Source organism: Quercus suber, unplaced genomic scaffold, assembly GCF_002906115.3.
Source record: "Quercus suber isolate HL8 unplaced genomic scaffold, Cork oak 2.0 scaffold_880, whole genome shotgun sequence".
NCBI classification, from domain to species: Eukaryota; Viridiplantae; Streptophyta; class Magnoliopsida; order Fagales; family Fagaceae; genus Quercus; species Quercus suber.
The window spans coordinates 69,839-212,930 of NW_027070308.1; the positions used below are offsets into that span (position 1 = coordinate 69,839).

The 143,092-nt window shown below is 35.0% G+C and overlaps 11 protein-coding genes, 3 long non-coding RNA genes, 1 other non-coding gene and 1 pseudogene across 28 annotated transcripts; 9 read left to right on the forward strand and 7 right to left on the reverse strand.

Annotated features, from left to right (window-relative positions):
* The first annotated feature begins 4,040 nt into the window (after nt 1-4,040).
* On the forward strand, nt 4,041-7,951 carry LOC112008962 (chaperone protein dnaJ 49). The gene is made up of 2 exons (XM_024041318.2): nt 4,041-5,284; nt 7,691-7,951. Exon 1 carries the CDS (start codon nt 4,152-4,154, stop codon nt 5,268-5,270), a length of 1,119 nt encoding a protein of 372 aa, XP_023897086.1. The 5' UTR covers nt 4,041-4,151; the 3' UTR covers nt 5,271-5,284; nt 7,691-7,951.
* Nucleotides 7,952-12,527: 4,576 nt separating this feature from the next.
* LOC112008947 (uncharacterized) lies at nt 12,528-23,395 on the reverse strand. Its single transcript, XM_065768024.1, has 8 exons — nt 23,233-23,395; nt 22,945-23,066; nt 15,666-15,737; nt 15,352-15,400; nt 14,435-14,557; nt 14,118-14,205; nt 12,981-13,038; nt 12,528-12,732 (listed from the first exon to the last, which is right to left on the reverse strand). The coding sequence occupies exons 1-8, from the start codon at nt 23,393-23,395 to the stop codon at nt 12,682-12,684; spliced, it is 726 nt and encodes a 241-aa protein (XP_065624096.1). The 3' UTR covers nt 12,528-12,681.
* A 2,338-nt stretch (nt 23,396-25,733) lies between these two features.
* Nucleotides 25,734-27,535, reverse strand: LOC112008931 (uncharacterized). Its single transcript, XR_002882622.2, has 2 exons — nt 26,445-27,535; nt 25,734-26,195 (listed from the first exon to the last, which is right to left on the reverse strand). It is a non-coding gene; the product is annotated as an uncharacterized LOC112008931 (long non-coding RNA).
* A 2,579-nt stretch (nt 27,536-30,114) lies between these two features.
* Nucleotides 30,115-38,351, reverse strand: LOC112008971 (uncharacterized). Its single transcript, XM_024041331.2, has 8 exons — nt 38,201-38,351; nt 37,932-38,044; nt 35,603-35,674; nt 35,355-35,390; nt 32,169-32,214; nt 31,765-31,852; nt 30,746-30,803; nt 30,115-30,516 (listed from the first exon to the last, which is right to left on the reverse strand). The coding sequence occupies exons 1-8, from the start codon at nt 38,277-38,279 to the stop codon at nt 30,466-30,468; spliced, it is 543 nt and encodes a 180-aa protein (XP_023897099.1). The 5' UTR covers nt 38,280-38,351; the 3' UTR covers nt 30,115-30,465.
* A 1,857-nt stretch (nt 38,352-40,208) lies between these two features.
* Nucleotides 40,209-41,025, forward strand: LOC136065200 (uncharacterized). Its single transcript, XR_010626829.1, has 2 exons — nt 40,209-40,642; nt 40,725-41,025. It is a non-coding gene; the product is annotated as an uncharacterized LOC136065200 (long non-coding RNA).
* Nucleotides 41,026-47,483: 6,458 nt separating this feature from the next.
* On the forward strand, nt 47,484-49,138 carry LOC136065202 (uncharacterized). 2 transcript variants are annotated; one of them, XM_065768040.1, is made up of 4 exons: nt 47,484-47,628; nt 47,755-47,875; nt 48,069-48,172; nt 48,884-49,138. In XM_065768040.1, the coding sequence occupies exons 1-4, from the start codon at nt 47,626-47,628 to the stop codon at nt 48,905-48,907; spliced, it is 252 nt and encodes an 83-aa protein (XP_065624112.1). In that variant the 5' UTR covers nt 47,484-47,625; the 3' UTR covers nt 48,908-49,138. The 2 variants fall into 2 exon arrangements, with proteins under 2 accessions (XP_065624112.1, XP_065624113.1); XM_065768041.1 differs by having other exon boundaries at nt 48,893-49,138.
* A 1,841-nt stretch (nt 49,139-50,979) lies between these two features.
* On the forward strand, nt 50,980-53,865 carry LOC112008988 (uncharacterized). The gene is made up of 7 exons (XM_065768042.1): nt 50,980-51,324; nt 51,416-51,450; nt 51,552-51,673; nt 52,221-52,310; nt 52,424-52,543; nt 52,634-52,717; nt 53,539-53,865. Exons 1-7 carry the CDS (start codon nt 51,056-51,058, stop codon nt 53,746-53,748), a joined length of 930 nt encoding a protein of 309 aa, XP_065624114.1. The 5' UTR covers nt 50,980-51,055; the 3' UTR covers nt 53,749-53,865.
* Nucleotides 53,866-57,303: 3,438 nt separating this feature from the next.
* On the forward strand, nt 57,304-60,617 carry LOC112008991 (uncharacterized). The gene is made up of 5 exons (XM_024041349.2): nt 57,304-57,445; nt 57,572-57,692; nt 57,886-57,989; nt 60,074-60,205; nt 60,319-60,617. The coding sequence occupies exons 1-5, from the start codon at nt 57,443-57,445 to the stop codon at nt 60,343-60,345; spliced, it is 387 nt and encodes a 128-aa protein (XP_023897117.1). The 5' UTR covers nt 57,304-57,442; the 3' UTR covers nt 60,346-60,617.
* Nucleotides 60,618-62,553: 1,936 nt separating this feature from the next.
* Nucleotides 62,554-62,635, forward strand: TRNAS-AGA (transfer RNA serine (anticodon AGA)). Its single transcript has one exon. It is a non-coding gene; the product is annotated as a tRNA-Ser (tRNA).
* Nucleotides 62,636-78,672: 16,037 nt separating this feature from the next.
* Nucleotides 78,673-81,997, forward strand: LOC112018264 (receptor-like protein EIX1). Its single transcript, XM_065768035.1, has 2 exons — nt 78,673-81,281; nt 81,411-81,997. Exons 1-2 carry the CDS (start codon nt 78,770-78,772, stop codon nt 81,542-81,544), a joined length of 2,646 nt encoding a protein of 881 aa, XP_065624107.1. The 5' UTR covers nt 78,673-78,769; the 3' UTR covers nt 81,545-81,997.
* A 100-nt stretch (nt 81,998-82,097) lies between these two features.
* Nucleotides 82,098-84,921, reverse strand: LOC112018279 (uncharacterized). Of its 2 annotated transcripts, XM_065768036.1 has the most exons (4): nt 84,747-84,921; nt 84,431-84,565; nt 82,966-83,043; nt 82,098-82,798 (listed from the first exon to the last, which is right to left on the reverse strand). In XM_065768036.1, the coding sequence occupies exons 2-4, from the start codon at nt 84,459-84,461 to the stop codon at nt 82,368-82,370; spliced, it is 540 nt and encodes a 179-aa protein (XP_065624108.1). In that variant the 5' UTR covers nt 84,462-84,565; nt 84,747-84,921; the 3' UTR covers nt 82,098-82,367. The 2 variants fall into 2 exon arrangements, with proteins under 2 accessions (XP_065624108.1, XP_023906563.2); XM_024050795.2 differs by lacking the exon at nt 84,747-84,921 and having other exon boundaries at nt 84,431-84,740.
* Nucleotides 84,922-88,507: 3,586 nt separating this feature from the next.
* Nucleotides 88,508-95,119, reverse strand: LOC112018270 (uncharacterized). 2 transcript variants are annotated; one of them, XM_024050786.2, is made up of 6 exons: nt 94,976-95,119; nt 94,373-94,415; nt 94,170-94,276; nt 92,738-92,772; nt 88,912-88,981; nt 88,508-88,808 (listed from the first exon to the last, which is right to left on the reverse strand). In XM_024050786.2, the coding sequence occupies exons 2-5, from the start codon at nt 94,373-94,375 to the stop codon at nt 88,941-88,943; spliced, it is 186 nt and encodes a 61-aa protein (XP_023906554.1). In that variant the 5' UTR covers nt 94,376-94,415; nt 94,976-95,119; the 3' UTR covers nt 88,508-88,808; nt 88,912-88,940. The 2 variants fall into 2 exon arrangements, with proteins under 2 accessions (XP_023906554.1, XP_023906553.1); XM_024050785.2 differs by lacking the exon at nt 88,912-88,981 and having other exon boundaries at nt 94,976-95,110.
* Nucleotides 95,120-101,368: 6,249 nt separating this feature from the next.
* LOC112018269 (uncharacterized) lies at nt 101,369-106,664 on the forward strand. 4 transcript variants are annotated; one of them, XR_010626830.1, is made up of 3 exons: nt 101,369-101,696; nt 102,359-106,063; nt 106,184-106,664. It is a non-coding gene; the product is annotated as an uncharacterized LOC112018269 (long non-coding RNA). The 4 variants fall into 4 exon arrangements; XR_010626832.1 differs by having other exon boundaries at nt 102,448-106,063; XR_010626831.1 differs by having other exon boundaries at nt 103,230-106,063.
* A 1,880-nt stretch (nt 106,665-108,544) lies between these two features.
* LOC136065199 (uncharacterized) lies at nt 108,545-109,774 on the reverse strand. Its single transcript, XM_065768025.1, has one exon. It carries the CDS (start codon nt 109,772-109,774, stop codon nt 108,545-108,547), a length of 1,230 nt encoding a protein of 409 aa, XP_065624097.1.
* Nucleotides 109,775-113,230: 3,456 nt separating this feature from the next.
* On the forward strand, nt 113,231-121,637 carry LOC112018257 (putative disease resistance protein RGA3). 8 transcript variants are annotated; one of them, XM_065768029.1, is made up of 8 exons: nt 113,232-116,857; nt 117,022-117,093; nt 117,221-117,268; nt 118,227-118,419; nt 119,949-119,998; nt 120,098-120,134; nt 121,001-121,137; nt 121,366-121,637. In XM_065768029.1, the coding sequence occupies exon 1, from the start codon at nt 113,279-113,281 to the stop codon at nt 116,822-116,824; it is 3,546 nt and encodes a 1,181-aa protein (XP_065624101.1). In that variant the 5' UTR covers nt 113,232-113,278; the 3' UTR covers nt 116,825-116,857; nt 117,022-117,093; nt 117,221-117,268; nt 118,227-118,419; nt 119,949-119,998; nt 120,098-120,134; nt 121,001-121,137; nt 121,366-121,637. The 8 variants fall into 8 exon arrangements, with proteins under 8 accessions (XP_065624103.1, XP_065624101.1, XP_065624100.1 ...); XM_065768031.1 differs by having other exon boundaries at nt 113,231-116,857; nt 117,011-117,093; nt 121,001-121,637; XM_065768028.1 differs by having other exon boundaries at nt 120,095-120,134; nt 121,001-121,637.
* A 14,559-nt stretch (nt 121,638-136,196) lies between these two features.
* LOC112018263 (putative calcium-binding protein CML19) lies at nt 136,197-136,624 on the reverse strand (annotated as a pseudogene).
* Between the last annotated feature and the right edge of the window lie 6,468 nt (nt 136,625-143,092).

Sequence of the window (143,092 nt, forward strand, 5' to 3'; positions counted from 1 at the left end):
CCAGGTGGAAATGACGTGTAAAGGCGTGCGGATCTGCGAAAAGAAAAGTGAAACTCCTGTGGTTAAGAAACCAAAGCGGATATACAGTTATAAACATAAAAATACTAAAACCTAGATTGTCTCCTACTTCGGATACCCTACCTGGCTCCCCCTCTACTGTTGGGCAATGAAAACCGTTGTGCCACTCCCCTGACACTATGAGGAAATTTTGAGTCAACCCCTTATTGGAATCAGGAAGACACTGGATGAGACGAATCCTATCGTCCCTTGTCTTCATATAGTACGTCTTACCCCTCAGGTGATGAAGGTTATAGCACCAGTTCACTTCGTGGTGAGTCAGTCTCAGCCCCATTTTCTCATTCAAGGTATCTACACACCCTAATATCCTAAATACATTCACGGCACACTGGGTAGGAGCCAGGCGAAAATGCTTAAGGTAATTGAGGGTCACCGGCCTCATAGGGATTCTCATCCCTCCCTCTACGAAAGCAACTATCGGGATCACGACTTCACCCTCTCTCCTCTTAATGTACCACTTCCCTTCTTCATAGTACTTCAAACTCACATTATTGGGTATCCCATAGTCAACAATGAATTTGTTCATCATCTCGTCGGACTCAACCAACTTCTTAAACTTACCAATTCCCCAAGGACGACTGAAAGTTCCATGAGAAGAAAAGGAGGAGTAGAATCAAGGAAATTTGGTGTCACTGGAAGAAGAAGACTTACAGAAATATGACGATTCTCTTCAGGTAGTGTGCAAGTTGAACTAGACTCAAATCATACGCATCAATGATTGTAAGCGTGAAAATGAGGAAACCAGGCGGTTCAAACAGGTATTTATACTCCCCCTCAGGTTCCCCAAATGTAACTGCCTGCCCATAAAAGCAGGAGATCCCTACCGAACAATTACCATCATGCCGTTGAAAGTGGGAAATGTGGTGCCGCCAAAATTTAATGTGGGCACACTTTAAGTCTTGAAACGCAAAAAACGCACATCGGGCAGTCGAAAAGTCGTCAGCATTAGCACAAATCGAAGTGGGGCGATTCGCCTAGAGGGCCCATAAGTATCAAAACCCTCTTCCCCGTCCGAGGGAACGTGCAGCAGGGTTTTGAGGGGCTATTGTGGGGCCCATGGGCCTGACAGCCTCAGCCCATCGCGTAGTAGGCCCAAGGCTGGCGCCGAGGAAGACTGACCATCCAAGGCTAAGTTGGGGAAAGCCTCTTTTTTGACCCACGCCGAGGACCTCTTCGTCCTCGGCATACTAAGGATAATTTTTAGGAAGGGACAAGCCCAGAGCAAGCTGTCACATTCACACTTAATGCATTCACCTAACCCCTCTGGCCGCATTAATGGGGATATAACCCCTTAGCAGGGCAACGTTGATCAGAGTGAACCACTTGAGTACTGATAAGGCCTCTGATGGGATGGACGGCTAGAAGAGAGGCGAATGGATGATCAACAGATGGAAGAAGGAGATAAGAAGATGAAGACTATATAAGAAAAGCAAGTAAAGTAAAAAAAGAGAGGGGAGAAGAAAAGGGGCTCCTCGGCCTGCATCCCCCCAGTTGTAAATAAACTCTAAGTATTTTTTAATAAAAGAGAGTTCATGCTTGGTGAACGACGGCCAGTGCCTAAACCTTTAACCCACTCTCTACAAATTTATTATTTGGGCTTGTTGGGCTGAAAACCCATTCATACTTAGGGTCAAATCCAAGTTGAGTCCCTACACATCTCATTCTTTATTTTGCATTCCATCACATTAAATCATATATTTTCTACCAACACCAACAGTAAAAACTAAACCCAAGCAGTAAAATTAGTTGCCACGTTTCCCCAAATCCATTGCCCACCCACCTCCCAACCGTCACCGCCCATTGCAAAATCAAACCCATCAACCCAAACCTAAACTTGGTTAGCAGCATAATAATCCACCAGTCTTTGAGAACCAAATCCAAGTCGATTTGAGTCCAAACCCAAACCCAACAATGGTGGAGCGTCTAAACTTGGCACCTTTGACGTCATCCTTATCCAACAATGATGAGCTCCAACAAAGAGAGAAAGAGAGATCTTCAAATTTCTGATGTGAGTGAGAGAGAGAGAGAGAGAGAGAGAGAGTTGGGATAAGAGGAGAGACAAAGAGTCATGTAATAGTGAGTTCAGATGAGAGAGACCTCAAAGGAGAGAGAGATGTTGAATACTTGAATAAAGTAAGAGTTTTTTTTTTTTTTTAGAAGAAAAAAATAAAGTTTTTAAGGTTTAAAGGCTGTCTTATCTATACTATATATAAGATGATTTTTCTCTTTCAACTGAACTTTTATATGGTTCAAAAATACTCTTATTAATGAAGGGTAAATTCATTTAAAAATAGGATCATAAATGTCAAATAAAAAATTTTATTTTGAATTCAAAAAGAGAATTTCTAAAATTTAGGATTTTTTTTCCTTTACCTTCATGTAAGGACCAATTTGGATTCCTAGCCCAAATGTGTAAACGGACTTCAGCCCCAAAAGTTCAAAACAATGAATTTGTAGAGAGATGGGTTAGAAAATTGGGTTTTAGTTAAACAAACAACAAATTGAGTAGTTTCATGATGAAAGACTGAAGATGGGTGATTATAGAATGAGCAATAAACGTCCTCGGCAATATCCGAGGAGACTGGTTCTTATATAATGATCTTGAAAGAGAGTTACAAGTTTGATTCTAAATGGGTACAGTGTTTTTTTCTTCTTTTTTCCAATCCCTCTTCTTTGCTCCCTCTCCTTCCTTTTATACTCTTTCTCCTTTTCATCTCTATCTTCCACATGCATGCCAGATGGTGAATCTTGATATTTGTCCCATTAGTACCTCCTATAAATCTTCATGTAGTAACTGTAAGGTTGAAACCCACTGTTCAGGCATCACCTCCATATTAATGTGACTAGGGAGTTAGCTGCAGAGCATTTAATGCAGAGGTAGCAACTTTTTCCTTGGATATTTTAGGATCCTTCTATATCTTGAGCTTCTATAGTGCTTATTTGCATCAATTAAGTATTTTTGTGATATTTTTTCGGATAATAGATCATCTCTATAGGCCACGGCCTCGATCAGCCGAGGTGACTCTTATTCTTGGCACAACCCCTTAAGTCGTCATGATCTAAATTGACTTCTTTGTTTGTTAACATGGTCCCTTCTGACAATGTTTACCCCTTTCTCAGACACATTTCGTCCTCGGCATGGGCCTTAGGTCCATTATACAACATGTGTAATGGACCTCCAAGCCCAATACCGCTACTCTTCAAAAAAGAAATTACAGTTACTGCTTATTTTTAAAATTTATTATTTTTATTTGTTTGAAAAATAGAAAATATATTTTTAAATTATAATAAATGCAAATTTTTAACCTTTACAAAAATATAAATAAATAAATAGAAGGGTTTCTAAGCACTTGCGTAAGCTTGTGCTTAGAGGCTAGTTTTAGATGTTACTTTAGTAAGTTGTAAAAAAAAAAAAAAAATTGCATTTTGACTACATATATGGTATTTTGTGCATTTTTTTTAAGAGTATGATGTTACATCTTTGGAATTTTTGCATTCAAGTTGCTCACTAATTATCAAGATAGTTAGTTAAAATTCATGAATTTTTTTGTTTACATAAATTTTTTAATTAATCTGTATATCTCACGTACTACTAGACTACAAGTCGCACTAACCAACTTGATTATCTAAAAGTCTAAACGACACAAGGAAATGACCTCATACATAACATCACTACTCCCAATTCCCATATCCTCCCAAACACGCCTCTAAAAAGGAAGGGACGACCCCATTTCCCCACTGATATTTTTCCACAATCCCCGACCAAGCATGAAACAACAACAAATATTAGAGATTTCTCCAATTTTTAATCTCTCTCTGTCTTTCTCCAAATGAAACCCTGTTTGGTCAATTTTTCCTCTACTCTAACTCACTGAAAAAATATCCCCCACCTCGCTACGCTCTCCGATTCCATCTGTAACCTCAATTTCTCTCCTTTCCTTTCCCTTTTTATCTCTTCCATTATTTTCAATCCACTCCAATATCTAATCCATCGATTTCACTTTTTTTTTCGCAAATTCAAAATCCCCAATTTTTTTTTTTCCTAGGGTTTTCGGTTTTTTCTTAATCGGAAAATGGAAGGGAACAAAGACGACGCTTTGAAATGCTTGAGAATCGGTAAACAAGCTATGGAAGCTGGAGATCGAAGCCGAGCCTTGAAATTCATCTCCAAAGCTCGTCGTCTCGATCCCACTCTTCCGGTCGATGACCTCTTATCGGAGATTGAGAAAGAATCCAATGGGCCCGGCGATCCACAACCTCAAGCCTCTTCGGGGCCCACCAATAACGGCACATCGGAGCCATCGAAGCCGTCCGATCAGCCATCGGTCCGCCACCGAGGTCCGTCTTCATCGTCGGCCTCATCGGCGTCCGCATCGGCCTCGGCCTCGGCCTCGTTCACGGAGGAGCAAATCGCGATCGTGAGGCAGATTAAGAAGAAGAAAGACTACTACGAGATTTTGGGGGTGGAGAAGAGTTGCACGGTCGAGGACGTGCGAAAAGCGTATCGGAAACTGTCTTTGAAGGTTCATCCCGATAAGAACAAGGCCCCGGGCGCCGAGGAAGCCTTCAAGGCCGTTTCCAAAGCGTTTCAGTGTCTCAGCAACGAGGAGAGCAAGCGGAAATACGACGTTTCAGGGTCTGACGAGCCCGTCTACGAGCGCCGTCCCGCGCGGCGTGCTCACAGCTATAACGGTGGATACTACGAAGCTGATTTCGATGCGGAGGAGATATTTAGGAACTTCTTCTTCGGTGGAATGGCTCCGACTGCCGCGACGCAGTTCAACGGGTTTAGTTTTGGGCAAGGAATGGGGCATAGGGGTGGTGGTGGTGATAATGGGTCCGGTGGGTTCAATCTTCGGATGCTAATCCAATTGCTGCCAGTTCTGCTCATTCTGCTCCTGAGTTTTTTGCCGTCTTCTGATCCTATTTATGCTCTTTCGAGGACTTATCCTTATGAGTATCGGTTCACCACCCAAAAGGGTGTTAATTATTATGTGAAGACTACCAAGTTTGAGCAGGAATACCCGCCGGGTAGCGCGCAACGGGTGTCGCTTGAAGGGAAAGTTGAGAGGGAGTATTTTACTATACTTGCACAGAATTGTCGGCTCGAGATGCAGCGGCGCCAGTGGGGATTTATTCGTGAGACGCCTCATTGTGACATGCTACAAAAGTTTGAATCTGTGGGGGCTTGACGATTTGGATCAAGGTTTTTCAACTTTTTAATTATCTCCTGTGTTTTTGTTTAAGATTTTACTGTGTCAAGAAGGTTACTTTTGGATCACTCTTTACAGAATATTACTTAAGCAATGCTGAATAAGTCATTTTGTTCCTCTTCTCCCTAGGTAGGGACTATATAGGCAGGAAAATTTTGATTACATAATTCACTATATGCAGTTTTGTATTGTGAAATATTTGTTATGAGACATACAAACATTGTTACTTATAGTATTTTGCCATTTATCTTCACACATGTATAGATAACAACAACCACCACCACCAAAACTTAGTTGGCTATGGATCCTCAATAGAGTAGTCAAGGTTGGTCACATGCTTGTATTCTTTTCCAACACTTGTTTAGATACTTGATTAATTGTTGGGAGTGGTTTGATTGCAACTAATAAGCAATGGCCTTAACTATGCTATGCTGGGTTGACAAATTCACTTTGAAGGTTCTAAACTTGGCTGGAAAAAAAGGGGGGAATTTATATAATAATTAATGAACACATTACATCAAGTATGTCCATTAGACACCTGTAGTTGGTGTCTATTTACAAAATGAACCATGGAGCACTCTCTAGGAGTACACTTCTGCAAACGGGCCCATATATAACTACAAGATACAAAAGATGGACAGTGTGAATAGATTTTCAGTTGGCTGCTTTGCTCCCTTCCCCTTTTTGCAAGCCTGTCTGCCACTCTGTTTACCTCATGGTATGTATGATGTAGACAAACCATCCATTTTCTGTCTAGGAGGATCCTGCAATCACAAATTAAAGGGGCGAAGGCCAGAGGCATATCCCCAGGAGAAGTTAGGCAATTTATAACTAAAGTAGAGTCTACCTCTATATTTAAAATTATTATGCCTGCATCCCATGCCATGTATAACCTTTGCCGAACTGCCCAAAGCTCAGCTATATTGTTGGTTGTTAAACCCATGTGAGGGGGAAATCTAATGATTCATCTCCCTTGAGAGTCTCTTATCACTCCCCCACCTCCAGCATATCCTGGATTGCCTAAGGTACTTCCATCGATATTCAGAGAAACAAATGGATCAACAGGAGGTTGCCAAGAGATGTTTAAGATGCATTTGGGAATGCTAGATTTGCCAGGATGAATGAGTAGAAAATACTCCAAAGATAAGTGAAGGGTTCTGTGCAGCATTTGATTACGGGTGTCAGATGGTGGGTTAAAAATCCTCTTTTTGCAGGATAACCAAAGTTGCCAAATCCCATAGGCAAAAATAATATTCCAATGGGGTATAATTAGAGGTGACTGGAAGAAATTGATGTCTCTTTGTCTAGGAAGAGCAATACAAAATTCTATGGCTCACATAGAATCCCTTAGAGCATGCAAAGTGGTTTCAGGAAGATTACATCTAGGACAATCATGAGTAAATCCAGGGAAATTGGCCAGATTTTGAACAGGGAAGTTGTATGTGAGTTTGGTAAAAAGGTTCCTGTGAATTCATGGGCTGTGAAGGAGCTATTTTCCATAAGATAAAACAAAGGCAGTGGTATCTTGTTGGGTAAGTATGTAGGATATTGTTCACAAGTGGTTCAAGGCAGTTAGTTGGGGGCAAGTTTGGATCTCCAAAACTTAAGTGAGGTAAAGCTGTGAATTTGGTACTTAAAACAATAATTAATGTTTCTAATTTTTAAATTGTACTGATCTGGAGTGGCTACTGCCTGGTGCAATTGTGAAATTCTTAACTGTCAAGATAATATGGGTTAGATTCTTCAATCTTGACAGCAGCTACTTCATTCCAAAATGCTGAGAATGTGGCAAAGACTATAATGAAGTATGGCTAACTGTAATGGGTTATGTGTTTACCCAAGTGATAGATAATGTTTAAAATATATTAGATGTGTGGAACAATGTGCACAACTTTGCAAGTACTAGACTGTTTTTCATGTATGAATTATAATTTTCAATATATATAAAGCTTTCAAAAAGATTGTTAAGTGCTATTATTGTACCTTTGGCATTTGTGTTTAGTTGTCCTTATACTTGTAAATATTACTTGTAAATATTGCATGTAAAATTATAGGAAAAGTCTAGAGCTACAAACCTTTTTTACAAAATGCTGATGTGGTGAATAGTTATTAGTAAGTAAAAAAGTAATGTTAGTGGTAAGGCCAGATGAGAATGAGTAAGAGCTTGCCACATTAACAATTTGTTAAAAAAAAAATGTGCCTGTAGCATTACACAAAATCATGTAGTTTATGGGTTAGCTGCAAAGGTTGCCACATTGGCTTGCCAACAATTGACTTCCCCCCACCCCCCTTCCACATACCCCACCAAAAAAAAAAAAAAATTCCAGGAGTTATTTTTGTTTTTGTATATGGTAAAACATAGCAATTTTTATCTAGAGTAATTTGTTTCTTCTTTGCAGATTGCTCGTTCAGTGCCACCGGCCCACCGTCCTAGCATTTCCTATTCTGAAGAATGCACGGAGACTTGGGAATCTGCACAAGAGTAAAGGGTTATAGCACCTTTAGCTTTATATCTAGTAGACTAGTACTACACTGCGCCATGAATGTTGTAAAATTATTGCCTTTAACTATGTGAATGCTTGCTGCAGTTTGGATGCATCGGGCAAGTTAAATCATTTTTTAGGCTATATACTATGTTGAATATAGTATTCTTTGTCATATTCTATATGTGTCTGTTAAATGAGTGGCTTTTTCTCCCAAACCGCAGCATTTATTCCTGCTAAGTGCATGGTTAAGAGGTGGATAAGATATGTACGGTTATTAAGCTTGCAAAATACTGGGGTTTTCTTTAAATTATATCCTGTTTTGGCATCGTTTACAAAGCTTTTAAGATGATCATAATGTTAGAAGTGTAGAGTCGAAAGTCTTGTATTTTAATTATGTTGCAATGGATTGAACAGGTACCCTATTTCTGTATGTTAATCTTGAGGTAGTTTTGATTATTAATAAAACTATGGTACAGTTCTTTAGGTAAAGTACATTATGTTCCCAAATTAATCCATTTTTAAACAAATAGCACCATTGAAGCTATTATCCTTGAGAAAGAACATTGGTTGATTACCTATCAAAAAGAAAAGAAAGCACATTGGTTGTGCTTTATTAATCAACACAACTATGTGTTTAAATTTATTTAGAGAATCTAATGTATTGCATCTAAGCAAGTGTTTACATAATTTGCTCCTATATAGTTTTACGCTCCGTTTTGTTTTTGTTTTGAAGTAAAATATTTTTTGAAAAATATTTTTCCTTATTTAGGTGTTTGTTTGCATGTAAAATGTGGTCAAACTTGTAAAATATTTTCAGTTGATCATAAATTCTTTATAAAAAAATAGTAAAACGTGATAGAAGGATAGTGTGACAGAAAATTATGACAATGATATGGTAATAGTAGAAGAATAATGTGATGGAAATATCTAATTTAATATGGAGGAAGTTCATTTTATGGCTACATTTTTTTTAATCTGAAATTATTTGTTTTCAAATAGAGATAATCATTTTTCGTTGGATGTTGGTTGCAATGGATGGTAGTGATAGCAACATGTGGTATTGATCGTAATGGTGACAATAATAATAGTGGGCGGTGGTAGTGGTGGAGGTGTGTGTTAATTTGAAGAGTAATCAAAGTAGTTAATATCATACCGTTATCAATTGGTATCTACTGTACTGGTTATTAGATTGGTGCCAATATTCTTTCGAAACGTCCGGGTAAAATTTTGTTATTTGTTATTGAAAAAAAATTTTAAAAATGGTTATAAATAAAAAAAAAATTTATACAGAATATATATTAAGTTAATATAGTTAGTTGAATAATTTTTTTAGAAAGTAATTAGTTGAATACTTGGGCTCATAAAATGTTTTCTATATATTATTTTTATAAACATAAATAAGGGGAGATTAGACTTAACCCAACTGTGGTTAAGTTGGTTTTTATTTTGCTATTTGTGGTTCGAAAATTATTATTTTATTACTCACAGAGATGTCCTCCGTCAAGCCTTTGTAACTCACTTTTGTCAAAAAACAAGAGTAAATGCGTCTTTTGCTTTTCTTTTATGACTCTTTCCTTCCAATCATATTTAATATCAAAAAACACCTAACAAAAAACCTAGAGAAGGCTCAAAGTTGAATTAGAAGGCTCGTGGCAATCGAGATTCATCAAACACTTTGCTACTATCAAAATCGCACAGAAAAAAGTTTTATATTCTTCTAAAGGACTTAGTCGTTTGAAGTCGAGTTCCCTGCTTCGAGGGAGCACAACTACGACAGGTGATTCACTGCCAATTACAAATTAGTCCTTTTTATACCACAAGAGCTGCCATAACAAATAAGCCTGAAAGAGATTGCAAAAAACAAATGTCATCTCCAAAAACTAAACGAATCTTTAGGTCTGTACTTAAAAACAAACGAATCATTCATTTAGGGTTAAAGCCAAGAAACCATATCGTGGTAGTAAATACCCAAATAAAGATAGAGAACCTGACGAGAAAGGGACAAGTCAAAGGCTCGTTATTCAGGGAGAAATCCAAGAAGCCAAAAGGGACATTAGATTACACCATATCAGACCATCACAACACAGCTATACGAGAAAATTAGAGAGAATCCCTAGTAAAAAGAAGAGTTTCCCCAGTAGTGTAAAATACCACAAAAAAGAGTATTCTAGGAATTTGTAGTAGAAGACTAGTTTTGACATGCACCACTAGGATAACTTCCTCTCTTCCATGAAGATCTCCTCACTAAAATCTCTCTAAAAGAATTATTCCAGCGAGGCCACTTGGATTCAAGTCTTAAACTTCACAGTTTTGTGCACCTTTAGGAATAAAGCAACAAGGCTGCAAGAGTTGGGGCCGAAAACCTTGTGGCCCAACTCCTGTTATGGAGTACATATATATATATGAGATTACATATGCTAACCTATTGCAAGCTAAGATTTAGTTGATAATATTTCCTTGGGGTTTTAGTAATTGCATGCAGGTCATTAGCAACAACAGAAAAATAAAAGGTCACTGCTCTGTTGAAAGTGGGAAAAGGTTCTTTCTATGGCAGTAGATGGAGAAAGGTTTCTTCTGTGACAAAAGAAGACGCAGAAATGTTCCTTCTGTGGTAGAAGAGAGAGAGAGTAAGTCCATTTTGCATGAATGTTAACTTCGGACTTTGGATTTAATGTTTGTGCACAGACTTGGCAGCGGCAAGATGAGACCTCCAAGACCATTCTGCAAAAATGCCGGACATGTGTCTAGGGTGTGAACAAGTAGAAAAAAGACCCTAACAATGGATCAGCTGTAGACCAACAAAGTGCACAGCTTTGTAAGTACAAGATGGTTTTTCCAAGTCTCAACTATAATCTGCCATTAGACATGATAAATATGTCAAACACATTATAGCTTCAAGCTAGATAAGCATCAGTTTTGAAAATGATTATCAAGTCCATCATTGTGCCTTTTGTATTTTTGTTCAGCTGTCCATAACCTTATAAATATTGCATGTAAAATCATATAGTTTTTGGATTAGCTGCAGAGGTGTAATTACTTAAGAGAGAGAGAGAGAGGTTAGCACGGATATGTACTAGTTTCTCTTTGGCTTACCAAAAATGAACTGATTTTTTTTTTTTTTTCCAAATTTCAATTAAATTATTTTCGTTTTTGCATTGTAATGGTCAAATGAGTAAAATGGGAACTTTTATCTAGAGTAATGCGTTTCTCCTTGCAGATAGCAGTTTAAGGCAGAATGGACGATGCTTATAAGATGGTCATAAAACATAATGGTAGATATATACAGGAGTTGAAGTCTTTGTGTTTTAATTATGTGAAAAAGTATTGAGTTGGAATTCCTTTTTTATACGCTAGTCCGGTGGTAGTTTTGATTATAGTTCTCTTAACTCTGTACAAAATGTGGGTTGTCCCATGAAGCAGTAGAACTCAACCGTTGTTTCCTTCTATTCGATGTGATGCTTACTAATCTAACTCTCCTCTCCATTATTCCATTTCCTGCAATATTTTGTGGATGACAAGTTGAAATTTTTTTGGTGTGTGCATGTTTTGGGGGGGACTGGTGGAAAACTGATGTTTGAAGTACTGAAACCATACCCTAGCTTTCTATTTTAAAACAACCATTTCTTAAATAAAAAGGTTAAATTAGTATTAGGACCAAGAATTTTGGAGATTGATGAATTCCTTAAATTAAAAATTTAATGTTATATTAGGAAGAAGAATTTAACAGAAAACTGGAGTTGACATGATTTTTTTAGTAAGTGTGTTTTGGACCCCAAAGTGGAGGGAAATGTGATGAAATTCAAACTAATAACTTTCACTTCATGAGATCTGGTTCTTAGTCGATTGCTTTATCTTAAAGTTCAATTGACGTGAATACTAACTCCATTAAAAAATATGAATTTTTGAACAAGCATATTTGAAATTTAAGAAATTACAGTCTAATCAAGTAGTTGTTACACCAATGATTAAGTACGACAATGAAGTAGTTGTTACACTGATGATTAAGTATGACAATGACTTTGTAATAGTGGAGGTGACAATGGGGTGATAGTGATAGCGGCGCGTGGTAGTGAAGGTAATGATAATTGTGGCTGTTTTAGTGGTGACAATAGCAAATGATAATAATTATAATTGTGGTAGTAGCAATGGCAACGTGAAGAGTAATAGTGGCACCATGTGAAAGATAATATTGTTAGAATTTATCATTGACACATTCTTCATGAAATTAGAAACTCCGGGATTTGGTTATGGTTGAAAACCCTTCAATTTAAAGTTTTACAGAATTTTGAAGTTACTCTTCTGTTGGCATAATAAGAGAATTAACATTGGAAAACATAAAATGACAATTTTAAAAAGAAAATCCTACATCAAAATTTCTCATCCAAACACTCCATATGATGGTAGAACAAAGGCTAGTACAGTGACTGGTACTAATTATGAATAATCTTGAATATTACCTTTCAGAGAATAGAGTTGTAATTTGTATGAAAAAAGAAATGCATCGTTGAAATAAAAATTGCAGATCACAAGTAAGCAGAGAGGGTATTTGTATGATGCAATAACAGCCATGACAAATGTTTTATTCATCCATAATATGCTCTCAGTCAAGGCCATAGCATTGACCCATAGAAGAAAATTTGTGGCAGCAAAATCATGTTGTCTAAGGCACTGAGGAGTTTAACAAAAGAAACATCTCATCCAATTGATATTAACCTTAACAAGTGTATTTAATCCAATTGTCTGTGTTTTGACTTTCAGTCTACATAACAGAAAAGATATTCAGATCTATAAAATTTATGCAGAGTATGACCGAGCCTAATTCCTATATATTTCCTTTAATTCTTCTTGGTCTCTGTTAAATCTGTATGGTGAGAGCCATGTATTGAAACTGGAAATTTGTATCTCTAATTCTTTGAGGTAGCGATCAGCAATGTCAATGTGCCCCAAACTATGTACTGCAAGAAGATGTAGTAATTTAGAATTGAAATATGCAAGTTTAAACTGGTAAAAAGAAACAATTTAATTTCACAAGCGGCGCCAAGCCCAAGGAAAGGTTACATAATTTAAACTGAATGAACTGTTTTTGTCATAAGGAAAGGGAAATGCATGATTTGAAGCAGTTTTGAGAAAGTGTCTCATTTCTATTGATAGAAATAAAGGATTTTCACGCTGCAAAAGCTTTAAAATTTCAACACAGGCAAACCTTGATTATGGGGTTTTCAGTAAGGATAAGTTTGATCCAACCAACATAAGGCAATAACCTGCATGGAAAAGGAATATAATTGAACATCATGCAGATCAAAGGAAGTCATTGATTAGGTTTCTTTTGGATACAATATATTGACAAGTTTTGACCATATGATGTAGATCCTGGAAGAATGATCAAAACTTTGGCTTCATGAAAAATTGAGATGCTTAATGTACAGGTCTATGGTTTATTATATTTAAAAGCCAAATAGGCAATGATATCTAATGGATAAAGACACTTTTAAAGAGCTGGATATGCTTAGTCATTTAATTTTAGCCTAGGCAAGCCCCCAAGCATGAGGCACAATCCCCATGAAGAAGCCAATCAAATAAATTTGTCATTGATATGACCATGCCAAGGCAGGGACAGCACCACAGGAAAGCAAGCAGTGAGAGACAAAAGGTTCATCCCACATGGGAGCAAAGACCTGCAAGCCCCCAGTTTCCATCCGCAGCTTGCTCTTGTGTGGTATTGGTGAAATGAGCACTATTTGCCTTGCAAGAGTGTGTTGCCTAGACAACCCCCAAGCATTAGGCAACCCCATGAAGCCAACCAAATGAATCCGTCATCGGCACACCTGGACAAAGCAGGGTCAGCACCTCAGGAAGATATTTTATCATGCTCATGCATTTAGCTCCATTATGCTCGATGTGGACATTGTGGAGAGAGAGAGAGGAATGATTGTATGTTTGAAGATGTGAAAGCCTAACTGGTTCAAATGAAACGGGCTTTCATAAGAACATAGTTCAAATGATCCCAGGTTTTGGGTCCTATCAATATCCTCTCTCTTGTAGATTTTATTGAATATTTATTTGTTTGTTTTTAATTCCCATTCATTTGTAGTTCTTTTTTTTAAGCTCCATTATGCATATCATTTGTATATCAGGTAGTTCCTATTTTCCAATAAAAAACAATGACTTATTTGTGATGTCCTGTGTATTAATTAAAAAAATTTCACTGTGCATAACTAAAATCTATATAACATTTTTTTCTAAAAAAAAAAAAAATCTATATAACATTCTGAGAATGCTTTGATCTTTTGACAAGTTGGTAGTAAAAGAAGAGGTATTACTCTATAAATGTGAACTTTACCCTATAACTCTCGCAATGACATGGGGTCGTAGCAACCAACGTTGGCCTCGAGCATATAATATCCTGTCATCCAAATGATTATTGTCTCCTGATAAAATTAGCAGAAGGGAAATTAGAGTCAATAAAGTGTAGTATTTGCTTAAACTGTATCATATGATTAAAATCACTCATACTAATACAATCAAACTAGATTTCAATTTGGAAGACAATATAAATTTTCATGACTACGTTAGGTTTATGCAATCCCATAATAAAGACTGTCAAAGAGGAATTTCAATGATGAGCAACGATAAATTTAGAGATAAATAATATTGTACCTTTTGTGAGGATATAAACTTTTCCAGTATTTCGGTGCCCATGAACCTGACAAATAATAAAAGATGTATCTTTAGCGCAGATATATATGTTGTTAAAAATAAACAGCAGCGAATGAATATGGCCTGGTGCAGCAGAAGCAATAAATTATTCACTTAATTGATTACATAAAAAGTTATCGATGTTGGGGTTTAAGATAGGACTGACGGAATATAAAAGCATTAACCAATATTCAGGTAGGACAAAACCAAAAGGATGTAAAAATAAAATTGAAAAATAGAATAATAAAGGATAAATAACCTAGGAGCCGCTACATAGGCTTGCTTGGAGTCAGCGCCAAACAAGAGAGAGCAAAATCATACCATTCCAAGAGAACTTTTACTAATCAATTAATAAAACTGTCTTCATAGGAGTACAATACTGTTTTATATAGATTACTAAGACTATACCCTAATTCTAATTGTAATTGACTTAGGAAATCCTAATAATTGAATAACAAATATACTCTTGATTCTATGAAATTTAATAAAATACTATCAACTTCACTATCTAGACATCGAACCTTGGTGCAATGACTTATGAATGAAGTTAAAATACAAACACATGTACTCTTGACTCCAGGAAATTTAATAAAATACCTTCTTCGCGATCAGTTACCTTTGCTTCATGCGTTGTGAATGAAGTTATTTACTTCAACTTATGTTAAAATGGACTGGGGTTTTGGTGTTGGAAGCAAGTTTGTTTCCAAGTGTTTCTTTGCCTAGGTTTCCAAAGATTCTCAACCATTTTGGAGTGTTCGGCAAATAGATGTACCGTAGCTATGTTTGATCATATTGATATGGATAAAGCAGGGACAAGTGAAGGCTGAGTGACATTGAATAGAAAAAACACACAAATGAAAGACAAACAAGCTGTCAACAGAAAATTCTTACAGTGGTTACTCGGTGGGAAATTGGAACATCAAGCCCCTGAAGAATGTACAAGAGATACTATTAGAGCATCCAATCTAGACGCTTAAAATTTTAAGTGGAGATGCACAATCAGCATATAAACCCACATCAAATACAACACCTTCTGGGAATTGTATTAACACCCCCTCTCATATCCAGGCCCAGAAAACCTAACCGATTGAGAGACCAATGGGGCCAACTGACTCAACTGAAGTAGAGAAAAACAGGCCTGGCATGTGGCGTTAAAGCACATTGTATGGATAGCAGCAAAAAAGGAACATACATCTACATTGAAGAGGATGATTTCTCCTGCATGAATGGGATCCTTGCTAATTTTCAAGAACATAAGGTCACCCTGCCAGAGGATCAAAATATTATGCCAATAAACAGAATGAAGCCAAATAGAGCATTTAATAGTTAGGCACTTCACTACATCTACATAAGAAGTGTCATAACATAGTTATATGAAAAAATCCTACTAAGTCAGATTTATAGTTTAAACCCCTCAGTGATTAACAACGTGGAATTAAATTTAAAAAAAAAACATTTAAACACATAACATATTAAAAAAAAGAGAAACAGTTACTCTTCCATAACATAGTTACATGAAAAAATCCTATTAAGTCGGATTTATAGTTTAGATCCCTTGGTGATCAACGATTGCTGAAATAAATTAAATAAACATTTAATCATATATATTCGCAAAAATATACCCAGAAATTTATATATTTAGGCCTCAAATATAGGACCAAAGAATGGTTATGACTTATGAGGTGCAAAAAACCTTTCCACTGGAAAAATCACGTGCAAAAGTATTCTCGTCGCAAAATCACATAAAGAGAAACAGTTATAATGTCAATGACTCACAAAACCTTTGTAGCGTAGACCTATGCAACCTGTGTAAGTGCTTTACTTGCCTTCCCACTGCAATATCCCCAAAATTTCTAGAATTCTTTTCCAGTGTTCTCCTCTGAACCAGAATCTCTAGCACTCCAAGGACATTTTAAAAATTTTCTCAATGAACCTCGCTAGACTTGGGCTTTCTGGTTTCAACCTCACTTTGCTCACAATAAGATTGAAATTATATGTAGGGTACATAAAAAGTTCTATGATTTGAGTGTAAAAGAATGCTTAAGATCAAGAACAAAAACAAACTGAGGGAGAGGAAGATTTTTCTTATTTTGCTCCCAAAACTCTCAAAAAATTATTTTTCTTTTTGCTCTCTCTTGGTGCTTTCAATGGCAGCAACACCCAGCCTAAAAAGAAAGCACCCAATTCTATATTTTTTTTCTACACAGCCAGCCTTAATACAAAAATGAAAGCCCAGCCCACCTTTTGTTCCACTACCCACATGTGCCATTTGTAAAGAACCTCAGCTCCTTGTCTTTGGATTTTGTGTCAGCCTACTGAACTCAACAAACCACTACATGCATTTAATGAACTTCACATCAGTCACTTAGGCATACTTAAAAAAACGGAAGGCTTCATGTGGCTTCCTTTCAGTCAACAGAGCAAGAGGGCCAATGCTGCTTGGGCAATCCAAAACCAGGGAAGAGGCCAAAAATCTCTGTGATGGGTACTGTCCGCGCTACATTGCTTGCTCAAGCAAGATTCTGCTAAGTGTAATATTTTGATGCAGCAACTATTAACTGATTTTTTGGATCAAGAATTTTTCATACTAGTCAAATTTCTGTCACGGAAATTAGCCATCTAAAATCCTAACACTATATGCTTCACTGATGGAATGTGTTAGTGTATAGATTAGCCCATTATAGATTAGCCCATTGGGCTTAGCCTAGTCTATTACTTGTACTACACTTATATTACTTGTACTGCACACATACCTAGCCTATATAAAAGCTCTCTTTTGTACATTGTTTAACACACATTAATATACTGACTATTCAGTCATTCTCTCTCTTTATATTGTTAACATGGTATCAGAGCCTTGCCTCTGTTTTTTTGTTCCTGTGGACATCTCCGGCGTTCTTCTGCTGCCCTCGCCTTCATCCAGTAGTCACTGTCAGAAGCGAGTCACCGCCGTCACGCCCACAACCCTAGAACACTCGGATTTTGTCAGTTTGTTGATCAAACTGCCAAAGTAAAGGCATACATTGACAGATCTGACAGTCCCGAGTAAAACCCAACAAAAATCTGCCAGAAACAGCCTTCCACGCGCCCCCACGCGCCGCCAGAAGTTTCTGCCTCACGAGCACGAGCCGCCACGCGCCTCCATGCGCCGTCTCTACTTTCCACGCGTCTCACGCGCCGTCCACGCGCCGTTAACGCGCCTCACGCGCCTGCTCCGTTTCACGGACTGCCACGTCAGCCTTAGGGTGACGTCACTTAGCCACGTCATCATCCCACGTCAGCATCCACGTCAGCATTCCACGTCAGCGTCAGCCGTTGACCGTTGACCAGACCGTTGACCGTTGACTTTGATCGTTGACTTTGACCAAGGTCAAAAATTTTCAACAGGACCTGTCTTGCTCAGTTTTTCGCGTAGATTCCGATTTTGGGCTCCGTTTCTGCATTTGAGGTCTCTAAATCTCATTTTTTGGTCATTTTCTTCATTATGGCTCAACAAAATGAACGCGACATCATACGTCCTATCACCATTATGTTGGATGGTCCTACTAGCTATCATGCATGGTCTCAGAATATGACTGTTTTTCTCAAGGGTCGTAAACTGTGGAGATATGTGACTGGTTCAATTCCTAAGCCAGTACCAAACCCTAAGTCCAAAGTCATAGCTGCTGAAGAGTCTTCCACGACTACTGTTACAACAGATGATTATGAAAATCGCCTAGAGGAATGGAAGAGTATTCAGAGTAAGATCTTGTCTTGGTTTATTAATACCTCTATTCCCTCCATTCATAATCTTCTTCCTCGTCTTGAGACTGTTGAGGCTGCTTGGAAGTTTTTGGCTGATCGCTATAATTGTACTAATGATTCAAGCTTAGAGTTCCACATTGAGTCAAAACTTTATCAAATGCGACAAGAGACAGGTCAGTCCATTTCTGATTTTTATTCTCAGACTTCTACTATGTGGGAACAACTCTCTGCTGCAGATCCTCCACTAGTGTGTTCTAAGGACATTGAGCTCTTTGCTAAATATCGTGATCGCCGTAAATTTATGCACTTCATGATGGGTTTGCGTGAGGATTTTGAGCCTACTAGGGCTTCTCTGCTTAGCCGGTCTCCTACTCCTTCTCTTGATGCTGCAGTGAAGGAGCTCATCTCTGAGGAAAACCGTCGGCCTGCTTATCACATGTCATCATCTGATCATGTATTGGCTACACCATCTCCACAGCCTCCCATTGCTGCATTCACTGCTCCTCCACGGATAAACTCTGGGCGTCCCACCTCTCAGTCTTCCAAAGGTACTCGCTGTGAGTTTTTCCGTGCTAAAGGCCATGACATCTCAGTTTGTCGCAAACTGCAGAAATTTGTGCAAGAGCAGAATAAAGCTTCTCTTCCTCGAGCAGCTGCTGTATGTCCTTCAGATCCATCGGTTCCTACAGATCCATCTTTGACTTCCTCACTTACTACGGCTGATATTGAGGCAGTTGTTCAACAGGTTTTATCCCGCACTTCCACTGCCCTTTCTGTCACCTTAGGTAAACAACCTTGGTTTTTTGATACTGCATGTTGTAACCATATGACTCCTGATGAATCCTAATTTTCTGATAAGGCACCCTTAGAACACCCAATCACCATTTACACTGCTGATGGAACTCCTATGCCTGTTAGTCATAAAGGAACAATCTCTTCTCCTTGTTTATCCCTTAGTGACACTTTTCGTATCCCAAAGTTATCCCTCAATTTGCTTTCTGTTGGTCAACTTTGTGAATTAGGCGTAGATCTTCTCTTTACTAATCATGGTGTGGATGTGCAGGATCCCCGGACAGGTCAAGTGCTTGGGACAGGCCTTAAGGTTGGTCGCATGTTTGAGGTTCATGACTTGAAGATTCCTTCACAAGTTGTTTCTGCAGCTGCTACCACTACCACCTCCTCACCCGATCTATGGCATGCTCGTCTTGGTCATCCATCCTTATCTCGTCTTCAGTTGTTAGCTTCTCAAGGTCATTTAGGTTCAGTTCAGTTTCAAAAATTTGATTGTACTTCCTGTCATTTTGGCAAACAAACAAAATTGCCCTTTAATAATAGTGACTCATTTTCTTCTGCACCTTTAATCTTATACATTCTGATATTTGGGGTCCTGCACCTGTTCCTACTGAGGGGGATCTAGATATTTTGTCATATTTGTGGATGATTTTTCTCGATATACTTGGATTTATCTGCTTCATCATAGGTCTGAACTTGTGTCTATTTACCAAACATTTTATAAAATGATTCAAACACAGTTCAATCGCACCGTCAAAGTTTTTCGATCAAATAATGCTCAAGAATATAATGATAAATCTTTCCTATCCTTTTTAGACAATCATGGTACACTTACTCAGCGGTTTTGTCCTTACACCTCTCAACAAAATGGTCGTGCAGAACGAAAACATCGTCACATTCTTGATGTTGTCCGCACCCTTCTCATTTCTGCCTCTCTTCCTGAGCGCTTTTGAGGTGAGGCTGCACTCACTGCTGTATACACCATTAATCGTATCCCTTCACCAACTACACACAACAAATCACCATTTGAGTTTCTCTATGGTCAAACCCCTGACTACTCCTCTCTTCGGGTTTTTGGTTGTGCTTGCTTTGTCTCTCTTCCTCCTCATGAACGAACAAAGCTCCAACCTCGTGCTCGTCTCTGTTGTTTCCTTGGTTATGGTGTATCTCAAAAGGGATTTCGTTGCTATGATCCCATTTCTCATCGTCTTCGTGTCTCCCGTCATGTTGAGTTTTAGGAACATCGTCCTTTTACGAGTCTTCAGCAGTTTCCTACATCCTCTTCCTCTGAGTCTCCCATTTTTACTGATCTTTTCCTCCCTCTCTATCCTGAACTTGTGGAGGATTCTTCAACATCGGCTGCCTCTCCAGACGACTCATCTCCGGTTCTGTCCCCGGCATATGACCTGCCTGTCTTGGATCCTGTGGCACCACCCTCTCCTGAGTCTCCTGATGGTCCTGGACTTCGTCGTTCCACTCGGGTAAGCATTCCTCCCCCTTATCTCTCTGATTATCACTTCTCTTTTGCCCTTGCCACCCTCTATGAACCTCACACCTATCGTGAGGCCCATACTGACCCTCTTTGGCAGCAAGCTATGAATGATGAACTAGATGCCCTTCATAAAAATCACACTTGGGATGTGGTTGATTTGCCTCCTGGTCAGTCTGTAGTAGGTTGTAGGTGGGTTTACAAGATTAAGACCAAGGCTGATGGATCTGTTGAACGATACAAGGCTTGCCTAGTTGCCAAGGGCTTTACCCAAGAGTATGGCATTGACTATGAGGAAACATTTGCTCCTGTTGCTCGCCTTACATCTGTCAGATGTCTCATTGCTGTGGCTGTTGTTCGCCGTTGGCCTCTTTATCAAATGGATGTGAAGAATGCTTTCCTCAATGGAGACCTTCAAGAAGAAGTGTACATGCAACCACCCCCTGGCTATCCACATTCAGGCAGTCAAGTTTGTCGCCTTCGCCGTGCTCTTTATGGCCTCAAGCAGGCTCCTCGAGCTTGGTTTGAAAAGTTCAGCTCAATTGTTGCTCAGCAGGGTTTCACTTCGAGTCCTCATGACACTGCTCTCTTCGTCTGAAGATCCTCTGCTGGTATCACTCTTATTCTTCTCTATGTTGATGACATGATTATTACTGGAGATGATTCTGCAGGTATCCGCTCTCTTCAGCACTTCCTTAGTCAGCATTTTGAGATGAAAGATTTGGGCACTCTCAACTATTTTCTTGGGCTTGAGGTTACCTCATCCTCTGATGGATACTATCTTTCCCAAGCTAAATATGCTTCTGATCTTCTCTCTAAAGCCGGTATCACTGACAACAAGATTGTTTCCACTCCTTTGGAATACAATGCCAAGCTCACACCTTTGGATGATGAACCTATATCTGATGCTACTGGCTATCGTCAGTTGGTTGGTAGTCTGATCTATCTCACTGTTACTCGTCCAGATATTTCACATGCCGTGGGTATGGTTAGTAAATTCATGGATGCCCCTCGTTCTGTCCACTATGCTGCTGTTCTTCGGATTCTTCGATATGTCAAGGGTACTCTTTATCATGGTCTACACTACTCCTTTCGGTCTTCTCTTGAGCTTCATGCTTATTCAGATGCGGACTGGGCCGGTGATCCGACTGATCGATGCTCTATCACAGGTTTCTGTTTCCTGTTGGGTACTTCTCTTGTCTCATGGCGTAGCAAAAAGCATGATGTTGTTTCCCGTTCCAGTACTGAGGCTGAGTATCGTGCCCTTGCCGACACCACCTGCGAGCTTGTCTGGCTTCGCTGGCTCTTGGCTGACATGGATGCTCCACAGCCCACTGCTACTCCTCTTTATTGTGACAATCGTAGTGCTATCTACATTGCTCATAATGATGTCTTCCACGAACGCACCAAGCACATTGAGATCGACTGCCACATTACTCGCCAGCATCTCAAGAAAGGCAATCTCAAGTTGTTCTCCATCTCATCTGCTGACCAGCCTGCTGATATCTTCACCAAGTCTCACCCACCTGGTCGTCTTCGAGATCTTATATCCAAACTCCAGTTGGCTTCCTCCTTGCCACCTCGAGTTTGAGGGGGGATGTTAGTGTATAGATTAGCCCATTATAGATTAGCTCATTGGGCTTAGCCTAGTCTATTACTTGTACTACACTTATATTACTTGTACTGCACACATACTTAGCCTATATAAAGACTCTCTTTTGTACATTGTTTAACACACATTAATATACTGACTATTCAGTCATTCTCTCTCTTTATATTGTTAACAGAATGTATAAGGGTGAACACAGAAACATGCTACCACTAAGGATCAAGCACCGTGTATGAAAGAAGTAGTCAGAATCTCCACATCACATGAATGTAGGTATTCACTCCTTTCTACATCACAGTATAGAATCTTTCATACAGCCTTCTCGGCAAACAGACAAAGTAAACTACGGAAAAATACAAGATTCTGTGTTGTTACTGGTACAACTACCAATGCATGGCCATAATCTGCCAGCAATTCCTATCACTACTTAGTAAACCCCCTAGTAATTTTCTCATAGATTTTTTTTTTCCTGATTGGTAAGTTATACACGTATCCAATGAATCTTGAAACCCACAATAAGGATAGGAGTTGCCAATTAAATTAGAGCTCTTTGACATAAGAGTAATTCAAACATTCCTTTATCATTATATTTTGGAATCCATTAATCACATTCACCACACCATAAATAAAGAAAATCAAAAGCATTTGTATAATTAAAAAAACTGAAGCAATCATCATAATTGTGACAACAAGAATGCATCATTATTAAAAAAGAACTCCATTAGATACACAGCTTGTAAATGCAAAATAGGGGTCTAAAGATACATCAAGCACTTTGCGACAATCAAATTGCAAAGAAAAACCAAAAAAAGTTTCATATACTACTAAAGGACTTACTCTCTTGATGCCGGGTTCCATGCTTTCAGAGATTGCAACTCCAAGAAGTGATCCAGGAGAATCAGCACCGGCTAGACATGCTAGTCCTTCAGATAATATGATAACTGACGAGAGAAATGAGACTGAAAAAAAAATGCAACCCTTCTTAGAGCACGAAGAAGTAAACAGAAATTTTTTTTTTCAAGAACATCAAGTAGTAAACAGAAACTTTTCAAGATTCAAATAAGAAGCAACCTTGGTATCATATATAAAACCAATAAGAAATTCAAGAACATGTCAAACACGTACATTTTGAGGGTCGTCGAGATAAGAAGCAAGCAGCTTTACTGACACATAGTAAGAGCAATAAAAATGATGTGGGATTAGAGTACGGACCAAGATTGACGAGCTGAGGGAGAGGTCTGATTCTTCTGGATTTGACAGAGTCCACGGTATTTCTAATCCATCCCATTTTCTCTTTCTTTGCTTCTTCTACTGGGTATGAACTATGAAGTATGAAGTATGAAATATGAAAGACGCACAAACTTTTTTATAGTTAGAAAGAAGACGCGGCAACTTTGGTTTGTATAGTTTTTTAGAAATTCGGTTTTTATAGTTGGTGGCGTCGTTGAGTTGGATTGTATATATATATATATAAGGTTGGAATGGAGGAACTTTCTGTTTTGGTTTCAACCGTTAGTACTTTCATAAGTTTCATTGGAGTATCAAATTTTGTGGGTCCCAAAATGAGCGTTGGGTTGTGGCACAATGAATGATGTTGGACATCTCAATTTGAATAATGCTAATTTCACAACAAAATTCACAACTTATTTGTGTGGTAAGTTATGAATGGAGGAGTTGTGGACCAACACTTTACTCCACCACTTACAACCCATTAGGTGGGCAAATTGTGAAAAAATCTATGAGTTCTGTTATTGTAATAGCATTATTCCCTGGATTTATGTGGCTCCTAAAGTAATGTTATATATACAAAATTTTTTATAACAAAACTTACACGGCAATCTATTACTAGTTCTCATTTGGGTTTATCATTGACATAATTTTTTTTGCTTACTACTAATAATTTTCCATTTAGAATTTGTTGTGAAATTATTGCGATAATATTGTGTCCCTAGTTTTATTTATAGGTTAACATTTTCACAACATCCTTAAACTTATTTATTTTGTTTTATACCTCCGTTCTCCTAAAGGAAAAACTAATAAAAAAAAATTAATAGGCAAAAATCAATTGATAAACTTGAGAGTGGAAAATTAATTAGATGAGTACTTGCTTGAGAGAGAGAGAGAGAGAGAGGTTGGCGTAGAGATGTGCTTGTTTCTCTTTGGCTTACCAACAATGAACTCATTTGTTTGTTTGTTTGTTTGTTTCAAATTTCAATTAATTATTTTTGCTTTCGCATTGTTTATGGTCAAATGAGTAAAATGGGAACTTCAATGTAGATAATGTGTTTCTCCTTTGCAGATTGCTGTTTAGGGCGGAATGGACGAAGCTTATAAGACGGTCATAATGTTTTTTTTTTGGTTGCTAAAAAGATGTTCATAATGGTAGATATCTAAAGGAGTTGGAAGTCTTGTGTTTTAATTATGTGAAAAAGGATTGAGTTGGAATTCCCTTTCTGTATGCTAGTCCGGAGGTCGTTTTGATTAGAGTACTATCAACTCTGGACAAAATGTGTTGTCCCATTGAAGCTGTAGAACTCAACCGTGGTTTACTTCTATTTGATGTGATGCTTTTACCAATCTAACTCTCCCCTACAAAATTCCATTTCCTGCATTATTTTGTGGATGACATGTTGAATGGGGATAGATCTTTTATGTAGTATAGCTTCTCGCTGCCACAAATTGTACATGAGCAAGGTGGCATGCACATTGCATTCCTTGTGTGCATGGATGGAACGACCAGAAATTTTTGGGAGTGGAGGGGTGGGGGACTGGTGGAAAACTGATGTTTGAACTTTGGAGTACTGAAACCATGCCCTTACTTTCTATTTTAAAACAACCATTCCTTAAATAAAAAGGTTAATGTAATATTAGGACCAAGAATTTTGAAGTTTGAATTCCTTAAATCAAAGAATAATAATATGTTAGTAAGAATAATTTAACAAAAAACTGGAGTTGACATGATTTCTTTTTTCTTCTATAAGTGCGTTTTGACCCCCAAGGCGGAGGGAAATGGGAGATTCAAACATATAACTTTCACTTCATGAGGTTTGGTTCTTAGTTGATTGCTTTATCTCAGAGTTCAATTGATGTGAATACTAACTTCATTAATTTTTTTTTTTTTGAATAAGTATATTTGGAACTTAAGAAATTAAAGTCTTATGAAGTAATTTTGACATTGATGAAAAAGTATGAGAATGACTTTCTGATAGCGGTGGAACGGTGTCATGGTGGCAATGGGCAACAGTGATAGCGATAGTGGCAGGTGGTAGTGATGGTAATGACAATGATGTGGAGTGATGATGGCTTTTGTAGTGGTGGCAATGGCAACGATAAGACTGATGATTGTGGTAGTAGCAATGGCAACAACGACAATGGTGGTGGCAATGTGAAGAATCATAGTGGCAGTATGTGAAAAGTACTATTGTTAGAATTTGTCATTGACACATTCTTCATGAAATTTGAAATTCTAAGAACCTTTCAATTTAACATTTTACAGAATCTAGAAGTTATTCTTCTGTTAGCATAAGCAAGGGAATTAACATTGGAATCCAATCACTCAATATGATGCTAGAAGTACAATGACTGGTACTAATTATGAGTAATCATGAATATTACCTTTCAGAGCATTAAAAAAAAATAAGAAATGCATCATTGAAGAAAAATTGCAGATCACAAGTATGCAGAGAAGGGTATTTGTATGATGCAGTAACAGCTATAACAAATGTTTTATTCATCCATAATATGCTCTCAGTCCTGGCCGTTGCAATGACCCATGGAAGAAAATTTGTAGCAGCAAGACCATGTTATCTAAGGCACTGAGGAGATTGATAAAAGAAACATCTCATCCAATTGATATTAACCTTAACAGGTATTTAATCCAATTGGCAGTGTTTTGACTGTCAATCTACAGAACAGAAAAGATGTGGAGTATGACAATGCCTAATTTCCTATCTATCTCCTTTCTTCTTGGTCTCTGTCTAGAAAGAAAAATCTGTATGGTGAGAACCATGAATTGAAACTGGAAATTTGTATCTAATCATCAATCATGGCCCGCAATCCCATTGCAACAATGCGACTATAAATATGTACTGCAAGAAAACATGGCAATTTAGAATTGAAATATGCAAGTTTAAACTGGTAAAATGAAACAATTTAATTTCACTACCAAGTGCCAAGCCCATGGAGAGGTTACATATTTAAACTGAATGCACTGTTTTTGTCTTAAGAAAGGGAAAATGCATGATTTGAAGCATTTTTTTAGAAAATGTATCATTTCTATTGATCGAAATGAAGGGTTTTCATGTTGCAAAAGCTTTAAAATTTCAACAGAAGCAAACCTTGAATATGGGCTTTTCATTAACGATAATTGCGATCGAACCACAATAAGGCAAAACCCTGCATTGAAAAGGAATATAATTGAACATAGTGCAGATCAAAAGAAGTCATTAATTAGGTTTCTTTTGGAATAAATTGGAAAGTTTTGACTATATGCAGGTCCATGTGGTAGAATGATCAAACCTTTGGCTTAAGGGATAATTGAGATGCTTAATGGTTTATTATTATTAATAGCTAAATAAGCACAGACAATCTAATTGACAAAGACACTTTTAAGGAGCTGAATATGCTCAGTAATTTAATTTTAGCCAAGGCAGGCCCCCAAGCATGAAGCAAAAACCCCATGAAGCCAATCAAATAAATCTGTCATTTATATGACCAAGCCAAGGCAGAGACAGCACGACCGGAAAGCAAGCACTGAGGAACAAAGGTTCATTCCACATGAGAGCAAAGACCTGCAAAGCCAGTTGCCATCAGAAGCTTGCTCTTATTTGGTATTGGATGAAATGAATACCATTTGCCTTGCAAGATTGTGTTACCTAGACAACCCCCAAGCATTAGGCTCACCAAATGAATCCATCATTGGCACGCCCAAACAAAGCAAAGGGCAGCACCTCAGGAAGATATTTTATCATGCTCGCTTATTTACCTATGTTATACTTGATATGGACACTGTGGAGACATTGTACTTTAGAAGATGTCGAAGCCTAATTGGTTCAAATGAATCGGGCATTCATAAGAACATCGTTCAAATGATCCCAGGTTTTGGGTCTTAGCAATATCCTTTCTCTAGTAGATTTTATTGAGTATTTTTTTGTTTGTTTTTAATTCCCATTAATTTGTAGTTCTTTATAATATTCTATGCATATCATTTGTCCCATGAGGTAGTTCCTATTTTCCAATAAAAAATAATGACTAAATGAAAAAAATTGACGTAAACTGAAATTCATAAAAATCAACTTATGGTATTTCTAATATAAAGTTGATTTGTGATGTCCTGTGTATTAATTTAAAAACTTTTCACAGCACACAACTAAAATCTATATAACATTCTGAAAATGCTTTGATCTTTTGTCAAGTTGGTAGTAAACTGATTTATTGAGGTAGTACAAAACCAAAAGGATGCACAAATAAATTTGAAGAATAGAAAAATAGAGGATAAATAACCTAGGTGAGGTGTCACTACTTAGGCTTGCTTGGAAACAGAACCAAACAAAAGAGAGCAATCCTAGGAGCCGACAAGGTTGGCTGGAGTTAGCATCCTACCATTCCAAGAGAACTTTTACTAATCAATAAAACTGTCTCCATTGGATTACGATACTGTTTTACATAGACTACTAGGAATAATCAATAAGCCCTAATTCTAATTCTAACTGACTTGGGATATCCTAATTATTGAATTAAAAACATACTCTTGTAAAACAGTATCGTACGAGTAATAAAAATGATGAGGGGCTAGAGTACGGACCCAGGTTGACGAGATCAGAGAGAGTTTTTATTCTGATCCATCCCATTTTCTGTTTTCTTTGCTTCTTCTACTGCCTACTGGGTATGAAGTGTGAACTAGTATGAATTATGAAGATGCACAAACTTTTGTTATCTTTTTTCTTTGGAACGTTAGAAAGAAGAGGCAGTTAGTTTGGTTTGTGTAGAACTTTTGGTCTGTATATATAGTTGGTGGCATTGTTGAGTTGGATCGTGTATATATTAGGTAGGAATGGAGGAATTTTTTGTTCCCAAAGTGAGCGTTGGGTTGTGGCACAATGAATGATGTTGGACGTGTGGATTTACGTGGGTCCAAAATCCAAATAGATAACAGAAAGAGCAATTCTACTACCACATAAAATGTCACAACTTTTATTATAACTATCTTACATAATAGATTAAGACTGGTTAATTATCATTTTCACATGGATTTACTACATTTTTTTTTTTCGACTCATAATCTACTATGGACAGTTGTGGCAAAAGTTATGATTATAAAATTTTTGTAGGAGAAAGTATTATGTAAGGTATTCTTACATGGCTACCTGGTGAGTTGAGCCGGATTCTACCTTCCTATGTCTTAAGTGCAGGGGAACACTGGGCTTTGGTTGTCTTATGTGCATGGGAACACCAGGCTTTGGTTCAAGTCCGAAAGTTTTATATATATTAATAATAGGCAAAAATGTAAATTAAACTTGTTAAGTTTGGTTAATTGTCATTTTAGTCCTTTAAATTTTATTTTCGTTATTTTAGTCCTTTAAAACTAGTTTAGAGAGAAACTTTATTCTTTTCAAATTTCAATTAATTACTTTTGTTTTTGCATTGTCATGGTCAAATAAGTAAAATAGAAACTTTTATCGAGAGTAATGCGTTTCTCGTCTGCAGATTGCTTGTTCAGTGCCACTGGTTTAGCATTTCTCCTCTACACAAGATTCAAATGGTTACAATGGCTTGCACTCCTTTAGCTTTATATCTAGTGCTACATTGCGCCATGAATTTTTGTAAAATTATGGTCTTCAACTATGCCCGTAAATGCTTGCTGCAGGTTGGACAGGCTAGTTTAAGACCTTACCCATTTTTAAGGTTACTATGTTGAATATAGTTTCTTTATCACATTCTGACTGTCTGTATGAACCTAGAGGCTTTTTCTCCCAGCCTGCAACATATAAGATTATTTATGTTGAAAATAATCTAGATTACATCCATTTTTAAAGCTTAAGAGCATGAGAGGAGGTGGATTGGATTATAGCAGCTTGCGAAATGGTTTTTTTTTTTTTTTTTTGGCTGAAAAAATGGTCATAATGGTAGATATATAAGAGTTGAAGTCTTGTATTTTGATTGTGTGGAAATGGTTTGAGTTGGTATCCCTTTTTGGTATGCTGGTCTTGAGGTAGTTTTGATTATAGTTCTCTCAAAGCTGGACAATATACGTTGTCTTATTGAAGCTATAAAACTAAAACAATTCCTTAAATCAAAAGAATAATTTTACGTAAGGAAGAAGAAATTTTCCAAATAATAGGAGTTAACATGATTGTTTTTAATAAGCACATTTTTGGAAGTTACTCTTTCGTTAGCACAGATAAGGGAAACTAACATTGGAAATTATAAGATGCCGACTTCAAATAAAGTCCTACTTCAAAATTTCTCATCCAAGCACTTCATATAATGACGGAACAGAGGCTAGTATAATGACTGATACTAATTCTGAATAATCTTGAATTTAAACCTTTCAGAGCATAGAGTTGTAATTTGAATGAAGAAAAACTAGAATGCATTATTGAAAGGAAAATTACATATCACAAGCATGCAGAGAATGATATTCTTATGATGCAATAACAGCCATGGCAAATGTTTTATTCATCCACAATATGCAGTTAGTCAAGGCCTTAAGCACTGATCCATGGAAGAAAATTTGTAGAAGCAAGATCATGTTATCTAAGGCACTGAAAAGAGTGACAAAGGCAACATCTCATCCAATTGATATTAACCTTAACAAGTATTTGATCCAATTGGCTGTGTTTTGACTGTCAGTCTACAAAACATTCTGACGCAGGACAACCAAAACAAAACTGAAACAACAATAAAATAAAAAGATATGATCTAGGAGTCAGCACTTAGGATTTGCTTGGAGTCAGCACCAAGCGAGAAAACCAATAGGAGTCAACGAGTTGACCTAGAGTCAGCACCAGACCAAAAGAGACCAAACGGTCATTTGTTTCATTTATCAAAATATCAACTATCCCTTCAAGGAATACAATAGATTGCTTATAAAGAATTGCTAAACCCTAGTTTTAATTGACTAGAAAACGCTAATTGTCTTATTACAAAAATAACTTTACTTCCAAATTAAAGTACTAATAACCTAATAAACTAGTAGGACCTAAAACATAAAAATACAATCGACTTGCAAAAATAAATAATATTAAATAAAAATCTTTTTGCATCTCCCGCATCACATTCTCCTATCTTGTTGGTCTCTGTCTAGAAAGAAAATTCTGTATGGTGAGAACCTTGTATTGAAACCGGAAATATACATCTCTAATCCTTTGAGGTAATGACCAGCAATCCTAATGCGCCAATAATTATATACTGCAAGAAGACATGGTAATTTAGTTTCTACTGTTAAAAACAAACCATTTAATTTCACTACAAGTGCCAAGCCCATGGAAGGTTATATAATTTAAACTGCATGAACTGTTTTTGTTGTAAGAAAGGGTAAACGCATGATTTGCAGCGGTTTTCAGAAACTGTCTCCTTTCTATCTATGGAAATGAAGGATTTGCATGTCAAAAGCTTTGAAATTTCAACACAGGCAAACCTTGATTATGGGCTTTTCAGTCATGATAATTGTCATCCAACCAACATAAGGCAAAAACCTGCATGGAAAAGGAATATAATTGATCATGCAGATGAAAGAAAATCATTCATTAGTTTTTTTTTTTTTTTTTGGGGATACAATAAATTGACAAGAAAACCTTTGGTTTCAAGGATAATTGAGAATGTACAGGCTATGCACAGATAATCTAATGGACAAGACACTTTTAATGAGCGGGATATGCTTAGTCATTTAATTTTAGCCAAGGCAAGTCCCCAAGCATGAGACGCGACCCCCACGAAGCCAACCAAATAGATCTCTCATTGATATGCCCATGCCAGGAAGAGGCAGCACCTCAGGAAAGCAAGCACTGAGGGACAAAGGTTCATTTCCGCATGGGAGACCTGCAAGTCCAGCGGCCATCGGCAGGTAGCTCTCGTGTGGTATTGGGTGAAATGAATACCATCTGCCTTGCAAGAGTGTGCTACCTAGATAACTCCCACGCATGAAGCCCAATCCCATGAAGCCAACCAAATGAATGTCTTCGGCATGCCCATGCCAAGGCACGTGCAGCACCTCAGTAAATATTTTATCACACTGACTCATTTAGTCTCATTATGCTTGATGTGTACACCGTGGAGAGAGATGAATGATTTTACTTTTGAAGATGTGGAAGCCTAAGTGGTTCAAATAATTGTCCTTTCTCTTGTAGATTTTGTCGAATCTTTTTATTATTATTTTAAATTCCCATTCTGTTGTAGTTCTTTATACTGTTTTGTGCATATCATGTGTACATGAGGTAGTTCGTATTTTCCAATAAAAATTATGACTATTAAAAAAAAAGTGACATAAACTGAAATTCATAAAATCAACTTATGGTATCTCTAATATAAGTTGATCTGTGATGCCCATTTAAAAACTTTTCACTGCATAACTAAAATCTATGTAACATTCTGAAAATGCTTTGATCTGTTGACAAGTTGGTGGTAAAATAAAAAGGTATTATTCCACGTGAACTTTACCCAACAGCTCTCCCCATGACATGGTGTCGTTGCAACCAACGTTGGCCCTGAGCATACAATACCCTGTCATCATCATCATTATTGTCTCCTGATGAAATTAGCAAAGGGAAATTAGTGTCACCAAACGCGTGGAACTTGCTAAAAAAATATCATATGATTAAAATCACACATACAAATGCTGTCAAGCTAGATTTCCATTTGAAAGAATATGAATTTCATGGCAATCTTAGGTTTACGTCCTACACAATCCAATAATACAGTGTGGGGTTTTTCCCTTTCTTTGCTTTCATTCTTTATTAAATAAATAAATAAAACGACTGTCAAAGAATAATTTCAATGTTGAGCATTGACAAGAATTAAAAAACTGACTTCATTCAACCTTTTAGAGATAAATAATATAGTACCTTTTGTGAGGATATAAACTTCTCCAGTATCTTGCCGCTCATGAACCTGACACAGAATAAAAGATGCATTTATAGCACTGAAATGTTGTTGAAATCGAACAACAATGAATAGCTTGAAAAGGTGCTAGATAAGGTGGTGTCTGAATCCCATAATGCTTTTGTCAAAGAGGGACAGATCCTGGACTCAGAGTTGATAGCCAATGAATGCTAGGATAGTCAACCCAGATCCGGCATACCAGGGGTGTTGTGCAAGTCAGATTTGGAGAAAGCATACGATCATGTGCATAGGAAATTTTTGTTATATATGATCCGTAGGTGCAGGTTTGGTCCTAGATGGAGACATTGGATATTCTGTGTATTTCCACAGTTCGATTTTCATGTATTCCACAGTTTACAGGGGTTGACAGGTTGAGAAAGGGAAATCCTTTATCCCCTCCTTTGTTCATTATTGTTATGGAAGCCCTTAGTACGATGTTGGAGAGAGCTAGGAGAGGCAATTATATTTCAGGGTTCTCAGTGAGTGAACATTCTGGCGGTCAATTAGAGATCTCAAATCTCCTCTTTGTGGATGATATGCTGATTTTTTGCGGAGTGGATCCAGAGCAAATATGGCATTTGAAAACAGTGTTTGTTTGGTTTTAGATCATATCTGGTTCTAAGATAAATTTGGTAAAATCTGAGCTGGCTCCAGTTGGAGATGTTCCTTCTTTTAATGTTTTGGCTGGTATTTTAAGATGCAAAGTTAAGTTATCCATGACTTATTTAGGCCTCCCCTAGGAGCTACTTTCAAAGTGAAAGCCATATGGAATGGTGTCCTAGAGAGAATGGAGCAGCAGTTGGCTAGGTGGAAAAAAATTTATCTTTCCAAGGGGGGCGAATTATGTTGCTAAAGAGCACCTTATCCAGTCTGCCTACCTTCTACTTATCTTTGTTTCCTATCCCAATGAGCATCTCTAGGCATATTGAAAAATTACAGAGGTGTTTCTGTAAGGAGGGATAGGAGATGAGTTTTAAGTTTCACTTGGTTAATCGGACAACTATTTCTGCACCAATTCAAAATGGGGGCTGGGTACTCATGACTTGGTTCTTTTTAACAAGAAAGGGTGGGATGCTTTCCATTGTTTTGTTAAGGTGGGAGATGGCTCTCATATTAAATTTTGGTGTGATCCTTGGTGCTAGGGGCTTCCTTTGAAAAATAACTTCCCAAAATTATAAAGTATTGCTCATAATAAAAATGCTTCAATGGCTGAGCTGCTATCTTTTTCAGAGGATAGTTACACTTGAAAAATCAGTTTCATTTGACCGGTTCAAGATTAGGAGTTAGAGTTAGATTTCTCCTTTATGGATCTGATATATTTTTTCATTGAGACTGAATGGGGTGGATGAATGAAGTTCGAAACTCTCTTTTCCAGGGGGTTTCAAAGTTCTCAAAGTTCGATCTTATTATAGGGCATTCACCAATCCGCCATCTTTTCCATGGAAGCCATTGTGGAAACCAAAAGTTCCCACAAAGGTTAGTTTCTTCCTTTGGATAGCAGTGTTGGGAAAATTTTTGATTGTTGACAATTTGCGGAGGTGGCAAGTGGTTGTGGTGCAATGGTTTTGTATGTGTAAGAGGAATGGGGAGACTAATGATCACTTACTTCTACACTGGGGTAGCTCAAGGGTTGTGGAATATGGTGTGTTCACTATTTGAGGTTCATTGGGTCCTGTTGTCATGCCACATGGTGTTGTGGAGCTTCTCGCTAGTTGGATAGGCAAGTTCAACAAACTCAAATCTTATGGTGATTTGGAGTATGATCCTTCTCTACCTCATGTGGGGTATTTGGAGGGAAAGAAATGCACCTACTTTTGAAGGGAATGAAAGATCGATTCATGATTTGAAGTTTCCTTCTTTCAGACTATTTGAGTGGCCAAATGCATTGAGTTTTTTTTTTACCTTCAGTTCTTTGCCTGATTTTCTTGATTTTTGTAATTTCATTTCTATTTAGATTAGATATTCTGCTAGTATCATAGCACACTGCCTGTGTGCTTTGGTTCATTGTATTTTCTCATCTTATTTCCATGAAGTTTTTTACTTATCTATATATATATATATATATGAATATGACCTGGTGGAGCAGAAGCAGTAAATTATTTACTTCATTGATCACAGCAAAAGTTATTGATGTTGAGATTTTAATATAGGAATGACTGAATATAAAAGAAACCCAGAAAGCATTAACCAACTGATTTACTGAGGTAAGACAAAACCAAAAGGATGCAAAAATAATATTGAAGAATAGCAAAACTAAGGATAAATAACCTAAGAGACAGTATCTAGGCTTGCTTGGAATTAGCATTAAACAAGAGAACAAACCTAGGAGTCAACAAGGTTGACTAGAGTTAGCACCATACCATTCCAAGATAACTTTTATTAATCAATAAAAGTGTCTTCATTGGAATACAATATTGTTTTATATAGACTACTAGGACTAAACCCTAATTCTAATTCTAATTGACTTCAGAAATCCCAATTATTGAATTAGAAATTTACTCTTGGCTCTAGGAAATTAATAAAAAACTAACAACCTAACCAACTGAAGGTCTGGCCTTAGTGCAATGGCAAGTGCCTTCCAAAAAAATTTAGGAGAAAAGCTGCCTACTAATCTCCTCTCCCAAACTCTACAGAAGGGGAAGCTTGTGCATTGGGTACGACCTTTTCCTAATAACCTAATTAACTATTGAGACCTTTTACTAATATATATGATTGTGCATGTAACTAAATCTTCAATTCCCAGTGGTTTTTTGTCATTAATTTGGGGATGTCAGTTGATAATTCAATACAAATCACAACTGCCTGCTGCAGGTGGGAAAATTGCAAAGGTAGGTAATATGATGGGCTTGCTCCTGCCTTCTTCTCGGTTGATTACCTTGCTTGATGTCTTGTGAATGAAGTTATATACTTCAACTTATGTTAAAATGCACTGGGTTTTTGGCCTTGGATGCAAGTATGTTTCCAAGTGTTTGCATTGCCTAGGTTTCCAAAGATTCTCAACTATTTTGGAGTGTTCGGCAAACAGCTACACCTTACCGATATTATATCATGTTGATATGGTAATGGCAAGGACAAGTGAAGGCTGAGTGACATTGAATAGAAGCAACATAGAAATGGAAGACAACAAAGCTGTCAATTGAAAATCTTACCTTAATTACTCGGTGGACAATCGGAATATCATGTCCCTGAACAATGTGCAAAAGTTACTGTTAGAGCATCCAATCTAGAAGCTTAAAATTTTGAGTGGAGATGCCCAATCAGCACATAAACCCACATCAAATACAACACCTTGTGGGGCTTGTATTAATACCCCCTCAACCAAAGTAGATAAAAACAAGCCTGGCAAGTGGAGTTAAAGAACAATGTACGGATAGCAGAGAGGAGGGGAGGAACATACATCTACATTAAAGACGATGATTTCTCCTGCACGAAGAGGGTCCTTGCTCATATGCAAGAATAAAATGTCACCCTGCAAGAGAATCAGATAGTTATGCCAATAAACCAAATGAAGCCAAATAGAAGCATTTAACAGTTAAGCACTTCGCTACATCTACATAAGAAGTGTCATACAATATCTATATGAAAAATTCCTATTAATTCGGTTTTATAGTTAGACCCCTCAGTGATTAACAATGTGGAATTAAATTAAATAAACATTTAATTAGACAATAATAGTAAATATATAATCCAGCAGTATATATATTCACAATAATATGCCCAGCAGATTATATATTTAGGCCACAGATATAATACCAAAGCAGTAAAAATATTGGTGACACAGAGACTGGTCACAAAGTAGAAAACAAAGGTGAATATTTCCAATGGAAAAACCATTACAGGGGGAGAAAATCAGTTTCGTCGAAAATCACTAAAGAGAAAGAGTTACATTGATAATGATTCACAAAACCTTTATAGCCTAGACCTATGCAACCTCTGTAAGCACCCTACTTTCCTTCCTACTGCAGCACTCAAAGAAACTCTGGAATTGTTTTTTAGTGATCTCCTTTGAATGAGAACCTCTGGCTTTGCAAGAACCTCTTGAATATACCTCTTGAATATTTTCTCAGTGAACCCTATTAAACTTGGACTTCGTGGTTTCAATCTCACTTTGCTCACAATAGGATTAAAATTACATGTGCGTAGGTGAAAAAAAATTTATGATCTTGGCTTAATCAATGGAATGTAAAAGAATACTCAATATCAAGAGCAAAAACAAACTGAGGGAGAGAGATTTTCTTGTTTGGCTCTCAAAACTCTAACGCTCATAGCTGCAAAACAATGACAGGAGATTAAGATTTTTTTTTCTTCTCTCTCTCCTGGTGCTCTCAAAAATGTCAGCACCACCCAGCCTAAACAGAAAGTTCTGCTTCTATATTTTTTCTACACAGTCAGCCATACAGAAATGAAAACACAGCCCTTCCTTTTGTTCCACTGCCCACGCATGCTATGTGTAAAGACCCTCAGCCCCTTGTCTTTTGATTTTGTGTCAGCCTACTGCACTCAACAACCCCACTGCATGCATTTAATGAACCTTGCATCCAATCACTTAGGCATGCTTAAAACAGAAGGCTTCCAGCAGCTTCCTTTAAAAGCTTCATGGAATTCAAAAACTTAAGAGCTTGCTTGAGTAAGTTTTTATTGGCTCAAGCAAGAGGACCTCTTTAGCTTGAGCAATCAAAAACAGGGAAGAGGCCAAATCTCTGTCTGATGGAATTCCTGTTCATGCTACAGTGCTTACTCAAGCAAGATTCTGCATATTGGAATATTTTGATGCAGCAACTGTAATTGGATTTCTGGATAAAAAATTTTCACCCTCATCTCATTATACTGTCATGGATATTAGCCAACTTAAATCCTAACACTATATACATCAAAGATGGATCATATAAAAGTGAAAACTGATACAAGCAGCCATTAAGAATCAAGCACCATGTATTTAAGTAGTGCTTAGAATCTCCACTTTCACATGAATGTAGGTATTCACTGCTTCATTGTCATAAAATGGAATCTCTCATACAGCTTTTTCAGCAAATAGTCAAATAAAGTACTTTATAAAAAACCCAAGATCCTGTGTTGTTACTGGTACAACTACCAATTTACAGCCATCATCTGCCTTCTTCCAGCAACTCCTATCATAATTTCATAAACCCCAGTAATCTTGCATAGTTTTTTTTTTTTTTTTTTTTGCCAAGAGCCTTATAGCTTGATTGGCACCTCCTAGTGTTTCTAACAAAGACATCCAAGTGCAAATCCCTCCACCCCCGACTATAGAATTAAAAAGATAGTATTAACATTCAAAAACAGATTTTTCTTTTCCCCTGATTCGTAAATTATAGACGCACCCGACCCATGACCTCATCCGCCACCTAGGACTCATAAGGACTGGAGACGCCAGTTGAATTAGAGCTCATTGGCATATAATTAACAATAAATATAAGTTTTTTCACTATTTTAATCCAAATGATGAGATTCCTCACATGCATAATTGACACAGTACAACCATTCTAGACAATTTGATCATTTTCAATGGAGAAAACTGAAGCAAACACCATGATTGTGATAGCAAGAAAACATCATTATTAAAAATGAACTGCATTAGATGCACAACTTGTAAATGCAGCTGCATTGGACCAAAATAGATGTCTCAAGATACATCAAGCACTTTGCTACAATCAAATTGCAAAAACAAGAAGAAAAAAAAAGTTATATTCTACTAAAAGACTTACTCTTTGGAAGCCGGGTTCCATGCTTTCAGAGAGCACAACTACAACAGGTGATTCACTACCAGTTATACATATTAGTCCTTTCCATATAATGAGAGCTGATGTAAGTATTAAGCCTGAAAGAGATCACCAAAAAAAAAAAAAAGCCCCCCGTTATAACAAAGTCACAAGAACATGTAATCATTGATTACATGTTCTTGTGAGCACATGTAATGTAGAGAGTAATTAATAGTAAAAATAATGTGGGATAAGAGAAGTGGGATAGTACGGACCAAGATTGACGGCCTGAGAGAGAGTTGGTCTGAGTTGAATGGATTTGATAGAGTCCACGCTCTCTCTGATCCATTCCATTTTCTTTTTTTCTTTGCTTCTTCTGAAGGGTGTGTATGTAACAATATATGAAATGAAATATGAAAATTATAAGGACGCACGCTAAAACTTTGTTTTGTCTTTGTATAGTGGCTGCTGTTGTTTGACTGTATCAGGTAGAACGTGGCACAATCAATAATGTTCGGACATGTGGATTTTTGCGGGTCCAAATGTAACAAGGGAAAATAATAATTAATACAGGATATTAATAGATATTCTTGTTAAAAGTCTTTTTTAATTAGTAAGATCAATTTATTCTTCTTCTTTTTTAAGTGAAATAAAATTAGATAAAAAGTCCTTGTTTCAGATTAAATCCCAAAATTTTAGGTTTCCCAATTAAAGTTCCAAAATTATGAAACTGTTTCAATTTAAAGCCTTCATCAGTCTTAGTTATTCTGCATAGTAATAGAATAGGGAAAAACGAGAAACTGTTGAAATGGATTTGGGTTTCTTGCCTTTCTTTGGTTAGTTTATTGTCCACAATAACAAAGATGACAAAGATAAAAACTTCAAAAAAAAAAAAAAAAATTAGATTAGTAAAAACTTCAAAATTAATACAACTTCATAAGGTTGAGGTTTTTATTACCAAAATTAAAATATGGACCTCATTTAAAAACACAATATACACTTTAAGAGTTTTCATATAATTTCTCTTGAAAATTGAACATAACAATATTTTTATGTTGAAAAATACAATTATTGTCTTCCAATACAAAACCAACATATGATTTTAAATGTATATTGACAAATACCTTCATTCAATTCATTTAGTTTCTAATTAAAGTGAGTGTCCAGAACTCTTTGAGCACTTTATTATTCCCTAGATGTGTGTAGTTTCCACCGTTCCACACACACCATATAATTACAGTGAAGAATTCCTTAGGGGTGGCCCTAAGATGCTAGTTAGGAAATTTGAACCTAGGAGCATCTCGTGGATCTGATGAAGTTTTGGGAACCACTAGACAAACATGTTGGGGTTTCATTGATTATATCTTAAGTAATGTTGGAGATACAATTTTCACAATTACTAAAATGATATACTATGATTAGAATAACATAATTTTCACATGGGTTATTGTTGATGCAATTTTTATTAGTACCAACTGTGAAACACCTCCATAAACAATTATGTTGTCACACTAAGATCCCTAATCTTATTTATATTTTGGCCAATTTAGTACAACAAGTGTAATATTGTAGCAAATAGCCTCTTTTATCAACATTTTGTCCAACTTACTAATGGAGAGAACACATGACTCTCATATAAGTCACAAAAAGCAAATTACAAAGGAAAACAGGGAGATAGAGGATTTTATTCAATAATGCGAGTTTTGTTGAGGGAGGGGGGCGTGGATGATTTGATACTCAAAGATTATGATTCGAGGAATTATTTGAAAGAAGTTTCTATGATATTAGTTTTCCAGTTGGGATGAGAGAAATGAATATAATGAAAAAAATTATTTTGTAATTTTCATTACATTTCATTGTTTAGAAGTTTTAATGAAGTGAATGAAAAAACCATTATCTTATTTAAGAGTTTTAATGGGGAGAATGAAAAGATCATTCCCTTGTTTGGAAGTTTAACTTATTCTTTTTCTTATTCTTTTTCTTTTTTCTTTTTTCTTTTTTTGAATGAAGGAAATGAATGAAATGAGAATAATTAATTTGGAATCTTTCTTCCATTCCCATTTTTGAGAATTTTAATGGAAGGAACAAAAACACCTTTCCATTCCCTTGTTTGGGAATTTAAGTGAATGATAATGAAATTGATAGGAGGAAACACTCATTCCTCCTGTTTCTCTCGAAACCTCAAATGTTCATTTCCCCCAAAATCTCTCTCTCTCTCTCTCTCTCTCTCTCTCTCTCTCTCTCTCTCTCTCTCTCTCTCTATATATATATATATATATATCCCTTTGGAATTGCCTTTAGCAAGTAAAACCTATGAGTAACTGACCCCACCTGCCAAAACGGTTGCTGGGTTTTTTGTTATATGTTTATCAAATTTTCTTCTTTATTTTATTTTATATGTTTATATTTTTGTAAAAGAGAATCATTTTAGTTGGGTCATGATATGGACCATATGGTTAGCTTGTCTACCTGTGGTAAACGGTGGTTGATTACCCCACCAAACTCTTTGGTTTAAAGGTACTCCGCTTTTCCCCAATGGGGAACGAGTGGGTTTGATTACCTGCAGCGTGCTCCCACAAATATTTACTTTAGGAAAAAAAAAAGTTGGTTGATTACTTTTTTATATTTTTTAGGCGTATATGATGTATGGGCTCATCACAGCTGCTACAGTTACAGCCACGATGTTATGTGTCACAATTCACAGACGGCATTTAATGGTAAACTCTAGCTGGATTGTTTCATTTATATCAATCTGTGCACATATGATGCCATACTGATATGTTCATAATATCCTGACAGGTGTGGGGGTTGTTTGCTCCTAAGTTTGTTTTCGATGTGGTGGGTCTTATCCTTGCGGATGTCTTAATTTGCTTGGCATCACTTTTCTGTTTTGGTCAAGTGGAGGACGATGTTCCAAAATCCTAGTACTGAGAAGTGAGAAATGAAAGTCATATGGGCAACTGGGAACCTTCTTTTCAAGATATTTTGCTAACTGATTTTTCAACGTTCATTTTGTAAGATTAAGATAGAAAGTACATAGGTACATTTGTAAGAACATTTAGAAATTCGAGAAAGAAAAAGAAAAGAATGCTTTTTGTGATGTGCTTGTTTCGGCCGCCTCAGTTTACATGACTCTCCATCACCCTCTTTGTTCTCTTGGTTGATGACAAACAGAATCAGAGAGAGAGCTCTGATTCTGAATGGTACCCAGTTCGCTCATACTTTTCCCTGACTTCAGTGCCTAGAGTGATTCCCATGCCCAGGATTATCAGATACCCTAGAGTCTATTCAGTATACATGTTTCACTTAACATATCTATGCCATAAATGCCAGCTCTAAAATGCTCACATCATCTGACTTTGATGACTTCCTTCCAACTACTTTAAATTGTAGTCTTACCTGTCTTGCGATTGAGGTATTTTTCTCATCTAATTATGTTGTCCACATAGTTCTACGCTACATGTTTGAATTGCCCTGTTAATAATTGTTGAATTATTGGCGTTCTAGATTAAATGGTACTTTCTGTTATAAAAGTAAGATGTGAGTATTGAATTTTAAATCCATCAGGTGTGTAATTTATCAACAAAGAAGATATATTTTTGGAGTACTACATTTTGCTGTCTATTTAATACTGATTGGTGTTGGTGATGGGTCTATGGTGATTGTCAATCGGCTAGTGCCAGATTTGTATGAGATGTATAGTGTGGCCCGTTTTTGTTACATCTAGTCGGTGGATTTAGTTGGCATTACATTGTCACATCCAGTTAGCTGTATTAGTGGCATTAAAATTAAATGATATCTTTGTTCGATGATAAAAAGTAATCATTATGTAATTGATGGTAGCTTTTTTATCATTAGATTAAGGTACCGATTAGTTTTTAGTGTAGACAATGATTGAATTCTAAATCTTTTAATCAATTATAAGAGACTTTAACAATTGAACTAAAAGAGATGTGTTGTCTACAATTGTGGTTAAAGATCTTATCTTGTTCGTGTTTGAACTCTAAGTGCTTGTTTGGTTTAGCTTTTTGGGGCAAAAAAGTTATCATTGTGTTTTCAAATTGTGTTTGGGGTTTTGGCCAAATAAGAATAGGTGGTTTGGCTAATTCAATTCAACCATTAGAGATTTTAATAGTTGAACTAAAAGAGATGTACAGTTTGCAATTGTGGTTAAAGATCTTATCTTGTTCATGTTTGAACTCTAAGTGCTTGTTTGGTTTAGCTTTTTGGGGCAAAAAGTAATCATTGTGTTTTCAAATTGCGTTTGGGGTTTTGGCCAAATAAGAATAGGTGGTCTGGCTAATTCAATTTATGGGCAAAAGAGCATTTTGGACATGTTATTGCGTGAACTCAAACAAAGCTGTTAACATGATGAAAATAATCAATATTAGAATATATATATATATATATGTATGTATAAAAGCAGAGACCTCATGTGAGAGTGTATGAGGTTTTGCCAAGTGACATTTCTTAAGACTCATTTTAGGCTTTCATCTCATCAAAGTTTGCATTTATGCAAAACTTTTAGTTTATTGAATGTATCAATGAAGTAAATACACATTAATTATCTATAGGTATGCACTAATTTATATATATATATATATATATAAATATAAATTTTATATGGTTTTTTAAATAAAATTATATAAGAAAGAAAAAAAATCTCACGTGAGAGACCATGCGGTTCTGTTGTGTGGCACTTTGTTAAAGTAATTTTTCTTTTAGCTTTCCACCTCAACTTTTTTACATATTTTGGATTATAAGGATATTACTATTTTCACTGAATGTTTAACCTCCCATTATCATACTTTAATAACATAAATGTAACATCATAAATTTTGGATAATATTTCCATATGCCAACTAAACATTAACAACTCCCTCCAAAAAAAAAAAAAAAAAAAACTAAACATGAACATGAAATTACAAATTTTTTATGCAACTCCAATCCAATGTAGAAACAAAAATTATGATTAAAAATTTCAGCAAACAAATAAATGATTAAACAAACAATCAACTTATTACACCACTTTTTTTTTTTTTTTTTGAGAAGATTATCACATAATAAATAATTTATAATTTATGTAACTTTTTCTCTATAATCTAAACTTTTCATCCCCTATCACTGTGTATTCTTAGCGCGATTGTAACTCTATAAGAATAAGTGCTTGTGAGGTGTGGGAGGTAATGGCCAGTGTTCAAATATTTAGAAAGAAGATTTACATACATATATACTTAGATTAGACTAGTGTAGAATTTCTATTTTGCTTACAGTATTATCCGCGCATCATGCGGGATCATTGCTAATAGTTAATAAAATGTGCAGTAGTATTTTACACACTATTTTTTAAGTTTTATAACTGAAAATGTGACTTTAATAAGTTACGTTTTCAAATGTAAAACAGGTTTTTCCCTACTAAAATGTGTGTTATGTCGTATTTTACACATATGTACTTATTTTTAAAAATAAATTTTTTGCTTACTGAACATATTAAACATATCTTATACATATCTTATATTATATTTCTACGGAAATATTTCAACGTGACTAAATTTTAATAAACTTGGTGATACTATAGTTGTTTATTGTGTTAAGGATTGTTATTATATACGATGATTATGATCAGAATCAATATTTTAGTTTCGTGTTTGATTATTTATATTATATATTAAATATCAAATTGTCATAACATGTATTATATTAAATTCGAAACATAAATAAAATTTAAATCAAATCCAAATTAAATTCTAATTGTTTAATTTTTTTTTTTTTTAATAAATTTTGGCGCCAAGCACAAAGCAAGGGGACCGGTAAACTCACATTTAACTATTGCTTTGACATTATATAAGTATTTTATAAAACTATAACTCTTTCACAACTTTGATTTAATAAATTGTGAGTCATTACCTATTATTATTATTTTTTGCATGAATTCATTACTTTGTTTCTACCACTCACGATTAGCCACATAAATGTTTTGGCAAAAGCCGCGATGCAAAAGTTGTTCACAAAATTTCTCTTTAAATATCTATAATCTTATATATCTATATTTATCTTTATATATTATATGAAATAGTACGACAACATGATAATTTACTATTTACGTTACCACCTAGTGTGACTTACCTTTTACTCAAAAAAAAAAAAAAAAAAAGTAAGTCACAAGAAATTACTAATTAAAAGTTTTGATCAATTACTGTGTCACTAAGGGCATGTTTGGTAAACTGTAATAGACACTGTAATGTAATAGATATTTCTATGATATAACTATTCGGTTGTTTGGTTATGTTTTTATTACAATAAATAATTATTTTTTTATGAATAGTTATTCTTTAAAATGAGGAATAACTATTTTTTATTAAAAGTACTGAATGTCTATTCCTTCATCTTATGTAATAACTTTTAAAAAAAATTCCTAAAAAGCAATTAATTGCCACATCTTCAAAATGAAAGAAATTAAATTTTCCTAATTGTTAACTATTAGCTCTATTTTGAACACCCTAAAATAAGTGCATTTTAGAAAATTTAACTTTAAAATGATTTAATTACACATTCTTTTTATACTCTACTAAATTGTAGACTCATATTCAAAATTCTATTCCTAAATGGTTACCAAGCTAATGAATAGTAATACTTATTACATTCCAACTTAATGTATTCCTTGTAATACTAATTCTTATTCTCATGTAATAATCATTACGGTGTATTAAATGTGCCCTAGCTGTTTTAGACAATGCCATTTGCTTTCTAGATATTTTGATAAATGCCTTTTAAAACTATTACTTTAGATTTAAACTAAAACAATGTATTTATTAGGTTAATTTAGTTTGAAATTGACTTCTTATTTATGATTGGTATTTCTAATATACACCAAATTTAGCCACACATAAAAAACCTAAATATCATTTTCTCTTATTGGCTTCTAGCATTTTGAGTGCTTGGTAAACCAAATGTTGTCTTCATAAGTTAGAAACTTAAGGCTTCGTTTGGAAGTTCATAAATGGATGGAATAAAATGATCATAAGAAAATGGAAAGAAATGGAATGTATTTAAGTAAGAGAAATGAATGGAATGTAATTAAGTAACCTTGATTAGATGTTTTAAAATAAATGAATAGAAATGAATGGAATGTAAGTAACCTTGTTTGGGAGTGACATAAAGGGAATGGAATGAAATCATTTTATTACAATATTACTATTAAACTGTTATTTTAAAATAAAGGGTTGAGTATATAGGGGTATTTTAAAAGTTTTAGTACAAAATTCATTAAATCTAATTCCATTCCTTCCCATTTCTTCCAATTCTAGGGGGAATGAAAATTTGAGATTTTAAGGGAATAGAGAGGAATGCGTGTTTCTTTATACCCATTCCATTTTCTCCTACTTTTTTTTTTTTTTAGAGAGTTTCAATTTATGGTGTCTGCTCTTGATGACAATTCTTTATCATCAGACCAAGACATCGATTAGTTTTTTGGTGTAGGCGAAAATTAAACCCCAGATCTCTATTCCTTCCCACTTAGACTCTTAAACAAGGAAATATAAGAATATTCTAAAATTATTTTTTACATTTCATCCCATTTCCTCCTCCCAAACGAGGGCTTAAAGTTATTGATGAATCAAAGATAATTAAGATTGATAAATAGTAATGGATTCTCTTATAATATGTGTAGGGACCATATTTGAGTCCCTAGCCCAACAGGTGGATAAACTTAGGCTAAAAACAATGAATTTGTAGAGAATGAGTTAGAAAACTGGACTTTAATGAATCAGACAAACACTAAAGTAGATTTAGATGACAATAAAATGTAAATAGATAGGTTTACATTGAAGAAAATCATCATTGGCAAAGTCCGAGGAGATCTGTTCTTATATATTTCTTTCAAGTTTGATTACAAAGTCAGTTTTTTATGCTACAGTCTTTTCTCTTAGTTTCTCCCTGCCTTTCTCCTATTGGCTCTTTCTTCTTTTATACTCTTGTCTCTTTTCATCTTTTTCCTCCACGTGCATGCCAGATGGTTGGTGTTAATACTTGTCTTATCAACACCTCCCCTAAGTCTTTATGTAGTATCTGTAAGGCCGAAAATCATTGTTCAAGTATCACTTCCATATTAATGTGACTAAAGAGTTAGCTGCAGTGCATTTAATGAGGTGTTAGCAGCTTTCTTCCTAGATATTTTAGGACTCCTCCCTCTTTGCAATCCTTATCCGTACCAATAGAACTTCCTAGAACATTACCCTGAGTGACATACCATCTCTTCGGACCTCAGCTTTGGCTAATCGATGATGCATTTATCCTCAACCTACCCTCTTGAGCCCTTACGACCAAAACTAACCTCTTTATTTACTAATACAGTCCCTTCTGACCAAGATTTCTCCACCTCGGACAACCTTTCATCCTCGGCTTAGGCCACAAGCCCAAAATGTGAATAGGTAACAAATTCCAGGGCCCAATACCCCTACAATATGATTGAATGATAAAAGGGTGCGTTGAAGCACTACCAAAAAAGTGTATTAAGAGCTTTAATATTTGTTTATAGAAATTGATAGATTTATTTTTAAATGTACCCACACATTTGCATAGGGTTACAAACTAGTCCTGATAATAATGTTGATTATTTTTTTTTTGAGCTATTAAGCTATTTTCAAATCGTAATATACCCATAAATACATCTATTTAGATTCTTTCATTCTTTTATGCCTAATTTCTAATTTTTGTGAGAGTGTGTGCCTGCGTGTGTGTGTGTGTTTTTTTTTTTAAATCTTGAAATATTATGAAATGCATACATATCCCATCCTATATATTAATTACTAGGATAAAGCAAACTATCCTATCCATATTTGTGGTTGAAATTTTGACATTAACCTAAAATTTATGTTATTATATATAATATTTAAGTTGGGGAAATTAAACTCTATTTCCTTTTCCCTTTTTAAATATATTTTTTCTTAGATTTCAATGATAAAAAACTTTACCAATGGAGCCTTGACATTTTTTTTTTTTTTTTTATAATTATTATTATTATCTTTGATGAAAATTTGGGTCAATCATTTTTAGGATAAAATACAATTTACCTCCTTATGGTTTGGCTAGATCATAATTTAGTTCACAAACTTTTAAATATTATCTTTGAACCCATAAAATTTGGAATAAAATGAAAATTTTAAGGTTTCGTCTAAATTAATAAATCTTACATTTTGTTGACAAACAAATTACCTTCATTTGGATTTGACTGGATCAAAATTTAGTTTCAAATTTTTTTTTAATTGTTACATTTTGATTCTCTATGATTTGGATTAAAAGTACTTTAGGCGAAACCCTAAAAATTTAATCCACATTAAGAAAATATAAAAATTTATGAATAAAATTGTGATAATATCAACCGCAAGAAAGTACAATTTTATTATTTTTACAAATGGAAGTCTAATCAGGCCAGATGGGCCATGCTCAGCCAAAATTCCACGAACCTCACCCTAATTTTCAGCCCAAAAAAAAAAAAAAAAAATTAAAACCCTTGTCAAATATTAAACCCAGTCCGATCCACTTTTTGTTTCTATAAATACATTAATTTGATCTCTATACGATACTTCTTGGATTGTAGGCAGCTTAGTACTGTTCTTACCTTAAACCCTAATTTCGATCTCAGCAAAAACCCTAGCCCCCATTTTCTCCCACCACTCTTCAACACCCCCAAAAAAAGAAAATGGTACTTTCTTTCTCTCTCTCTCTCTCTCTCTCTCTCGCTCTCTCTGATATTAACTAAGTAAATAGACAATCTTCTTTGTTCAATATGGTTGTTATTTTTGTTGTGTTTTTTTTTTTTTTTTTGCAGACTGGAGAGGCAGTGAATCCAAAAGCCTACCCTTTGGCCGATGCGCAGCTCACAATCTCAATAATGGACATTGTTCAACAAGCCGCCAACTACAAACAACTCAAAAAGGGTGCTAATGAAGGTCTCTTCCTTTTTTTTTTTTTAAATGCCTTTTTGTGAAATTTTTGAAATTGGGTTTTCTTGAGTTTCATTTTGTTTGAGCAAAAAAGTAAATTTGAGAACTTGGTTTTGATTTTTAATGTTGTTTTGGTTGTTGGGTCATATTTGTTTTCTTTTTTACTGATATGGGTTTTGATTTCTAATGGGCGTTTCAGCTACGAAGACATTGAACAGGGGTATTTCTGAGATTGTAGTGATGGCTGCGGACACTGAGCCACTTGAGATTCTTCTCCATCTCCCACTGCTTGCTGAAGATAAGGTAGTTTTCTTTTCCTTGATTATTGTGTGGGAAATGCACTTGATTTTTTTAAGTGTTTAAAATATGATTATATGGCATGAATTTTAGTTGGAATTAGCTTTGTACTTGGGTTGGGTATATGATTTTGTAGCAGCAAATAATTTCTTTTCATATACTTTTAAGTTTATTTATTTAATTATTTATATACTTGTGGATGGTATGTGTTACTTAGCATATTAGTCATTGTTGTCCTGTTGGTTGATTTTATTTGGACACTTGCAGTTGATGAGATGCAATTTGAAATGTTGTAGTGTCTTTGAACAGACAGCTTAATTGATAAGTGTCTTTGGGTTTATGATTTTGATTTGTATGGATGGATGTGGAGGAAAGAAGTTGTGAAGCTTTTGGAGTGAGGTGGTGTAGAGAGTAAGTGTGAGAAACATTCATTTGGGTTTTCTTTTTTTTTAAATATAATTAGTGGTTTGAATAAGGGTACTCTACTCCCCTCCACTCCCCTTCCCTCCCCCTCCATCCAAACAGGACCTTAAAGCATGGGGCAATTGTTCTCTTTTCTTTTATTTGGCTATATTTCTTGCTTTTTGTTTCTTATTTAAACAAAAGAACCTGTCTCCCAATGAATCTTGAACCTATTAAAGCTTGGCCCCTAGAAATCTACCTTTTATGGACGCTTAACATGCTGTACTTTGGTTTACCTTATTTAAAATATTTTAGTCTTCGCAGGCTCTTATAAACTGAGGCAGTCAGTGGATAATATTTCATTAATTAAACTGGCCAAAAGGCATGCAGCTTCCTGGTGTTTCCAATGGAGATGTCTAGAGTTCAAATCTCCCCTCTCCCCAACTGTCAAATTACGAAAATAAATACCCATTAATCAAAAACTTTTTCCATTAGTTAGACTAGTATTGTAACAAGATGAACAATGTAGACTTTGGAACAAGATTTGGAAGGAGTATATTTTTGGATTTATGATGGTAAATGTTTATAAGCTGAGTGAGCTATTTGTAATTCCTTATATATGAATGTAATATGTTCAATTTGAAGATATCACGCGGTTGGAAAAAAACTGCCTTCTCTGAAGTCAAGTTTTTTGTTGGACAATATTTTTCTCTAAACCGGTTTGGAGGGAAGTTCCTCCAATCCATTACGTGGCAACTCAAGAAACTTCCCACATGTACTTTTAGTCTCCTTACCTGCTTAATAGTCATTTTACCTGTTTAAATGATTTAATGAATCATGTGTTTATTACACATGAATGGTCCTATAAAGCATCACATAATGGGTTGGAGATTCTTTCAACTCAGTTTGGAGAAAAACTTTTCCCTGTTTTGTTAATGTTGGATTTATCATGCTTGGAAAATGGATCTAGAGAAGCTTCCNATCTCTCTCTCTCTCTCTCTCTCTCTCTCTCTCTCTCTCTCTCTCTCTCTCTCTCTCTATATATATATATATATATATTAATAGACAAAATTGAGAAAAAATTAAATTAGATTTCAAATTGAAATTCGTGGACAGTGATAGTAAATTAATATTGTATATGTAATGTCAATAGTAATTTTTAAAATTATATACATAACAATAGTATAATGAGAAATTTGACACAATCAATATCATTAAAATTGCAATGAAAAATCATTTTAGTACCTCTAAATGTTTTGGTCAAATTAATGTCCTATAGGTATAATAGCTCAAACTAACATCAATAGCACCACTACAATTCATTATTCATATGCATAAGCACGAATTGCATACTAGTTTTTTTTTTTTTTAATAAAGATAAAGAGTTGCATACTAGTTGAAAGTAATAAGAGGAAATTAAATTAAGTTTAATGAAATTTTTATTAAAATGCCCTTATACACTATGTCATTTATTTTAAAATACGTAGTGTAATAATAATATTATTATAAAATGATTATATTTCGTTCCTTATATGTTGAACCAAACAAGGTTACTTATTATATTTCATTAATTTTCATTATTTTATTTTTGATAGAATTTCAATCTATGATATTTGCTCATAATGATTACTCTTTATCATCGAATCAAGATCTCTTATTTAAGGATAAGAGACTTTATTAATTGAGCTAAATAGAACATTTTTTCATTATTTTATTTTAAAGCATCAAAACAGGATTACTTAATTATATTCTTTTTTTTCCATTATTTAAATATATTTTATTCCATTATTTTCCATTTCTTTATGATTTACCTATTTTATTCCTACATGAACTTTGAAATGAAGTGTTAGATTTCCATTAAAAAAAAATGAAGGGTTAGATGCATGGTTATAAATTGGGTTATGTAAGAAATCAAATGGTGTGGGTGTAGTGTAGTAGCTTGTCTTGTGAGTGTTATTATGGACATTTTTATCAAAAAAAAAAAAAAAAAAACCGTCTCGTTTTAATTGCATCTGAACTAAATTACATCTATTTGATCTCAAATGTGTGACTTACCACAACTTACCCTTAGTGCGGTCGTGATCATTTTATAAATATAAATACTTGTAGGGTGTGGGGTGTGAAGAATAAGGGGTAGGGTCTAAGTCTCTAGGAAGGAACTTTATGCACATATACACTAGATTAGACTAAATATAATATATATATATATATATATATAAGTGTGACTTAACAAACACATCAACATGGGCATCGGTAGAAGGACTCCCAATTAAAACAATAGGTGTGGATGGGGACCAAATCAAAAATTTTAAACTTAAAAAGGGCAAGTTAAGAAATACCAAAACTTTAAGATAGTAATTTACAAATTATTATAATTTTTTTGGAAATGCTTTTGCTATGCCCTCTTCCTTTTTTAGATGGCGAAATTTGAATCCAACTCCAAGTTAGTTAGTTAAGACGAGTTTGGAGTCAAACAAGAAAAGCAAAATGGAACGATGGTGGCGGTGGCGGAGTGGGAGCGAGAAATGGGTGCCATGGCTGATACTGCTTCTTCATATCGTCTCCATTCTCATTTTCACCAGAGGCTTCCTCCTCACCCGCACTGAGCTTCCCTTTTACAGCCATTGCTCCGATGCTTCCCAATCACCTTGCTTCTCTTCTTCTTCTTCTTCTTCTTCTTCTTCTTCAAATTCTTCGCGTTGTTGGACCAAACCCGCCATCGATCGCCTCGTCATCATTGTCCTCGACGCACTCAGGCATTTCCTATCCCTATTTTCTCTCTTTCTTCTTCTTCTTCTTCTTCTCTTTTTTCAAATAATTATATATATATATTGCTTTGAATTTTAGGTTTGACTTCGTTGCTCCGAGTACCTTTTTCGAAGGTTAGTGATCGTTTTTACTGTTTCGGATTAGGATTTAAAGGATTAAGTGGAAGAAGAAGATTGATTGAGATTGAGATTGAGTGTGAGTGAATGTTTGACAGAGTCGAAGCCATGGATGGACAAATTGAAAGTGATAAAAAGACTGGCTTCGGAGCGAGGATCATCGGCTAGGATTTTCAAAGCTATTGCGGATCCACCTACCACTAGTTTGCAGCGTTTGAAAGTCTGCTTCTTTTCCTTACTTCACAATCACTAGTACTTTAATTCTTCTATATGTATTTGTGTGTAAACGTGTGTGTGAATTTTGGCCTGCAGTTTATTTATTTATTACTATTATTATGGTGATGCTAAGAACTGGGATTCAATGTGTCCAATGAGCTTTTAGAGCCACTTCTTCTTTGCATCAATAACGAGTGGGGTTCAAGACTCTCCGAGTGCGTGTATGACTTACCAATGAAAAAAGAGAGAGAAGAAGATTCGAGCTTACTAGTATTCAGATAGTAATGTAGTTGAAAATATTATGATAAATTCTTTTGTGGTGATGAAAAGGTGTCATGTAAAGCAGCTCCTTTGGAGACCCTTTTGTTGACTTTGTTGGTTCTAGTGTTTTGGTTTTGGTTGAACTTCAATTAATTTTGGATGTGTTGGTTTGCTTAAAGCATTCAATACTTTTAGTTGTATTACTGGCCGTGAAGGACTCGAACAAAATTTACATATGAAGCATGAGCTTTACCTCTAATAATGTCTTGTTCCTCTTGTAATATTTTCAGGGCCTGACAACTGGTGGACTGCCCACTTTTATTGATGTTGGGAATAGCTTTGGCGCTCCGGCAATTGTTGAAGATAACTTTATTCATCAGGTGGGTTTTTGGTTTCTTTTGCTCACATTTATGTGCCAATGTGGTTTTCCTAGTGTTAAATTATTTTGCTCCTTTTATTGTGATATAAATTTAATATAAGGGGCTGCTTGCAGTTGGTTCAAAATGGAAAGCGAGTAGTGATGATGGGGGATGATACATGGACACAGTTGTTCCCTGATCATTTCAAAAAATCTTTTCCGTACCCATCTTTTAATGTTAAAGATCTCCATACGGTATGTCATGTTTACATGTATGTTTAACTTTCAAGTACTTCTTCCCTATAATATTTGATTGAGTAAGATGTTGTTAGTTGATCATTACAGGTAGACAATGGATGCATTGACCACCTACTTCCAACCTTGTATGAAGAAGATTGGGATGTTCTTATAGCGCATTTTCTTGGTGTGGTATGATTGACTTTATTTGTTAGGCAAGAATTGGTTATAAATTATTTAATTTGACCATATCCAATTTGTGTTAGTCAGGCAATATTCTGGTTGCCAAATATTAGGATGTGGTGACTCTACGATGAGAACAAGGATATGAGGGAGTGCTCTAGGATTATCTCTCTTTACCACTAGACATGCACTCTAGACACTGATAGTTATTCTCCAAGCTGAATTTTATATATATTTATCACTACTCTAGCCTCTTGTAATTATCAGAAGTTGACTGCACTATGGATGTCATGTCAAAGCCAGCGTTTCCAAGAAAATGCAATTAAAGTCTTATCGTGTTTCTCATATCTTTAGAGATGCATGGCTTAAAAGAAAAAATTACTTTCAAATTCAATGTGCTGCATGATTTTTAAAATAAACTGAGGCGCTTAAAGAGTTTAATGAGACCAACTATGCTTTTAAGAGAGGGATGTTGGGTGACCAAGAGTTGTCTTGTTCGTATATAATTGTTGCAAGTCTCTTTGAGGGTTGAAGTTAAGAATTACCTTGTTGGTACTTGGTAATTACTAATTATTTAATCAGCTTGCTTTCATTTAAAGAGCTAGAACAAAGTCAATCAGTATCATCTATGCCTAGGCCTGCCCTTGTTTAACCTTTTTGTTTTATTGTGTTGACACAAATGATGTAATGTTTGCTATTTTCTTTTCCTAAAGAGTTACATCAAGTTGTTTAGAGCTTCATGAGTCACAAATTATTACCTCCTCTTGGCGTATATGGTTGCATGCTGTAGGGGAAAGCTAATATTCCTTGATCATTTATATGTGATTCAGGATCATGCAGGCCACATATTTGGTGTTGATTCTACTCCAATGATAGAAAAATTGGAGCAATACAATGCCATTTTAGAGGTATGTTTGTTGAATATATTCACACAAATCTTGCATTTCTCTTTGGTGAATTCCTTATCCTTGTTCTATTGCAATTCGGCTTGGCACACATCAAGTTGCAATGACAACATTTTCAGGTTTTTAAATTTATAATTTTTCCCACAATGATCAAAGTTTCTGCTGGTTCTTATGCGGTTAGATGTTACTGTAAATTAACTATTGGAAATAGTGGGTTTTTGTGGAATATTTGTTTTAGGTGCATAACAAGTTATTTTTATAAGATAAAAAAAAAAAAAAAAAAGTAAGTCACAAGAAATTACTAATTAAAAGTTTTGATCAATTACTGTGTCACTAAGGGCATGTTTGGTAAACTGTAATAGACACTGTAATGTAATAGATATTTCTATGATATAACTATTCGGTTGTTTGGTTATGTTTTTATTACAATAAATAATTATTTTTTTATGAATAGTTATTCTTTAAAATGAGGAATAACTATTTTTTATTAAAAGTACTGAATGTCTATTCCTTCATCTTATGTAATAACTTTTAAAAAAAATTCCTAAAAAGCAATTAATTGCCACATCTTCAAAATGAAAGAAATTAAATTTTCCTAATTGTTAACTATTAGCTCTATTTTGAACACCCTAAAATAAGTGCATTTTAGAAAATTTAACTTTAAAATGATTTAATTACACATTCTTTTTATACTCTACTAAATTGTAGACTCATATTCAAAATTCTATTCCTAAATGGTTACCAAGCTAATGAATAGTAATACTTATTACATTCCAACTTAATGTATTCCTTGTAATACTAATTCTTATTCTCATGTAATAATCATTACGGTGTATTAAATGTGCCCTAGCTGTTTTAGACAATGCCATTTGCTTTCTAGATATTTTGATAAATGCCTTTTAAAACTATTACTTTAGATTTAAACTAAAACAATGTATTTATTAGGTTAATTTAGTTTGAAATTGACTTCTTATTTATGATTGGTATTTCTAATATACACCAAATTTAGCCACACATAAAAAACCTAAATATCATTTTCTCTTATTGGCTTCTAGCATTTTGAGTGCTTGGTAAACCAAATGTTGTCTTCATAAGTTAGAAACTTAAGGCTTCGTTTGGAAGTTCATAAATGGATGGAATAAAATGATCATAAGAAAATGGAAAGAAATGGAATGTATTTAAGTAAGAGAAATGAATGGAATGTAATTAAGTAACCTTGATTAGATGTTTTAAAATAAATGAATAGAAATGAATGGAATGTAAGTAACCTTGTTTGGGAGTGACATAAAGGGAATGGAATGAAATCATTTTATTACAATATTACTATTAAACTGTTATTTTAAAATAAAGGGTTGAGTATATAGGGGTATTTTAAAAGTTTTAGTACAAAATTCATTAAATCTAATTCCATTCCTTCCCATTTCTTCCAATTCTAGGGGGAATGAAAATTTGAGATTTTAAGGGAATAGAGAGGAATGCGTGTTTCTTTATACCCATTCCATTTTCTCCTACTTTTTTTTTTTTTTAGAGAGTTTCAATTTATGGTGTCTGCTCTTGATGACAATTCTTTATCATCAGACCAAGACATCGATTAGTTTTTTGGTGTAGGCGAAAATTAAACCCCAGATCTCTATTCCTTCCCACTTAGACTCTTAAACAAGGAAATATAAGAATATTCTAAAATTATTTTTTACATTTCATCCCATTTCCTCCTCCCAAACGAGGGCTTAAAGTTATTGATGAATCAAAGATAATTAAGATTGATAAATAGTAATGGATTCTCTTATAATATGTGTAGGGACCATATTTGAGTCCCTAGCCCAACAGGTGGATAAACTTAGGCTAAAAACAATGAATTTGTAGAGAATGAGTTAGAAAACTGGACTTTAATGAATCAGACAAACACTAAAGTAGATTTAGATGACAATAAAATGTAAATAGATAGGTTTACATTGAAGAAAATCATCATTGGCAAAGTCCGAGGAGATCTGTTCTTATATATTTCTTTCAAGTTTGATTACAAAGTCAGTTTTTTATGCTACAGTCTTTTCTCTTAGTTTCTCCCTGCCTTTCTCCTATTGGCTCTTTCTTCTTTTATACTCTTGTCTCTTTTCATCTTTTTCCTCCACGTGCATGCCAGATGGTTGGTGTTAATACTTGTCTTATCAACACCTCCCCTAAGTCTTTATGTAGTATCTGTAAGGCCGAAAATCATTGTTCAAGTATCACTTCCATATTAATGTGACTAAAGAGTTAGCTGCAGTGCATTTAATGAGGTGTTAGCAGCTTTCTTCCTAGATATTTTAGGACTCCTCCCTCTTTGCAATCCTTATCCGTACCAATAGAACTTCCTAGAACATTACCCTGAGTGACATACCATCTCTTCGGACCTCAGCTTTGGCTAATCGATGATGCATTTATCCTCAACCTACCCTCTTGAGCCCTTACGACCAAAACTAACCTCTTTATTTACTAATACAGTCCCTTCTGACCAAGATTTCTCCACCTCGGACAACCTTTCATCCTCGGCTTAGGCCACAAGCCCAAAATGTGAATAGGTAACAAATTCCAGGGCCCAATACCCCTACAATATGATTGAATGATAAAAGGGTGCGTTGAAGCACTACCAAAAAAGTGTATTAAGAGCTTTAATATTTGTTTATAGAAATTGATAGATTTATTTTTAAATGTACCCACACATTTGCATAGGGTTACAAACTAGTCCTGATAATAATGTTGATTATTTTTTTTTTGAGCTATTAAGCTATTTTCAAATCGTAATATACCCATAAATACATCTATTTAGATTCTTTCATTCTTTTATGCCTAATTTCTAATTTTTGTGAGAGTGTGTGCCTGCGTGTGTGTGTGTGTTTTTTTTTTTAAATCTTGAAATATTATGAAATGCATACATATCCCATCCTATATATTAATTACTAGGATAAAGCAAACTATCCTATCCATATTTGTGGTTGAAATTTTGACATTAACCTAAAATTTATGTTATTATATATAATATTTAAGTTGGGGAAATTAAACTCTATTTCCTTTTCCCTTTTTAAATATATTTTTTCTTAGATTTCAATGATAAAAAACTTTACCAATGGAGCCTTGACATTTTTTTTTTTTTTTTTATAATTATTATTATTATCTTTGATGAAAATTTGGGTCAATCATTTTTAGGATAAAATACAATTTACCTCCTTATGGTTTGGCTAGATCATAATTTAGTTCACAAACTTTTAAATATTATCTTTGAACCCATAAAATTTGGAATAAAATGAAAATTTTAAGGTTTCGTCTAAATTAATAAATCTTACATTTTGTTGACAAACAAATTACCTTCATTTGGATTTGACTGGATCAAAATTTAGTTTCAAATTTTTTTTTAATTGTTACATTTTGATTCTCTATGATTTGGATTAAAAGTACTTTAGGCGAAACCCTAAAAATTTAATCCACATTAAGAAAATATAAAAATTTATGAATAAAATTGTGATAATATCAACCGCAAGAAAGTACAATTTTATTATTTTTACAAATGGAAGTCTAATCAGGCCAGATGGGCCATGCTCAGCCAAAATTCCACGAACCTCACCCTAATTTTCAGCCCAAAAAAAAAAAAAAAAAATTAAAACCCTTGTCAAATATTAAACCCAGTCCGATCCACTTTTTGTTTCTATAAATACATTAATTTGATCTCTATACGATACTTCTTGGATTGTAGGCAGCTTAGTACTGTTCTTACCTTAAACCCTAATTTCGATCTCAGCAAAAACCCTAGCCCCCATTTTCTCCCACCACTCTTCAACACCCCCAAAAAAAGAAAATGGTACTTTCTTTCTCTCTCTCTCTCTCTCTCTCTCTCGCTCTCTCTGATATTAACTAAGTAAATAGACAATCTTCTTTGTTCAATATGGTTGTTATTTTTGTTGTGTTTTTTTTTTTTTTTTTGCAGACTGGAGAGGCAGTGAATCCAAAAGCCTACCCTTTGGCCGATGCGCAGCTCACAATCTCAATAATGGACATTGTTCAACAAGCCGCCAACTACAAACAACTCAAAAAGGGTGCTAATGAAGGTCTCTTCCTTTTTTTTTTTTTAAATGCCTTTTTGTGAAATTTTTGAAATTGGGTTTTCTTGAGTTTCATTTTGTTTGAGCAAAAAAGTAAATTTGAGAACTTGGTTTTGATTTTTAATGTTGTTTTGGTTGTTGGGTCATATTTGTTTTCTTTTTTACTGATATGGGTTTTGATTTCTAATGGGCGTTTCAGCTACGAAGACATTGAACAGGGGTATTTCTGAGATTGTAGTGATGGCTGCGGACACTGAGCCACTTGAGATTCTTCTCCATCTCCCACTGCTTGCTGAAGATAAGGTAGTTTTCTTTTCCTTGATTATTGTGTGGGAAATGCACTTGATTTTTTTAAGTGTTTAAAATATGATTATATGGCATGAATTTTAGTTGGAATTAGCTTTGTACTTGGGTTGGGTATATGATTTTGTAGCAGCAAATAATTTCTTTTCATATACTTTTAAGTTTATTTATTTAATTATTTATATACTTGTGGATGGTATGTGTTACTTAGCATATTAGTCATTGTTGTCCTGTTGGTTGATTTTATTTGGACACTTGCAGTTGATGAGATGCAATTTGAAATGTTGTAGTGTCTTTGAACAGACAGCTTAATTGATAAGTGTCTTTGGGTTTATGATTTTGATTTGTATGGATGGATGTGGAGGAAAGAAGTTGTGAAGCTTTTGGAGTGAGGTGGTGTAGAGAGTAAGTGTGAGAAACATTCATTTGGGTTTTCTTTTTTTTTAAATATAATTAGTGGTTTGAATAAGGGTACTCTACTCCCCTCCACTCCCCTTCCCTCCCCCTCCATCCAAACAGGACCTTAAAGCATGGGGCAATTGTTCTCTTTTCTTTTATTTGGCTATATTTCTTGCTTTTTGTTTCTTATTTAAACAAAAGAACCTGTCTCCCAATGAATCTTGAACCTATTAAAGCTTGGCCCCTAGAAATCTACCTTTTATGGACGCTTAACATGCTGTACTTTGGTTTACCTTATTTAAAATATTTTAGTCTTCGCAGGCTCTTATAAACTGAGGCAGTCAGTGGATAATATTTCATTAATTAAACTGGCCAAAAGGCATGCAGCTTCCTGGTGTTTCCAATGGAGATGTCTAGAGTTCAAATCTCCCCTCTCCCCAACTGTCAAATTACGAAAATAAATACCCATTAATCAAAAACTTTTTCCATTAGTTAGACTAGTATTGTAACAAGATGAACAATGTAGACTTTGGAACAAGATTTGGAAGGAGTATATTTTTGGATTTATGATGGTAAATGTTTATAAGCTGAGTGAGCTATTTGTAATTCCTTATATATGAATGTAATATGTTCAATTTGAAGATATCACGCGGTTGGAAAAAAACTGCCTTCTCTGAAGTCAAGTTTTTTGTTGGACAATATTTTTCTCTAAACCGGTTTGGAGGGAAGTTCCTCCAATCCATTACGTGGCAACTCAAGAAACTTCCCACATGTACTTTTAGTCTCCTTACCTGCTTAATAGTCATTTTACCTGTTTAAATGATTTAATGAATCATGTGTTTATTACACATGAATGGTCCTATAAAGCATCACATAATGGGTTGGAGATTCTTTCAACTCAGTTTGGAGAAAAACTTTTCCCTGTTTTGTTAATGTTGGATTTATCATGCTTGGAAAATGGATCTAGAGAAGCTTCCTGATGGGCTATTAGATTTGTGACTCTTAAATGTTTGTGTTGCCAGGTTTACACTGGTGGCATATGTTTTTCACTAATGTGGGCATCTAACTTGATTTTAAATGCTTTCATTTGTTTATAAATAACAAAACTGTATACTTAATTAAATATTGACTCATCATTGTCATAAGCTGTACCTCTAGAAGAGAATACTGATTGGTTGGTTTTTCCTAAAGGTCATTTGCTTACCTGTACACATAAACTTTTTGTGACTTCTAACATGTATTGGTTATGAACATGCAATACAATTAGACATTTGCGTTGATTCTAGAAAGATTGCTATTGGAATCTGTTTACAAAATAGAATAATTCATCACTTGTCTGGCACATTAGCATATGCAAACTATAAGCAGTCTAGATTAACGGCAAACCTTTCATCCTGGTCATATGACTAATGAAGAAGTTAACTTTGGATACCTGTCTTGTTTAATTTGAGCTGGGTCTTAGCTTTGAGATTTGAAAGAGGTGCCACTACCTATCCCTGCAGTTCTTTCATGTCGAGGACATGGAACTTGACCTCAAGATACTCTGTTTTGTTTCCCCAAGCTAAATACTAGACAATAAGAATTGAGTTTTAGGATTTTATAGCTACAATATAATTGGATTTTATTTTCTTTGATTCCCTGAAATGTGTCCTGATCCATGTTACAATTCTATTTGAATTTGGTAGAATGTACCCTACGTATTTGTCCCTTCGAAGGAAGCACTTGGCCGAGCTTGTGGAGTCACAAGACCTGTCATTGCCTGTTCTGTGACATCAAATGAGGGAAGCCAATTGAAACCCCAAATAGAGCAACTCAAGGTAGTCGTTGTTCTAATTGCCTTCTCATATGCTGTCGTGTTTAATTTGTGTCTTGTGTCCTTTCTTTGTTAAAATTGGGTTGTGGATTCTGAGATTTTGTTTGTGAAATGTAGGATGCCATTGAGAAGCTCTTGATCTGAAGTGTTATAGAGTGGATATTTTCGGTATGATGGGCTTCTTGGATCATAGTGGACGCTCCTTTAGAGGCTTTGACTGATGAAGTTGTTGTGCTACTAGTGACCTATATTAAGATTTGATCTCTATGAAATTGGAGAAAATACTCTTAAAAATGTATCTGCTAGGAGTTTGGATAATTGATGCTTTGATTAATGTTAAAACCTGCCCAATGTGATTTGTTTGCTTTTTGGCTGTAGTAGTTTAAGGAATCAATGAGTATTCCTTTTTGTTTTTTCGTTTTTCTTTTTCCTCCCTTACCTGTCTCTTTCATGCTATTGATTTGATCAACTGAATGTGACTCCTTAGTTTTTGACACATGGGTAGGAATTTGATGGAAGGGTTTTGGTTCAAATTTTAGAATTTGATAGGATTTGTCAGAATCTTAAACACGATCAATATTTATGCAAATCTTAGAAGTTTTATGACCCATACCTTCCGCAGTTCCATATCTTTCTTGCCATTTATCTTTCTACTTCCATTATTTTTGGGTCCCAAAAGGAGAGGAGAGGGGAGATTTGAATTGGGAATCTTAGCATTATGAGGTGTTGATTCTGTTGATCCATGGGTTTCTCATGTTCTTATACCCAAGCATTATAAAAATCTAATACCAATAATCCTACATTTCTCTAATCCTCCGCAAGGGATGGGACTCATAAACTCGTAACATTGGTATTTGGAAAGAAGAGTTGGTCAGAATTTCTCCACAATAAGAGGCATTTGGCTAGCAAGTTGCGACTTAATGATCATTAAAGTAAAGCTTCGGAGGGAAACTAGAAAATGGTTTGGGAAGGCTTCGGGAGAAAGGGGGATATCCACATCTTTTGTCAGGTGACAATTTATAGATTCAAAATCACTAGAATCGATTTTTTTTTTAAAAGATGATTATACACCTTGCCAAGGCTATGGGATGGGGCTGAGCCTGATTGAATCTTGATCTTTCTTTGAAATAACATGGGTAGTCAGAACTTTTTTAGCACATGAACATGATTATTTTTTAGGTGTATAGTTCTTTCATTCCACATACACTAGCGATGACAAAACGAATACTTTAGTTGGAAGGGGCAAGATTAAAAAGACAAGATTGTAAGCAAAAATTATTTTGAAAAAAATTAATCAACATTTATACAAAATAAATCTACAATATTGATTACTTAATTTAACAAAACTAATAAATTTATAGCTCATAACAATCAACTCAAGAGATCAATCTAAACACAAAGTTTAAAATGTAATTTGATTACTCAAAATAAATCAATGTAAAATTGTGTAAAGTATAGCAATATACATAAAAAGTTGTATGCTTTAAAAAAATTGTGTAGAATTAAATTTTCTTTTTCAATCTTCAAATTTTTTAAAATTTGGATTTCTAGCAAAAGCTTAGTCTTGAAAATGTGAAAGAGTCAAGAGAAGAAGAGGAAAGGATTAATGGAGGGATAGAGGCATCAAGGATTTAGTGTTGTGAAATAAAACAACTGCAGTGTTTTTGTTTTCCTAAATTTAAATTTAAATTATAGAACCAATTGCTTTGAGTTTTAGATCAATTTGATTTAAACTTAAAAAGTGCCATGACATGAGAAACATGAGTATTAATTTACCTAAACAAAAATCAAGAAATATTATTTCTTTGGGGGGGGGGGGGGGGGGGGGGGGGGGAGGGGTGTGTAAGGAAATATAAATTTTTTTTTTCTCTAAAAATCCTACAATATATGAGTTTTGGGAGAGGTCTAAGGGTGCAATACCTCCCCTTGAGTGTGTTGGACTAACTCTTTAAATCGATAAGTACTAGTATTTTGTAACTTTGAAAGTGTTAGAACATGAATTGTATATAGTCAAAAAATTATATAAGTTTTTGTAAGACATTTTTTTATAGGCGGTAAAATCTGTAGATGACCGTTTTGTAAGAAACGGCACTTATAGTCCTTTTAGAATTTTCTTTTTATCTTTTGGTTTGTCTTCTTATAAGACAACTTTTACCATAAATTGCCATCCACATTTTTGTAAGAGCAATGAATTATAGATCTTTATATTTTCATAGTTTTCTGTGTGTTTGTAATTGGTATGGCTATCATTGTGCGCCATAACTCCCAAGTCCAAAACCAAAGGGTGAAAGCATAAGCTCAGTAATGTTTTACTGTTAAATATGAAAATGAGAGGTTAACATCAACGAACAAGTGGGCGTGCCGGAGTGGTTATCGGGCATGACTAGAAATCATGTGGGCTTTGCCCGCGCAGGTTCGAATCCTGCCGCCCACGTTTTACTGTTTTTGAGTCAAAATCATTTTGCAGTAACATGCATGCATCTTCCTCTGTGCCAGAGGTTTTTATATTGAAATCATTTGGCAGTTTATAAAAGCTTCGTTTGAGACTATTAACAAGTTTGTTTACCTGTACGCTTCTTCATATTTTCTGTACCTAAATTGGGTATATTACTGAATGTCATTTTGTTTCAATGACTAAACAGTATGCATCCATCATGTGTCTGCTTAAATAAAGCAATTTTTTCCACAAAGAAGACTGAGAACCCATCCATAAAGGAGAAAAATGTGTTGGTCATGGTGTTTTCAATCAGAGTATCAATATGTGGCAAGGGAAAACTATCCTTCAAGCTAGCTCGATTCAAGTTTTTATAATCAACACACATGCACACTTTCCCATCTTTCTTTGGCATGGGGAAAATATTTGCAACCTAATTAGAGTAGGCTATGGTGGTAAGAAAACCGACACTCAATTGCTTTTCTACTTCTTCTTTAATCTTTAGAATAATCTCAGATTTCATCCTTCAAAGGGGTTGCCCCACTAGAGGGCATTCGAACTTAACCGGAATCCTGTGAACAATAATCTCTGTATCTAATCCAAGCATATCTTGATAAGACCAAGTAAAGATTTCCTTGAATTCCTTCAGCAGAGCTACAAGGACGTCTTTCATGTCCTTAGGAATTTTACCCCAATCTTAACAGGTTTTTCCTATTCACCCTCCTCAGCCAGGTTTATCACCTTTGTCTCTTCTATATAAGGCTTGGACCCTTCACTCTCTCTACTCAAAGATTCCAAAATATCTCCAAGCAAACTCAAAATTTCTTCCAACCCTTCAATATCATGATCCAAATCTATTGTCTCATTCAAATGGTCCACATCCTTATTATGGCAAAGAGATGATGTACCCACTTGGGAATTAGAACATATCCTATATACCGGAACATATATAGAGAAACATAAGATAATTTGCACAGACATTCATAAGAAAGAAATAAAGAGAGATGCAAGAATTTTTTCTAAATAATACGCTGAATATTTTATTAATGCCTCCTTGGCAATAGAAACGTGAGATATCCTATAGAACTCATTTGGAGACACACCACAAAAAATAGCGTTAAGTGCTTTGCTATTTGCATTAGATGCCGCAAGGGTTGCCTTATCCCACGTGGATTTGGTAGCCTCTGGCCTAGTCAATATCGATCACATCCCAGATGGTTTTATCCATTGAACAGAAAAATGCCCTCATCTTGACTTTCCAAAAGGCATAGTTGCTACCATCAAAATATGGTGGTGCATTTAAAGATTAAGACCTGTCCATCTCAATACTGGGTCAAGGATCGCACTAAGGTGTTTAAACCACAAAGATTACACCTGCTCTGATACCATTTGAATGTTGAAATAGCGTGTAAAACACTATGAACATTTAGACCCCTAATTACAAATTACCAATTCAAGCTTATTATCAAACAATAAATGTGCAGAAATAACAGAATCGATAAACAATCTAAACCAATTAAAATCCTATCCACAGTAGAAATTAAATGGCAAAAATTAAGGGAAGAGAGATGTAAATACAAGGATAACACAGCGATATGTTATCGAAGAGGAAACCAAAGCCTTTCGCGTAAAACCTCTCTGCCGCCCTCCAAGCGGTCAATAATCTACTAGAAAATGTAGTTGGGATACATGAACATCAATAGAACTTTCAAGCCTAATCTACCAAATGTACCTAGCTCTCCAAGTTTCTTGCTCCAATGAGGTTACACCGAACCTTTTTCTTTTCTAGCTTACCAGATTCCGCTATAGCCCATAGCATCAATCAATAACCATTGGTCCCTTCCTAACTGCTTCCTAAAGCACCAAAAAGCCTTCTCACATATGTGGATATGGTGAGAAAAGGATTTGGGTAAAAACCTTTCAAGGATGTAACAAGGGAGAGGGTGAGAGTAGAGGAATTTAAAGAGTCTCTATGAAAAGATCGTGGGTATAAAGGGTATTTATACTAGGGTGAGAAAGGAATGCGAAGAGTCAGTTTTTCCAAAACAGAGCTGGTTGGCAACTTGGCCTCACGACCTGACTGAGTTGTGAGTTCAAACCGCGAGCTAACTGAATGGCCAGTCTAGACTTTTTGTCCTGTAGTGCAACAGCTGGCATGACGGTTTAGCTTCTCTGCATGCTTTACTTATATGCATCATCTGGTGGTTTCTCAGTCGCAAGCCACCCGCGAGATCCAGTCGTGAGTCCCTGCTTCACTGCACATTCTTGAGCATTTCTTCATACTCTCTCACACACTACCTTTACATGATTCCCATCTAAATACAAGGTTTCTAAGTGTTGAATTACGAGCAAATTGGCATGGAATAAAGCCAATAAGATGGTTAATTAAATTCAACCTTACAATCTCCCCCTTTGGCTATTCCATGACAAAACCCTACAACAAACTCTAGACTTAACGCGTGAGTTGGGAACAGTTAAACAAAATTCACTCACACCTAACTCTAGAATCTATGAAGCTCTTGAACTATAAGAACAAGTATCTCCTGAAACACAACAACACAATATGATCATTGTATGCAGAAAACTTGTAATGCATATGGAGCAAGCACAATGTGATCAAGCAAAATGGAAATAAGTAATAAGCCATGGCTTGACCAAAAATGAACAATCACTATAAAAAGTGACCACAATGCTCATTCACACATGGAATGAACATCTGGACATGCAAGTTAATAAACTCAATTGCAAAGTATCATTTGCATGTCTAATACTCAACCAATGCATAAACACGAGGTAAATGCATCAAGGATAAAAATCCAACAAGGGCACAAGAGTGATATACTTAAAGAAAATGCATGACATTTAACAACAAGTCCAAAAGCTACAAAGCATGGGTACAAAGACCTTAAAAGCTTAAAAAAGCAAAAGGTACAAAAGCATAAAGTAAAACTGAATAACATAACATAAACACTAAAATATGCTAATATGAAGCAAAATATTAAACATAGGCCTACTTGCTAAAATCTCCTTCGAGGAGGAGCACCATCACAAATGTAGGTATAAAAGCCCGCCTCGCAAAGGCCTGGGAAATGACGCTATGAGCTAGGCAATGGACCAAATTTCCAAATCACCCTTCACGCGCAGGATTGAAGGGATAAGACTTCCTCGGCAATTCAATCAGCCAACGTTCACCATCTATAATGGTCGAACAGATCCTGTGGAGCATGTGAGCCATTTCAACCAAAGAATGGCTGTCCATTCCAAGGATGAACCCTTGATGTGCAAGGTGTTCCCCTCCAGTCTAGGACCTGTGGCAATGAGATGATTCGATGGCTAAAGGGCGGGTTCCATAGGTTTCTTTGAAGAGCTCACCCAAGCATTTGGCTCTCATTTTATCACTTATAGTAGGGTTCCTCGACCCTTGGATTCCCTACTGTCTTTATCCATGTAAGAAGGGGAGACCCTAAACACGCACTCGGACAGACACTAGGAGATGTACAATGAGTTCGACAGTGACTTTGATGACATGGCCATCAGTACTTTCAAGGTTAGCCTTCCAATCGAGCACAATTTAAGGAAATCTTTAACAAGAAAGCCTGTTACCAGCATGGGCCAAATCATGGACTAGATTGACAAGTATAAGAGAGTTGAGGAAGACTTGCAGCAAGGGAAAGGAAAAGATAAGGTTATCCCTCAAGAGATAAGGGATGTTAGGTCAGAATGATACAACAACAACCAATCTCGGAAGGACTTTGCTAGGCAGTCAGGGTTTGCCAATACTCAGGCAGTTAATGCAATGTTCCAGGAACTGGTACATCAAGTTCTGGAGAAGATTAAGAATGAACCATTCTTCAAATGGCCAAATAAAATGGCAGGAAACCCCATGAGGCGTAATTAGAACCTCTATTGCCAATATCACCAGGACCAGGGGCATACTACTGAGGACTGTAGAAATTTGTGAGACCATTTGGACTAGCTGGTCTAAGAAGGAAAGTTGAAGCAACTCTTACATCATTCCAGTGGCCAGGGGAGCCAAACTGGCATGGAACCTTGGAGAAATTCTTCTCCAAAACCTCCTTTGGACATGATAAATGTCATCTTTACCGTTCTAGGGAGGACCGATTCTAGCCCTTCCAGAGTGATGTTTGTGGCTCGGCTATCCATCGAGGACACCAGTTCGGAGCCGAAGAGGGCTAAAGTGAACATCCAACCAGCATTGAGCTTTTCGAATGAGGATAAGGTTTGAACCATACAGCCCTACGATGAGGCTTTGGTGGTCATGCTTAGGATTGAGGGATATGATGTGAAGAGGGCGATGGTGGACCAAGGCAGTGGTGCTAAGATTATGTACCTCAACTTATACAGGGGCTAAATTTGAGACCCAAGGACTTAACAGCCTATGATTCTCCTTTGGTGATTTTTGATGGGAAGGTTGTCATTCTGATGGGCCAGATTAGACTACCCGTACAACCTGGTTCCAAAGTGGTGGAGGTGGACTTCATCGTGATGGACACTTATTCCCTCTACACGGCCATTGTGGCTAGGCCCTGGCTCCATACCCTAGGAGCTGTCTCTCTTACTCTGCACCAGAAGGTGAAATATTTGTTGAGCAGCCAAATTAAAGAGATTGTTGGGAGTTAATCCACAGCTAGGCAGTGCCTGGTGGTCACAATCTTACATCAGCCTAAAGTTGAGTCCTCGGCATTTGCTGAAAGGGGCTTATAGTAATTAAGAGCTCCAAACTTGCCTGTCAATGGATCAGACGATGAGGCAAAATGTGAAGACTTAGAAACGGTTGTGGTCGTTGATAATCCGGAGAAGTTTTTTCTAATCGAAGCTCAGCTGCCTCCTCCGAAGAAGGAAGAGCTGATAGAGTTTCTTAGGGGAAATGTTGACATGTTTGCATGGAGCGCTTACGAAGCCCCAAGGGTGGATCCAAGCTTCATCTGCCATCATTTAAATGTCAATTCATTTGTCATTCCCAAGAAGCAACCGCCTCGGCGATCGTCCAAGGATCACTCTGATGCTGTCAAAGATGAGGTGAAAAAGCTCAAGCAGGCAGGGGCTATCAAGGAGGTTTTCTACCCTAAGTGGATGGTCAATATTGTGGTGGTAAAGAAGAAGAGTGAGAAATGGCGAGTGTGTATGAACTTTATAGATCTAAATAAGGCTTGCCCAAAGGATCCCTTTCCTATGCCTAGGATAGACCAGCTGGTGGATACAACTGTAGGGCATCCTTGGATAAGATTCTTAGATGCCTTTCAAGGATACCACTAGAAACCACTAGCCCTGGGTGATCAGGAGAAAACAGCTTTTGTCACCCCTATTAGAAACTACCACTACAAAGTGATGCCCTTTGGTTTAAAAAATGCAGGGTCTGCCTATTAAAGGATGATGACTAGAATGTTTAAACCACAGTTGGGCAAGAGTATTGAGGTCTATATAGATGATAAGGTGGTAAAGAGTAAAGTGGTGTTCAAACACGTAGAAGACCTCGAGATCATTTTTGAATTTTGAGGAAACACAAACTGTGACTCAATGCTTCTAAATGTTCTTTTGGGGTCAGATCAGGGAAGTTTTTAAGGTACATGATTACTCATCGCGGAATTGAAGTTAACCCCAATCAGATTAAGGTAATTAACAGTTTAAAACCACCTTGGAATACTAAGGAAGTCCAAAAGCTGACTGGAATGACTACTTCCTTAAACCGGTTTATCTCTCGGTCAGCGGATAGATGCAGACCCTTCTTCCTGTTAATGAATAAGTGGGAGAGATTTGAGTGGATGGAGGAATATGCCATGGCTTTCAAGTAGTTTAAGGAATATCTCTCTCAACCACCTATCATGTCCAGTCCTGAGATGGACGAGGTCCTGTTTGTCTATATCACTATGGCCCCCCATGTTGTAAGCTTAGTATTGATACAAGTTGATGAAGGCATCCAAAGGCCAGTTTATTACGTAATCAAATCACTGTATGAGGCCGAGATCCGTTATCTACCCCTAGAGAAGGTCATTTTGGCAGTAGTGCACGCTACACATAAGCTCCCCTATTACTTCCAAGCACACACCGTTGTTGTCCTAACTCAGCTTCCACTTAGAGCTTTGCTCTGAAACGCTGATTACATGGGGAAGATTGCTAAATAGGGCACAATCCTAAGAGCTTTTGACATCAAATACATGCACCGTACCTCTGTTAAGGGCCAGGTCCTCGCAAATTTGGTGGCAAAGTTCGTCGAATCCCATTTCGAGAAAGAGATAGAAACACAACACATGGATAAAATTCTTGGTATTTTATTAAGATGTGATAAATGCCTTGAATCCGTGTATTATATATATATATATATATATATCCTTATTTATATGGTCTCATATGCATTCAAATTTTTATATGCTTTGGATGTCTTGGATCCATATATTAATGTGTGTTTCATATGTTGCAATTTATATGGAGAGGCCATGAGATCCAACCTTTGTATCTTTCTCCCACTAGATATTTTAAATTAAAGGTTTTTAAGATCAAAGAACCACAATAATGCCATAAACCTTGAAAACATAATCTAATCTCATTTAGGAATAAATTTCATAATCCTAGCATTAACAAGATAGCATATATATCTTCGTGCATCAATGTCTTTGCAATCCGCAATAGTAACAAAAATGATTCGTTTTAGGACCCCGTTGTGATCTTGGAAGTGATCTTCCTCTAACTTCAAATCTGGCTTCTAATTGATTACGGGACTTATTTAACACCTGTTGATCAGCCACATTCTTCTTCTTTTCAGCCTTAACTTTCTCAGGAATAGGCTCTTCTACAACCGTATCTTTGGCCTTCATAAACTTCGCTTCTTTGGTGACATTGGCTGATGAGCTGCTCCCTCCAGTATATCCCAGTCCAGACTTGTCTAAGGCATATTTTTGAGATGAAATAACATCATTTGGCTTCTTGGAGGAGACCCTTCCTATCTTGGCATGTGCTTGCACTACCTCTTGCTCAAGAAATCTCACTTTTGTGTAAGCTTCTGATAGCTCACCATTTAGTGTTTCAATCTTACACTTTGATTCCTTATATCTAACTAAGAGACTTCTTTAGTCCTCCTCGGCTTTCTTCATCTTCTTCACAACCGCCTTCGCCACCCTTGCATACTCTCCCGATTTCTCAAGGAATGAATTGTAGTTCTCTTGGAGACCAGCTGTGCTCTCATCTTCTTTAGCTTTTGATTCTTCAACAACTCCCATCGATTCTTCATCACTATGCTCCCCAAGCTCTTGTACAAGAAAATTCAAGTCTTCCGAGGACTCAACATGAGCAATGGTCATAAATGCGAAGTAGTTTCCTTTTCCGTCATAGCTATCCTCTAAATTAGAATGTGATGAATCCGAGTCACTTAGAGTGGTGGCATAGACCTTGCCCTTCGATTTCAAATAATTGGGACATTCTTTCTTGAAATGTCCATGTTCGTTGCACTCGAAGCACATGATTCCTTGCTGAGATTGGGATTCTCTACCATCTTTCCTTATGAATTCCCTTTTCTCCTTCCCGAAATTTTAAAATTTCCCTTTGTCACCAAATTTCCCACTATTCTTGAGTTTTAAGAACTTTCGAAAGTTTTTCACAAGGTACACCACATCTTTATCTACAACATCTTCATCCGAAGAGTCATGAGATACTACCCTCTCATCAATTGTCTTAAGAGCAAGAGATTTGCTCTTCTTTTGCATGGGCAGTGACAATTCATATGTCTGCAATGAACCAACCAACTCTTGAACTTTAATGTCATCAAGATCCTTACTTTCTTCAATAGCTGTTACTTAGGCACGGAAGCTTTCCGGTAGTGACCGAAGGATCTTCCTTACTATTTTAGAATCCTCCGTCTTTTCCCCCAAATTGAATTTGCCGACAACCACCTTGTTCAGCTTACTATAAAAAGAGTCAAAGGACTCATCCTCACTCATCCTGAGCTCCTCAAAGCGAGTGGTCAACATCTGTAATTTGATGTCTTTCACTTTCTTTGTTCCTTCATAAGTAGTCTCCAGAATCTCCCATGCTTCCTTAGCAATAGTGATATATGAAATCTTGTGAAATTTTTCTAGAAAGACGCCATAGAAAATAACATTCAAGGCTTTACTGTTAGCATTAGCCGCCGCAAGAGCTGCCTTATCCCAGTGGATTTGGCAGCCTCCGGCCTAGTCCAACCAACTTCAATAGCATCCCACACAACATCATCAATAGAACACAAAAATACTCTCATTCGGACTTTCTAAAATGCATAATTATTACCATTAAAAATTGGTGGCACATTTAGAGATTGAGACCTATTCATCTTAATACGGGGTCAGGAATTGCATTAAGGTGTTTAAATAATAACAAGTGCACCCGCTCTGATACTAATTGAAAGTTCGAATAGCGTTGAAAACACTATGAACGTTTAGACCCCCAATTAGAAATTACCAATTCAAGCTTATTATCAAATAATAAATGTGCGAAACATGAACATAAGCTAATGACAGAATTGATAAACAATCTAAACCAATATAAAATCACATCTACAGCTGAAATTAAATGGCAAAGATTAAGGGAAGAGAGATGCAAACACAAGGACAACACAACGATATGTTATCGAAGAAGAAACCGAAACCCTTGGCGTAAAACCTCTCCACCACCCTCCAAGCAGTTAATAATCCACTAGAAAATATAGTTGAGATACATGAACAGCAATAGATCCTCCAAGCCTAATCTACCCAGGTACCTAAGCCCTCCAAGCTTCTTACTCCAACGAGGTTGCGCCAAACCTTTTTCTTCTTTAGCTTACCGAATTCCACTATAGCCCATAGCATCAAACAATAACCATTGGTCCCTTCCAAACTGCTTCCCTAAGCACCAAAAGACCTTCTCATGGTCGTGGGTATGGTGAGAAAAGGATTTGGTCAAGAACCTCTCAAGGATGTATCAATGGAGAGGAAAAGAGTAGAGGAATTTGAAAAGTCTCTAAATGAAGATTGGGGATGAGTCAATCTTGTTTTTCTCTAGGGTTTCTCTCTCAAAATTCTCTCTAGAAACTCTCTACAATTCATGGGTTTAAAGGGTATTTATACTTGGGTGAAAAAGAAATACGAAGAGTCAGTTTTTTCCAAACAGAGCTGGTTGGCGGCTTGGCCTCATGACTTGACTAAGTCGCGAGTTCAAGCCACGAGATAACAAATCGGCCAGGTTGGACCTTTTGAGATACAGTGCACCAGCTGGAGTGACTATTCATCTTCTCACATGCTTCACACGTGTATTGCAGTTGGCAGCTTGCCAATCGCGAGTCACCTGTGAGTCCTAGCCGCGAATCCCTGCTTCTTTGCACAATCTTGAGCATTTCTTCACACTCTCTCACTCACTACCCTTACGTGAATTTCACCTAAATACAGAGTTTCTAAGTGCTGAAATACAAGCAAATTGGCATGGAATAAAGCCAACAAAATGGTTGATTAAATTCAACTTTACACTTTCCAATAAGCATAATTATTTCCATCAAAGTGGGGAGGAATAACTAGAGAGTATCTGTGTTCCATGACAACAGGGGTCAAGGATCAACTCAAAGATCAAAAGATCTACAAATAGAGAGCAACCCGCTCTGATACCACTTGTTTGTTTTTAGACCCCTTAAACAACAACAGGATTAACCTAGTTAATTAGCCAAGTGATTAACTTAGTCAAATTATGCAAATCTAGGTTATCACAATCAAACAATAATATCAAGTATATATCAACGAAAATATAAATAACACAAAGATATGATGACTCAGGAAACCACACCGATAAAAACCTGGGGAGGATTTAACATAACTATCCTCAACGTAAACTTGAATCCACTATAGAAAGAATTGAAGTTTTACAATAAGACTTAGACCACTAACATCTTATTGCTACCCACCAGTAAAAACTTACTGACACGACCACATGCAAACTTCGAGACCACGGACTCCTTCTTTCTTGGATTCTCCAGCAAGTACAAGCACTCCCGCTTGTGTATCTTTAAGTTCTTATGGCAGCAACTAAATGATCTTCAAGTTCTTAAACGAATCTCCTTCTTGATAATCCTAAGCTTGTGTGAAGGAAAGCTCCTCACAAATCTCACAAGAGATTCACACAAACAACAATATGAGCAACCTCTAAAACGTGGCTAGAGTTTGCCTTATATACCTAAGGCAAAAACATAAAAACCTAAACGTTTTAGGAGTTAGGGCTGAGTTGAAAATCTATAGAAAAAAAACCATACTGTGCGAAATTCGATTGATCGAGCCTAAGCTTCGATCAATCGAGCCTAGCCTAGATGCATAATAACTACTGCATGCTCAATTCCAACTTTACATAAAAGAACCAACTTTGAGCAAGTCTAAACAAGACTAAACAACTTGTTTTGATCATGGTTTGCCAACAGTACATATTAGAGTTCTAAATACATGAAATCCTAAGTTTTTAGAACCTAACAAGCTATACTAATATAATGTGTTGTCTACCTGTTATTTTAAAAATGAATATTTTTATAATAAAATGGTCAATCACATGATCATTTGGATAAGTAAAGTATTTATATGGGTGATTGTACCATTTTCAACGAGACGAGAAGATGAGTGTCTAACACATTCTTCCTATCAAAAATAAAAAGTGTCTAACACATTCTCTGTATATAACTTACCTTTCAAAGTTAACCTATGGAAAACATATTAGGTTTATCCATATAATTTTTGCATTATTTTATTTTATTGTAATTTGGAAATAAAGCCTTTTTAAAAAAATAAAAATTTAATTCGATAATTACAATAAAAGAGAGAGGATTTGAGTCATTGATATCTAAATTGGAAATACTAGGTATCAATATAGTTGCAAGACTCTTGGCTTGAAATGAAGCCATGTACTTTTGGTTTTTATCAGATTATATTTAAGATAAATGCCATGTAGTTTGAATTTATTATTTTAAGATATTTCATGTAATTTCATATATCCATTGTGTAAGGAAAGTGCTTATGAGTTGTCAAGCTATTTGTGAGAGTTGGTTATGTGCTTGGTTTTAAAAATTGGACCAAACCAACAAGTTTGACCAAACCATAAAGTGGTCTAGTAAAAACCATGAACCAAATCCATTTTTTGATTATTTGAATATTTTGATTTTTATTTTTGAAACAGTTTCAACATATAGTATTCACTTTTGATAATATCTCTTTATCATTAAACCAAAACACCAATTGATTTTTTTTGTAAGTGGAGATTGAACTCTAGATCTCTTATTCAACCATCAGAGATTTTACCAATTGAACTAATTAGAACCCACACTGTTTCTTATTTTTAAAACCATGGTCTTGTGCTCTAGAATCTTAATGAAGAAGATAAGGTTAAAAAATCTATATCTTAATGATGAAGATAGGGTTGGTTTATGCTACTTGAGATAGAACTTACTTACAAGTTTATCAAGCAGTATAAGGGAGCAATTTGTCTAATTCCAAGAGCACTCCTTTGGTGGTGAGCTCAATTACAAAATTGGGCTTTGAAGTTCAACTCATGTAGCAAAGAAAATAACCCACCTTGTATAGTGAAGTACTGTGGGTCAAAAGTCCAATAACTTATAAAGAAAAATAAATGGGCTAACATTTGTTTGGATCCAATATTTTATGTCCAATTCTAATATAAAAATTTTGCATGGACAAAGGTAGGGAAAAAAGCCCATAAGTACATCGCACTCTATAGAAACTTGAAACCTAGTGGCAAACGCTAAGAGTATCTTTGGTAACTATTTTTTTCATCTTATTTTCTGTTTCTAAAAACAATTTTCTATTTTTAAGACTAAAGAACTTGTTTGGCAACCCAAAATGGACTAAAAACAAAAACTGTTATCAAAACTCAATTTGTGAAGGAAACTAAAAACATGCAAAAAGCTGTTTTTAGTTTCTAATTTTCAAAAGTCAATAAAAACACGCATTTAATTAAATGAATACGTCTTATTTAATGAGTTTGCATTAGAGTTCAAGTCCTAGTGACAACATATTTTAGTATTTTTTTATTTTTTTCTTCAAAAAATTATCTTTTTAATTTCCACTAACCAAACATGTTTTTTATTTCAAAAATACTAGAAATTTTTTTTCTTTAAATTCCCAAAAACAAGTTTTTGAAAATTAAAAACAAAAATTGTTACCACATTCCATTTTCTATCCTCTCTATTTTCTCACCTACCAAGCAAGAGAAAATACTTTTCTCTTTCACTTTTCTTCTCCCATCTTTTCCATCTCTCCTAAAATCATTGAAATAAAAAATAGTCCATGGAGAGAAAAGAGGGAGAAAAATATGAAGGAGAAAAAAAAAATCATATTTTATCTCTTATTTATTTATTGATTTAAAAGTAATGTTAAAATTTGCTCATTTATGTAATAAAAATGAGTAAACTTAGCTTTGTTTAGTTGGAATAATAGAACATATTGGGAGGTCAGAAAAGATTGAGGATACAAAATGCTTTAGTTTTCCTCATATATGTTTGGTAGAGATGATGAAAAAGTGGGAAGGAAAATGTATATTACTATTATGCCCTTATTGGAATTTGAAACAATGAGATAGCAAGGGTTATTTTAAAATTTCATGTTCATGGCCATTTTTTCACGTATTTTCTTGCCTATTTAGAGAAAAAAAATGATAGGCCCAGGTGGAAAATCCTCCCATCTCACCATTTTCCCTCCCCTTTTTCTTTCCAACCAAACAGGGAAGAATCTCATTTTCATCTTCGTTTTCATCATTTCTTTCTCCATACTTTCCCTTTTCACCCCAATCAAATGTAACTTTGCAGACAATATCCTTTTTTTTTTTTGTGTCAATTAATTGTGGTATAAGGCTCTTTTGCATTAGGTACATTATTTTAGGTACAATACATTATATCCCCAATTAAAATCAAATATATAATTGTATTGACCAAGAAAATACAAATAGTGTTACATTCTCCAAGGAAAATTAAATACAATACAACTATGTGTTTAAATTTAATTTAGGAACTAAATGTACTATACAATATACATACAATAGTGTACCCCAATTTCACCCAATAAGAATATAATAGTAAATTGCTACAAATCTACTACTTTTGTGGTCCCATTTTCTTTATTATCAAAGGAAATATGCACCAAATTTCCAACTTTTCATTCCTCAATCCTTCCTTCCAAGCACGTAAGATAGAAAATTTGTCCAAATGATTGATAAAGTACCTTTTCCATTCACTTATTTTCCATGGTTCCATCTTTCCATTCTCCCTAAGAAAATTTGTCCACTGATTGATGCTTTTACTAAGCTCCGACCCCATTTTTCTATAAGGTGGCTCCTATTTTCCACAGAGTCAACTTGACCAAGACTTTCAGTAATCAGCGTAATGTAGAAGTTGTGATTATTTTTTTATCATTAATTGACAACAGATTAATAAAGGTTCTTTCTTAATATTGACTTACTAATCCTTACCTAGAATTCATTAATTATTGAAAAAATATATATAATCTTGTTCAGAGTGTCACAATGTTATATACACATACTTGGAATAGGATTATTATTATCCACTTTTCATTTTTTGGTTTGTTTAGTATCCTTATTGCCGAGTTCAAATTAATTTTCTTAAAAACACAAATAAAAGACGAAAAAAGTATTTTAAAAAATACTTAAAAGATAACCTAAGGAGAAACAAAACCAAGTTCACACAACTTCACTACTCTTGGAGGTTTCAATCGGATCAACTTGTAATTTTTTTTTTTTAATACTTTTGAATAAAGGACCTAGATTCGAATCCAGCCTACATTAAAAACCAATTGATATCTTTTTCAGATGGTAGAAAGTAATCATTATAGAGAGTTTTCATAAGTTCAAACAAATAACTACTCTTTGTTTGTGTAGTTAAAATGACAACCTGCACATCAAATGATCGCAAGAATCACATTGAGGGCCAGCTTGTGGAGAAATTATAAGATCCACATGGTGGACAAGTAATGTGATCTACCATTTCATTAAAAAACTTCCACCCATTTAAAATTATTAGTTAAAAAATTTTTTTGAACAGAAATTAATTACTGACTCAGTAATTTTAAACAAGTGGAACTTTTTTAGTGGAATGGTGGACTACATCACTTGTCTATCAGAAAACTCTATAATTACTCCAGCTTGTGAGAGAAGACATAGGTACGTGGCTATTGGACTATTGGAGAAGAAGAACTTGCGTGAGATTTTGAAAACAAAGAGAAGATGAAGACAACAACAAATGTTTCTTCTTTAAGGATGATAAGCATTACATCCTCCTTCATTGGGACTAACGACAAGTGTATTTATAGAGAAGAAATATATAATTTATTTTAATTTTTCCAATTTGGGACTTCTAACAGACAGTCTTATAGCTCAACACATCTCCTAATATTTTCAATAAGAGCAGTTCTGGTGCCACAACAAAAGGCACAACTTGTGCCACAACTCATCACATGATAGTGGGTCCATGTGAGAACACCTCTCCACCAACCACAACTTACCACATGGATGAGTTGTGGCACAAGTTGTGCCTTTTGTTGTGGCACCAGACTTTTTCTTTCAATAAAGACATCCACTTTCTCAAAAATTTTTTTTTTTTTTTTAGATTTTAAATTACTCTTTTATTTACTCACCAGTAAAGCGATTAATAAAAGTCTAGCAATGCTATTAAATAGATTTAGAAAAATAATGTAAAATTCTTAGCATAGCTAAGTATAGATTTTCTACGTGACAAAATAAATTTTCATAGTTAAATAATAAGTGACCAACAATGTCAAAGTAGGTAAGAGTAACATAACAACACAGAATATCTTCGTTAGATAGTGTTTTCTTATTATGTGATTTAGGAAAAGATGTATAGGAGAGCGAAAAGGGGCAGAGAAAAGTAATTTCTCTTGTTTGGTAGGCGAGAAAATAAAGAAACAAGAAAGCGGGGTGGGTCGTTATTTTTCCAGTCTACAAAATTTAGTACCTCTAAAATGAAGAAGAAAGTGTGAGGAAAATACGAGGAAGCTAAGATAGTAAACTCCATTAGCCTTAAAGGGTAGGTCAATTTAACTTGCTTTAGAATTATTGTCGTCCACCGATTAAAGCCAGTTTGGAGTCTTTGGACTGAGTTTTTCTACGGGGAGAGCACCCACGCTTTTAATAAAGCCTTAAAGGAAGGACCAAGTTTTAAGTTAGCTTTAGAATTCTGCCGTTTATCATCAAGAAAAAAAAGTTAGCTTTAGAATTATTGTCGTCCACTGGTTGGATTTTCTATTACAATTTCGGCTTGACCAAGTCTCCCTTACATGTTTCTAAATAATAATAAAAAACTTATTTATATTACCAATAATTATTTATTATATTAATAGTTTATTAAATTATTTGTGTCTATAGCATTTTATATATACTATTATTTTATAATAATAAAAAATAAAATAAAATAAAATAAAATAAAAACTCCCTTTACTAACTACTGTCAACGTAATTTAGAAGTTGTGATTTTTCGTTTCTCCATTGCCGACAGACTAAATAAAGGCTCCAAGCTCAAATTAAAGTATAGTCTTCTTGGTGAATTTTTTTTTTTCTTTTCAAATATAATCTTGGTGAAAGTGTTACATTGTTTATATATATACACACACATACAGTTGCAATAGAATACTTAATATCCACTTTTTATTTTACGTTTTTTTTTTCTTCTGGAAATATCTTTATTGTTAAGATCAAATTAATTTTCTCAAAAAACATAAACCAAAAACAAATATTTATGAAAGTGTTGTAAAAATGTTATGAATATAACATTTCTTCACGAGACAATCTTCATAAAAAATAGGTCATAAATTCAAATTAAAAAATAAACCATTTTTATTTATAAAGTAAAAAATTAAAAATTATAACCACCGTACCAACTTTCCAATTTACCTTTTTACTTTTTCGTCTAATGGCAACTCAATTACCAAGACTAACCCATAAATTGCTAACATGAAAATCCCCCACTTTCAAGCAACTGCAAAAAGGAAAAATAAAAAAATACTTCTAAACATAAGCTTGGGGGAAAACATTCTGAAATGAACTATGATCATTATAAATAGCATTTAAACCTTCGACATTGTAAATTGCCAAGCAACGATGGCTAGCATGAAATACACCTTTCTACTTGCTCTTATTTTCCTTCTTTTGCAAACTGAGTTTATTTCACTTGAAGCTATATGGTCCAATTCTAGTGCTGACAACTCCACTGTGGGTTGCATTGACATGGAAAGGGAAGCCCTTCTTAAATTTAAAGAAGGTCTTGATGATCCTTCAGGAATTCTTTCTTCCTGGGTTGGCGAAGATTGCTGTGACTGGTTGGGAGTAGGCTGTAGCAATCGAACAGGTAACATCATAAAACTCGAACTCAATGGCCAACATTTATGTGATCAAATGACTGGTAATACCTCAACAGAATGTTGGAATCTTTTGTTCGCTGTTTTATCTCCTTCTTTGCTTGAATTAAAATATCTAAATTACTTGGACCTAAGCAACAACTTTTTCATGGGAATTCCCATCCCAAATTTCATTGGTTCTCTCAATAAGTTGACTTACCTTAATCTCTCCAATACATTCTTTAATGGAAAGATCCCTCCTCATCTTGGTAATCTTTCTAACTTGCTTTATCTTGATCTCTCCCATGCATTCTCTACAAATTTCCCAACAGCTTCAAATATAAACTGGCTCTCCGGTCTCTCTTCCCTAAAATACCTCAATTTGAATTACGTGGACCTTTCCGAAGCAACTACTGATTGGCTTCAAACTGTTAATTTGCTCCCTTCTCTGTTGGAGTTGCACTTGTTCCAATGTGAACTTCATTATCTCCCTCAAAGTTTTACCACTGTCAACTTTACGTCGCTTTCAGTACTTGATCTCTCTTTTAATGACTTCTACTCTTCTTCAATTCCTCAATGGGTGTTCAATTTCACTTCCCTCACAAAACTCCAACTTATCTCTTGTAATCTGGCAGGCTCCATCCCTAAGATTGCAAAGGGTGACCTATGCAAATTGCAGACTTTGGATTTATCAATAAATAATTTAAGTGGCGAAATAACAGAATTTTTCCAGGCCTTATCGGAATGCAGTAACAGTAGCCTAGAGGAGTTATATTTGGGAGATAACCAAGTCATTGGGAATATCCCTCATTCTTTGGGGAATTTAAAACGTTTGAGAGAGCTACAACTTGACGGCAACGCATTCTCCGGTTCAATTCCATCATCTATACAAAATTTGTCCCGTTTGGAGGTACTGTCCCTCAGTTACAACAAGATGAATGGAACCATCCCAGAATCAATTGGACAACTTTCTGAGTTGAGAGAGTTGCATCTCTCCTGGAATTACTGGCAAGGTATCATGACTGAAACTCATTTCCTAAATCTCACAAAATTGTATGATTTTTCCTTGTCATCATCACCTAGTAACCTTTTAGTTTTCAATGTGACACATGACTGGATTCCTCCTTTTAGTCTACAATATGTCAAGATTTTGGGCTGTCAATTGAACCCTACATTCCCTGCATGGCTTAGAACACAGAAGGAACTCACAGAGATCCAATTAGTAAATACTGCAATTTCAGATACAATACCGAATTGGTTGTGGAACTTGTCTTCACAGCTTCAGATCTTAGATCTTTCTCATAACAAATTAACGGGAAACCTCCCTAAGTCATTAAACTTCTCTTCCTTAGAGTCGGTACTTCTGGATTTCAATTATTTAGAGGGTCCACTACCACTATGGCCTAATGTGAAAGGGCTCTCTTTGAGGAGCAATTTACTTTCAGGACCAATACCGATAAGAATCAGCCAAGAAATGTCGCACTTGAGAGATTTAGATCTTTCTGGCAACTTTCTAAATGGTAGCATCCCATCATCCATAAATGAACTAAGAGATTTGTACTCTCTTCTTCTATCTAGCAATTGTTTTTCTGGAAATATCCACTACCACTGGGAGAGTATGCAAAGTCTGTCCTTCATAGATCTGTCCAGGAATAATCTATCCGGCGGCATTCCAAGCTCAATGTGCTCACTACCTTATCTTATTTGGTTGCAATTGAGTAACAACAATTTTTCTGGGAACCTCTCTTTATGCCTGAAATTTGTTTCAAGCAAATCACTATCAACACTTGATCTTGGTGAGAATAGATTGTCAGGGTCCATACCAAAATGGATTGGAGAAAGACTTTCGTCAATAACGATGTTAAACTTAAGAGGAAATATGCTCTTTGGAAAAATTCCTAAACAATTGTGTGATATCACTAATATCCATGTCTTGGACCTTGCCCAAAATAATTTCTCAGGATCTATTCCATCGTGTTTTGGTGGTTTGGCTGGTTACAAGTATTTCGATGGCACGACATTTGGAGAGATCACAGAGCATATGGATTTGGTTGTTAAAGGAAGACAATATGAATTCTACGATCAGATTTCAAATGTTAATCTCATGGATTTTTCGAAAAGTAGTCTTTCAGGAGAGATCCCCACAGAACTAACAAATTTGACCTTATTGAATTCATTGAATTTGTCACAGAACCATTTGACAGGAATGATACCAGAGAATATTGGAGCTTTGCGCCAATTAGAATCTCTTGACCTCTCAAGCAACCATCTTTCAGGTCACATTCCTTCAAGCATGTCCTCTATGACTTTTTTGAGCCATTTGAATTTGTCATATAACAACTTATCTGGACAAATTCCATCATCCAACCAATTTCAAACCTTCAATGATCCATCCATTTATGTAGGTAACCCTGAACTTTATGGGCCTCCTCCATTGCCAACAAGTGTCTCAACGCTGAGTGACAGGAATGCAGAACATAAATATCAAGAAGATGTACATGTACATATTGATGGTGAAGATCAATTTGAAAAGTTATGATTTTACCTAAGTATTGCATTGGGTTTCATTGTGGGATTTGGGCTGTTTATGGTAGCTTGTTGATAAAGAAGTCTTGGAGACATGCTTACTTCAGTTTCGCTAATAAAATGAAAGAAAAGCTTTTAGTGGTCATTGCAGTGAAAATGGTTTGTCTGCAGAGGAAGATTCAAGCAGAAAGTCACTGAGATTGGGCTAATGGGATCAAGCAATGTAATATATATGTATTGTACTTAATATTTTGGCTTAAGCTTTTTGGTTAAGTAATGTCTCAATGTGTGCCGAGTGGAGTCTTCTCAAAGTGTTATCTCCCCAACAAGAGCTTTAATAAATTTGAAACTACATGTGACAAGACAAATTACAGTTTGTGCTTCTCACGTATCCTGCGAAATATAGTGAAGATGCTTGTTACCTCCTTATGCACGAATCACAATGTCAATTTTTTGTTTGTTTTGCCATTCCAGATTGAGAATTGCATGGACTAATGGAGACATAGCAAAAGCACCTATAATCACAACCATTGAATAGACTACTATATCCTCAACGCAAGTTAACATGCAAAAAATTACTCTTTACATTTTACAGATGCAGTAATAACAGATAAGCTCCCCAAGCACTTGCACGAGATATTACATGAGTGTCAATTCATATTTCACTTTAAAGAATGCCTCAGCCACAAATAAAAATAAAAATAATAATTGCAATTTGCTTGAGGAAAGCCGGGTAATATTAAAAGGGAGCTTTAAGATCAAATTGTCCTCTATGCTAGTTAGGAGTACCAATTCTTTAATATAGACATAATAAAAAGCTAGGCATAGCTCCAGCACTATGGTCCAGCAAGGCTCGGCCTCTTCCTCCTCCCACTAAAGCTCAGGCTGTGCATCAAATTTGGAAGGCAACATCTTGCAGACTTGGCAAATTTTCCCTTCCCATGGTTGTAACTTCTATTGTGTATTGCCTCACTACTGCATGCAGAGTTTGCTACACATCCATATAGGTTTTTATTTGTAGATTTTGAAGAAAGGGGACAAATGATAGGATTGGCTTTTGACCTCTCTTGTATATTTTGACTGCCATCAATATCATCATCCCTGAAGCTCTCTTGAAAAAGCTCAATTAGTTGTTTCTTCATATCTGTTGGAGAGGGTTCAAGAATGGGACTGGAGCTACTGTCCATGTAAACTGGTTTTTTGACGTGAAGAGTTTCTTTCAAGCCGCAATGATGGATAGGAGTGTTCCCACAATATGGGGTGGTATCTGCAGAAATTACAAGCTAGTAAAAAATCTAAGACGCGAATATAAACTAGTCTTCCAATTTCTTTTCTTTTTTTTAAAAAAGAGAGTCCATGCTTAGAATTATCAAAGTCAAGAATAAACACATATAAGCCAGCCAAATTCTGAAACAAATTGAAAACAACTCTCACCACCACTAACACTGAAGAAATCTTCACAATCAGATTCTAAGCAGGACTGCAGATCAAAATATACTTCCTCTTTAGAACCTGCATAAAGGGCACCATTCTGTTACAGATGCTATATTGTTCAAGAGCAAGTCAAGAGGAAATGGCCGTAACGGTTGAGTATGTAAAACATTTACTAGAATGTGTAAGCTACAGAGTCACAGAAGTGGAAGACCTGGACTAATACATTTCCCAAGAAGTCTGTGTAAACAAGTTTGCATACTGAAGTCAAAATCTCCCAACCTCAACCCATAGTTGATTTATACATTCCTTGAGAGGATAGTAAGGTGGGATGAAAGAAAATATAAGAAGAATCAATAAAAAAGTAAAGAATATATAGACATTTTCTCACCTATTTTTCTCATATTTTGGGAAGACTAAAAATGGTGGCTGGATAGAAAATTAATAATCTCTCCTTTTTAACTTCTTTCCACTTTTCTAATCAATCCATCTTCCGTTCTATCTTTACCATTTTCTTTACTCTCACTTTTCCATCCTACCAAACATACTTTTGAATGTTTAAAAGACACCCAACAGTCCCAACCCAACAATCTTAGCGTATAATGGAGGCCATAGAAATAGCTGTTTATAATCATTTCCTTTGGCTGCTACCACACTACTGAAAAGTTCTAAAATTTCACTGTCCAATAGAATTTATGCTGTAAGACAATAATATATTACAGCTTCCTTCCCCTCCTGCACTGCAATTTTATCTTCATTCCCTTAGAATGACACCATTTGCATGTAGCCTTTCACTCTTCAAAGTCAAAAGGTGATTTGCCTTCATTTAAAGAAGGTAATTACTAATTCTGCTGTTAATGTGCTAAAACATCAAACTGATTATTGTGTACCCTGCAAGTGCCAAGAGATCTAAAGAATGTGTAGAATAATACTAGATCCCTCCTAGAAAAGGAAAATTCAAAAAAGAGAGAAATCCAAGAAGTATTTCAAAGGACAAGTGTACTGAACCACTATGATTGAGGACGATGGAACCACCAAAACTGTCACAAAATTTTTGTAGGTTCAAGCTAAAATAATACATCGACGAATCAAGTTATTTGAACCAAATCAAAATGATTTTCAACAATAAATGACAGAATCCACAAAACTTCAAGTCATACTGTCATGGATCATATGTTCTTAAAGAAAACAAGAATCACATGTGTTACAAAAATGAGAACTTATTATATCAGAAAAGACAAGTTGATAATTATGCAGAACATGGATAAGCAAAGTGAGGATGAAACAAAGAACAATATAGTTCAAAAAATCCAAACCATCAAACATTATAAAAATAAAAATAAAAATAAAAATAAAAAGACACAAAAGATAACAGTCATAGTCCATAAAAGGAAACAAATGAAAAAGTACACGGGAATGAAATTGAATCTAACCCAAGCCAAAGTTATATCCAAGTTTAGAAACATACATAATTCTCGAGAACTGCCTACAGGGGACATTGCTGACGACTGAGGCTTCAAACTAAGCTCAGACCTTGAGTTTTGGCAATCTATTTTTTTTTCCTTGATGGGTGGTTCAATGAAGACACTGTCCTGTGTTGATTCTGTTGAACCAATTGAGCATTGAAGTTTAAAAGCTGAGTCTGAGGTATTAGAAACAGGAACACAACTTCCCACGTTTGAACAAATGATACTACACTCATCCATTATAGAAATCCAAACACTTTGTGAAATACAAGAGAGACAGAAGAGAACAGAGAAATTAGTTGGGCTTATAATGCTTACAGAAAGAGAAAGTTGCTACTTTATCACCCAACCAAATTGTTGGGGAAGGAGTTGATTGGTCTTGAAAGCGAAGTAATTGCATTTGCAGGCGTGGGTCCCTTTTAGAATTGCTTCATGCGGAGGGGGTGTTGGTGACTTGGTGTGTAGGCCTGTAGTTTTGTAGTGATCGCTCGGCAAAATTTCCTGAATAGTAACTTTTTAGAAAAAATTATGGTACATGAAATTATTTTGTAAGTCGGACTGTATTTAGAACTTAAGTTAAGGTTGAAATTTGAGTTTGATAAGCTCGAGTTTCAAGCATTATGCAGTAATATTGAATAGAACTCGAGTTTGACAAACTCAAGTTCCAAAAATAGTCTAACTTACAAAATAGTTTCATCTGTGTGCTGATTTCTTAAAATTTATCTAAAATCATGTTATCTGGCAAATTTTGCCCGTGATCGCTCACTAGCACGAAGGATTGGTTTATTTTTATTTTTTAATTTTTTTTCATATTCATATTCATGGCGTACATGCTGGAACATGGTGTAGATTTTAGATTTTTGAATATTAGGTGCATCAGAGGCCAAGAAAATTAAAATAAACCAAGAATGATTATGACATACTATTTTATTTGAAAAGTCAACTATATAGACATAATGATTAATGCAAGGGTTGATTGAATCGGCATATCTGAAAGGTCGAAGATTGAATGAATCTGTAAGCCCATTATCAAATCCATTTCCCCCTAAAAACATAGTTTAAATTTGATAACCTTTTTTTTTTTTTTTAATATAACATTGCCTAGTTTAAACTCAAATAATAAAGTGTTCGTGTGAAGAGTACAACTACAAGGCCAAGTTTGGGTTTTCATTTTCTTATTATTTTTTTCAATATATTCTTGGTAGACTACCTATAAATGAATCCAATCGTGCGAAGCACAAATTTTAAGTAAGTTTACATCGTGCCGACCTGCTGTATGAGCAATGATTCAACTCTAATTTTCACGTAAACGACATCAAACATTATAATAATAATAATAATAAATAAATAAAAATTACGTAAGGACATATGGATCACATAGGGGTTAAATTAGTAGTTATAATTAGGGGCGTTCGCTAAATTGCACAAATTGCATCAAAACTACCTGTAAAATTGCATAACTGCACCGCACCGCACCACAAGTAACAGTGCACCGCACCGCATGATGTAGCGCAGTTTTATAATAAAAAAACCATACCGCACCCTCTCTATATATTAATCTATTTATTTATTTTTAATATTAAATATATTTTTAATAGTTTAATAATCATAGTTTTCAAAAAAAAAAAAAAATATATATATATATATATATAGTTTGATAACCCTAGCAAGTGTTGTCTAGGAAAGCTAACCTAAAACAAATAAAAATTAGCTCAATAGTTTAAAATTTGACCCAAAACAAAAGAAAAAAATAGTTTTGGACTGCATAGGAAAAACCCAAAATTTGAAAAATATACCAACTTCAAGTAGTTCAAACCATATCTTATACACCACACATGTGATCGTAAAAATGAGGTGCGGTGCAGTTATGGTTTGGGTTAAACTCTAAATCGCACTGCACATTACATGTGACCGCAAAAATAAGGTGCAGTGCAGTTATGGTTTTAGCTAAACCGCACCACAAAGTGCGGTGCTAAAAATGACCCAAAACCGCACCACACCGCAAACTCCCCTAATTATAATTTTAAACTGATATAAAAAGGATTCATATCATTTAGTCTTGTTTTATTTTATTTTAATATTTTAGTTAGTTATAAATTTAAGAGTTGGAACAAAATTAATTATGGACTGTATACAACTATAAAAGACTCAAAAAGATAATTTGAGAAACCGTAAATTTCAAATATTGAAAACTCTCTGTATATGTCTATAAATAATAAAAAGAAAATTTTAACTTACCCCTTGGTGGCTCCATTACTATTAAGGTCCTCAAGGATCCTGATTGCTACTACAAAGAACATCAATATCTCCACTAAGGACATCGTAGAGATCGCCAAGCATGCGGTCAAGGATCAATTGTGCATTTGATTAGGTCTTGATTGTGACTTAAGAGTCTACTCTGTCTTTTATTTTATTTTGTTTGCTTCTTCATTTTTATTTATTTGTTTATTTTGGTTCTTTTCACTTTTGTGTGATTAGAAGAGTTGATTGAGTTTTGATTGTGCATCTCCCTCTTGATTATCAGTTTGGTTTTTCATAAATTTGAACCGATATCTATTTCATCGTTCTTGACCATTGGTGTTAGGCAAATAATAATAATAATAATAAGATCTTGTGGATTTAAAGTGCTTCTCTTGATGTTGTAGAGAGTCAATATAAAATGAAGAGAGAAAGGAGCAAAAGAGAGACTATTGGAGATGTTCAAATAACGTTAGTTAATTTATTATTCAATCAAGAAATTCTAATCCAAAGTTGATGATATTTCGTCGTGCAATTTTCTTCGATTCTATCATAAATTTAATATTAATATAATATTTGCCATCGTTTTCATCGTGTCTTGCCCATAAAAAAGAATTTTCTAAGTCCTCATATTATAAATTCACCTCCAGCTGTGGGAGCTATTTATGAGATGGGAAAGAACATAAGTTCTCATTGGGCTTTGGATTTTAAAATGACAACGTGTAGAAGAAGCGAAAATTACCAATTGTGAGGCTATCAATATCAGCTCCTCCACAGTACATAAATGTGCTATACACATATTTATCTAAGATAAGATATTGTTAGAACGATTAAAATTAGAGAATAAGTATATATATCTCGTACAATGACAAAGTGTATACCCCTGGGATATATGATAAAGAGAAATTATTAGTCTACTGGGCCGACTCCCCTCTAAGCCCAGCCAACTTTAGATTCCCCTATGATAAGCCACACACAAGGGTTTCAACTTTTAATAACAAACCAATATGGAACTTTTAGTCCAAGAAATAAATTTCATATCAATACAGAATTAATAATTATTATTTCCTGTTTGCTAGTATCATCCTGTTGTGTGCCAAATTTACTAGCCTCTCACCCTGTTCGTCTCTCTCTTGTATAAAATCACTTCGGCATTCGTTAGTCACTACTCATTAGTGTCTTCTCAAACATTGCAAGGTGGATTACGAAGCTATAAAGGGTAATAGGATGAGAACAAGAAGCTTTCGCAATGAAAACTACAACAGAAGGGCGTTTTTGAGGTGTTATCCCCTTCACTGGGGAGAAGATGAATACAGCTAAGAAGATACAGCAAGCGTCACGGACAACAGCAATCAAAAGAAAGATGAATGCAATAAAGAAGAGACAGTGACAGTCGAAGACCAGAGCGATCATAAGAAACCCAAGAAGAAGATTTTCCTATCCGTGTTTTATTGGGGTGGAAAGAAGATTTTGTTATTCAGGAGACTCAAGCATCAGCTCGAAATTTATATCATTGCATGCATCCCTAATGGCTTTAAGAAACCCACTGCCCTAATTTCAGCTTGATCACCTACTTCCTCATCTTCTTCCAAATTTCATTATTTGCATGAAGTATAGGCCAATGCCATTAACATATTGGTATTATAACAATGTAACTTCACTAGTCCACAAAAGAACTTTTATACATGCCACGCATAGCATGCTTCGATCTAGAATATTTAATTTTTGCAGTTAAAGTTGCTCGTACTCAACCATATGAGATGGCATTGCAAATGAAACTTTATGTGACATTCAAGTAGGCTTCCAACTTAACATACCTACCATAATATACAACAGATGGCTGACTTGTAACTGATACTTTTTCAGTCATAATCATTACTATGAAGAGTTTTTACAAACTAATGATCAAGCAAAGAGTGATTGCATCATCAATAAACAAATTTCCTGAGAACAATGATCTACCTTCAGGATGGAGTTAGCCAACTAGGTCTTGAAACAGTGATTACCAGTATTCACACCCACAAAACCATATGATTAAAAAAAAAAGGTATCTGAACACAGACAAGACGAGGACTCAGAAAAAGATTATTGACACACCCATTGAGAAGCATCCAAAAGCCACCCACGGGCTCAAGCGCTCACCTGTTACAGAAAAAACAAGCAAATAAATGTCAGCCATTATTGCAATGCATGATAGAGTAGGTAATATGCTCATAGAATCCTTAATAAATAGTTAAATACACACCGATCAAAATATGCTTGTACTTTATTCTCTCATCTAAAGTTTGCATGTTTACAAGTTTGAATGTCAGAATCTGTACATCCATCAATGAGCAATCTCCAATTCAGTGAACCCTTAGGTAATAACTCGACTAGTTGTCCTAAAAACTTCTAAATTAATCATATTCCTGCACATAATAAAGCATAATTGTTTGGATTGATGTAACCAAATCAGCATCTCTATTTTTGTGCTTTAAAATTCTTGAAATAAATAAATAAATAAATAAAATAAAATAAAAAGATGGATTTTAGGTCAAGGGACATAATTTGGGATTCTTTGGGCACTGCCATTTTTTTTTTTTTTCCTTTCCTTTTCTTTTGTGTGAATAACATCTGAAGGCATCAACTACAACATCAACCAAGCCATAATCCCACATTTTTAGGATTGGGATCTACTATGAATCCTCGACATACTAGTTGGGGTCTCCCACATGTATCCTTTGCACATGATCAAACCATCTCATGTAGAGCCCTCATCTTTTCATCAATAGACCCCACCCTATCTTTAAGAGAATTTTCTTATTTCAAATCACCTCTTTCCTTTATTTCCGCTTTTTCCTTTTAACATTCACATTTCAACTCCTCTCCTCAATATGATTGAATATTGTGCTAAACTTACATGCCATGCACTATGTTGTAATCCTACTTGGCCAAAAGTCTTTAGATTCTTGTTGTGGGTCCAGCCCACTTTAGTGGCAAGAAAGCCACATGAAGTGCAAAACTCCTATTAGAAATAGGAGACCATGTTGCTATGGAAAAATAAAGTGGTGGCTAGGTTATTAACCTAACATATAAATAGAGTTATATATGTGTTAGGGTGGGCGGTAGAAAAGAAAAGAAGAGTGCCGACTGGAGTGAAAAAAAGAAAAGAAAAAGAAGAGCTGCCAAGTGTGATTCCAGTGAGTGCAGTGAAGAAAGAAAAAATTGTGTGTGAGAGCAAAGAAGACAGGGAAATTTTCTTTAGCCGTGAGACATACACAAGAGAAGATTAATTTGGAGTTTTTCTCTAGGGATATATTTTGAGTCCTACAACCACAGGTAGTTGTTGTATTCAAAGTGTGACTAAAGATTTCAAGTGAGTTTATATTATTCCTAGAGAGATATTTTTGTATTGGTGTGGATCTCAAGTAGGCATAAACCTTGAGAGGATATTGTATTTGATTTGACAATAGTAAAATCACTGCAGCTTTGTGCATATATAACAAATTGTAGAACCACGTAAATATTGTCTTGTGTGATTGTTTTCATATTTTTTCTCTATTTTGCATCTCACAGATTTGGAAATTTCGTGTATATTCCCTACAATTCTAAACTCTAAAGCATCTCTCCAAATTCTTACTTGAAATTGACTCCTACATCAAGTTTCATTCACTAAAAGTATATCTTCTACAAAAAGTATACACCAAGTGACTTCATCTTGAATCAATTTAGTGAGCTCATCCATCACAAGTGCAAAGAGATATGGACTTAGTAATGATCCTTCATACAAACCTTTTTTTTTTTTATTGATAAGTAAGAAAGATGTATATTCAAGAAGCTACCTAATGAAAAAACATAAGGCAGAACAAAGAGTACTGGAAAAGAAACAAACAGACAAAAAAAGCTAATTACAAAGGAGAGAACTAAGAAACATAGGGAGAGAATAACTAGAGATGAGTCCCCAAGCCCTAGATCAATTAAAAAGAGAACCACTAAAATAAGCAAGCAACTGGTCATCAGATTTGTCCATGTCCTCAAAAGTTTGCCAATTTCGCCCCCTCCAAATACACTACATTAGGCACAACAGAGCTAAATTCCAAATGCTAGAAGAGTGCTTTCCAAACCAATTCCACCAACAAAAAAGCGTATCTACAACCGATCTTAGCAAGACCCAAGAAATCCCAAAAGATCTAAAAACCAAGCTCCACAACTGATAAGCTTTTTCACAATGGTGGGGAGCTTGTACAAGATCTTGTCTAAAGTTTTGGCAAATTGTTTGAAAGTGATTTTAGATCAGCTGATATCTGAGTCTCAAAATAGTTTTGTGGGTGGTAGACAGATTCTTCACTCAGTTCTTATTGCCAATGAGTGTGTTGATAGTTGAGCAAAGAGTAAGATTCTGGGGGTTATTTGTAAGCTAGACATTGAGAAAGCTTATGATCACGTGAATTGGGAGGCTTTACTAGATCTTTTGAAGAGAATGGGCTTTGGGGAGAAGTGTTGTAGATGGATTCGCACTTGTATTTCAACAGTCTAGTTCTCTATTTTGGTTAATAGGGCTCCAGCTGACTTTTTTGGGAGCACAAGGGGTCTGAGACAAGGGGACCCGCTATCCCCTATGTTGTTTTTGGTTATGATGGAGGTTTTAAGTAGGATGTTGAAAAGAGTTGAAGGTGCTGGCTTGATCAGTGGTTTTAAGGCTGATGGTAGACCGGGTGAAGGGAAACATGTCTCTCATCTTTTGTTTGCGGATGATACTATTCTGTTTTGTGATGCAGATGTGGAGCAGATCCTTCATGTTCAGATGCTTCTTCTTTGTTTTCAGGCTGTGACAGGTTTGAAGGTTAATGTCTTGAAGAGTGAGATGGTTCCAATAGGGGAGGTTAATAATGTGCAAGCCTTGGTAGAAATTCTGGGTTGTAGGATTGGGACTTCGCCTATGACCTATCTTGGTATGCTGTTGGGGGCTTCCCATAAGTCCCCTACTCTTTGGAATCCTATTTTGGAGAAAATTGAGCGAAAGTTGGTTGGGTGGAAGAAGCTGTATTTGTCAAAAGGTGGAAGACTGACGTTGCTTAAGAGTACGCTTTCTAGCCTTCCTACTTACTATTTATCTCTTTTTACCATCCCTTCGCATGTGGCTAATAAGATTGAGAAGTTGCAAAGGGATTTCTTGTGGGGGGACTCGAAGGCACATTTGGTGGGGTGGGATAAGGTGCGTGCACCTAAGGCAAATGGTGGTTTGAGAGTACGGAAATTAACTACTTTTAATAAAGCCTTACTAGGAAAATGGTTATGGCGGTTTGGGGTTGAGGAGACTCGACTTTGGAGGAGGGTTGTAGCTTTGAAGTTTGGGGAAGAATGAGGGGGATGGTCTTCCAAGCTGGGTAGGGGTGATCATGGGTGTGGTTTATGGAGAAGTATCCAGAAAGGTTGGGAGGTTTTTAGCAAATGTATTCAGTTTGAGGTAGGGGTGGGGGATAGAGTGAAGTTTTGGACAGATCGGTGGTGTGGGGATTTACCACTCCATTTGTCCTTCCCAATAGTGTATGGGATTAGTAATAGGAAATTCTCTTGTGAAGCATCCACTTTTTCTAATACTAGTTACAGCTCTGTAATAAATATCCTTAATTTTTATTTTATTTTATTTTTTATAAGTGTCATAAATATCCTTAATGTACTTGGGAGGAACTCCTTTCTTTCCTAAAATCCAACACATAATTTCTCTACAGACCCTATCATATGCTTTCTCTAGGTCAATAAAAACCAATGGAGATATTTACTGGCTTCTCTATATACCAGGAAGTTAAAAGGAAAAAGAAGGCTCCTTTCTATTTTTCTTTTTATCTTTACCTTGATGCCAACCCAAGGATAGCTTCTTGGGTCTTCACCATCAACATTAATACTTCATAATACACCCAAAATGATTTTTTTTTTCCCCCAAAAAGAAAGGAAGAAGAAGAAAAAGGAAATTGTCCCAAGAAGATAACAGATAAAAATCAAAATAAAAATGAAGTGAAAAGAGGAAAACAAGGAGTAGTTGCGGACTAGTCCAACAAAGATGGTGGTAAAACATCGAAATAAAGGCCTACCTATTCTGGCTGCCTTCCAAAAGAAACCACGAAACCTGTCAAATAAGCATACTACAGTCATTAGTCCGCATAGTAAGTTTGTAACCACTTCATACAAATCAACCAACAGGCCAAGACTGATTGCCTATAATAACACCGAACCATTCTTAACATGGATAGATCAATAAAAAAGGGACAAATTATACATAAATTTGAATAAAAGAAATAACAAAAAATTGACATTAAAAGGACAACAGTTGATTGAATTTCAGACAGGTTGAAGTAATTAGCCTTAATCAGAGCTAGAATGGGGAGAAGGGGATGGAGGAGGCAGAAACCATCATAAGATATCTCTGCAGTTTGTCTATTGTCTAAAAATTAATGACCAAAACTTGTCATTTGACAACCTGCAAAGAAATATCACTATAGTAGGAAATGATTTTTTTTGTTTTCAGAAAATTGTTTAAAAAACCAGTTTTAGATAATTTTCTTGAAACAATAAAAGATAGCATTGATAGTCTCACCGCTTCTACAATCATGGTTTAAAATGTCCTCCACAAGAGCAAGAAGAAGCAAAGTAACCAAAGTAATATATGAGGCACTAAAAGAATCCAACTCAAGGTGGCCTGCCACTAAGAAAATTTTGATGGTGTTGGGAGTAGAAAAGGCAGCAGCTATATGGAATTGGTATCTCAAGTAGGGTGCAGGTATCGTGTTATGTACACATCATCCCTCATTCTTAAATGTGAAGTGATTAGTGAGGTACAACTTTGCCATTCAATGCGCACTTGCTGTCTTTGAATGTCAGCTTGGTTGGCTAGTTCACCTACTAACTGTTATGAAATGAGAAACCCAACTAGGATTTGTGATATGTGAGTGACAGGAAAAAGTAGAAACAGAAAAAGTTCAAAACACATTCACACAGGAATACCAAATTCACATGGTTCACCCAAAACTATAGGGTTACACTCACAGAGTTAATGCAGTTTAATTATAACGGTTACAAAAGGAGTTACAGGGATCATTAGAATATTTATATCACCCTAGTCAACTATTACTAGGGGTGCATGCATGTGTGAAATCACTATAATGGGCTTAGACTTATAATGTATTCTCAATACCCCAGTAATTCTATGGAGATCAATTTGACAGGGGGCCAAACCCCCGGCATAGTCAACATTGTAGATCTGACTCCACACACATCCCATTACTAACTATAACAAGCTAAATGCTAGAACAGAAAATGTGTTTACTGCAAAAGGTTCAGAGATTCAACTAAATCACTCTCCAACAACTTGCTATAACTTAACAAAACAAATTGCAGGAGAAGAAAATGATTGCAGCATTTTCAGAACAATCATAACAAAATGAGACAACCACGAGACCTATTCATCAATCAAACATGAAAATCACATAAATAAAAGCTCTAAAAATAATAACAAAGACAACATACCCCGTTCGCTGTTCAAGGATTGCTGGAAATTGCATCTTCAAGTAAGTGCAGGCGCAAATTCCCAACAGCACTACCGTCAAAAACGAATGGAAGTTGAAGAGTGCCGACTGGATCCCAGATATAACAATGTCAAAAATTCATTAATTTCAAACTTAAATCAGCAAGAATAACTCAAGATTCAAATACTAAATAATCTTCTTTACCATGTCCGGTTGTCCTTGTACAATTTATTTCCTTCCACGAAATCTACAAAAATGAAGAAATAAAACATCATGAGCAACATAATGCATAACACAAGCAAACACTAGCACAAGAACAATGAGCAAACATAAAATTACGCGACAATAAACCAAATACACAACAGTAACAAAAGTGAGAAATACCAGTCAATTACATACACATCAATCAGAGTTGGTGTATCTCACATTACAATAGAAAATAGAAATAAAACTTTACCGTACAAAAGGAGTTCCTAACGTCGACAATACGAAAAACCAAGTAATTCTTGAACATATATTTTCTTTTTTCCTGTTATCTTTTGTTAACACTTATACATAGGAATTGACGAATTATATAATCCACATTTTTGATCCTATGATTGGATAAAAAATACGAACCAAACAGGGAAGATTCAAATCCAAAGCTTTGGCAGCCTTAGGGTTCTCAAAACCCTAAATCTTAATACGTACTCCGTTGCCGGAAATCTCAATTTTCACGAATAATACTAATAACAACAAGCGAGGGATTCCCACTAATTCCACTACGAATTAACGAGTTTAAAAAGGGAGAGAGAGAGAGAGTCTTACTTTAGTCGAAATGGCGAAAAAGGACACGGGGGCCGAGCCGGAGAACAAGGAATCCAGGAGTTTTCGGAGCTCAGCTATGAGAGAGCCTTTGTTCGGAAGTTATACAGAAGAGGAGAGAGAAAAAGAAAAGAAAAGGGCATGCCGGGAAATAGCTCTACTTCGGTGCATCACTCAGCAAATGACGGAGCGCCACGTCACGGAATTTTACTAATACATTTATAAAGTGTTATTAGTGACACTAACACGGAGTTAAGAAATTCAGGCACGAGGGTTTTTTTTTTCTTTTTTTTTTTTTCTTTTTTTAATCAGGATTGAGATGGAAAATGTGAACTTGCTTTTAATGACTGAATTTGAGAGTTAAGAAAACAGCTCTCAAATCTTGACGCTTGAATGAAAAAAAAAAAAAAAAAAAGTTAGGAAAGGTTAAAAGTTAAAAAAGTGACAAAAGGAGGAAGTTTTTGTGAGATGAATGAGAGTAATACACTCAATTTGAGCTTTTCGCATTATTTCGTATTAACTTGTAACTTCATATGTATGCATAAATACACTTAAAAACATATAATAAAATTATTATATAATTCATACATTTATAATTTATATAATCTTTATGGTCATTTTTATATTTTGTTAATTCTTATAAAAAGCATTGTAAAAATATTATTTGATAGAAAATGTAAATTGTTCGTATTTATTTTATTTTATTTTTTTATTACTTCTTAATTTTTATTATTCTAAATATTTTTATTTTTACCATCACTAATTTAGACTTTTTGTTTTTTATAATTTATTGTTACTACTCTCATGTTACTCTCATGTTAAACTACATTAGTAACCACATATTTCTCTCTCTCTCTCTCTCTCTCTCTCTCTCTCTCTTAACTTTTTTCCTTCTTATTAATCCCCAAACTATTGTTACACATTTTCCAACATTTTCTCTCAATTTTACATTTTCATCTCCCCAGTACAATCTACCTTAAATATTACTCTTCCTCTATTCTTTTGTCTTCCTTTATTTTTGCATTTTCTTATTCTCATCTTTTTGCTATAAATTTATAATTCTCTCACATTCTATGCATAGCTTTCCCAATTCCCACACAAAAAAAAAAAAAAAAAATCTCTCTATCTCATTTTTCATTTTCTTTTTGATCTTGCACCTCTATTTTAGGTTTATTAACTTTTGTATTCTTTAGAACTCTACTTTTGATTGATGATACATGTTATCCTATTGTATTTTTTTTTTTTTTTGATACCATATCCTATTGTATTATAAAAATAGTATATACGAATATATTATTATTCTATTACATAGCATTAATTTGGTGTATGTTAGTTATTATAAATCTTTTAACCCTTTTTTCTCATATAATTTTCTATAATTTTTTTATTATTTCTCACATTCTCTTCTCTCTCTCTTTTTTTAAAAAAAAGATTACTCTCTCTCTCTCTCTCTCTCTCTCTCTCTCTCTCTCTCTCTCTCTCTCTCTTTTCTTTTCTATTATTTCCTTGCCACTCTATTTTAGGTTGATAAAACATTGTGTTTTTTTATAACTCTATTTTAGGTTAATATATTTTGATGTTGTATTTTTAAGTTCCCTAACACAAGTAATCTCTTTCCCTCTTAAAAATTTGGTTTGATTTTTGTTTGAGTTAACACGTAGCTATTTTGGAAGTGAAAATTTGAGTTTATATCAAAACATAATATTGGTTATGCATTTGAATGCGTCTATCAATTATTTGATAAATATTAAAAAGTAATTTTATTATGAGTTTCGATTATCATGATAATCTCCTTTAAAAGAACTAGCTTGTAACCTCATGCATATGCATAGATACACTTAAAAATATACAATAAGATACATAATATAATTCCTATATATATAATTTAAATATTATTGATAGTCATTTTTATATTTTATTAACTCTTTAAAAAATTTGTAAGGATATTATTAGGTATAAAATGTAAATTGTCCATTTTTTATTTATTTATTGTGAAGCACTTTTTTTTTTTTTTAGATTCATTTATTCTAAACTCTTTTTTTTTGTACTTAATAACTCACTTAGATGAATATTTATGATGTGATCCCACATTTAATTCTAAAATTAAGAAATAAAACTGTAGGGTTCAAAATCTTTATGTAAACCCAAAGACAATTAATTTGTAGAGTATGGGTCAAAGAACTAGAATTAGCAAGGGACTAATAACAATGGATTATCACTCTTTTAACTGTTCATTGATCAGTTTCAATACATTCCTCCTCTGTTTGAAACCCTCCTCCTCTATTATATAGTCACTCTCACCCTCATCTCCATCGTCCACGTGCTCCCCATCCATGAATTTGCTCAAGTACCTGTCACGTCAGGCAGCTTATTTTCCTCTCTGTGTGAGTGGCGGTAGGTTAGGAGGCACTGTTCAGAGGTCTTCTCCACATAAATGCGGCCAGAAAAACTGTTGCAATGCATTGAATATGGTGGCAGCAGCCTTTCCCTCAGATATTTCCTCATCCTTATCGTTCCTGAATATGCTTTGAGCTTATCTTGATCAGGTGGAGTCCTCGGACAGTCAATCAGGCTTTTCCCCTACTCAATTAGTCTCCGATATCATATCAGAGTAAAACATCTTCCTCGGACTGGAGATATCCTCCTCGGAAAGCGATGATTCTCTACCAAGAGGATTCCACCCCACTCTGGCCTTGCATTCTCCGCATCCTTCTCTTCGGATGTGAAACAGTCCTCTCGTGGGTATTCGGCCCATTAACTTGGGCCTAACCCCCTTATCCCCACAAAAACTTTTTAAGAATAAATAATTTAGGACACATGGCACAAAATTAGAACTCTAATTTAGAATTCTAATTTGAGTTTTTCTTAGTTTTACCTATTATTATATATATAGATGAGTAATTTGAGTAATTTATTTGAAACTTAAAAAATTTAGTTGTAGAGAAAAAAATTGGAAAAAATAGCACGCTATAACATAATTCCAAAGAATATGGACCAGCTCATAAATGAATAATATTAATCAAAAACTACACCAAACAAATATAATGATATATTGGTAGGGATAGAAAGATGAAAAATAATTTTAGAAATTGTTTAATTTTTAGGGAAAACAAATTATCTTTAACAAATTTTAGAGAAAAAAATTATACATTATACTACAATTACTAAATAATTATCTATTCTCACACATTGCATGGGTCTGCGACTGGTTAAGATTAATTTTGAAAACTGATTTGATGTAGATTGAAGCTACAATGTTAATGTCAATACTATTCCACGCAAGCTTGTCACTCGTGCTAGAATAACTTGAGTTTCTCATGAGGCTGCAATACTTTTAGTTTTTTAGAAAGGAGTAATTGGGTGAAAAATAGACTATTTTCTCCCACGTATTTGGATCAATGTTCCTAAATCCTAACAAAAACCAAATTCTACATTTAGCATTACCAAAATCTTAAAAAAAAAAAAAAAACCCAATCATGTTTTGAGATTTTCTATTTCCTTGTGACACACAAACCCATCAAACTTTTGAGGCAAATCTATTATTATCTATTGCACTACAAGATCAAATTATTAACACATAACAAGAAACAATGTGCTAAACATAGTATTTATGACTGTCGAAGCCAAACAAAAATTGAGAAAGGTCCCACATCAAAAAAGAACCATTGAATTAAAAAAAAAAATATATATATATATATATACACACACACACACATGAAAGTAGTAGTTGGAGTAAAACTACAATGTATACTCTATTATTGTTTCAAAACTATCAAAGGTAAATACATCAAACTTTGGTTTACTTTTTTTCTTTTGTTTACATAGAGTTAAACAAATGTCAGATCTAAGAAAACTAAAATGTCAGAGATAAACAAACCGAATGAGAAAAATACAAATATAAAATAAAAATTCTACAACATGAATATGAAGTAAGGAGTTGTTGTAGAGATTTATAATCCTTGAAAACCCTTCTCATAATCGAAAAATCAAATACTAGCCACCCATTGCTCTAAAGTGATCACATTGTCGGCAACCCACAAAAAAGCATATCAGCCACAAACTTTAGAAATCCAATGGAAAATTTGAAGTTGGGGAAAATTAAAGAAAAAATAAGAAGGGAAAAGACTTTCCAAATCTAATGCCACTTTGGCAACTTTTGTAGAGGTAGAGAAAAAGTAATTGGAAATTTATAGTGTTTAAAATAACTTAGTTAATTGTAAGAGTGGCAATTGAAGGGTTTGAATTTCAAAAGAGCCAATTAGTTTTGAAGGGGAAAATGAAGAGTTGAGAATTGGAAGAGGGTTGAAGTAATGGTGGGTTGAACTTAATGAGTTAGAGAATGTGTAAAGTTGCACTATATATTTATATATTAATATTGTTTAAAAAATAAAGATTAAAAATGTGACATGGCCAATGATGTGACTTAACTAAAGCGTAGCAACAATGAAGGAGAATGAGCCAACAAGTACTAATCCAACGGGCACCCGTTATCCTTGCAAGTGTGTATTAGAGCCTTAGAAGGTAAGGTTGATTATTCGAGATCCATTTGATGCATATGTAACTTGCCCATCTATATAATATTTAAAAGTTGAAGCATAATATTTAATGTTGTTACACTCCTATTGAGCCACATAATTAGTTATGTTATCATTTTTTTTTTTTTATTGATTTGCTCCTCTAATTTTTTATAATATTAAATATATTAACATCCAAGATATTGTTAGAAAAAAAATGTCAAAGATGAATGTGTAAAGTCAATTTGTTAATATATTTAAGATTATAAAAAATTAGAGGAACAAATCAACTTTAAAAAATGGTGATGCGGCCGATGATTCAGTCTATTTAGTCTAGTTTCATCCAATTTGGTCCATTATATTATATTTGAAGTAATATCCATTCATTGACACTCCATTTGGACAATTAAAATAGTAATTCCTTGCAAATTAAAAACAATAAGGGTGAAATTGTCAAGATTATCGAATTGACTAATGGTACAGTTGAGTTGATCCTGTGGGAATTCATAAGGAAGTTTGATAATACTTAATTTCATATCTTAGATAACATCCGTCCACACCTAATATAGGTCTACTCACTAATCCCTTTCGGCTTCTTATAAATCATGGCAAATATGATTATAATTTTTTTTATTATATTATATGGTGATGTGGCCAATGATTCGATCCAGTTTGATCTAGTTAGGTGCAATTCCATCAACTTTGGTTCATTATATTATTTGAAGTCATATTCATTTATTGACAACCCATTTTGGACATTGAAAATAGTAATTCCCAAAAAAACTTCGTATATGATAAATAATATTATCCAAGTCATATTATGTAATAGAATAATATTATATTCTTATATACTATTTTTAATTATTTATAATGCAATAACATTTAACAATTAAAGAGAAAAAAAACAAATTAAAACACAAAACTAAATCACGTCTGCCCAAAGTACACAAAAATTTATCAACCTAAAGCAAAGATGCAATTAAAAAAAAATCTACCAAAAAATTGAGAGAGATAACCTTTTTGTAAGGTAAAATTATGCATAGAATATGAGAGAAAATGATAAATTTATATTAAGAGGATGAGAATAAGAAGAAACAAATTAAAGGAAGACCGAGGAAAGAAGAAGAGTGATATTAAAGTAGAGAGTAGTGAGAAAATGAAAAGGTAAAGAAAATGAGAAATATTGGAAAAAGTATAAATGTTAAAAAATAATTGAGTACAATTTTTTGGGGTCAAATTTTATTTATTTAAATTTAAGTAAAATATCATATGTTTAATTTTAAAAATAAAAAAGGAGAGAAAATATAAATAATTAAATGGTTTGAGTTGGGTATTGTCCTTTGAATTTGGGTCAGATTAACGGGTCTAAGTCTAAATTTGTCAGGACTATATTTGAGTATAAAATTTTGTGGACTATAGCAATCAATACTTTTAATCCATAATTGAAAGAAAAATCAAACAAGAAATGAGTTTCCTAGATTTTTTTTTTTTTTTAAGAGTTTCAATCTAGAGTATTCGTTCCTGATGATAACTATTTTATTATCAAACTAAAATATCAGTCGATTTTTAGTGTAGGTAGGGATCGAACCCCAAATATTTTATTTTAAAAAATTATAGTGAAACGACACACATATAAGTCAGTTTGAGTTATATTTAGTGTAGTTTTTTTTTTTTTTTTTGGTAATTATTAAGGATGACAAAATCAACCAAAACCTACTAATTCACCCAAATTCTTCTATTCTAATAAACCCAAATCTAATTAATAATTATTAATTGAGTTTAATGGATATTAACCCAGACAAAATGAACTTAAATAATAATTGGGCTTCAACTAAAAACACAATTGGACTCAGGTAATCCAAAAAAACCCAAATTTCGGCCCAGCACTCTCACCCATTCTCATTTCTCAGCCTCTCGACTCTCTCTCCCTCAGGCCTCAGCCCCTTTTCGTTCCTCTCTCTTCAAGAATTTAGGGATTAGGGTTTTCAAATCTGATGCCTGTGATTTTCCTGCGCTTTCTTTCATTTTCTCACCTGTCAAACATATGTTAATTGCTATTATTGAGAGGGTCCGTGAAGTAGTTTTCATTAATTCCCACTCTTGAGTCTTAACCTAAAGTGATTTTATTTAATTTTCTCAGCTGCCAAACGAATCTAATTTTCTCTCTCACTCACTTTTTCAGACCGTATTGTCTCTTGCCTTTGTTTCAAGTAAGTCTCTTTCAAAAATTGGCTCTTTCTCAATATGTAATTCTTCATTGTGTAGCTCTAGTGTTTGATGATTTACTTCTGCGATTTTTTCCTCTTTTACCTTTTTGTGTTCTGTAGAAATTGCCTTTTGGGTTCTGTTATTCTTTCCTAATTTTTTGTGTGAATTTGATTAGTATATATTTATAATGGTTAGAATTAGCTTGGCGTGTGGGAAATATATTTTACAAGCTAATTTTCAATTGGATATTGCTGGGAATTAAAGTAGTTATGTGAATACACATAAGGGTAGAAAGCTGGTTGATTGTTCATTTTGTACAATTTGAATATGTTTGCATCTCAGAGTTCCCTTATTTTTGCTGCAATATCTCAAATGCTAGTTCTGGTGTGTTCTACCTTTTCCTTTATCCTGTGATTCTCGTATTTCTAAGCATTTTTAAAATTCTAAGGGTCCAGAAAATTTAATACCTGCCATATGAAATTGAGAACAACTTATGAAAAGGTATAAAGTCTTCTAAGCTAAGATTTTGTAGGCATTGAAATGAGTGTTGAGTGTCAACATGGATATAATGTCTAACAAGGAAATTTGGAAAAATTAAGATGTTATGGTGCATTCATATAAGTAGGAGGTCTTTTACTATAATGAGCAAGAAATTTTCTTGTAGATGTCCAACAATGCAAACAAGAAAACTGCTAGCGTTATAGGCCTTCATATCTGTCCTAAAAGATTACATCCATCATCTGGGAAGTGCAGGATGTGACAAATAAAGAGGCAAATGTATCAGCAATAATAACAGCAAACTAGGGGGTAAAAAAAAGAAAAAGCACACAGCAGTGGATTATCAGACTTGCAGTTCTTTTTTCATGTTAAAAACCAGAAAGTCTTCGGTTATGAAGATCATTGCTCCTTTATAAATGCAAGGCCTTTCATTTTAGTATATTATTGACTCTCCAAAAATCCTTTATAAATGAATTAATTTAATATATATATATATATATATATTTCTTTTTTCTGTAACGCAACAATTTAAGTTGATTGAAGCTAATTGCTATCATAGCAAGGGAAAGCTTGATTTTGTGTGAAGTTAATTGATATCCTCAAGGCATTTTGACAAGAAAATGCATCATGTGAAACATAAGAGTTTGAAATTCCTTTTTGTTCCCAGGGTGGTCTATAAATATTTATTTACAATTATCAAAAAAGAAAAGCAAAGGTGACCTGTTTCAAATTCTGTATAATATTTGTTAATTGGTCACCCAGCCTTTTGTATCCCATAACAATTAACAATATAATATTGTTCCTCCTTTTACTAAACATGCATTGTTATGATGGAAATGATAATGATCCTATCTATGTGTGTGTGTGTGTATTGATATGATGGACATGAGTTCATTTGTATGATCTTTGACATGCTAGTTTTAACCTCAGCTCAAGTCTAATCATTTGAATGGTTCAACATGCTGAATTTTTGTTGTTGTAACACTTCATTGGTCATGTCAGTTAATGTATTGTCCATGTCATTATTGGCGTTGCAGTAACTAAGAGGTGGAATTTTGAACAATGGCAATGGTATAAATACATGTGATTTCTAGTTAGATGTGCTGCTGTTAAACAGGTGATAGACGAATCTGCAGAGTTTGACATTCTTCTAACGGTCAAGAGGGGAAGCAAAGAAGAGAAGTTTAAAGCGGAAGTTAATGAAGGTAGCTTCCACTTGAATCAGATGAAGCCTCACGGAGTCCTAATTTCATTGTTCAGTGGGTATACCGATGGTGTTATCAGAGTGTGGGGCATTGGTTGCTACCAGTAAAGCTTCAGAAATGTGATATGCATTTCTGTTTTGAGCAATGTTGCATGGACACTAACACAGGTATATGAATACGATAGGGGTACAGCAATTCTTGAAAAACTAGGGTACAACACTTCTGGGGTACGAAAATTAATTAATTAACTAATATATTTAGGTATATTTTTAGACAAAAGATGTTTATTTTAGGATTTAAATTAAGTAATAACAGCAAATAAGTACAATAACACTAGAAAAATGTTGTCTAAAATACAATTTTTGTTCCATTACTAAACCCATAAGATAGATAAAACCAAATAAATAAATAAACCTATAAAATAAGTAAAGCACATGGGTAAATAAGTAAACCCAAAACATAACAAGTGTATAAGTAAAGCCAAACTATTAAAAAAAAAAAAAAAAAAAAAGAGAGAGAGAGAGAGTCGAAAGACCAAAAGACAGAGAACCCAAAATCTGTAGAGAGAGGAACGACAAAGGGAGAGAGAAGGAAGTTTGGGGTCGTCGAAGGCCGAATGGGATCGATTGTTGACAATCTACTCCAAGAAGGCACTATGCACGGTTTAGATAAGAGAGAAACAGTAGAGGGAGAGAAAAGAAGCTTTGGGGTCGCTAGAGGGGGTTTGATTGTCACTGAGAAGGCACACCACACAGATCAGATCAGAGAGCTAAGGGAAAGAGAAAAGCGTTGGTCCAAATCCTCGTCTCTCTCTCTCTCTCTCTCTCTTTTTCAAGTTTTGCTGTGTCTGGGACATTTTGGCGTGTTGCAATTGTGTCAGTGATGTACCCAGATTTTTTTCCCAAAAAAAAAAAAAAAAAAGAAGAAGGGAGGATATGCCTCGAGTACGGGTTTTAAGTGTCTTACCAGTACTTGTGTTAGACACGGGTAATTGGCCAAAATAGCTGTGTATATGCAACATAGGTTTTGAGAGCAAACAAGTTACATTTGATCATTTGGGCGTTTGAAAGATTTAGGGTTTTTTTTTTTTTTGATTTTTTATGTTGGACATGGCTTTGAGGTCAATGATGTTTTGGTTTAATTTTTTACATTAGATATTAGTCTTTAACCCGTGTGTTGCATCGGAAAGCCTATTGAGCATAAGATTTTTTCTTAAAAAAATTCTTTGTTTCTTTTCTTTGATTATAGATTAGAATTTCAATCTAAAACATTCCTACACTAAAGAATTTTTCTTAAAAAAATTCTTTGTTTCTTTTCTTTGATTGTAGATTAGAATTTCAATCTATAACATTCCTACACTAAATCTGTAACATTTCATTAAAAGTTATTATGGCTTTTGAATAGAGTTTGTAGTAAGTTTTGTGTTAGAACTCATTTTTTTTTTCCCCTTGTGTGTGTGTTTGTTTCTTAAAAAAAAAAAAAAAAAATCTAAAACATGCAATTACTAAATGGAAATATTGATTAAACAAAAACTTTAATAAATAAACATGTTAAAATAATTGAGTGATTTGAGACTTTTATCCAGAAAGTGCGTATGCATCACATACCCAGTGTAAGCACCTTTGTAAACCTAAAGCAAATTAGGTCAGAAATGGCTTTTAGGGTTAGTTCTTAGGTCACATTTGGGTTTGAGCTTGGTTATGTCAGGCCACCTTAAGGTTCATTGGCCCATTGGGTTCCATATACGATGTTAATCCTTTTGAAATTGAGTTAATTTCTTGTCATTGGGACCAAGAACCTCAGATATAAGTAGTGGTGGAGTTAGAATTTCAGTTTAGGAGGAGGACAAGATTAAAAAATAATTAAAAAAGAGCATAAAATTATTAATCGATATTAATAATAAAATTATAAACAACAATAATTGTCATACAAAATCTATTAAAATTTAAATAATTGTAAAATTAATAAACAATTATAAAACATTCTTGATGATCAATCATCAAAGTAAGATATTAATCTATATACATCAAATTTAGACATTTAATTTGATTCCTCAAAATAAATTGATAAAATAAATTTCAAGTTTTCTTTCTCTATTCTTCTAATTATTTTGAAATTTGGATTTATGATAAAAATCAAAATTTGAAACTATGAAAATGTAAGAAATGAAGGAGAAATAAATAATGGATGCTTTAGAGCTTTAGTGTCATACAAGATGATATTATTATTATTATTATTATTATTATTAGGAAAAATTACAATTTACCCACCTGTGGTTTGACCCGTTTTAACAATGTCAATCCGTGGTTTGAAATTTGTCACTTAACCCACCCGAGGTGACCTCCGTTAGACACCCGTTACCCATCTCAGCCCTTTTTGTTTAAAAATCTCTTTTACTATATAAGCAAAAAATTAGAACCCAATAGAACACAATTAGAACCCTAAGGACTAAGCTCTCTCCCTCTCTCTACCTTCAAATCCTAAAAAATCCCATTAACCTTAATCTCTTTCCCTCTATACTCCGGTGAAATCTCATCATGTTTTCTTCAAGCTATTACTCCGGTGCCAGTCACCATTCATGCTCTACTGACCATTGTCGGCTACGCACTACTCTAATCTTGAACAATTTTGGGAGAAGGTTTTATGGGTGCAGCTACTATGATGTGGTGAGTAATAGTTGGGTTTCATATTTTGTTTCGTTTTTATTTTTATTTTATTTTTTTGGTTTTGTTGGTTTTCTAGTTTTGTTGGCTTTATGAATAACCCAAATTTGATTTTGTTTGTAGGATGAGGAATCTACTTGTAAATACTTTAGGTGGTAGGATGGCAAAACATGTAAGTGTGGATCTAAAGTTGCACCCATTGTCCTTGCAAGATTCAAAATGTACAAGAATCAAGCAAGAGTTGCAGAGGAAAAGGAAAAGGAGGCTAGCGATAGGGAAATAATAGCTATTGAGAGGGAAAACAAAGCCAAGCGAAGAGAAGAAAAAGCTAGGTTGAGAGAGAGGATAGCTAAAGAGAAGTTACAGAAGTACAAATTTGCACTTCTTGTGTCATGGGAGTTTTTTGCTATTTTTTTTATGTGTTTTATGGTAGGATGGGAGAATTTGGAACAAATTCATTGTGTCTGCCTTGAAGGCAAGTTGTAGTTATTGTATAATTTTGGGTACTGCCACTTTTGACAAGTGCATTCCATGTATTTGGTACTATGTAATGTTGTTGTTTATTTAAATATAGTATGCAATGTGTTCTTTATGTTGTTATTTATGTACTGTTGTTGTTTATTTGGCACTATGTAATGTTGTTCTTTATGTGATGTGTTCTTCTTGATGTAATATGTTCTTGTTTATGTAATGTTACCTTCTTTATGTAATGTGATATTGTAATTTGAATAAGGTATGTAATCTGTTGTTCTTTAAAAAGATTGTGTATGTTGTACATCAATTGGGTAGGCAAGGACAAACACCCCACAAGATTCTGTTTACATCAATTTAAGAAGTATAAGAATTATATTTTAAAGTAAGACTATTCCATACACTTATAATACTGTCAAATATTAATGGCTAAACACTATCTATAATACTATCATACATATATAACACTGCCAAGTTTTATCTAAGCAAGAGTAACATTCCATACTATATAATAAGCATTGTTCAAAACAAGTGGACTCCACTAAACATTAATGGCTAAACACTGCTAAATTTTATCTACACAATAAGTTGTTCTGTCCCCACTAAGACAACAACAAAATAATTTTACAGTATAAAGTTCTGCACAATAACAAAAAAACAAAAATATGGTGACATGCCACTATCAACTAAACAATTGCCCTTGTCCTTGCCACAATAACAAAAAGAAAAAAGCAAAGTAAAGTTCCAGCTTGCATAGTCTCCAATTTTCATTTCCCAAAGACCTTGCCCTTGTCCTTACTTTTGCCCCTGCCTGTTGAGAACATTGCACCAGATGTCTCAGCTCTTAATCCACCTCCTCTCCCAATGACCCTTGGTGGTACCAACCCCTTTCGAGCCTGCAAAATACATAGAAATTCCATATCAAGATCTAATTATGTAAGTATAAATGGTAGTGTTTGTGTTTGTGTTTGTGTTTGTGTATATACCTAAGGATCCTGAGAAATAAGTGCGCTGCATAAGAACTATTAAGTAGTGGGTACTTTGCTTAGTGGTCTGGTTGAAGCTGAAACAGATGTTTGGGTTGGCTGTGTGTAGGGTTTGCCCGTTGGCTGCCTCAGTGGTTGCTTTTGTGGCTGGTTGATTGGTTGACTTGCTTGATGGGTGGTTGGCTTTCTTATTGAATGACTAGCTACCCCACTTGTTGGTTGACTGGTTGTCTGGTTCTCTGCTGCTTTGGTTGACTGGTTGGCCTTGGCTTTCTTGTTTGCTAATCTTGTTGACTGCCTTACTTGCTCATTGGCTGGCTGGTTGGCTGGATGCCTTGCAAACCTCCTTGGTGGTTGCCTAGGTGGTTGGCTGGCTAGCTGGTTGGCTGCCTGCTCGCCTGGCTGGCTGGCTGGCTGCCTGGTTGGCTAGCTGGTTGGCTAGTTGGCTGGCTAGTTGGCTACTTGCTTGCCTGGCTGGCTGGTTGGCTACCTGGTTGGCTACCTAGGGTGGCTGCCTTGCAAACTTTTTTGGTAGTTAGCTGGCTGGCTGGTTGGCTGGCTGACTGGTTGGTTGCTTGGCTGGTTGACTGGCTGACTGGTTGGCTGGCTGGCTAGTTGATTGCTTGTTGCTTGTCCCTCTTGTCTCTACAAAAAGAATTGCCTTGCATCAGAAATAGACTTGTAATATAATTGTCATAGTGGACACATTATTGCTTTACTTATAAATTTTTTTTGCCTCTCAATTCTCTGCCTCCTTCGCCATGGTGTCTCACCAGTTATTCCAACCTTACACCTCCTTGAATTATGCCCCTCCTATGGCAAAACCCACATTTTATAAGTTTATATGACTAGAGACTTTGTATGGGTTGTTTGGCTCATCTGCATCTTTCTTTCTATTCATTGGTGGCCTACCTGGAGGCTTGTATACAATTGAAGCAACATGAGTAGGTTGGCTCGTTTCAACCCATTCATCTTGGCCAGGCAGTGGGGTAATCATTTCCTTATATGTAGCCACATAGGCATCCTTTCAAAAGCATGCATGCACATAATCCTTAGGCCTCTCTAGGTTCTTATAGATTGTTGCAACACCATGTTTACATGGGATTCTTGTCAAATCCCAAACTCTACATGTACAAGACTTTTTGCTAAGATTAATCACATGTCTTTCATACTCATTATCAACCTCATATATATAGCAAGCTGATGGAATAGCAGAAAATGGCTTAGAATCAACTTTCAACTGCTCAAGCTTCTGCACTATGTTTGGACAAAGGCCACTAGTGAATTTTTCTATCCTAGTCCTCTTACTGTACATTCTAGTCATCAACCTAACCCTAATCCACTTTTGCATGGCAATGATAGGCTTATCCCTAGCTTTTAGTATCATAGAATTAAATGACTTACTAAAATTGTTCACATAACAATCAGAGATGGCCCTTGGAGTGAAATGTGACTTAGTCCATTGGGTTGGTTGGATATCTGCTACATACTCCCATGCTTTTCTGTCCAATTTCTTTAGCTCTTGCATTCTCTTTTCAAACTCCCTAACTGTTGTTGCTGCAGCACACCTCCATAATGCAGCCTTCAACTCTAAACCCTTGAATGTTAACTTAAAGTTGTTGTAAATGTGTTTCACACAAAATCTATGTTCCACTGTTGGGAACAACATCTCCATGGCAGGTATCAATCTTTGGTTATGATACATACAATCAACAATGAACACTATCAGCCTAAGAATAAAAACAAACAAGTATAAAGTAGAAATGAACAAAACAAGTATTACCTTCTGCCTATCTGAAATGAACACCAAATTCAGCTCATCTGGCCTCCCAATATCCTCTGCAAATGTTTGTAAAAACCACACCCAAGAATCCTTGTTTTCTTGCTCAACTACACCTAATGCAATAGGGAAAATATTGTCATTCCCATCCCTTTCAGTTGCTGATAATATATGTCCACCAAACTTGTCCTTCAAGTGGCAACCATCTAATCTTACAAGTGGTCTGCACCCCCCTAAGAATCCAACTTTCTGTGCATTGTATCTCACATACATCCTCTTGAACTTGGGTTGTGTGTTAGGCTCAGTAATCTCAGTTTGCAGCATCACCTTACTCCTCACATCAGTTACTCTTATCATCTCTGCATAGTCCCTAAGTTTCCCATACTGCAACCTCTCATCGCCTAATATGAACTCTCTAGCTTTTCTATTAGCTCTGTACACCAGATTTATGGTCAAGTCAACATTTACATCCTGCATGACTTGGTGCTTCACACTAGAAACTGCCTAATTAGGGTTTTTGTTGAAATCCTCCAAGTATTTCCTAGCCACATATGTAGAAGTGACCTGGCTATGCTTGAATGTCTTCCCACATGTACAAGTTGGAACCATGGTCTTTATCGAGAAGGTTAACTCTCCTGCAATCTGTGATGCGTATACCCTCCAACCACAGTCATACTTGCAGTAGACAAAAACTTTGGTCTTCTCATTAAACTTGAACTTAATGTCCACAAACTTTCTCACTGCATATTCCTTTAAGGTAGCCCTAAACACCTTAACATTTGGGAATTTCATACCCTTACATAATTGAGGGTTGCTCATGCCAGTGTTCTCATTAAACTCTGGATATGTCACCCTCTCATCCTCATCATCTGAACTATCTATGCTCCTAGCATCATCATCATCAATGGGTTTTTTCAGCCCAATGATTATTATCACCAGCTTGATCATTGGCAGCAGCTTGATCACTGGCAGCAGCTTTTGGTTTCTTCCCATCATCTGTAACTTGCTCTCTCACACCATCTCCCTCATTTACATTTTCACTATCTCTTTCATGCTCTCTCATATTGGGCACCTCATTGTTCTCAGCACCAAATATGTCATCAGGATAATCTAGTCCTTCATACTATTCCTCTAGCCAATTAGATTCATCCACATGAACATCTTCACTACCAACAATTTGTCCATGGGTTGTTTGGTCATCCACATGCACAGCTCCACCAAAACTGCCATCCCTTACACCCTCAACAGGTTCTTCACTAACATCATTTTGGTCAACCACAGACTCCCTAACAGTATTGGTCACCTCCTCACAATCAGGATCATCATCAGTATCATCATCTTCATCATTCATTTCCCATGACTGGTCTACTGCAATTGATTGATCTGGTTCAGCTATAGGTTTTTCAATAGCAATTGGTTCAACTTCAGGTTCTACATAAAGTGTGATTTTATTTGTTGGCCACTCAGCATGTAGTTCACACATGTAGGTCACATCCTCATCTGAAGTAATTAACCTTAACCCTTGCTCTAAGTCACCACCAGGTATTAAATAATAAATCCTACTGTTAATGGGTCCTCAGCCTCAGCACAAATGTCTTGTATCTCAAAATGACTTAGTAGATCTGGATCAACATTAGCCATTGTAGATACCTCACCACCTACATACTCTAAACCAGGGTTCCACTCAAAATTCTCACTATGGTGAATGGTAAAATCAAAACGAATTTTAGTAGCCATCTGCAGGGTTTAAAACACATGCACAAAAAACAGTAATTAAATACATAACCAACACATGCATAGAGACAACACATAAAAGCAAAATAATTTCAGTTGCACACTAAACACCAAGTAACGTGGAGTCAAAGACAAGAAACACAACCAACTAAACAATTTGTCTCCATGGGACCACAAACAACCTAAAGATGCATCTAACCAAAATATTCCTAGGGACCACAGTCATCAATGTCAACTATAAAAGAACAAACACACTAATGGTAAACCCAACAATGGCAAACCACTAATTTTATGACAAAAAAACTTTAATCTGAATAAACATTGGAAAAGAATAATGGGAAACCACTAATTTCATCAATCGTTACACATTGAAAAAGAATAAACACAACAATGGCAAACCCTAGAAAGTAATTTCATACCTGATACAGAGGAAAACTCAAACTTCAGCACTCCTCCTTGCTTGCAAGTGTTCAGGGAGGGATTTCACTTTGGCAATCGGAGTACAGAGGGAAAGGGATTAAGGCTAATGAGATTTTTTAGGGTTCAAAGGTAGGGAGAGGAAGAGAGCTCAGTCCTTAGGGTTCTAATTGTGTTCTAATTGGGTTCTAATTTTTGGCTTATATAGTAAAGAAGATTTTTAAACGGAAAGGGCTGAGGTGGGCAACAGGGGTCTAACGGAGGTCACCTCAGGTGGGTTAAGTGACAAATTTCAAACCATGGGTGGGCATTGTTAAAACGGGCCAAACCACAGGTGGGTAAATTGCAATTTCTCCTTATTATTATTTTATTATTATGTGTAAAGTTTGAGTTTTACGAGGTTAAAATGAAATGAAAAGAAAAAAATTTGAATAAGTAAAAATAAAAAGGATTGAAATTGGTCAAAAGTATAAATAGGTTTGGTGGCAGTGGTATTTATTTTATTTTGTGTTAGGCTCATTGTTTAAAGTAGGGAAAGTTGTTTGAGTAATACCACAAAATCTCACAATATTTTTACAATAAATTAAAATATTGGTATAGGATTAGTAAATATATATATATATATATTCTGAGATGCATCTCAATTAAAAATAAGAATGTAATGAAAATATTGTGAAAATTTATTGCATTTTTAGACTTTCTCAAATAAAAATTTATATTTTATTATATATTTATTTCATGTTAGAGGTATGGTTTGTTTTATAGAAAAATATGGACTTTTTTGGGAGGAGTGCAGCTGCCCCCTTGCCCCCCACTATGGCTCCACTCCTAAATATAAGTCAAAATGAAATGAGGTGTTCATATACGTGATATGCAAAAAAGTATGTATGTGTGTGTATACACACTGCCAATTAATCAAAATGTAAGTTAAGGAAATATTCATTTCTTAATAACAGTTTATAACATCTTGTGCATTATTAGAAAAGTACATTAGAAATTGAAAATTATTTTTTTAAGTTTTAAACAAATTTTCTTAAACCCTTTCTTTTTTTCTCCCTACAATCCAAAACACCAAAAATTTATCTAAAAAAATTAATAAAACTCAATAACTACGAATTCCAAACCAAAGTGTAAAAATATTTATTTACTTAAACACCTTTTACGTGATATTAAGACCAAAGTTACCAATAAAAATTTAAAATAGAAAAAATGATAGCTGGAATAAGAGACGACAAGAAAGAATTGGGAAAAAAATCATTTCTATTATCGCCTATTTATGTGGATTCATGAATGAGAGAGAGAGAAGACATAGAGTGAGCGAGTTAGGTGGGCTGAGGGAGGGAGAGAAAAGGGGAAGATAGTGAGTTAGGCTGTGAAAGAGTACAGAGAATAAAAAAAAAAGAATTTTATTAATATTGTTAATGACAGTGCTCTAAATTTATTGAGTATTCATGTTATTTGTTGAACGTAAATAATTGAGTATGAGGTATTTAGTTATATTTTTACCAAAATTACTAGTTTGAGTAGCTTAAAAAGAATGCTCTTAAGTCTTACCGACATGATTAAAAGTTAGTGGATTGAAAGAGGTTTGGTGGAAAAGAATGCTCTTACCGACATGATTAAAAGAGGCGTGTCCAACAAAGAACAATGATCACATATGAACAGTGGTTGGACCCCACATGCATCATTAAGGTATCTTCTCCTCCGTGCAAAATAAAGATATTTTCTCCGCTGGTACAGCTCATGACTCACGGTTGACGTTTCTCCATAAAGTTTCTTTTTCTTGCTGTTTGACTGATTGATGTGCATTTAATCTTTAAATAAGACACTATGCCGTTATATACAGACCTTATACGCATATCGAATCCAATTCCGCTCAAATCTCTGATAATGGCCGAGGCAGTTGTCTCCAGCGCTGTAGAAGCGCTCATTTCAAACTTGAGTGCTGTCCAACAGTTTAGAGGGTACTTGAATGTGGAAGACGAACTTGGGAGGCTCCAGCAGGCTGTTTCCAGAATCCAACCTCTACTTTTGGATGCAGAGCAGAGGTACAATCAGAGCTATGAGGTCAAAATTTGGCTTAGAAAGCTTAAAGATGCATTTGATGATGCTGATGAATTAGTGGATGATTTCTTTACTGAGTCTCTGCGGCGAGAACTTCTGAACCGGGGTAGACGCACAAAACAGGTACGTATCTTCTTCTCCAAGCTTGCATATGGTTCAGCAAGGTTGCCTAAGTTTAAGACAGTTATTGCGAGAATAGAGAAAATTGCATCCGAAGCTGACAGATTCCAGTTTAACACCCGGTGTCCTGAGAAGAAGGAGAGAAGAGAGTCTCAATCTTCTTCTTTGTCACGTGGGGTTGAGATTATTGGGAGAGAGGAGGCAAAGAGTGCAATTGTACACGATCTAGTGAAAATGGATAATAACAAGGACAAAGCGAATGTCTCAGTGATTTCAATAGTTGGGGGCGCAGGTGTAGGAAAGACTGCACTTACTCAATTTGCATACAATCATGAGACTGTAAGAAAACATTTCGAGCTACGATTATGGGTGCGTGTCGCTGAATCCTTTGTCTTGAAAACGATTGTTGAAGAGATTGTGGAATCAGCAAGCGGGGAGAGACCGGAAAATCTCGGGTTGAATTCATTGTTGGTACGCCTTCGGGTAACGATTGATGGGAAGCGGTTTTTACTTGTATTGGATGGTGTATGGAATGAAGATAGTGAAAAATGGTCCAGCTTGAAAAAACTGTTAATTTGTGGCGCGAGGGGAAGTAAAATTGTGACTACTACACGTAGTAAATTGGTTGCAGACATTATGAGCACAGTTCCAATATTTTTTTTAGAACCTCTGTCATACGACGATTCACTTGCTTTATTTAAGAAGATGGCATTCGGGGAAGAAGAAGAGCGAACGAATCAAGCTCTTGAATCCATCGGGGAGGAGATTGTACAGAAGTATGCTGGTGTTCCTCTTGCCATAAGGACTATAGGGAGTCTGTTATACTTCAAACATTTAGAAGGTGATTGGTTGGAGTTCCTGCAGGATGAGCTTCCAAAAATTTTACAACAAGAAATTGATATTTCTGCAGTACTTAAGTTGAGTTACGATCATCTCCCATCACATTTGAAACAATGTTTTGCTTACTGTAGATTATTTCCTAATGATTATGAAATTGATGTACAGAAACTGATTAAACTTTGGATGGGGCAAGGGTTTCTCATTTCATCAAACAAAGATCAATGTCTAGAAGATGTTGGTTATGAGTATTTTATGGATCTATTCCAGAGGTCCTTTTTCCAAGAGGTAGAAACAGATGAATGGGGCATTATAAGAAGTTGCAAAATGCCAAAAATCTTGCATGATCATGCAATTTTAGTGGCAGGGGTTGTGAGCTGTGCGTCAAATTTAAATGGGGACAATATAAATGATAGAGTCCGTCATGTGTCATTCGATTTTAATTTGGTATCATCACAGCAATTTGTGAGACCCTTGCTTAAAGCCAAGCGAATACAGACATTTCTATTGCCTAGTCAGTCATGGCTTCCAAACGATGAAAAGTTCAGCAGGTCCACTTGTAGAAAAGTTCGATCATGGCTTAAAGCAATTTTTTCACGATTCAAGTGTTTACGTGTGTTGGATTTACATGATTTAGGGATCAAGGTGGTTCCAAGTAGCCTCTGTAAGTTGAAGCGTTTAAGATATCTCGATCTCTCCAAGAATGGAATCAAAAAGCTTCCAAGTTCCATAACCAGCCTGCTGAATTTGCAAACATTGAAACTTTCGAATTGTAATGTGCTTGAAGAATTGCCAAAGGGCATTATAAATTTAGTCAGGCTTCGGCATCTTGAGATTGATGGCTGTGATAAATTGGCTCAAATGCCATGTGGACTGGGAAAATTGACTTCTCTTCAGACATTATCCTTATTTGTATTAAGGAATCAGTCTTTCTGCAGGCAGAGTGGCAAGCTAAGTGAACTGAAGAGGCTAAACAACTTGAGCAGAGGGCTTGAGATTTTACATCTAGAACATTTGTCAGATGCTTCAACAGAAACTAAGAATGCAAATTTGAAGGAGAAACAACGTCTTCGAGCCTTGACCCTAAGATGGTTTCGACAAGATGATGCTGATGTTGATGTAGAGAGTGATGAGAAGTCATTGGAAGGCCTCCAGCCACACCGAAATCTGAAAACGTTGTGGGTGATAGGCTATGGGGGTATGAAGTTTCCAAGTTGGCTATCTTCTCTCATTTATCTTGTTAAATTTACTCTCTGCAATTGTCTCAAGTTCCAACATCTACCGCCATTAGATCAACTCTTCTTTCTCAAGAGTCTTAAACTTCAAAGGTTGCATGCTCTGGAGTACATAACAGACAGCGGCGGAAAAGACAAGTTCTCTTCTTCAGCAATATCAATAACATTCTTCCCATCCTTGAAGGAACTTGTACTCTGGGATTGTCCCAATCTGAAGGGATGGTGGAGGGATGTTCCAGTTGGTGATGATAAGAGTGCTGTTGGAACAACACAAGCATCAATGACAGATCAGCAACAACAGTATCCGTTGCTGCCTTTATTTCCCTGTCTTTCAAAATTAGAAATTCAGTATTGCCCAATGCTGAATTCCATTCCCTTCTATCCACATCTTGATGAACAGCTGGTCCTGAATAATGCCAAGCTGACACTTCTGCAACAGACAATGTGGTATATGGCAGCATCGCGAGGCCCAACAACTGCATCTATGTCAGTTCATTCTTCTACTCTGCCCTCTTCCTCCTTGGGTCCTCTTTCCAAATTAAATTCTTTGACTTTAACTGGCATTAAGGAGCTAGAGTGTTTGCAAGATGAATGGCTGCAAAACTTCACTTCTCTTGAGAATCTCATTATTTCAGGGTGCCCAAGACTAATGTTCTTATCAAATGGTATTCAGCATCTCACCTCCCTTAAGTGTATGGACATTAGGGACTGCGAGGAGCTTGATCTTTCCTGCAATGAAGGTGATGGCGAGCACTGGAAAGGACTGAGGAACCTCTGTTCCCTCACTATTTGGGGAATCCCAAAGTTGAAGTCTCTCCCGAATGGGATGCAACATGTTTTGCCTCTTGAAAAGCTCCGGATCCTAAATTGTCCAAATTTAGTATCTCTAGAAGACTGGATCAGCAGTTTCACATCTCTTAATAGGCTTGTTATTTCTAAATGCCGCAAATTGGCTTTGCTGCCTCACGGAATGAGTAACCTTAAGTCTTTACGTAGACTGGTGATTGATGATTGTCCCATGTTATTGCGAAGATGCCAAGGGGAAACTGGTGAGGATTTGCACAAGATTAAACACATCCCAGAAATTTCCGAAAGGCTGACTTCTCGGGACTTTGATTAATCTCTTGTTTCATACTTCATTCAGCATGTTTAGGTATGTAAAATTCCTTCCTAATCTCAGAGGCACTCATCAATTGAAACTGTTGTTTTTATCCCTTTGTTAACACCCTGCTCCCCTTTTCATTTTCATTTTTTTTCTTTCATTGGAGGCTTTTGATATTTAAGCAAATTTCTCAGTTATTTTTAGTTCATATGCAGAGTCAAATGCTGCAGATAGAGAGTTGGGGTTCATGAGACCTCTTTGGGACTACAGATGGAATAAGAATAGCTGTAAGGACCACTTGTTTATTTTAAAAAATCTTGTAGTATCCCTAACTGAAATGACTAGATGATGTATTTGCTTGCTTCTTCTTCTTCTTCTTCTTCTTCTTCCTTTTTTTTTTAATCATTAAAACAGTGTACAAAATGGAACATAATGGAGGATGAAGATCAAGATAGATTGAAGGTACAAGCCCCTTTATCTGTATTGGGTATTTATTTTTTAGTCCTTAATAAATCAATCATTAATATATATCATATACTATATAATAAAAATTGAGCTTAGACGCTGTAATTGCGTCAAGTGGCTTTATCAAATTGTAGATTTTTTTTTTTTTTTAATTTTTAGATTTTTCAATAAATTCATTCACTTAAGTTTTTAGATAAAAACAAAAAGTTTTTGATCTTTATCAACTTCTTTAGATAAAGTAAACAATAAGTGTTCTAATGATCTTTTTTTTTAGATAAACATTTATCCTACATCATTTATTTCCTAATAATAAAATAACAAATTTAAAAGTATTATTTTTTCTTCTCAATTTTTTTTTTTCATTTGGAATAAATAACCAAAAAAAAAAAAAAAAAGCTAATATGTATTAACTTTAACGTAAACTATAAAAAAAAAAAAAAATTAATAACAATCTAATAACATTAACTATTTTTTTGGGATAAAGTAAAAAAAAAAAAAAAAACTAATATGTAATTAATATAAACTTCTTAATTACATAAACTCTTTTTTCTTTCTGTTCATATTAAGTTATTAACTTCTTCGCAACTTAAAATTATCTAATATAAAAATAGGGTATATATACGGTTTGGTATATTTTCCCTTTTCCTACCGTACAGTTTCTTGATGTATTCTTTCATTCTCATACTTACCTTACCTATGAAACTTGCATGTATGTATTTGCCTTCTTCTTTTTGTATTTTCATAAAATTCCCTTCTTTATTTTTTTTTTCCATCAAATTGAATATGTTTTGTGTGCAGGTTGCTTTTTGTTTAAGTTATTTTTTTAAAACTTTGATCTAATTTATATGCTTATTATGGTCTTCAGAATCAATTGTATATCTTCCATGAAAACTAATAGATTAATTTCAACAAAAATCTTATGCACTTTTTGAAAGATCTGTTTTCCAATGTGTAGATCCCACAGGTAGCCATGAGACAAAAATTTGAGCATCCAAAACCATGATAATGAACATCACTCCACAAAGAATGGAGACAGAATTGATTAAATATATAAAGGGTGATGTAAAAAAAATAGATATTTAAGGTGTTGTGAAATCTCCATGATTTCACTGCCTCCCCCTTGCTGTCAAAGTTAATTCAATTTTCATGTGAGTATCTTTACTTTAACTCTAATTCCAAATTTTTTTTAATGATTAGAAATTAATAGTGTTTGTAATTATCGAATTCAGAGTTTCTTTGTGTTATTGTGAATTTTGCTTTCAATTTTTTTTAAAAATTTTTATAACTTTGGGTAGTTTTAATTTGTAAATTTGGGATGATTGCTTGGGGTTAAAGTAAAAATATTAGGTCAATTTTTATTATAATTCATGCAATAGTAGGGTGTTAGATGTTGATATTAATTTTATGCTTATATACATTAATTAACATAAACATTTTAGCATGTTTAGTGTTGATATTAGTTTGACACTTTGAGATGCAAGCACTTCATTATAATTAAATATAAATGTTATTATGCTAGTATGTTATAATTATTATTTGTTGTTCCTTACCCTACTTTACCTTTTTTTTTAAGAAACAAAAATGGGGGTCTTTATCGTCATATTACACCCCCGGGCAGGGAGCCAGCCCCTACTTCACCTTAATTGTTATTTGAATAAGTAAAAGTTATGTCTTAGTCCGACCGGGTATAGCATTTATCTTCGATCATTAATTAGTGTTTCTCAATAAAATTATTCATGTTATAAGTATGGCCAAAACCGTTCCAAGCTTAGCCCGTTTACTACTAAAAGCTTTTAGAAATTTCAAACTTGCCATAATCTTTAAAATATTTTTACTATTTTAATTGTTATTAAATTTAATTATATTATTATTTTATTTGTTATTAAATTCAATTATATTATCAAAAAAAAATATTTTTTAAAATTTATATATAATTCTTTTATTAAGCCGTGTATTGCACGGACATAATACTAGTATACTAGTATATATAAAAGAAGAGACCTCATACAGGAAAGCATGAAGTTTAGCCATTTGATGCTGTAATCTTACATTTAGCCTTCACATTAACTTCTTTTTGCAGTTCTCCAAAAAATGGGCTGTCCTTAGAAATTAGACGAAAGGAATAAAAAACCTAAGTCCACTTATTATATTACAAATTATTTGAAAAGCCCAAGCCTCCCCCACTTGCAACAACCTTGCCCTCAGACAGCACTCTTCAGCTACTTTGAATTCTAGTCCAAATTCACTGATTATTTGAAGTGGCAAATGCAGAAAAGCTTTAGATATTTCAATATTTGGTATTTTGCCTTCAATCCAGTCACTTTCCCTTATCCTGTCAACCAATTATATATCTCACTCAAACATTTACTCCTTCGATGCCATTCTGCTTGGAGCATTTTATCTCCTTCTCACAGCTATTTTCCCTCACCCAATCAGAGCATGTTTTGTTCACATTGATTTCACCTTCTAATTCAAGGTTTGATTATTTTGTATTCTTTGAAGTTTAATTTGTTTCTCTCTCTCTACCAATCACCCCCTTTTCTCAAAAAAATTTGCTGTTGTTGAGGTGGACTTAACTAACAAACTTTTTATTACATGCAAGGAAATTGTCTGATAAAATACCTGAATGTTTTCTTCTTTTTCTAGAATCTGACTTTATAAAATGTCCATTTTGCAGGTCTAATAAGTGGACATGTTTATTTCTTCCTACAGTATATACAATATCTGGTAAGGGGCAATAATTTAGCTCCCGGCTTTCTTCTTTTTTCAATTTTGTATCAATTTATTTTTTATCTTATTTTATGAAATGTACTTTTAAAAAAGTAGGAGCTAGCGTGGGCAAGAAAAGCTAAGACTCAACTTGGTAAGGTCTTTCCCCCTTTCGTTGATTGTATAGACACTCTTTAGCTTGGACTAAAGCTCAATGTCTAACAAGCAGTACACGTGCCAATTCATGTTCCCTGTCTTAGAGATGACTAATATGAAAATCCATTTGCAATCTGTTAACCCATGTTATCCATAGCATTAGGTGAAAGCTATTTTATTCTTGGTCTCAGGTTTTTAAATAGTTCTTTGAATTGTCCATATAAAATATTTCTGAAAAATATATTGCTCTCTAATTTTACAAAGAACATTCTGAGTTGCTTGATCAGAGTAGGGATATATGTCTGATTCAAATCTAACAAGCATATGTTAGAGGTTTGTGATGTTGCCTTCTTAGTGTCCATATGTTATTTTCTTTGGAAAGTAGAGGAGACACCTAGGCTACAGGGCTTAGTCTTTTGCGACAAGGACCAATTATAATTTATAGGGCATCTAAATGAATTTATGTGCTTCAAGTTGAAGACACCACAAAGTTGAAGACCAAAATGAATTTGGTGAAGGTTGTGAAATAGATGATGCCTTATAAGTTGTAACTTAACAAATTTTATCCCAAAGTGATGATGATGATGCCTTCATTGCTCTCTGTGTTTAATTTGATATCCTTACTGGGCACATTACTAGAGGCATAAGCACAAGTCTAATGAGAGTTTAATATGCATGTATTTGAATGCATTTCTACTTTTAAGTTTTTGCTTTGTATTTGCCTTTGAGAGGCACTAAGTAGAGTGCAATATTGCAATTGCTTCGAATTTAGTGATGGTATTAACTTGACATGTGATTACTTGTGTCTAACATTTAGTTGATATATTCTAATATTATTTATTCACTTTTGTCTTTGGATATCAGAGCACGTTGAAGATGCTACTCTTTACCATGATGCTGCATCTATATAAAGTTTCCAATTTGTTGGGGCATTTCATGTGTTGCTGGACCTGGGAGTTCGTGTTGTTTGTAGTTGGGAGATCATGTGTTTTGTTGAGGCAGTAAGCTAATAGTGTCATGTGTATCTTGAAATATCTTTTATTTCTCCTTTCAAACTTCTATGGATAAGATTAAATGACTTCACATGTGAACATTTCATTAACAGATATGTTTGTATCAAAATGTGTTTGGTGCACATACTTGCATGTGCCCCAAGTTTGGTAGCTAACTTATTCAAACCATGTCAAGCATGTTGTAGTTTACTAATTTGTATTTGCTTTGAATCCTAGGAGGTAGCTTGGAACTAAAAATTTGATGCTGGAACGAAAATATTGGTCATCAACTCGGCATATGTTTGTTAAGCAAGATTTGTAGCTAACTACTACCTGATATCTCATCCCTCTACCACTTGAGCCAAGGCCCAATTGCTACATCTTACCTACTGTTTTTATTATTATTGTTATTTTTAGTGTTGTTACTTTTTTTTCCCCTTTGGATAACTTAGAAAATTGTACGTATTACATTACTATATTTCAATATATAAGAGAATATATTGTTGTCATCGTTGAACGCATTACTAGGACTTTACTCTAGATGTAACTTTGTGCTCATACTTAATTTTTTATGTGGTGCAAAATTGAGAAACTGTTACATGTGTTTTACATGCAAGCCTCCTAGAACTCATTATTGTTATTATTGTTGGGTCTACATAAGGTTTGTTTTGAGGATAGTAGGTAGGTTATATTAACTTTAAGATCTGATTTGTGAATATAACTAGGAATGTGATTAGATTTATGATTTTAAGTTCTTAGTTTTGTTGCTAAAAATTATGTCTAAAAATTTGTTTATGCTTGTATGCTTCCACTTCTCATGGTTGGAAATCTTCATTACTGTATACAGTTGTATCTTTGTATGATGAAATCTTATTTTTCACCTTAAGGCAAAGTTAAATCATGGTCCCAAAGAGCAACAAAAAGTTGTTTTCAAGCCCCTAGTAGTGTTCTTTCTTTTCCATGGTACCCTATATCTCCCAAAAGTTCAGCATATATGCCTTGAAAATGAAAATAACTAATTAACTTCCTTGGAAATAGCAAAGACCTCCACATGAAATGTCCACTTAATAGAATAAAAATCATATTCTTTAATTTCACTAATTCACAGTTGAATTTAGTAAGTCACATTATAGATAACATTAAAAACTTTAAAATTACATACGGTCCGTCATTCCCATCTTGAAAATCAAAAGAATCAAAAGATAAAAGCATGTGGCTTGAAAATCATCATGTAAGGCATTGTCATGTCAAATAAGAAAAAGAATATATCAAACATTGAGCACATGCTTAACGCGAAATGTAAAAACCTAGAATTGAATATGTTTCCCAATATGAAGCTCTTGATCCCTTTTTTAACTTGATAAGTGTAGCTCTTGATCTAACTTCAAAATTAAAATTTGCAAAATGGGAATTTAATACTTTAAAAAAGTTTTATATCCCTAAAATTATTTTTTAATGGGCAAAGAGAAAGCAAAGAGTTTAAGAAAAATGCACGAAAATGTTTATGGAGTGGTCTCACACCATTGGCATAAATGATATGCATTTCAAAGTGTTTTTATTATTCAACTTTCCATCAAACCCCATATGTGCTATAAATCATCGTGCACAATTCAAATTCCCATTCTCACTACTTTAAAGTAGCAGCACATCGACAATAACAATATTAAATAGTCAAGTGATATTACTATGAATCTTTAGTACTCTTCCCAGATTCTACCAATATGCATGAGTATTCATTCATCTGATAATTAATTTAATATGCATATGAGTTATCAAGTTAGTATTTGCAAACTTAATATGACATTTTTAATTTGGTACGTGCAAAATTGTAAATATGACATTTCAAATTTAATTTGCATTCAGCAACATGTGATTGCAGAATACTTAAAAGTGATATGCACAACTTTTCTTTTCTGAGCTAAATTGCATTCTAGAATTTGCAAAGTATATTAGAAGATAATGTAAAATTGGAGGGAAAAAACCAAAAAGAAATTGAAAGAAGTTGGAAACACACACCTAAAAAGAACCATCAATTTGATAAAACACTCATTATATATTTATAAATTCATAATCAACTATCTAATAATTGTACATATCAAGAAATAACTCTACCTCAAATTGAGAAGTCTGTCTTTGTGAGTTTCTATGGGGTTCAGATTAGAGATAGATTTTTTATTCTTAGATAACATATGTACTTCTTATAATTAGTACATAGCCAAAAAGAAAATCCATTGCAAAAATTGCACAAAATAATATAAATGAATCAATAAAAAAATGTGATTGTGTTGTTGGGTTTATTAATTGTTAATTACCAAAATATTAGACATCTTATCACATACTACCTTAATAACACTGTTGTTTTTTGTCCATCCCTTCAAAAGAATCAATAAAAATATGTGATTGTGCTACTGGGTTTATTAATTGTCAAGCTCACATTAATCTTCATCCATGGCTTCTTTGGGATGCTGTTGGTCTAATTTCATCATCTTTTAATTTTCTAACTTGTACATGCGAATTAGATTTTAGATTGTTGTCATAATACCCATTGACAAAGCATCAAACAAGGCCAAGAAAAACCCTTTCACAAACCCTTTCTTTTAAAGTCATAGATAATAGGTCATACATAATGGATTTGTGGCAACTATAATGGAATAAGCTTCAAGGCCCCAAGATTTATAAGCTACTTAGAGCATTTGCAACAGTGGAGCTAAATAGCTATATAGCTATTTTAGCTCCACCAAAACACCAAAAAGAACCATGTAGCAGTGGAGCTAAACCTATGGTTTTTTTTTTTTTTTTTTTTTTTTTAACAGTTGTTTCCTGTGCACAACTTTGAAACAACTCCATCAAACCACACATTACATTTGTTTTTTCTCTGTTCCAATTCTTCATATGATAAGGTTTTGAGGTAGCCAAACAACTGTAGAGAAAAATCTTGGCTAAGTCTAATTTTGTCTTTTGCAGGATTTGATGTTAGAATTAACTGAATACCACGCTACACGAAATCTTTGAAGAAAAAAAAAACCCCAAATCTTTTCTAGCTGTATATTTTTTGCTCTCGTTCACTTTGAAGTTTCTCATTGCGCCAAACATGTCGAGCACTTCGCCTCCAAGGTCACCCTCAACTCCATCTCTAACTGCAATCCTCTCACTCTTTAAAGTTTGGATGGTGTCAATTTCAATTCATGGGTATTAAATTTTCAGGATTGACTTGAAGAATTTGGATCCTTTTCTGATGTTAGACAATTTTTCATGAATAAAAAATTCCAATTTGACCTTTTTCAAGTTTCAATTTTCTTTGATTGATATGGATTACAGTGACTCCTCCCGGTGGATTTCTAGATTATCTACACTGAGGTTCCGCACTCATTGTTATTTTTGATGTTATTTGCATTCATTAATCTTGATTCATTGTGTGTGATTAATTTGGTATAGACTGATATGAATTATGTTTTACAGGTTTTAAGATTGTCACGTATATGTTACAAGTATACTTTGTCTCAAAGCTATTCGATTACTTGATTATTATCAAGTTTAATTGTAGATAAATTGAAGTTGGGTTTATTGGATTTTAGGGAGGCATTACTCATCAAGATTGTGCAGGCCATAAGGGTACAATTGGACCCGGTGATGTGCAGGTAAGACATATCAGTTGCTGTTGTTGACTTGTTGTTGATTAATATAAATTAGAAAATTTATGTCAGTGCTTTATTATATGAAACTTATTCCTCTTTGTTTCATATATTTTTTGTGCAGTGGATGACAATAGGTAGAGGAATTATTCACTCTTAAATGCCTGCAGGAAGAGAAACCCAAAGGGATTATAGCTTTGGATCAATTTATCCTCCAAAGACAGAATCTCAGAACTCTTCTTTTTGTTGAAGGGGTTCTCAAAAGTAGAAGTTCTCAAATTAATGATTCCATCAGAAGTTCATTCTCTTGGGGTAAGTTTTTGTGTCTAAGCCTTAAAGTGGTAGTATATTTTTCTATCCTTGTAAACATCCATTACTTAGATTTGCTACTAGAAGAAGAAAAAAGCTTTAAGTGGATATTGTTTGGGTTGGTTAAAAAATTCAGATTATAAATAAAATTTACTAGAAATATGTTGTTATGCTATAAGTTGAAGCCTGTTAATCTATTTATATAATTGTTTCTATGTGATATTGTGATTAAGATGACTAATATTTTGGTAATTGATCATTCTTAAGGCTATATAAGTTGCATTATATATTCTTTATAGGTCTTTATTGCTTTCTTCAAGTTATAATTCTGTTTATATAAAACTATTAGCATTTAGATATATTTTTGTGTGGTTGTCTTGAGAATAAGAAAATATTGGCTTTAGAAATTTATTTTTTGACCTAAGAGCATCCACAGTAGTGGAGTTAAAAATTTAGCTATTTGGCACCACAAATAGTTATTTTATCTATTTTACTTGCACACATGCTATAGCAGTGGATCTATTTTAGCTTTCAACACAATAAAATAATATAAAAATCACAATAAAATAATATATCCTCTACAATAAAATAGCATCTACAATAAACAACAATCACAACCCCACACACAACCACAACCACAACCACCACCACCACCACCACCACAGCCCATAACAAAGAAAAAAAAAATCAACCAAACCCACACCCACCAAGCAACACTCACACCACGGCAATCAAATTCATGCAATGCAAAAAAAAAAAAAAAAAAAAAAAAACCAAAGGTTGGATTGACGAAAAACCAAAGCAATGGAGCTAAAATAGATGTGCACTGTAGCAATGGAGTTAAAAAAAAAAAAAAAAAAAAGAGAGAGAGAGAGAGAGAGAGAGAGAGAGAGAGAGAGAGAGAGAGAGAGAGAGAGAGAGAGAGAGAAGTGGTGTTTTATGTTTTAGTTTTGCATTTTTGCATTTTAGGTTTTTTGTGGGATCCTATATGTAACATATTTGTAACTGCTATCCAAGAGATAAAACAATGTCTCTAGTTTACACTGTAATGGCCAACACCGAGCATCCCACCTCGTCTTCAGATACATCCCTTCCAACGAGGCTTTCAAGCTACCGGAGACCTTATAAAGGCCAAGCATTCTCTCCTTTCTTACATCGACATCAAAATGAAGGGGTTTTCGCCGAACATACAAATTTACAAAGCCAGACAGGTCGTACTTCATTGATGAGGAAGTGATTCTCCTCCCCTTTCTCAGACAGTATAGCTAATTTGAACTAAAAGGATGAAAAACTTAGAGGTGAAGGAGGATCCAAGATTGATGAGATGGTTCAGCACTGAACCCTTGTAGTTGATGATTTCATGGCAGCCCTTCATGGTGACTCGAGCCAATTGCTAGCTCTCGCGGCTCCAACAACTGTGGTGGTCACACCCATTATCACTCAACGCAACAAGAGGCAATGGATCAAGTCAGGCTAGGGAAGCCGACCACCCATCTTGGGCTGTGACTCCCGAACAAGAAGGACAAGGTGATTCAACTCCCCTTCCTCCCCCTTTTCTGTACACCCATAATTTTAGGGTGCACGGTGGCCCTTTATACAGCCGCCCACTCCCCTCCACCAAAGGCACACGCCAGTGGAGGAAAGGTGACGAAGGCTGGATTGCAGATAGCCTTGGCAAAGCTCTATTCAACCCGTCTAACGTGGTTGCGTTGAAGCAGCATGATGATGAGGATGTCATGCTGGTCCTGAAGAGGCATTCCATGGTGGTGTAGACACCGTATTTTGTACCTCTTACGACTCGAGCCCCCGTTCCCAAATGATGCCTAAACAAACTCTAAAGCCCAAGGCCAGTTTAAAGCACGATTAAATATCAAATTGACTTGACGAGTGTTAAAATGGAAAATATAACCTTTTAAATAAGAAAAAATCTATTTTTGAAAATAAAATGACCAAAGTGTCCATCGGCCCATGTACGTGGGTAGCAGCCTGTGTACATGTGCCAAAGCATGCGTACGCAAGCACACTCCTATGTACGTAGCTATGGTTTCAAAGACATAAAAAATGCAATTTTTTTTGCAATAATGACTGAGGTCTGGAATGAATCCCACATTGTTTAAGAGTCGTTCCAAACCCCATTTTTTTCCACTATAAAAAGCCTTACATGGTATATTTTCAAAGGTCAAAGAAATCTCACGGGAAAAATACAAGATTCACTAGAAAATAGTGAATCAAAAGAGAGTTTTTCACAAAACACCCTCAAGTCAATTTTGTTTGATTGTGACCTTTTCTGGCCCTAATCCTTTTCGTTTAACGTTGCTAATCACATTTTTATTGAATTTTGATAGATTTGACTAAAGGGAACAGTCAAAATCAGCTTATAAAGCTTTTTATTTGAGGTATTGAGTCTAACTCTTTCTTTTCATTCCTAATTCTTTTGTCTTTCTTTTCAGTTTTAAGCTTGTTTGTTTGTCTTATTTATGCTTATATATGTTTGTTTAGATTGAAGATTAGTGCATTTCACGACTAGATCGTGAGAAGTTTGCGAGAAGGGTTCCCGCGAAAGGGCATGTGAGAAGCATACGACTAGAAGCTAAAGAGTCGTGCAAGGCTGTTAATTTCGTGAATGTCTCACGGGTAAGGCCTTCTCGCGAGGTAGTTGCGAAATATTTTGCCTTAAGGATTTTTAAGAGTGATTTTCTTACCCTTCACTCATACTATATATATCCTCATTACCCATTAATGTAAAGGAGGCAATTTAGAGAGAAAAACCCTAGATAGGTTTTCTACAACACACACACACACCCATCTTTTAGAGAGAGAGCTACTCATTCCCTCTCCCATTGTCATACCTTGAGAGGAGATTTATACCCAAACACAACCCACACCTATTCAGAGTGTAGAGAATGTTTTGGAGCTTGGGAAGCTTTGGGGAATTTCCAAAAGAAGCCGGTGAGGCTTGGCGGATGCAATCGAGCGTATTACGAGATCCGGAAAGCTAGACAAGACACGGTTCTGAGAAGCCTTGTTAGAGTAGGAGCTTGGAAGGCTTAGGTACATCGGGTAGATTAGACTTGGAGGGTATCTTGCTAACTCATGTATCCCAACTGATTGTCTAATGGATCAATTTTCGCTTGGAGGATGGCGGAATGGTTTTTCGCCAAGTTCTTTAATAACACATCGGCGTGTTATATTGTGTTTACATCCTTCTTCCCTACTCTTTTTCCTTTCATTTTACTGCTATGCTGCTAAGATTATGGATTAGAGTAGCTTGTTTGTTTATCCGCTTGCATTTACACTATTCTGCACTTAGTATTAAGTTAATGTAAAATCAATTGAGTCGTAACTTTAATTTGGGAATCTAAACAGCTCTTATGTTTTCAACACATTTCCGAGTTTTCACACTTGTTAGGAAAATATGTCACTACTTTATGTACTTGGCTAATCTTTTGACAAAATGCACTTTACTTGTATTTGGGTAGATCTAGAATGTGTTTAATACTTCAAGAAACTGTGTTTCAAGATCAAGTGTTGAAGACATACAAGTCTGCCCAAGATTTAAGCTGAAGAAGTGTCTGTCATTAAAACTCGACAGCTAGCTCAATAGCTAGCCATCTATCGAGCTTAAGAAGTTGTTCCAGCCCCGTGGCTCGACAGCTGCTTGACAGCAGCTCGACAGATAGGCATCTGGCAAGATTTATGAAAAACAGAATTTCAATTCATTTTGACTTTAATCTGTGATTATGTGTTTGAGCTTTCTTTTCTCACAACCCTAGACATATAAAATGATTATTTTAAAGGCTGTCAAAGAGGACACAAGTTGCACAAGTGTTGAGCAAAGTTTGTTTAAGCAAATTGTGATTGGAAACAGAGTTTTGCCCTAGTTCATCATTCTTGTGAAGAAGTTGCTGTGTTTGTGCACCGTAGGGTTTTGTAACCAAGCATCTTCTTGATCTTCATCGTGGATGACCTGAAAAACTTTGCAACCAACAACCTTCTCTAATTGGTGATTGAAGTCGCGTATTGGGATCCGCGTAATTGGTTAGTCACGTACTGGGAGCTATGCATTAAAAGGAGAAATTGTCACTACAGAACAAGTCCAATTAGGTATTGGGATAAGGGTTTAACTGTAGGTTAGTATAAGGTACTGGGATTCCTTTACTTGTAACTGCTTGTCATGATAATAGTGGAATTTCAGGAGTGATAACCTTAAAATCACCCAGGAGATTTTTTATCGTGTAGGTTTTTCCCATTCGTAAACAAATCACTGTGTCAATTTATTTTCATCTGCATACTTAGTTTAATTGGTGATTTGTTTGTGCTACTGTGCGTTTACATGTTAATTTGATTAAATAATTTAAACTTGGCTAATTAATCTATTAATTCATCACAAGAAGTCAATTTTTTTTGGCTTATCAAAAGGTAAGTCATGCATTCACATAAACATGCATATGTGTTGTTATGTTTTGTTTGATGAACATGTACATGTGTTGTTGTTTTGCGTTTTGTGTTTAATTGATAAATGATGTAATTGCTACTATGATCAAATTGCTCCCTTATATATGATATGATAGGGTTTTCACATGTTAGATGAATGCTAGGGTTGTATATGTGTGGTTTGGTTTCTTATGCTTTATGGATGGATATGTATGTGTTTTGGGACGATGATGCCATGTTGTATGCTTAAATGTATGCTAGTGTGTGTGTGAGTTTAGGACATAAGTGTTGAACATGATTTTATCGAGTTTAGGACATAAGATACAATGATGGGAGGCCAACCTTAAGGTTAGGTGGTCTTGGGTGCCTAACACCTTCCCAAGAACATACCTAAACTCTGAACCCATATCTCTAATAGTAAGATTGGTCCTTCCTCAAAAGGACGTTATATTCATGGTTCCTAGGCCATTGCAAACTAGGTGGCGACTCCTTCATTATGTCCACAGGTGGTAAGAAGTTTCACATTTTGTACTTATATATTTTTGTCACATCTCTTTTCACTTTTAATATTGACGTTTCCTTTGATTTGCCTACAGACTAGCTAGTGAATTCACATATTGAAGGCTCATTTAAAAAAGGTTGCCAAGGACCTAGAGAAGGGGGTTGCCTTAAGGTAGCACTTTGAAAGCGAACTCCAAAGTCGGGCAGGCCTGATCCATTGTCCTAAAATGGCTCAGGCTATGGCCGAGAAGAAGGTGGAGACCCTTGTGAAAAGGGTTGAGGAGGTCAATCTCAAGCTTGCCGAGGCCTTGAGTGTGGTCACGTCCAAGACTTCCGAGATGGAGGCGATGAAAAAGCAGCGTGCCGAAGATGAACAGAAGTTTTCCAAACAAACAAAAAGGTTTGGAAAATTACACTTTGCCCACCTGTAGTTTGCCCGAAAAACACTTTGGTTGTCTGTGGTTTAAAAACTAGCACTTTACCCACCTGAGGTTAGCTTTGTTTCTTTCTCGTTACCCACCTCTATTAAAAACAGAGGTAAATTTGTATTTTTGTTATCTTATTATGTCTCTATCCTCTCAAAACATAAAAAGCTAAAAAATCAAGGGAAAGGAAGATCTAAAAGCTATAATCTCTCTCTCACACATACATCAATTGATTCTCTTTTTAACATTTCAATTCTGCATAATGTCACTATGAGAGACCGCCAAAATTAGGGGTGCTCTCAAAAAAAGAGATTTGGGTACTTTTTTAGGGTACCTCTCTTTTTGGGTAAATGGTGTGGAGTCGCTACTTATTTTTTATACCCAAAAAAAAAAGTACAAATTACATGACTGAATTGTTCCTTTCTCATTGATTGAATAAAAAAGAATACATATTTGATAAATTGACTATTACATGGCTTTGGGTCCTAGTTACAAACTACCAAAGATACATGGCCTTTTGTCCTAGTTACAATATATCCAAAATAAAAATTAAAAAAAAAAAAAAAAAAAAGAAGATAAAGTCTAGGCTTACCTATCCAAAGACACTAAATTCGGAGGCTAGGTTATGCAATGGAAAGGTGTTAGGCACCCATTCTACCCAGACAGAGTCTGGTCTTCTAGACTCTCATAACCAATGTACCCATTTTATGCATGACATGAATGATATGTTGCACACATAAAAAACTAAATCACATAAGTCTATTTATGAATGCGTCCTCTTCTTTGTTAAAAATTCAGATCTGTGTTGTGATAAAAAAAAAAAAAAAATAAAAAAAATATTAGATTTGTTTTTGAGAACTAAATTTGGTTTTTGGTTTGTATTAAAAAAAAAAAAAACAGATCTGTTTATAACAAAAAATTTAGATTTGTAAAGAGCTAGAAAAAATCAGATCTGTGTTATTATGTAAAATAAAATAAGAAAAATATTTTTTAGAAGAGAACTATATTCATGAAATAAACCTATGCTACATGCATCAGACAAAACAAACAAAAATATTCATGATTTTTTTATTTCAAAATCTGCTATGTTAACAAAAATTCAGATCTATATCTAAAGAAAAAATATATATATCAATTTTTTTTTATTTAAAAAATTCAGATTTGTATCTAAGGAAGATACAAATCAACTTTTGATTGAAAAAAATTCAGATCTGCATCTAATGAAGATGCAAATCAGTTTTTTGTTGAAAATGATTCAGATTTGCATCTAATGAAGATGCAAGTCAATTTTTTGATTGAGAAAAATTCAGATCTGCATCTAATAAAGATGCAAATAAGTTTTTTGATTGAGAAAAATTCAAATTTACATCTAATGAAGATGCAAATCATTTTTTTGATTGGAAAAAGATATGATAACAAGCAGATTTTTGACACTAAGTATCAACTAATCACAAAATTATTTAATTAATTTTAATTTGTTTAATCAATCAAAATTAATTTAAATTAATCATGCGTGGTTGACTCTACCTAGACACAAGGAATGCTAACTGTGCAAACTTGATCATGCGATATCTTTCGATCCGATAGTCCGATTTAAAAATCGGGCATACCATCGCGACCGTTGAAACCTCAAGATCATTTTTATGATATGCAATGAACAAATTAATGCATGTAATGCAATCATGAATTTTGGGTACATGAATGGTCATTTTAGTCATCTTCCTTGATTAAATTATGGGTGCAAAATCGAGTGTCTACAGTCACTTTATTATACTTATTGTTTGATCTTTAACTGAGGGTTCAAATGAACACCTATGATAATTTGTCACAAATTTTTTTTGCTTTTTACCACTTAAGAAAAGCACACAACCATTGTCTTCTTGTTGACAAATTGTATAATTCGATCATTTATACTAAATAATCGAAACAAAAGAGAGGGTTATAGACACCACATTTTGTACCTTTACGACTCGAGCCCCTATTCCCCAATGATAGGGTTTCAGAAACCTATGAAAGACAGTTTTTTGCATTAAAGACTGAGGTTTGGAATGAATCCACATCGTTTGGGAGCCATTCCAAACCCCCATTTTCACAATATAAATAGTCATACATGGTACCTTTTCAAAACACACAGAAATCCCACAGGAAAATACTAAGATTCACTAGAAATAGTGAATCAAAGATGAAGTTTTTCAAAAAACATCCTGAAGTTAATTTTATTTGATTAGGGCCTTTTCTAGCATTGATCTTTGAATTTTAAGATTACTAATCGCATTTTTATTGATTTGTGAATAGATTTGATTGAGGGGAACGGTCAAAAATCAAGCCTAGGAGTTTTTTGCTTTGAGGTATTCTTTTTAAGCTCTCTTTTATTTCTATTTTTAATTTTGTTTTTGATCTTCTTCTTTTTTGCTTTGTTTATGCTATAACATGTTTGTTTAGATTAAGGTTATGTTTTCCCTTTGTTTTGAGCATGATAGGATGTTAGATTTAAACTTTTAAGTCATTTTCTACTTTTCTGTTTCTAGGTTAGGGTTTAGGGCGTGTCTGCGTATGCATGCTTCTTGCATGTGTACGTAGGCTCGAAGTATGCATATGCATACAACTGGCCTGCGTACGCAGGCCTATGTATGCGCACATATACTCGTGCCTAGAAACCCTAATTCAAGTTTTCTGCTTTTGTCCATTCTTTTATTTTACATCATATGCCTCTATTTTAACCTTCTTGTATGCTTTTAAGTTTTCCATTTTCTTTGTTCACATGTTTGTTTGTCATTGTATGTTAGATTATGGTTTTCTCTTATAGTTCTTGCTTTGATGTCATGCCATCCATTCATATTTTCATGCATGATGCCATAGGTGTTGAATTGCTTCAAGGTAAGCAAAGGTAATTCATGCATTCACAATGTACATGCATGATCTTGTTTAGGTTTGATGATACAATTGTGTTCTTAATGTTTTGGATAATGACATGATTTGTTGCCTTTATTTCTACCTCAATTTTAATGTTCATATGCTTCTGCCTTGAGTATGATGACATGATACTAGATGTTTGCTAGGGTTTATGTTATACCATATTAGATGAATGCTAGGTTGGTTTGACATGTATGCTAGATGTTTGATGTGAGATAGGAGCATGATTAGGGTTTGTGGTGTGCTAAGATGCCATGATGATATGACATATATGCTAGATGAATGTTAGGAGATGCCATGATAGATGTATGGTTATGGATGATTGATATCATGCTAATTTTTAGGTGTATGGTAGTGTGTGTGTGTGTGCGTGCGTGTGTGAGTATAGATACAATATTGGGTGTGCCTTTAATAGGGTTAAGACATAAGACACAATGAATGGAAGCCAACCTTAGGGTTGGGCAGTTTTGGGTGCCTAACACCTTCCTAAGATTGTACCTTAACTTCGAACCCATATCCCTGGTAGTAAGATCAAAAGGACCTTCCTTGAAGGACGTTATATATATGGTTCCTAGACCATTGCCAAAAATAGGTGGCGACTCCTTGTTGTGTCCACAAGGGCAAAGACTAGAAAGGCAAATAAAAGAGGAAGTAGAAAATTGAAAATATGTTAAGACATAGTAATTGGCAGGTAGAGCAGCTTGTCACTCGCACTAGAAATACCAAGTTGTCGGGTGCATTAAAAGCTTTTGATGAGCGTAGCTGAGGGAAAACCCACTATTCATTTGAAACTTGTGACAAATGCATCGTAGGTATTCATTTGAACCCTCAGTTAAAGATCAAACAAAAAGGATAATAAAGTGACATTATGCAAAATTGAAACGTTAAAAAGAGAATTAATCGATGTATGTGTGATAGAGAGATTATATTATTTAGATCTCCTTTTCCCTTGATTTTTTAGTTTTTTATGTTTTGAGAGAAGAGAGACATAAAAGGGTAACAAAAATACAAATTTACCCTTATTTTTAATAGAGGTGGGGTAATGGGAGACAAACAGAACTAACTTTAGATGGGTAAAGTGCCAATTTTTAAACCACAGGTAGGCAAAATATTTTTCAGGTAAACCACAGATGGGCAAAGTGTAATTTTTCCAAAAAGTTTTCTTCAGTTTTTTCTTCTCAACCAAATAAAAAATTTTCCATCCCTCCACTTTTCCACCATTCTAACCAAATACAAATGACAGAAACTAAAATCTTTTTTATCCACCAATTTTCTCATCTTCTCCTCATTTTCTATCCTCCCACTTTTCCATCTCTCCAACCAAACAGACCCTTAGTTTTAGCTAGTGAAGAGGCATATTGGCTTAGAGATTTGTTTTATGAGATTCTACTTTAGGAAAAGCTAATTCCACACATATTAATAAATTGTTATAGCCCACAATTGATAGAGTTAAAATCGTTATTACAACAATAAATCCAGACCTATAAGAAAAAAAACACAGCATTGTGCGTTCTTATTTAAGTAGTGGCATCATAACTATGGATTATATTAAATCTTGTGATATTCTTGCAAATCCATTTACCAAGAAGCCCTTGGCAAAATAAAGGGTCAAGAATACATCGACAGGGATGGGACTAAAGTCCATAAATTCATCAGCTATATATGAGGATACCCAACCCAAGGACTAGAGATCTTAAGAATTGGGTTCAATGAAAAAAAAAAAAAAAAAACCATGTGATGGTCGTAAGAAATGTACTATTTATTTATTTTAATTATTTATTTGTAATTAATTTTATGATTTTTCATCCTTATGGTGTAAGTGCATTTATCCTGTAATGTAGGAGAGGTTGAGTAAACTATTAATAAAATTTGTAGCTCATATGAGTTAAGTGTCAGAATTACATGAGCATCGTTGAAAAATTTCACCTATATGAGTGTGGGGGGTGGGGCCACTCCTTATGAGATTTGGACTTAATCTCAAATATACTCATGAAAACTGGGATCAACACACAGTCGTAATGTGCTAATTATTAAAGCTCATGTCAACACTTGGTTTTTTTGTGTGCAAGCAGTGACACTAAATTTCCCAAAAGCAGTCATAGTTCAAGTTAGAGACCACTACAACTCTAGAGTTGAGTTCGTTGTTTTACTAATGCTCTATTTATTTTAGCATTAATGTTTTATGGAAAATGGGTCATTTTCTAAAAAAATATTTTCTAGAAAATTATCTCATTTTCCAATATTTGGTAATGACCTTGAAATTAAATGAGCTCGGAACGTTTTTTTTTTTTTTTTTGTGTTTGGTATATATATATATATATATCATGTAAACCCAACTAATGTAATCTACCTTGAAATTAAATGAGCTCGGAACGTTTTTTTTTTTTTTTTTGTGTTTGGTATATATATATATATATATCATGTAAACCCAACTAATGTAATCAATATATACAAAGAACACCGTTTATCTAATAGAATTTGAAAGAGAGGAATGAAAAAGTTCACTATTGATAGCAATATAATGAATGAATTCACATTTGGTGGAACCTTTAGAAACTATTTGAAACAGACAAATCTATAAGCTTTAAAATGAAAGAACTATAACAGTGTGATGCAAAATTGTAATAAACTTTGTAATACTCCCAATTTACGCACAACCCAAGCAAGCACGAGAAAGTCCTAAACAAACATGACTCATGGCACAATTAATGGGTATCTAAAGATAATGGTGAAGACGCCAGTTTCTTCATGAAAATAAGAAAAATAATCATACATAATATAAGAAAATTGGAAAAGTTTTACACGGCACATGACTCATTGTATCATCATGAAATAATCATACACGGCACATGACTCATTGTATCATCATGACCTTGAACTCCTCAAAATTAAGCACCCCCCATTGCCATCAAGATCAAACTGGTTAATCATAACAACACATTTTTCAAGGGTTCTTGACTCGCCAAGTCGGCTAAGCATACTCTTCAGACTCTTTGGTGTGATGCATTCGGCTCCATCTGTGTCATACATCTCAAAGGCTTCTCTCAAGTCCTTTATTTTCTCTTCTTCACTCCCACTTTCCATTAAACCAACAAAGTCCTCCAACCCCAGCAACCCAGCTCCATCTGAGTCCAAGGATTTAATCACTGTCTCTACCTCTTCCACCAGCAACCCGCCACCTATTGATTCAATGCAATGACACAGTTCCAGGGCTGAGATTTTACCATCTTTGTCTTCATCAAAATGTTGGAATACACGGTTGTATACACTGCATTTGTTCATGGTTAATTCGACAACAATTGAAATAAGATTATATTGTTAGGTTCTAAAGACTTAGGATTTGATGTATTTAGAACTCTAATGTGTAATGTTGGCAAACCATGATCAAAACAATATGTTTAGTCTTGTTTAGGCTTGCTCAAAGTTGTGTAATTCATGTAAAGTTGGAATCGAGAGGCTGCAGATGCATTAGTGCATTTCGGCCTTGCTCAATCGATCAAAGGATAGACTCAATCGATCGAAAGTTAGCTAGAATGTATTTCTGTAGAATTTCCAACTCAGCTCTATCTCATTAAACGTTTTGAGTTTATGTTTTTGCTCTAGGTATATAAGGCAAAACCCTAGCCACCTTTTTGAGAGTTGCTCTGGTTATATTGTTGCTCATATTTTACGGTTTGTGTGAATCTCTTGTGAGATCCTTGAGGAGCTTTTCTTCACATAAACTTAGGGTTTTCAAGGTAGAGATGTTATCAACACCTTGACGATCAACTCAGTTGCTGCCATTGGAGCTTAAAGAAACACAAGCGGGAGTGCTTGTATCTTGAGGAGAATCCAAGAAAGAAGAAGTCCATGGATTCGAAGCTTGCACGTGGTCGTGTCAGTAAGTTCTACTGGTGGGTAGCAATAAGAAGTCGAGCGTGGGGACTTGTAAGTCTTATTGTATGAACTTTGATTCTTTTAAGATAGTGGATTCAAGTTTACCTTAAGGATAGCTAGGTCAAATCCTCTTCAGGTTTTTACCGTGTGGTTTCCTGGGTCATCATATCATTGTGTTATTTACTTTTTTGCTGCTTTATATTCTTGATATGATTGTGTGTTTGTGATAACCTAGATTTACATAATTTGACTAAGTTAATCACTTGGCTAATTAACTAGGTTAATCCAATTGTTGTGTTTTAAGGGGTCTAAAAACCGTACAAGTGGTATCAGAGCAGGTAGCTCTCTTGTTGTAGATCTTTTGATCTTTGAGTTGATCCTTGACCCCTGTTGTCATGGAACACGGATACTCTCTAGTTATTCCTCCTCACTTTAATGGGAATAACTATGCTTGTTGGAAAGTAAGGATGAAAGCATTCCTAAAATCTATTGATAAGGGGGTTTGGAATTCCGTTGAGTACGAATGGGAGAAGCCCACTACTCTTGTGAGTGAGTGGCAAACTTCCCAAAAAGAAGCAGCTGGATTCAATAGTAAAGCTACGAATGCTATCTTTAACACTGTTTCTATGGAGGAATTTAAGAGAATCTCTAATGTTGAGGTTGCTCATACTGCTTGGAAAATCCTCCAGACTGTGCATGAAGGCACAAAGACAGTTAAGATTAATAAATTGCAGCAATTAACATCTAGATTTGAAAGTATTAGGATGTCAGATGATGAAACTTTTGATGAATTCTATGCTAAGCTGAATAATATTGTTAATTCTACATTTAATTTTAGTGAAATCTATAATCAACCTAAAATTGTTAGGAAGATTCTTAAATTCTTGACTGAGGACTTTAGACCCAAAGTAACTGCCATCACTGAGAGTAAGGATGTGGACTCCATCCCTGTTGATGAACTTGTAGGATCTCTTCAGTCCTATGAGTTAGACCTACCCAAAACAAACAAATCCAAATCAATGGCTCTTAACTCTATTGATGATGTTGATGCTGGTGGATTTAATGATGAGCTCTCTGCTACAGAGATTGCTTACCTTGCCAAGAACTTTAGAAACTTTCTTAGGAATAACAACAGAAAGGCAAGAGGTACAAACACTGCTGAACCTAGAATCTTTAGGAAGAATGATCCCACTAAGGTTAATAATTTTGAAAAACCTAGAGAAAAAGTTGGTCAATCTTCAAACAATTCTTTAGGTCCTCAGTGTTTTGGATGTCAAGGGTATGGTCATGTTAAAGCTGAGTGTCCTACATTCTTGAGGTCTAAGGGTAAAGCTATGGCTGTAACCCTTAGTGATAACGAGGTTTCTGATGATGAGTCTAGATGTGATAAAGATGGAAACTTCATTGCTTTCACTGCTACTACTGTAGTCAATGAAAGCGTGTCTATTGAAGAGAATCCTTCTGATGGGAAACTCTCTGAGAATGCAGATCTTCAAGAGGCCTATAATAAACTTTGCAAAGTTGTTGCAAAGGATGCTATGAATGTTGAACTTGGCCTAAAGAAAATTGAATCTCTTGAGCTTGAAAAGAAAATTTTGCTTATCAAATTGTTTAATGCTAATGATCTTTTGAACAATGTGAAATCTGAGAATATGATTTTGCTTGATAAAGTTAAAACTTTGGAACATGATTTATCTGTTGCTAGATCTGCTATTTCTAAACTTGATCAAATGCTGAATGTTCAAAAGTATCCTTCTGACAAATCTGGTTTAGGTTTTGTTGAAAGCATCTCTGTGTCTGCATCACATTCCACAAACTTTGTTCCTTCATCTTCTTCTGAACCTTCCGTGAGTGAGATTGTGAGTGAAACTGTCAAACCTCCTGTGAGTGAGGTTGTCAAACCTATAGAAGTTTCACCATCTAGGAAGATTAAGGTTGATGTGAAAGAGTCTAAACCCAAGGATTCTACCCTTTCTAAGGACAAGATGCATGGTAAACCTGCTTGGGTGTGTCATTTTTGTGGGAAGTCTGGACACATTCATCCTAACTGTTACAAGTTTCAAGCTGCTAAGAGAGCAAACAAACCAAAAGTGTCTGTACCTCAAGCACAAGATCCCATGGCACTTATAGGTGAATTGGTAAAGACTTTAAACCTTTATTCCAATCCTAGAGTTGGAAATCACTCGAACGTGAATAGTAACTCCAATGCTCATGGTGCATCTAGAAGATTTTGGATGCAAAAGACTCGATCTAATTGAGTCTTTTTGACATGGTCCTTGTGCTGCATTGCTCTATTCTTTTATGACCACTATTCTTTTTCTTTTTTTTTTTTTTTTTTGTTTCTAGGATTTGCATTGCATAACATTCATGCATTTCATTCTAGGATTATCTTTGTTTTCTCTTTTGAAAAAAAAAAAATTTTAAAAAGGAGGAAAGCAAATTGTATTTGGCATTATTTTTCTTGGTTTTTGAAAACAAGGTTGGTCAATTTATTTACACATAACATGTCTTGTGTACCTTATTCAACTTTGATGAGCTTATTTATTACACTTTACAAGTTAAAATTTTGCAGTGCATGTTGTGTGGGAAAGATGTTTATGGTGTTTATCACTTTGTCTTAATCTTGAAGTCACATGTTATTTGACTGTCGGACTTGATCCTTTTGAGAAAAGCATAAATAACCATCTCACCACTGTTCACTAGCTAATCATGAACACCTTAGTGCATATCATAAGATTTTGTGCTTGAGAAAGTATAGCACATGCACAAAAAGAATATAAGGTATAGCCTGGGTTTAATTGCTTAATGCTTAAAATTGGTGTGTACTATTAGGCTTGATGCTAAAATCACGTAATTAAAATTGGTGTATACTATTACGCTTGATGCCAAATCACATAACTAAAATCTGTGTGTACATTATGAGGCAAAATTCAAGAAACTTACATGATTGCAAGCTTATGATCTAAGAGATGTGAGAGTTATATGATGTAACTCTTTAGGTGATAGTCTCTTTTGAATTCTATGTGATGAATTTTGTAGACTTTGTGATTGATTTCTATTCACATATCGCCCCACATGTATCTCAAGCTTTTGCTAGTTGCATACACTACACAAGTTACTCTTTACTAAACATTGTACATGTTATTGTGTGTGTTATTGGTCTGACCAACCAAGTTTGAAAAATGCCTTGAGATTTATGCACAACTGATTTGTTGCTTGGGAATTAAAAAGGGAGTTTGTCTGAAACCTTAATCGTTGGGAGAATTGAGTTTAAATTTTGGGATTCTTGAAAAAGCATTTCATCTCATACTCATGCATGTTGTTCATCAATTTTATTGCTTTGAGGGGTTTAAGGCCAATTTTTTTTTTTAAATTGTGTTTTTTTTTTTCTCAAAAATTTTGTGAGCCTCTGCCTGTTTCGATCGATCCATTCTATTTTTCGATCGATCGAAAATGTGCTTAAAATCTTTTTAAGAGTCTCGGGTTGATTCGATCGATCGAATGTAATTTTCGATCAATCGAATATCGCGAATCAAGTTTTTTTTTAAACTGTTCAAGACTTTTTCAACTCACTTTTTCAAAAAGTTTCAAAACCTTTTTCTCTCTCTCTGACTCGGCAAGCTCACTCAGCAATTTTTTGTCGTTTTCTTCTAGATCTTTTGCAAGGTTTTTGTCCTCTAAGGCCTGTAAGTCCATTATACCCCTCATTTTTCTTTTATTTTCAAGTTTCATGCATTTTTCCTGCATTTATCCTTAGAATTTTCGAACCTATTCTTTTTGGGGATTTTCATGATTCAAGCCTTTTTAAGTGAAATTGATCATTGGGTTTTTGTTGGGACTTGATATAAACATGATATTGAAGTTTTAATTTGATCAATTTTGTGATTTGTGAAAAATTGAAGTTTCTAGGGCTTAAAATTGATCCGAATTGGGGATTTGTTTAAATTGGGTTTAATTGATGCAATTGGCTTGTTGAATTGGTGTAATTGATCATTATATTTTGTATTCTAGCTTGTGTGATGATCAATTAGTCAAATGTTTTCAAAATTTTAACAAGTGGTTTTCAATTTTGGAGTTTTTTTCTTTAGAAACTCTGTGCTCGAGCCAATTTTGTGAAATTGAACTTAATTTGAATTTTGTTTACTGCATTAGAACATGCATCATGACATTGTAATTATTCATGCATCATATAGGTTTTTGTTCTATATTTTTTTTGTGCTAACTTGCAGTCTGCCCTTGGTTTGTGCTTTATTTTATTCTTTTGGTTCTTCTTGTGTCTTTGTCCTTTCCTTAGCATCATGCCTAGGAAGACCAGAGCTCGTAGGTCTGTTCCCTTACCTTCTCCTCCCCCATCCTCTTCTGATCGTGAGAAGTTTCCGAGTAAGAAAAACCAAGAGATTTTTAAGACTCTGAACCTTAGGCGAAAGATTTGGTCTGAGCGTTCTGTAGTACTAGATGAGTTTGATCTTGCCATTAGGGAAAATTTTGAGCGTCAGGGCTGGTTACCTTTATTGGATATTTCTGATCCTCCTCCTCCAGCTACCCTGATTAGAGAGTTCTTTTCGAATATCTCTATCCGCATCTATGATTCCAACACTTTGGTAAAGAGTTAGATACGAGGTGTAGAGTACACCATTACTCCTATTGTAGTGGCTGATGCTCTAGGGGTACCTTTGGTCCAGCACCCTATCTACCCTTATGATGAGTCTCCTCTTTTGAGTGATGTCATGTCTTACATCACTGGGTCTTCTATCCAGCGGGGTTCTGATCCTCAGATCACCACTACTGAGCTATCTAAGTTGCACTATCTCTTCTTCAGGATAGCATGTCATTCTATATGGCCCATATCTCATCTTCACACCATTCCTCTCGAGCGGTGTGTCTTTTTGTACACTTTTGTTACTGATGTTCCTATTAGTTTTCCTCACTTGTTTCTTCGTTCTTTAAACGAAGTTTATAGGAGTTCATCTTCTTCTTATGCTCTTGTCCATTCTATTTTTATTCATAGGATTTTGTTATATCTTGGTCTAGATGATTTCCCTTCTTCTGAGCCCGTACATGTTGTTGCTCCCATGGGTGCGTCTTTTCTTAGACAGAGAGCTGCTCATCTTTGAGCTGGCTCTAAACACCCTAGGTCTGAGCCTTCTGGTAGTGCACCTCCTTATTCTTCTTCTACAGGTCCTGCTGGTGAGGATGTTCCTGATCCTGTTGGTGATGCTGCTGCTGCTGATGTTCCTCCACCTCCTTCGAATGACTTTGATAGACGTCGTACCTTGGAGACTGTCATAACCGTTCAGGCGACTTATGATCAGATTTTGGTGGACTTGCTTGATGAGATACGTGCTTTGCGAGCCGACTTAGCGCATCTTCGTTCACCCTCACCACCTCCTTTTGATGATGGCTTGTGATTGTCCTTTGGCATTCCGTCACAAAAAGGAGGAGTAGAGTTTTGACACTGTAGAGGAGTTTATGTAGTTAGGGGGAGTATTTCTTTTGTTTTGCGGAGCTAGTGGAGATATCAAATTGTATCTAGGTGCTTCACAATGTATATCATTTTTTTTTTGGGCTATTCATGTTAGGGGGAGATACATTTATTTTGATATACATGATTCTTGTTTCTTGTTTCTTGTGTTTACTGCTTATAGATTTATATTTATGAGTTATTCATTGATATAAGTCTTTATTATATCTTGTGTGAAACGTGCAAGAATGTTTTATTTTTGTTGTATCTAACTTAAGGGGAGAGTTAGTTTAAATATCTGTTGATTTACTGTTTTTCTGTCACACATGCGTTTATGCGTTTGTTGAGTGTTTCAGGAATATACAGGTTAATTTAATTGGACTGCTGTCTACACTTGCAACTGATAGATAATA

Coding starts and splice junctions, on each gene's coding strand:
- LOC112008991 (XM_024041349.2), top strand. Junction 57,693..57,885: donor CAAAAAGGGTGCTAATGAAG/GTCTCTTCCTTT, acceptor TGGGCGTTTCAG/CTACGAAGACATTGAACAGG. Junction 60,206..60,318: donor CCCAAATAGAGCAACTCAAG/GTAGTCGTTGTT, acceptor TGTGAAATGTAG/GATGCCATTGAGAAGCTCTT.
- LOC112018279 (XM_024050795.2), bottom strand. CDS start 84,668: ATGGATGAGTGTAGTATCATTTGTTCAAACGTGGGAAGTTGTGTTCCT. Junction 83,044..84,430: donor AGGCAGTTCTCGAGAATTAT/GTATGTTTCTAA, acceptor CCCTTTATGCAG/GTTCTAAAGAGGAAGTATAT. Junction 82,799..82,965: donor TTTCTTCAGTGTTAGTGGTG/GTGAGAGTTGTT, acceptor TAATTTCTGCAG/ATACCACCCCATATTGTGGG.
- LOC112018264 (XM_065768035.1), top strand. CDS start 78,770: ATGGCTAGCATGAAATACACCTTTCTACTTGCTCTTATTTTCCTTCTT. Junction 81,282..81,410: donor CTCAAGCAACCATCTTTCAG/GTCACATTCCTT, acceptor CCATTTATGTAG/GTAACCCTGAACTTTATGGG.
- LOC112008988 (XM_065768042.1), top strand. CDS start 51,056: ATGGAACGATGGTGGCGGTGGCGGAGTGGGAGCGAGAAATGGGTGCCA. Junction 51,451..51,551: donor TCCGAGTACCTTTTTCGAAG/GTTAGTGATCGT, acceptor AATGTTTGACAG/AGTCGAAGCCATGGATGGAC. Junction 52,544..52,633: donor ATGTTAAAGATCTCCATACG/GTATGTCATGTT, acceptor TGATCATTACAG/GTAGACAATGGATGCATTGA.
- LOC136065199 (XM_065768025.1), bottom strand. CDS start 109,774: ATGCAGGATGTAAATGTTGACTTGACCATAAATCTGGTGTACAGAGCT.
- LOC112018270 (XM_024050785.2), bottom strand. Junction 92,773..94,169: donor ATCCTTGAACAGCGAACGGG/GTATGTTGTCTT, acceptor CTTATTTGACAG/GTTTCGTGGTTTCTTTTGGA. Junction 88,809..92,737: donor TTGGAAGGCAGCCAGAATAG/GTAGGCCTTTAT, acceptor TTTCTGTAACAG/GTGAGCGCTTGAGCCCGTGG.
- LOC112008971 (XM_024041331.2), bottom strand. CDS start 38,279: ATGGAATGGATCAGAGAGAGCGTGGACTCTATCAAATCCATTCAACTC. Junction 38,045..38,200: donor CTCTCAGGCCGTCAATCTTG/GTCCGTACTATC, acceptor GATCTCTTTCAG/GCTTAATACTTACATCAGCT. Junction 35,391..35,602: donor TCATCGTCTTTAATGTAGAT/GTATGTTCCTCC, acceptor CACATTGTTCAG/GGACATGATATTCCGATTGT.
- LOC112008947 (XM_065768024.1), bottom strand. CDS start 23,395: ATGGGATGGATTAGAAATACCGTGGACTCTGTCAAATCCAGAAGAATC. Junction 15,401..15,665: donor TCATCCTCTTCAATGTAGAT/GTATGTTCCTTT, acceptor TACATTCTTCAG/GGGCTTGATGTTCCAATTTC. Junction 13,039..14,117: donor GTCATTGCGAGAGTTATAGG/GTAAAGTTCACA, acceptor TTTTCCATGCAG/GTTATTGCCTTATGTTGGTT.
- LOC112018257 (XM_065768031.1), top strand. CDS start 113,279: ATGCCGTTATATACAGACCTTATACGCATATCGAATCCAATTCCGCTC.
- LOC136065202 (XM_065768040.1), top strand. Junction 47,876..48,068: donor CAAAAAGGGTGCTAATGAAG/GTCTCTTCCTTT, acceptor TGGGCGTTTCAG/CTACGAAGACATTGAACAGG. Junction 48,173..48,883: donor CACTGCTTGCTGAAGATAAG/GTAGTTTTCTTT, acceptor AAAATATTTTAG/TCTTCGCAGGCTCTTATAAA.
- LOC112008962 (XM_024041318.2), top strand. CDS start 4,152: ATGGAAGGGAACAAAGACGACGCTTTGAAATGCTTGAGAATCGGTAAA.